General features: G+C 41.2%; 7 protein-coding genes across 12 annotated transcripts; 3 read left to right on the forward strand and 4 right to left on the reverse strand.

Annotated features, from left to right (window-relative positions):
• Positions 1-4,223: 4,223 nt before the first annotated feature.
• On the forward strand, positions 4,224-10,618 carry LOC148356683 (stress-associated endoplasmic reticulum protein 1). 2 transcript variants are annotated; one of them, XM_088347472.1, is made up of 3 exons: positions 4,240-4,491; positions 10,268-10,343; positions 10,407-10,618. In XM_088347472.1, the coding sequence occupies exons 1-3, from the start codon at positions 4,408-4,410 to the stop codon at positions 10,445-10,447; spliced, it is 201 nt and encodes a 66-aa protein (XP_088203598.1). In that variant the 5' UTR covers positions 4,240-4,407; the 3' UTR covers positions 10,448-10,618. The 2 variants fall into 2 exon arrangements, with proteins under 2 accessions (XP_088203596.1, XP_088203598.1); XM_088347470.1 differs by having other exon boundaries at positions 4,224-4,491; positions 10,268-10,618.
• On the reverse strand, positions 7,751-44,286 carry camta2 (calmodulin binding transcription activator 2). Of its 3 annotated transcripts, none has more exons than XM_088347464.1 (26): positions 44,142-44,286; positions 38,844-38,937; positions 38,678-38,766; positions 37,416-37,483; positions 37,216-37,351; positions 37,061-37,132; positions 35,687-35,834; positions 35,487-35,615; positions 34,693-34,873; positions 32,634-33,366; positions 30,087-30,554; positions 28,571-28,697; positions 28,362-28,496; positions 26,996-27,177; positions 25,839-26,020; positions 24,400-24,478; positions 24,121-24,313; positions 22,744-22,878; positions 20,183-20,307; positions 19,930-20,102; positions 16,517-16,721; positions 15,125-15,196; positions 14,931-14,951; positions 13,633-13,826; positions 13,486-13,560; positions 7,751-10,851 (listed from the first exon to the last, which is right to left on the reverse strand). In XM_088347464.1, exons 2-26 carry the CDS (start codon positions 38,878-38,880, stop codon positions 10,797-10,799), a joined length of 4,014 nt encoding a protein of 1,337 aa, XP_088203590.1. In that variant the 5' UTR covers positions 38,881-38,937; positions 44,142-44,286; the 3' UTR covers positions 7,751-10,796. The 3 variants fall into 3 exon arrangements, with proteins under 3 accessions (XP_088203590.1, XP_088203593.1, XP_088203591.1); XM_088347465.1 differs by having other exon boundaries at positions 7,753-10,851; positions 30,087-30,548; XM_088347467.1 differs by lacking the exon at positions 14,931-14,951.
• A 2,910-nt stretch (positions 44,287-47,196) lies between these two features.
• On the reverse strand, positions 47,197-61,780 carry plod3 (procollagen-lysine, 2-oxoglutarate 5-dioxygenase 3). The gene is made up of 19 exons (XM_088347468.1): positions 61,565-61,780; positions 58,592-58,683; positions 58,394-58,530; positions 57,638-57,801; positions 54,836-54,948; positions 54,691-54,754; positions 53,640-53,737; positions 53,408-53,509; positions 53,203-53,334; positions 51,266-51,387; positions 50,786-50,890; positions 50,575-50,700; positions 50,348-50,489; positions 50,156-50,269; positions 50,012-50,083; positions 48,315-48,419; positions 48,102-48,248; positions 47,900-48,025; positions 47,197-47,825 (listed from the first exon to the last, which is right to left on the reverse strand). The coding sequence occupies exons 1-19, from the start codon at positions 61,731-61,733 to the stop codon at positions 47,670-47,672; spliced, it is 2,286 nt and encodes a 761-aa protein (XP_088203594.1). The 5' UTR covers positions 61,734-61,780; the 3' UTR covers positions 47,197-47,669.
• A 122-nt stretch (positions 61,781-61,902) lies between these two features.
• On the forward strand, positions 61,903-67,960 carry cyb5d1 (cytochrome b5 domain containing 1). The gene is made up of 4 exons (XM_088347469.1): positions 61,903-62,563; positions 66,267-66,343; positions 66,412-66,630; positions 66,710-67,960. Exons 1-4 carry the CDS (start codon positions 62,440-62,442, stop codon positions 66,938-66,940), a joined length of 651 nt encoding a protein of 216 aa, XP_088203595.1. The 5' UTR covers positions 61,903-62,439; the 3' UTR covers positions 66,941-67,960.
• Positions 67,961-70,245: 2,285 nt separating this feature from the next.
• Positions 70,246-77,604, forward strand: asgr1a (asialoglycoprotein receptor 1a). Its single transcript, XM_088346895.1, has 7 exons — positions 70,246-70,385; positions 70,553-70,660; positions 72,158-72,247; positions 73,849-73,914; positions 74,054-74,146; positions 76,076-76,346; positions 77,380-77,604. Exons 1-7 carry the CDS (start codon positions 70,331-70,333, stop codon positions 77,525-77,527), a joined length of 831 nt encoding a protein of 276 aa, XP_088203021.1. The 5' UTR covers positions 70,246-70,330; the 3' UTR covers positions 77,528-77,604.
• Positions 77,554-96,631, reverse strand: LOC148356688 (RPA-related protein RADX-like). 3 transcript variants are annotated; one of them, XM_088346892.1, is made up of 19 exons: positions 96,516-96,631; positions 93,583-93,685; positions 93,343-93,517; positions 93,097-93,191; positions 91,225-91,335; positions 89,956-90,119; positions 89,726-89,882; positions 89,494-89,602; positions 88,545-88,633; positions 88,360-88,476; positions 85,538-85,633; positions 85,312-85,473; positions 85,078-85,202; positions 84,895-85,016; positions 83,875-83,925; positions 82,436-82,479; positions 82,105-82,362; positions 79,030-79,179; positions 77,554-77,866 (listed from the first exon to the last, which is right to left on the reverse strand). In XM_088346892.1, the coding sequence occupies exons 1-19, from the start codon at positions 96,576-96,578 to the stop codon at positions 77,745-77,747; spliced, it is 2,313 nt and encodes a 770-aa protein (XP_088203018.1). In that variant the 5' UTR covers positions 96,579-96,631; the 3' UTR covers positions 77,554-77,744. The 3 variants fall into 3 exon arrangements, with proteins under 3 accessions (XP_088203018.1, XP_088203019.1, XP_088203020.1); XM_088346893.1 differs by having other exon boundaries at positions 93,583-93,672; positions 96,516-96,597; XM_088346894.1 differs by lacking the exons at positions 93,583-93,685; positions 96,516-96,631 and having other exon boundaries at positions 93,097-93,259; positions 93,343-93,483.
• Positions 96,632-100,984: 4,353 nt separating this feature from the next.
• ift46 (intraflagellar transport 46 homolog (Chlamydomonas)) lies at positions 100,985-109,040 on the reverse strand. Its single transcript, XM_088347272.1, has 6 exons — positions 108,949-109,040; positions 107,426-107,527; positions 107,063-107,358; positions 104,150-104,243; positions 103,948-104,076; positions 100,985-102,327 (listed from the first exon to the last, which is right to left on the reverse strand). Exons 2-6 carry the CDS (start codon positions 107,519-107,521, stop codon positions 101,980-101,982), a joined length of 963 nt encoding a protein of 320 aa, XP_088203398.1. The 5' UTR covers positions 107,522-107,527; positions 108,949-109,040; the 3' UTR covers positions 100,985-101,979.
• Between the last annotated feature and the right edge of the window lie 306 nt (positions 109,041-109,346).

The raw sequence follows: 109,346 nt of genomic DNA on the forward strand, positions 1-109,346 counted from the left end.
ATAGATAGATAGATAGATAGATAGATAGATAGAATAGAGATGAAAATTCCAATACTAATGATGGGTTGATTGTGAATGAAACGGCTCTCAACATTCAACTTTCCTTGAATGTTGTTCCAGCGGCTGTCCTTAAAGGGATACCCGAATTCTAAAACACACAAATTGTGAGAAAACAGGACATGTTTTTTGCATCATATCTCCATATATGCAGTGTTCATTTGACCTGTGAAAAGTGATAGGTCCTGGGGACTCGCATGTTCAAAAATCTATGGGTCCCAACAGAGATCTATGGGTCCCCAATATTTAGTGTTATATTGAAATTGTAAATCGGCGACAAATATATAATATGAATCTATATATTCATTCAGTTTTAATCATCACAGTTAATTTGTAGTACAAATCAGTTATCACTTCAAGAGTTTTCAGTTCACCAAAGATTGTACATTATACAAAATAAAATTGCTGAAATATTAGTCTATATATTCATGCAGTTTTAATCATCACAGTTAATCTGTAATACAAATCAGTTATCACTTCAAGAGTTTTCAGTTCATATATTCTTCGTGGTTTGCTGTCTGACCACAGTTGTAATGCCTTCTCAAGGTCCAATCCATTATTTTCCTTCTCACAGCGTAACCAGGAATATAATTGAGTCCATTTTGGCAGAAAAGTCCTTTTCTTGCTAGGAGTATTCTTATTTTTATTTTCTTTCGTCGAGTTGTTCGCTTCAGCACACGTGTTTTCCTAGTCCCCGCGATCTTCCGAAGAATATTATTACTTATTACTGAGACTGAAGAAATGACCAATTTTGTGTTGATTTTCACCTTCCCTCGACGACAAGCACCACAGCAATGACGTCATCTCGAAGCAACGAAATCTCGTTTTCCAAGATCGGCGTGCGGACGAAATCTCGAACCGCGAGACCAAAACAACAATGGCGGATCTGCCTCAAAAAGTTTGGAGTGCGATAAATCTTTATTTAAAAAAAAAAGCAATCGGGTAATAATGTCAATTTTGTGTCAAAAAAGTTGCGTCCCAGGGACGCACGTTGATTTGACACTATGCGTCCCCAGCAAAAATGATGCGTTTAGGACGCAGGGACGTGGGCAAACGAGAACACTGTATATGTCATCCATATATTCAGATTATTTTCCAAGACAATGGGTTTTGAAGACAGTCTGTCTCGTCTTTGACTTCGTAAGCGCTGACGTCAAGTGAAGAACACTGACGTCCCAGCAGGCCAGTCACCCTATTGGTTTACACGTTAACTAGTTTAAAAGGTTTTACGTGTTTTTAGCCAAGCTTTGGTAGTTTTGGTGGAGAATGGTTAGGCGTTGTGTCGCAGGTGGGGGCAGCAACGGTACAACAAATGGCGAGCAGCCAAAATGCGAAGAACTGGCCAAGTTTACACACAGAGAGCTAACAGGGGCTAAACCAGCCGGGACACGGCAGGCTAGCCGGCTGCTAAAAAAGACTAATCGCCACAAAAACCGGAGGCTGGTGACCAAAAGCATGCAGTAGGCAGCCTGGATAACGGGAAGCCAACAACAATAAAACTACTACGCCAACAAACACCAACCCAGCCAGGAGAAAAAACAATGAGCACGGCAGGCTGGTCGGCTAGCCGACTGCTAACGGGGCTAACTAAACCAAACAATACTGGAAGCTCTCAAGAGCCAGCACGCTAGCGTGGAGCTATCTGAACAATATTAAATTAATTGCAAGACAAGTGGCGAAAGACACGATAGAAAAAGTGACAATCACATACCTAAAAAGAGGCGAGGGCAAAAATGGAAGGCACGCTGGACACAACGGCAGGTAAACTTATCTTTTGATGATCAACTCGAACAAAACAGTCAAGTACCCCAGCGACGTGGTAAGCAAAGTTCCAAATAGAGATGAGCTCTACGTATTCCCTGATTACAGTACCACAATTGCCGTCTGTTTTTCAACAGGACACTCCATTTATTTTGCTTCTCGTAGTCATCGGGTGACGTCACAGCTCCAGGGGATATGAGATCAAATTGTCTACTTTGAAAATGCATTTCTCGGATCCGTGACGCGTGGAATAATTTGGAACATATCTGGATGACTGTGGGGGAGGAACACTACACATTCTGTTCCAATTTGAAAAAAATAGGTCTTTTATAATCTCTTTAAACCTACGCTTAAACAACCTGACCTTATCCAGGAAAGCCCATGTTATTATAGACCTGTGTCATGAACCAGGACGGAATCTCGGACCAATTGCGTTTGTTTCAAAGGAATCTTTATTTACAAGAGTTGTCGGAACTGGTTTTGGACGCCGCTTCCGACGGAATGGCAGTTCCGTGACAGGTAGGTGGAATCGGTACAGCTTAGTGGGCAGGTCGATGGCCAGGGCGGGAGAGCAGGTCCAAAACGTGGAACGGAAACAGGTCAAAATCAGAAGGCAGGCAGGAATCAAACAAATGTAGTCTTTGGTACTTAGTAATCTGGCAAAACACACAGGAATACAGAAGTACAGTCTGACGTCTTCCTCTGGACGCTGACCGCTTAAGAGGAGAATGTCAGCCAATCAGAGAGCGCGCCAAACGATTGCCGCCAGGTGACTTCACTTTGGCAATCATGACAACCTGTGTCAAACCTATTGTTTAAAATACTTTAAAAATTTGTCGCGCAGCGGCTGAATGACTTTATGTCTGAGAATAATCTTTTGTGGATTTATGGGGTCAGAATTCAGCGATAATCACTCTACTGAAACGACCTTAGTGAAAGTAATCAACGACCTTCTCCTGGCAATGGAATCAGACGCTCGATCACTGTCGTTGCTGCCGTATGTATCTCAGAGCTGCCTTTGACACCGTGGGCCATAATATTTTACTGGATCAGCTGGAAAAATGGACCGGTCTTTCAGGAACTGCCCTCTACTGGTTCAGATCCTACCTCTCAGCTAGGACGTATTGTTTTAGATGTGGTGATATGGCCTCTGAGTCTTTTAGTGTTACCTGCGGCATTCCGCAGGGCTCAGTACTTGGTCCCGTTCTTTTCAGAATGTATAAGCTTCCATTATGTGATATTATTCACAAGTATGCTTGCTTCACTGAGACAAAAAGATTGGTGTTATTTAACTTTGTGTGCCTCAACCCTGAAAAAAATGAAGTGTTAATTATTGGTCCATCTCAATGACGTAACTTCTTCTAAAACACTGCTCTGAACCTTGCCAAATAGTAATACACGCAAGAGTGACTCAATCAAAAATTTAGGTGTCACATTTGACCATAATCTGTCGTTTCTATTACATGTTGAGAATTTTTTTTCCCATCTTGGCAATATTGCAAAAATTCACCCTACGCTGACGAGTCCGATGCTGACATTATAATTCATGCATTTGTTACCTCCCATCTCTATTAATGTAATGTACTACTCTCTGGTCCCCCAAATCTAGCATCAAGAGCCTACAACTGGTACAAAATGCCGCAGCAAGGTTTTTTCACAAAGACAAGAAAGTTTGATCACATTACCCCGATTTTAGCTAACCTGCATTGGAGCTCAGGAGGTAGAGCGCTCGTCTTGGGATCAAGAGATCGCAGGTTCGCAGTTTCGAATCCCGTGTTACATGTCGAAGTGTCCTTGGGTAAGACACTGAACCCCTAATGCCTCCAATAAGCAGGTTGGCGCCTTGCATGGCTGCACGGCCGCTATTGGTGTGTGAGTGTGTGTGAATGGGTAAATGTGAAGCACATTGTAAAACGCTTTGGGAAGTCTTCATTGACTTGAAAAGTATTATACAAAATTTTGCATGGGCTCCCCTCCTCGTGTCTTTATGATTAAATTTCCCCCTAAATTCCTGCTCAGAGCCTCTTCCCTGAAAACGCTGGTCAACTAGTGATCCACAGAGCCAAGAAGAAATGCAGAATTCGAGAGCATTCTCCGTTAGGATCCCGATGCTGTTCAATGGTCTGCCCGATGCAGTTCGATCTACAGTTTCAGTGAAAGTGTTTGAATCTAAGCTTAAAATATACGTATAATCAAAGGCTCTCTCTCTCTCTTTCTCTCACCTCAACCTCTCCCCCCCTCTCTCTCTAGAGATCAAAGTCAACAACAGAAACCCAAATCTTTTGACCGATGCTACATATTCGTATCTTCGTAAATTGTGACTCTGAAAACGCAACTCAACGTATACAGTAAATCGTTAGCTCATCTCAAACTCTTTGTGGTTGGCTGTCGTAGTTATTGTGACTCACCGGCAGGTGGCGTACTCAAACCTGGACTCGCAATAGTCGCGCGAAGAAGACGCAGCACGTCACTCGACGAGCTGGTACCCAGCGTCTGACAATTGCTAACATCAGAGGCGGATAGCAGGCTTCGTTTTCGGGAACCACAAAGCGTTTCTTCGCTCTCTTTTATCGGTTTTTATCTCCAGTCATGTCTGCGGTGCAGCGAATGAAGGTGGCGAACGAGCGGCACAGCAAGACCATCACGCAGCGTGGTCACGTCCAAAAAACATCGGTCGGTAACCGCAGCTAAACTACACGACCACCGGGACTGTCTTTAAAATGTTGAATGAAATTGTCTTTCTTGTCATTAATAACTACGTAGTAATCAACGAGTTCGGGCATAGCACGTAATAGAGACTTGAAAGCGAAAAATAAGATAAGACAGAGAGGAGTGCTTATACTGGCCTAAGGAATAATAGTTAGTGTAATGTTAATGAATGAAAAAGAGTAGAGCATCAACATTTAGAAGCAACAAAATCGCCTGAATGCAAGGTATATATTTTCACAGTTCAGTGCAATGACATTAAGTCGCAACGAAATAAGTCGCAAGATACTTCCCCACTTACTTGCCTACTTATCCAATTTCTTACCTACTTACCTACCACTCTACTTACTTATCTACCTACCTAGTTACACAATTACTTACCTACATATTTACCTATGTACACACTTACCTTTTAATCTAATTATTTACCAAATTATTTACCTACTTGCTAACCTACTTACCCTCCTGCTTACTAACCTTCCTATATACTCACTCACCTACCTACTTATCTGCTAATTTATCTACTTACTTACCTGCTTGCTTACTGACCTACCGACTTACTTACCCACTTGGTTACCTACCTACTTACTGACCTACCTACTCACTCACCTATCTACTTACTATCCTACCTACCGTGTTATACACTTACGCACCTACTTACCTACCTACTTACCCACTTATCACCCACCTGCCTACTTATTTACTTAACTAATGTTTTACTTGCTTACCTACCTAATGCCCCAATAAGCAGGTCGGCGCCTTGCATGGCCGCTATTGGTGTGTAAGTGTGTGTGTGAATGGGTATGTGTGAAGCATATTGTAAAGCGCTTTGGGAGGTCTTCATTGACTTGAAAAGCACTAAATAAATGCAGACCATTTACCATATATGTTTTTAGTTTCGTGCGCTTGTTTAGGGTGGTGATGACCCTGTGGAAGAAACTGTCTCTGAGCCTATTCGTCCTTGTTTAAAGGGACCTGTTGCGCCTACCTGGGGGCAACAGGTCAAAGAGGTGGTGGCGGGAGAGAGAAGTGTATTTTAAAATATTAATGGCTCTTGTGTGGTATCGCAAACTGGCAATGTCCTCTAGACTGGGCAGAGAGTAGCCGATGATCTCCTTGGCTCTTTGTTTACTCTGCATGTTTTTTCCTACTTGCTGCTGTGCTCCCAGCATACCACATGGTGATGCCGTATGTCAGAAATCTCTCTACTGAGGCTTTGTAGAAGGACACCTGCACCTTCCGTTTCAGGTGGTTTCTCCTGAGAACACCTCGGAAAGTGGAGTCGTTGCTGGTCGGGCTGTCACGATTAGGAAATTCAGGAGACGATTAACTGTCACACTAATAATCACAATTGACGAATATATTGCCATTTCTTTCCCCCTCTGCATCATATGCTGCATGGTAATATGAGCTTAGTATTACATATACTGTATACTTTCAAAAAGAGGTCATGTTTTTTGATATAGCCCTTCATCACAAGGAGTCTCAAAGGGCTGCACAGACCTCATATTATTGCAAACTACAGACTATTATTACACCATCCCCTGATCCAAAAACCTACATGAGGGCAAGGAGAACCTTAAAAAACCTCAACATGAGGAAAATGAAGAAGCAGCAGATAAATGGCTTCTTTGCTACAAGTTCTTAGACTTTGAAAGGATGTACAGTATTTAAGTAACTAAATTAAAATACAGTATCTCTTAGAGACTGTTAAACATTTTTAAATAATTGTTCAACTTAAACTCCGTTAAGATGACATCAACTTGGATATTAACTCGTAAACTTGGACAGGGCAAACAAAAATATATCTTGGCTTTTTGGACTCAAAGCACACTGCAGTTATTCTAGTTGTTAGAAAATATAAATAGATATTGAACACAATTGGTCAAAAACGGGGATGGAGAGAAAAAAAAGACAGAATTTCGAATGTGAAAAATATTTGCGACTGTAAAAGATATTTGTAATTAGACGAATATGTCATATTCACGACAGTTGCTGGGCTTTCCCCACCACAGCCCTGGTTTTGGCAGTCCAGGAGAGGTCGTTGGAGATGTGCACGCCTAGGAGTTTGAAGGAGTGGACTCTCTCCACACGGTCTCCATTGATGATGAGTGGAGCTGGGTCTGTGCTTGCCCTTCTGAATTTGAGTATGACTTATTTGTATTTTGAGGTGTTGAGTGTTTGTTTATTTTTCGAACACCATGTCGTCAGCATCTCTGCCTCTTGCCTGTATGCTGTCTTATTCCCATCAGAGATGAGTCCCACCAAGGTGGTGTCGTCAGCATACTTCACAATGGTGTTTGCAAAATGGGTTGATGAATTGCCCGGGGTATACAGGGTGAACATTAGAGGGCTTAGCACAGATCCTTGGGGGGATCCGGTGCTCAGCGTCAGGGTGGTAGAGACGTGACGGCTGAGTTTCACAGCCTGCAGGCGGTTGAAGACAAAGTCCATAATCCATCAGCAGATAGAGGAGAGCCCCAGGTGGGAGAGTTTCTCCACCAGGGACGATGGTGTTGAACGCAGAGCTGAAGTCCAAGAAGAGTGTTCTGACATCGCTCCTGTGTTTCTCGAAATGGCTCAGTGCTTCATGAAGAGCAGTGTACAATCAGTGGAGCGGTTTGCCTCGTAGACAAACTGATGAGGGTCCTTTGTTGTGCTGGAACACCAACCTTTCGAAGCACTTAATGACTACAGGCGTAAGTGCAACAGGCTTGCAGTCATTAACCACCGATGAACTTTTTTGGGGATTTGATTATGGCGGAGATATTGAGGCAAGGTGGAATTGTAGCTTTTGAGAGAGAACCATGATATCATAATATAGTATGTTTTTCATTGAGAGCCACACCAGATATTTTAAGAACGAAATCAAACCTGATCTCCATACAAAAGCGTATTCTTTGGAGCATTTTATCTCTGTGTGACGTATGATGATTTCATAAAATGTATTGAATAACAGAAGTGAAGGTTATCTCGTGAGAAACACTACACTTTCTGTATCATTGGCTTTAATGTCAGGTCACTTAACTCTCGTGTCCGACTTGAGGACCCACCATTACACCCTATTTACAAGCCGTGACCTTAATCAAGAGAAAAAAATCCAGTTCTCAAATGGACTTAATCAAAGGCAGTTTGAACCACAGATAGTAGAACATATACATACCTGTGTTTTGTTTTTTGACCAACAAAGCCAAAACAAGTTCAAGTCATAATTTTCCCTTCAATTCTCAAGTACGCAACATGCACAAATATGAAATTTGCTGCAAAAGCTTAAAATTGGTGTAAAAAGAAACAGAATATTTGTTATGGATTCCAATTAAATTTTAATGGCATTTTACAGTAAATAAATTTGAATTTCAACGCAACTAACATGACTCATCCTTCACCTAAACCAAAAATAGCCATAAAATGCTAGAAGGTAGACAACACGCTCGCATTTTCTAGTGCAAGAGGTCATTCTGTAGAAACTCCACATCCATCGACCAAGTCCACACCACCCATTTTGGTTTTGTACTCTGCAATTGCCGGTGGTGGCCTTGACCCTAGGGCTGATCTTTTGTCTTTCTTGGACCATCTTCTATGAGTGACCTGAGGTTCAATCCCATAGGCAGATGATGCCATGACCACTGGCTTTTTGTCAAACTATTGTATGACAACAAGTTCAGGTGTGCTTCGTCTCACCACCGTCTCTGCTGACCCTCTTTTTGGAAAAGCTATTCACCTTAAATTCTAGTCGCTGTCATTCCTTTTGTATCTAGGGTGTCAAGGAGGCGGATTTTGTAAAGAACCTGTCAAAGAACAGATCAGTGCCTTGAGGAACATACCTTGTTTGTTCGCTGATGAACGTTCCTCCTGTATTGGGGGAAGTCATCTTGCCTTGGAAGACCACAAAATCCAAATCTAGACCAGTTGATACCGCCAAGACAGATACCTTTCGTCGAGTTGGGTTTGGTTACACCGGCACATACTGGCACACTGGGTATCAACCAGTAAAAGGAGCAATTTGCTCGTCAATGCAGAATTTTCCTGTTTTTGGCAGACTCTGACATTCTTGACTTAGTTTGCTCAAGAAGGGCCTATTTCTTCACAAGAGATCACTAGTTTTTTTTCTCCATCTGATACATCTAAGTTTCTGTCAACCTTGGAGTTTCTCAGTTTGTAGAACCAATTCTGATCATGGATTCCGCTAACGTTTTTACTCTAGTATTTAAAGCCCAATACATTTGAATGTTTAGATATAAAGGAGTAAAATGGGAGAAATAACTTCAAATGTCCCCTACAGAGGACATTTTTTTAAACGCTTAAATACTTAGAATAAATCAAACAACAGTTTTTTTGTTGTGTTGATAAGATTCTTATGAATAAACTGCCAACAATATTTCAAGAGGATCTTTCCCATAAAAAGTGCTTGCACTGATGGAAGCCATTTTCTTCTACTTTGAAAAACAGGTAACTTAGCCCCTCCCCTACAAATATGGTCTCATTGGAAAGAACTGAATGTCTCCTGAAGAGAACAATGATAACGCAATTGGATGCACGGGCTGGGAAAGATTTAGGTTTAGAGTTGCCTCTACAGAGGACAAATTTGAACTACTGGTAGTCAGGAGGTTAAGTCAATTGCAGATATATTTGTGGTTCTGCAAAATACTTGATTCAAAACCAGGTTTCTCCTTTTAATGGTACTGGAAAATGTGAAAATTGACTTTGAAATTCTTCAAACGTGCTTGAATTTGGTCATGAAAAGGGTGTATGAACCCCGTGCCTTTCATAACTGATGTATTTATGATTTCATAGTTTACCAGTGCACACATTCATGTAAATGTAAAGGTCTGCTGTTATAAAGCAATTTTCAAGTCAATGAAGACCTCCCAAAGCGGTTTACCACGTGCTTCACACTCACACACACACACGCACCAATAACAACGTGAGCCATGCAAGGCAACTACCTGCTTATTGGGGGCATTAGGGATTCAGTGTCTTGCCCACCCACTGACAATTTGACATATAACACGGCGGAGCTGGGAATCGAACCTGCGACCTCTTGATCCCAAGACGAGCGCGCTACTTCCTAAATCCAGCTTCTCAATTTTGCTTTAAAAATGCACCTGTTGGATATGTTTGAATTTAAAATGTACGAAATTGTCTGCCGACCCAGCGTCTATTTACGATCTCTTCTTAAATACAAAACCTGGGGTTTCACAAAATTCTATGGGAAACACCCATTATAAAAGGAGATTTTTATCTCTGGGCGGCACGGCAGATGAGTTAGCACATCCGCAGCACAGTTCTGAGGTCATGGGATTGAATCCTCCTGTGCGGAGCTTGCATGTTCTCCCCATGCTTGCATGTCAGGTTAATTGGCCCTAGGTGTGATCGAGTGAGTTGTACGTCTGTTTGCCTCCAGGCACTCCGGTTACCTCCCACATTCCAAAAACATGTACGATTAATTGGCCGTTCGAAATTGTCCCTGGGAGTGAATGAGCGAGTGAGTTGTCTGTCTCTGTGTGCCCTGCGAATGGCTGGCATCCAGTTGAGGGTGTCCCCTGCCCACTGCCCGAAGACAGCTGGGATGAGCTCCAGCACCCCGTGACCCTACTGAGGAGAATCGGTGCAGATAACAGAAGCATTTTTATCTCTGATGTACACACGAAGACACCCTCACCTGGCTCGCCTGCCATATATTTCTGACCCTCTCATCTACCTGTTGAAAATGTCAGTTTTTTTCGCCATTTTTGTCTTGCAGCGGCCGGTAAACGAGGAAAAGTCTCCGGTGGGTCCTTGGCTCCTGGCGCTCTTCGTCTTCGTGGTCTGCGGCTCGGGTAAGTTTCCATTTCATACCGACACGATTCGGTCTTTCACCACCATGTTTTTGCGTTTGGCAGCCATCTTCCAGATCATCCAGAGTATCCGACAAGGCATGTGATGAGCGCTTCCCCAAACTTGACACAGTCCACACTGTTATTTGTTTAGTCTTTTACTTTGTTTTACACGATCGGTCAGAAATTGTTTGTATTACACGCAAAAGCACGTGGAATCCACGATGCCTCGCTTTGTTGTTGAAACTGTGTGCGAATTAAAGCCAATATTTTCTCTACGTGCCGCATTCGTCGATGGCGTCATGCAAAACGACTCCGGTCGCGGTTGAGCTGGTTAAGACTCACTGAGGGTTATAAATAAGAGCGTTTCACAAGTATTATATATTACGTGTATGGATACAAGCATATTAACATGGCGTCCGGGCGCTACATTCTTCAGGATGCAGAGCGGTCGTTTCAGGTGGTCAGGCCTCTTCTCTCCAGTTCCCTGTTCTGCTTCAGCTCTTTGATCCTGCGACATGACAAATGGCTCGTTATAACGCGTGTACAGTAGTCCCTCGCTCTTTTGCTACTATGCGGATTTTCATCACGCACACCCAATTTCAATTTTTGAATTTCGAGTTCCTCTAAAGGTCATGTCAACAAAATGCTCTGGACAGACAAGAGGAAAATGCTTTCTATTGCCAACCAAGTTGGACTTCTTCACAGGATCAAGCAGGGTTCAGCAAACTTGAAGTCGCAGGCTGCCTTGGTTTGAAATAAAATTGCAGAGTGGGAAAAAAAACGTAGCTGATTGATGTATTTATTTCTGGGTATATGCCAAGAGGAAGTTTTGAATCTGATACCTCAGAAATACAATTGATAAAATAAGCCAATCCATTTTCCGTTGTGTATTTGTTTATTAGGGCACCATTTGCTCTGATTGGTTTTCAAACACAACAATATACAAAAACTTCTATTCATTTACAAGTAAAAACGTTTGAGAGTAATAGCAAAGTAATATCTCTCCGTTTTAAGCACAACATTTGCATTAAAAACTATGCAATAAGGCTACTTCAGGAGTGTTTTATTGCATGCTTGGAAGGGTTCCTACAGCTCTTTTAAGGCAAGTTAAATTTAATAAGACTTTTTGAAATCAAATTTAAGACTAAGTCAAAAAGAAAAAACATAAAATTAGAGGCCATTTTAAGCAAATGTTTATTTTATTCAATTTTAAATCACATTTTGGTTCAGTTAAACTTTCCTTCTGAAAAACGGCACCCTTAAGTTTTAGTCATGGGAAACAATAAATAAAAAGGATGTTTACATTACATCAGTGATTTTCAACCACTGTGCCGCGACACACTAGTGTGACATTGACAGGTGTGCTGAGGAATTATCCAATGTTACTTTTAAAAATTTATAAAACATTTATGAATCATTTTTTGCAAATATGTCATCGTCAAGTGTGCTGTAAACACTGGGGGTATTACAAATTATATTGTAATTAAACATACTTTACAGTGTCATTTTATAACAATTTTGGTTAGCGGTAGCGGTGTGCCGAAAAATGTTTCCAATGTAAAAAACGTACCCTGGCTCAAAAAAGGTTGAAATACACTACTTACATCATGCATCCTCATTTAAAACTGGCATACAACCACAAATGCCAAAGAACTCTGCAACATTCATGGAGCGTGTTCTTTCACGATGCATGAAAAATGAAACATTTTTCATTAAAACAAGTTTAAATCTCAGTGTTCACATTTTTAAGTCTTTCTAAAATTGGATTTAAGAATTTTTAATACCATTTAAGGCCTTGTTAGACTAGTGAATTCAATGCCTTTTAAGATTTTTCAAGGACTCATGGGAACCCTGTTTTGGCAACATCGAATAAAAAACTGCAGGTCTTTGTCTAAAAACATCTCATTTTTCTTATGTTTCTCGGCATTCAGTCTGTTGGTGGCCTGATATGGCCTACGGGCCATAGTTTTGTGCAAACGCATTTTTACGCGCTCTTGTGTTCTCTAAATAACGTCCACAAGGTGGCGACAATATCATCTGAGGTAAGGATCGTGTCCCGAAATCCCATAATAGTGCAGATCTGGGCACTCCGGTCCTAGAGGGCCATTTTTCAGAGGTTCCTCTTCTTCAGGTGGTTCCAATCTCCAGGAGCTCATGCTAAATTACTAATCGTATACAACGCGCTACTACCGCCCATCATGGTGGTTAAGTCACGTGAGTGCAAAAAGTCAATAGCATGAAATTTCTTTAAAACCATATTTTCAGGACCATAAGGCGCAGTGTGTTAAAAGGTACAGTCGCCGTCGCTACTTCTATTTCTGTATTTAACACATATTATTGGGCACTGATGCCCTCTGTTGCGTCCTCCCTATAACGACACATACAACCATACAAGTGTGTGTATTTGAAAATTCAGCGGTAGCCAAACTGTAATCGATACTGTAATAAACCTCAACCAAAGTATAACACACGGATATAAACGTTTTGGGGTTTGTTTTTCAGCTTCCTCCACTTGCAAACTAGCGATTCATTAATCTTCAATTCTTTCGCGGCTGCTCGGTTTCCATGTTTTTCCGCCTAGCGTAAAAATCAACACACCATGACGGACAAAAACACGGAAAGTATTCAATGGAGGGAAAGTGAGATTGTGGATATAGTTAATATTAGTGGGGAAAACTCTGTGCAGCCTCCAGTACCACAATACATTTAAAATTGCTCGATCCGTTGCGGCGTTCGCCCATTGTTTAGGGAAGTACTCATGGATGCCAACACTTGTGGCGTTTGCACTGGAGACACTTAAAAGTCACAGGAGATCGCATACAAGTCACATTTACTTTGAAATGTAAACAATCTCACAAAAACATCAGATTTCACCCCCAAAAATCAGAATGAAGCATTAAGCTCTGCAGTGTGAACCTAGCCATTTTTACATGCCCACCCATTAGCAGCCTTCATGGTGTCCTCAACTACGTCCGCCGCCTTACATCACACACAGGGCGGACTGCACAATTTATAGAAAATTTGAGACTTATATGTACCTCATGGTCGTGTAAATACTGTAAATAAACATTTCACATTTGCTGAATTTTACTAGAAAAACGACACCGTGAAAAACAAGGCATCACAGTACAGTGTGTTTTACCGGTGCCTGCAACGTCTCAGGAACCTCATGATCTTGCGTGCAGCCTGGTCCTGTTTCTTGGTCAGGAAAGTCCCCCTGGCAGACACAGCACACTCGATTTCAACTCCCGAGCAGGCCGGCTTCGAAATGAATACTGTTCAAATTTACTTGAGTTTGGGGTTATGAGCTCCTGCGCCACCCGGACCCTGTTTGAGCCTCTCATACTCTTTGTAGCTGCGGTAGTACTGCTGGATGAGGACAGCTGCTCGGCGACTCTGCTGGAAGCGCTTCTGCTCGTAATATGAGCGGAACTTTGACTGGATCAAGATGGCCGCCTGGGTCATCTTCTTGTAAAGGGCATACTGCGGAGGCAAAACCGAGGAAATGGTGATGTGCGAGTAAACCCTTGAAAACGCGATCGGCGCAATATTTGTGACCCTAAACTGCGCTATTCATTTCTGCAATCAAGATGGCCGACAGCTAAAGGAACTGGTTAGCTTCAGTCCGCTAGCATTCAATAACTAATAGAGATGCCCCCCTACTTACAACCATTCTACCTACGGATTCCGGTAGATACATTTTTTGGGGGATGTCGAAAAATATCCGGACATTGCTGTAAGTTAGATTTTGTTTTGTAAGCACCTTTTCTAAGTACAGGACAGTACTGTAGTGCTTCTTTCCGCCACTACCGGCGTGTGGCGCTGTGAGAGGTCACCCAGCATCCAGCCTGAAGAAGAACTCGGCTTCCTCTTCCTAGTTCATGTGTCAACACTCTATACTGTATCTCCTGCGCGTTAAGAACTTTGATATCTTTAATACCTCGTGCATTCATTCAATATGGTTGGTGTTAAGTGTAAAGAAGAGGCAAGCCAGTTAATTTGAAATTAAAGTGGAATAAGAAAGCTTGATGCGGTTGAGAAAAAGGACGGAAACAGGAGACAACGAATATCTTAAAGCGCATCTTCCAACAGTAAGTTAAACTCAACTTTATTTATCTTTATAGAGCATATTATTTTCTGAAATGTTTATTTTTTTTTTAGAACAAAACAATACAGGTTACTTATATAAACCTTAAACATACAAAATATAGCACTGAAGCAACTTACGAACAAATTCCGCTTACGATTGATCATAAGTGGGGCAGCGTCTGTATAGCCACGTTAGCGCTACAATTTAGATTCCATCTGGTTAAGATGAGCTCCATGTAGTTGACGCTCACTTGGGGGGAAGGGTGGTGTTATTTTTACTAAATTGTTCCTAAAATTAATTGATCATATTAAAAACATCTACGATGTTTAAGTCTATGAGTGAAAATTGGAGTCCAGGTTGCATCTTCTGGCCAAATATGGTAGTCCAGTTCTGTTTTACAAGTATTGCCCAGTTTCTGATGGGTTGCTCTCACTTAAAGAGACACACACACACACACACACACATACAAATCTACAGCTACTATTGAACCATATTACCTTGAGAGCTATCCATGTAAGCTAGCCAAAGAGAAAAGTAGAGAAACAGTGGTTAAGTGTTAGTTAAGCGGGTCACAAACTAGGGCTGGCCTGCATGTGCTTACAAAGCAAGACAAATTAGGAAGAAGTAATTGTATGATTATTGAAAGATGGATTATCCACAAAAACAAACGCATCGCAGGTCACATACAAACCTGTTTATACTTCCGGTAGCATCTCTGAATGACGGCTGCAGCCATGTCCTGCTGCTCCTTCAGCCTGCGACCCTGCAAAACACACATCAAAGTAGTGAGCCCAAGGTCCAAATCAAATTAGTTTTTCATGAACTTTTCGAAAGGAAAAAAAAAACATGATCGAAGTCCTGTATAAAAACATTAAATTTACATTTAAAAAAAAGCACCCGTCTTCCTCCCCACTCAATAATCTCTTTTAATATTGTACACATGCAAATGAGATACTATAGGATGCAAGTTTATTGTTTTGTCTAATATGCACTGCTTTTATCATTGTCACGATCAGCCAATTTTGTCTATGTTCTGATTCGCACACCCTTTAGGGCGGATCTGCTTTTGTAACCTAGAACATTTGGAGGGCTTTTAGAACAGGTTCGCAATTTCTAAGATGAGGCCCGACTGAAACCACATCACCGTTTTGAAAGTTCCCTTATTGTGTTCGCGCCACGCTGCCACCAAACTAAATCTGTGAAATAGTAAAATTCTATTCTATCTACCCTGGTCATATCCCTCAAGAGGGGTGACCGACAGCAAGACAAACACTCACACAAAATCAAAGAAAATAAAAATGGAAAAAGTAGCAAAAAACACAAAAATATTTGGACCATGGCCAACCCAAATGCCCAAACACCCAAACAAGCACCTCGGCACCCAAGTTGGTCATGCTTTCATCCCTCCAGATGAAACGGGACACCAGAAGGCGGCCGTGTCACTCGGATCAGGGTGACACAACACACTCTTTTGTTCAACAGCAGGGCCCGACAGCTTTCACTGGTTTACCCCTGCCGCATCATATGGTTGCCCTACCGATCCCTTGGAACACGTCTAAACATCCCACTATCCTTTCACAACACCTCTCCACTCATTCCTATCACCAACAAGACTTTCACTATATTCAGACCTCTTTCCTGCGGTGCACTCATAACACCACCGATCAACGTCAATCGCGGCCTTCCTCTTGGTCTCCTTCCATTGACTTCTGCTCTGTAGATCCTCTTCAACATTCGCTCCTCATCCATCCTCTCCATGTGTCCAAACCAACCGAGTACTCTCTTATCCACACGCTTGCTCTGTTCCACTACTAATTGTTAAAATAGGAAATTGAAAACTTTTACTAAATCTTTTTAATTCAAACAAATATTAATCTCATTATTGTGTTAAATATTTAAGACTTTCGAACATTGGATTCAAGAGATTTGAACGCCAGTTAAGGCATTATTTTGGGATAAGGAACTCAAGACCTTTTAAGACTTTTCAAGGCTCCGCGGGGAACCTGGATAATCAAGTGTTAAAAACTTTAAAATACATGGTGAGAAGTTAAAAACGAATATCAGTAAAACAGAAAAATCTGACCTTATATCTCCGGAAAGCGTTTTGGATAATCCTGGCGGCCTCGTAGAGTTCCCTTTGCTCGCCATCCGTCAGGGTCAAGAGCGCAAAGTCGCGTTCCATCCGACCGTTGGCCGAGGCGTTGAGGAACTCGGCCCAAGCTGCGGAAGAGGGCGGACGCAGCCTCTGCAGGGCCAGCGCGCTGAGGGGCGAGGGAGGGCACACCCGCCTGCGCAAAAAAGGAACCACACTTTTTTATAAGTTATATTTTACGACGTGGGATAAGAAAAATAACTTACAAGTACCGTAAATTCCAGACTATAAGCCGCTACTTTTTTCCCAAACTTTCAACCCTGCGGCTTATTCAGTGATGCGGCCAATTTATGTAATTTTTCTAACGGCCGCCAGCGGCACTCGAGTACAATAGGTAAGATTTAGACTGCAACTTCTTAGCTTGTGCCCAAATTAAATTAGCGTAGACATATCCTCATCATGCAAATTGCTAAAAGAAAGGCAAATGACGCAGCTTTCAAGCTAAACGCAATCGAGCAGTCCGATAAAGAAGGAAATAGAACTACTGCACGTTAACTTTACTTGGCGAGCGTGTTGCTAGCGTGTTTTTGAAAAAGGGAGCGTAGGACGACGTCTATACGCCAAAGTCTCTTTCCCATACTGAAGGAAGACGACTTTGATGACGTCAGTTATAAGGAGGAAGATAGGGGCGGTTAACCGTGCTTATTGAAAATACGGTATGTTTTCTTAACAGAGCTGATTACTGTATTGCGAGCGTGTTGCTAGTAGCGTTTTGCTACCCTTCACAGGCACGGTTTGGGATGAAAGTTATAATATTATTATTAAAGCTTTGAAAACTCTCTCGGTGTACCGTCTTTCTTTGTAAATATGTGTAACCATGTATAATATGTATTTGCAGCTGTATATTTTTGTAATGTATTTATTTTAGAAACTTATTCTGATATGTTTTGTACGAGCAAATGAGAAAGAAGGGGCGGGGCAAATGCGGGCTGACGGGAAGTGGAGTAAAGGTGAGAAGTGTTTGTGGACGCGGCCGACAATAGTAGATATACATTTTTCCCACCCGTACCTTTGGAAATATACACTTTTTCCTTGGATTACTTTCAACGGGCACCCGGACTCTGCAGGTCTGCATTCAATCTTAAGTACCGGTATCATTTTCCGTTCATTTAGCCGGCTGTGTTTTTGGACTGTACCGGGTATGGGTTAATTTCGTGTTTCTATTGCGTTTTTTCAATGTGGGCGCATGCGGCTAATATACAGGTGCGGCTTGTGTGTGTACGAAATGTGGTGGGTGCGGCTTATAATCAGGTGCGCTCTATAGTCCGGAATTTACGGTATATTCTGGACTTAAAACTACGGCTCATACAAGGATGCGGGAAGTTTATCTATCAAGTTGGACCTTAGTCACCCCGCAAAACATAACCAATATTTCAGTTGATTTTTAACAAAGACAGAATGTATATAATTTCATTTTTTTTTTAACTCATTCAATGCCATAATGTATGAATACCCCTTCAGAAGCATTGTCCTGAAGTGCCGAAACGTAAAAATACTTTTTTCTTGTTTTCTTTTAAAAACTTTAAAAATGGTTTGGCGCTGCTTATCAGTAAGCCTCTGGGAATGATTTCAGTATGATAAATCACCATTAGATGGCAGGAGGGGCTTTGATCAAATCATTGTCGCACATTGAGAAAGCCATCTTCTCAGTGTTGCTTCCTTCATCCATCGAATGAGTATGTGTAGGGGACCACGTATGGCAAGTAGGCGTGGTGAAGCAGTGTGGTGAGAGTCGCGAAATATGGACAAATAGTAATAGGCAGTTAACTCCTCAACAAAGCTTATTCCTTTAAAAAAAATGTCACATTGTCATCGTCTGGTCGGACAGGGATGATGGATGTTTCGTGCATGACCGCAGGAAGGAACACGATTGCAATGGTGACCAAAATCATGTGAAAACATTCGGTGCTTAAAACTTACAAAGTACATGCATAGAGTTTGTGCCCAAGTTTAGTGTTCTGGCAAGAAAATGTCATTTTGCAAACAAAGTGCCCTTGTATTAATAGAAAACATTTTAGATTTTAGACGTACCAGTTTTTTCTTACTTTTTCCGTTACCCCCCTTTTATGTTACTCTTTTTCCTTTCTCTTTTCTTTTTGTCTTTTCTTTTTTCATTCTTGACCATTTTTTTTTTGTTGTCCCTTTATATTTTAAGGTCTCAGTGATTAAAGAAAATAATACAATAATAATATATTTTTAAAGCAAACTACTCCACACCTCCATCTGCAATAACTCAAGCTCCCATGCACGCTTTTATTTACTCCATCTTGTGCTGACATTTACTTAAAAATACCGAGTTTAAAATACAGCACAGGAAACCTGCGTTGTTTTTGCCAGCGTGCACAGTAAATCTGTCTGAACTTGCTTGTGAATCAATTTCACAATGATTTTTGTGCACAGGATACATTTTCTTGTGCAGTGCGCAATTGTGCTTGCACGCTGCTTAGAGGGAACATTACTCAGGGGAGGGCTTTTAGAACAGGTAAGAACATCTTATCTGAGGTTTGGGCTCGCCCCTGTTCTCCTAGCAAGTTTAAAATCTATTGATTTCTTCACTCCGTATTTTTAATGTCTACTAAAATATAAACTTAACACTGTCCCTTTAAAATAGGCAACCGTCCGCTCGATGAGAAGAAGGTTATTTTAAACAAACGTAATCTTATTTGAATAAAAAGAAAAAAATATCCTGAAAATTATTTATACATGAAATGACCAATTCTTTTTTCGTAAATTTGTTTTTTTTTTCTCTGCCAGGAAAGCAGGAGTCCATCCTCTTGTATTTGTCACCTGTTGTAAGGCATTCAGTGAACAAACTCATGCGGTTCAAGATTTTTTGTTCAGTGTGTCTGTAGCATTGTCAATCTAATCTGATCTAGTCTATTCTAATCCATTTCAAACCACTTTATGCATGAAATCTATCTAAACTACTTTATAAATCAGCAATTTGTGTGTGTGTGTGTGTGTGTGTGTGTGTATGTGCACGCGCCTCACAGGCTCTGAAACGGCTTGAAGCAATTTTTGTAAAAAAACTAAAGTTATACTTCAAACCCCCTCGAGTGTCTTTAGCTAGGTTTTGTGTAGAGGCACCCCTAATAAATACCAATAAATTCAATAAACATCTGCTTTCATGGGGTCTCTAACACCCTCTAGTGTCCAAATAAGGTACTGCAGCCCCCTACCACCGACCGCACCAAGCAGCCAAATCCAATCCAACCAACACCTTGATTGATGCAATTGTTTCTTATGCACATGTTTCAACAAACCAGCTCGTGTGCACAACCAATAAACTCGCCAATTGTGTAGGGAAGACAATGGAGGAACACAATGGTGCGTTCGAAAGGTACCTGGGCAGGGACTGCGTGTGGGCGTCGACCGTGTCCAGGTAGGTCGCCAGCCAGGTGTCCTGCATGTCTCGCCTTTCACGGAGCAACGACTCGGCTCCCCGGGCGAAGTCCTCGTCTTTGATTCGCTCCGGCGTCGCCTCGATGATTTGCTCCGCCAGCGACGCCATGTCGACCTACCGGAAACAGGACAGCGATTTAAAACGTATTGCCGAGGCGACGGACGTTTGTGCGTGGCGGATGGCGATATCACTACCTCTTCTTCTTCATCCTCTTCCTCGTTCTCCACGTTGTCGCTGTAGCTCAGAAGCTGCTCTGCCAGCGTTGCGGGGAGGCGAGGTGAAGCATTTCCTTCGCTCGTGCACTCCGAGAGGTTCAAAGCTGGGAAGAGCGAGATAGGATGGAGCCAAGACTTCACAAGAGGACCGGTTTGTTATTAGAGAGTTATAATGGTTGATTATTTAAACTATCCAGGACCTATGTGCCTGGGTTACACAGAGACACCTCGCTACTTCGAACCTTGGTTATTGTTAGTTCACTGCTTAGCGCGTTTTGAATTGAATTGTCTTTATTTTCATTGATATTAACATCACGTGCCTTGTGTTCTGCTGACAACACACAGCAACTACTATCACGGGGGTTGTTTGGGGAAGGTTTGTGTGTGTGTGGTGGGCTTGACTGTGCGTTCTGGAGGACGCTTGTTTTTTAGCGGCTTGTTCCATTGAAAAGAAATTCATCAATTAGATTGGACTTGGAGGAAAGTCAGAAGAGCGCAAAGAAATACTGATCACCAGCGGGTGCTCTATGGATTGTTATCGGGTCGTAAGAGACTGAGCTCGAGAGAAGGCAATGGCGAGGTTGCGGGTCCGGCCTACTGCAGCTAGACTACGCATCAACTCTCACAAGCTACCCCTCCCGAGCCTGTACCTCACCAACGCCAGAACCAGTACCCATGAAACGAATGACCTGAAGCTACAACTTGTGAGAAACCACTACATTCGGGACGGGTATATTTTCTCATCAGAGACCTGCCTCAACCAAAGGATACCCGATGCTAGCGGAAGCTAGCCAGCCGCTTGCTTAATTGCTTTCTTACACCGATAGGAGAAGCATTGCAATTTTGTAGTACTTTTGTATAGTGACAATAAAGACCATTCATTCAACTGCAATTATTTGTTAATATCTGTAGATTTATAGTCGTTATTTTGTTACAGTCGTATACTCTAAGTCGGTAAGGACGGAAAATAAACCTCTCACATATGAGATACAAGACTTGAGATGACTCGCTAGGTTGCTGTGACCTTATTGCCTGGCATCTTCTGATCTAAAAGCTCTATTGCAAACATTATATGCAGTTTGAGCCAGTTAAGACCATTTGGTCTCGCTTTTGTACCAGGGTAGGCTTGAGTCTTTTTAACATCCAGTAAATAATATAAAGACAATACGCATTCTCCTTATTTCTAATATAGCGAGCATTTAAGATAAAACAACCGGACTAAGGCGAACCTTACAATAGTATGCTGTTATCCCAGCCCATGAAGCACAAAGAAACAAAATACTCCCTCCAAAATTGCAATTTACATACGTGGCTTTCACAAAAATCTACACCTATTTTTACAAACACACCATCTATTTAAAAAAATAAGGAAATTTAAAAATAAATAAAAATCAACAAACCTAATACAAGGAAATTGAACACAAAAACAAAACTGTGTGAATACCATATTTCAGGGGTGGCAAACACGCGGCTCTTGGCCAATAAGAATGCTGCTCCTTGCCTCATTATATTTTCTATATACTGTGGCTCTTTGCCTTGTTTCATGTTTAGTTTTTTTCCCCCTCTTAAAACACACTTGAATCCATCAGAGTTAATAACAAATAATAAATAATATATTGAAATTAATTTGGCAGATTTGTTGTTTTTATGCTGCTGCGGACACATAACTGACTGCCAATCATCTGCGTAGGTTACGTCCAATGCCAGTCAGTGCGTGGTGTGGCTCTTTGACTCTCACAGTTAAAAATTTCGGCTCTTTGTGTCAAACTTGTTCGCCACCCCTGCAATATTTCTTATTTGATAATCAATTTATATTATTGTATATTGTTTGTACTTGTTTTATGTTATTGTGTATAGAGTACTGATTAAATGAAATATATGAAGTTTGAACCTGCGCTACCCCAAGCAGTTATAAATGCGGAAAATTTCAATATATTCCTTGTCTGGAACGTAAAAAAATATAATAATCACAACCTAGTTCTCTCTTACTTTCATAACTCGCACATTAATAGGAGGCAATTTGACCTTTTTTTTTTTTTTTAATAAATCTTTCTCGGTGTTTAGGTTGGCGTTCTGACTGTACTTAAAGTGTGTCTCTGCTTACTTTCACCATTCTCATGCTACATTAGCACACACATATAAAAAACCTGCAGGAACGAGCATGACGTCACTCGCCAGAACTTTCCCACCCCCCCGTTGCTCCTACAAAATCTGTTATACCCCCAACAGTTTGCTAAAGGTAAGTTAGAATCAGATAGGCATGGTGGAAAATAAACCATAAGGGCTGTTTGAACTCAGTTAGGCATTGTTACCACACAGTCAATAGAGAAAATATTTAACTTTTTAAGGACATCTCAAATGAAGCACCCCGCCATTGGTAGAAAAGCGGCAATGCACTTCTTTCCTAAATAGTTTTGAGAAGTTAAAAAAAAAAAAAAGTCTGGGACCACATAGTGTCTACCTATGCATGCCACTGGCTCATCACTAAATGAATGTAGTACTTTGGATTATTGTTTTGTTTGTGATGTATCAAATGTTACCTGCATCCGGCTCCTCTACAGGAACAGAGGATGATGACGAGGACAAAGGAGACAAGGGGGATGAGGGGGAAGTCTCCATAGGTGCGGCCGAACATTGGGAAGGGGAAGACGGAAGACTGCTGGAGGAGCTGAGGCCTGCAGGGAGAGACACAGCAAGAGTGTTGAGCCAGAGTCTGATTTCAATCAAGATGGTGTAGGGTCAAACTCATTTTAACTCAGGGGCCACACGATAGAACAAACGTTCTCTCGGGGGCCGGACTAGTAGACTAGAGAGAAAGAAAAAGAGGGACAAAGAAAAGAGAGTAAGAGGGAGAGAAAAAGAGAGAGGTTGGGACAAAGAAAGAGTGAAAGGGAGTAAGAGAGAGGGAGAGGGAGAGAAACAAAAGAGATAAAAAGAGAACTAGTGAGAGGGGGGGAAGAAAAAAAGAAAGAAATCCAAAGAGAAATAGAAAAAGGGAAGGAGAGAAAAGGGAAGGAGAGAAAGGAGAGAAAGAGAAAACATAGTGAAAAGGAAAAAAGGAAGAAGAGCAAAAGAAGGTAATAAGAGAGCAAAAGGTAAAAAGACACAGAGAGACAAAGACGAACAAAGAAAGAGAATAAGAGACAGAGAGAGTAAAAGAGAGACAGAGAGACAGACAGAGAGAGAGAGAGAGAAATACAAGGACAGCGTTTGTGGACATACATCAACCTACAGCTAATTTTTCTCTTGCCCTTCCCTCAGCGTTGTCTCGCAGGCGGGAATCAATCCCTTAGTGGGTCTGATCCGGCCTGCGGACCGCCTGTTTGACACCCCTGGTCTAGGGGGATGCCCTTTGCTACAAATACCATGCCCCAAAACTGGGCAGAAAGACGAGCTTGTTCTCTCAGCCCCTCTCTCTCTCAATTAAAGCACGCCGAAGCAAGCCTCCCTCGCTCTAAAAGAGAACAGGATCAAGCCTGCCTGAGCCACTACGTCACCCTCTCAAGGTACATGTAGCGACAAAGAAGGAAACAGAACTGCTTTTTTTGGGTGCTGGGGTCACATGCTTTGAACACACCATAGATAATTTCTGCTCATTTGTTTCATTAAATATTTTTACTTTCAACAGTATATCCACCACTTGTCCAACCAATCCCAAAAAATCCCTCTATTTGAGGTTTGCTAATTGACTTTTTGTGTGAATAAATGATGTAGCGTTTCAACCAATGCTTGTTTCTATCATTTTTAATTATCAAATTTTTTTAAATGAATGAACTGAAAATTATATTTAAATAAAATATAATGTATAGGGTTGTCCTGTCAAAATAAACGTATTGAGACTGATTTAACGTTTTTGGTGGACCTCTAGCGTCCTTTTTTGTTTAAGTTTAAAATTCTACAACAGCATGCAAGCTTACCTGTGTCCGGACTGGTTGAGGCGGTGGCATGCGTGTGCAATTCCTCCAAAGCGGCGGCTAGGCAAGTGTGTCCTCTCGAGCGCGCCACATCCAGGGGGAAGCGTCCGAGCGAGTCCGGGATTCCGAGAGCAACACCGTTCCAGCTGTACAGTAGCTCCGCGGCCCTCCGGTGACCGAGAGCGCACGCCCAGATCTGCAATATGGGTTGCCGCAGCAGTTTGATAAGGAGTAGGAACCAGCCGGGGGCGATTGGTGAGCAGAGAATGGAGTGTGACGTACCAGCGGCGTACAAGAGAAGTGGTCTACGTTGAGAGGGTCAACCTCCTGTTCCAGGTCCAAACTGTCACTGTGTACACGCCTAGTAAACACAACAGTGGTTCTGTGTACAGGCTTTAATGGTAGCTGTCGTTATCTTTCCCAAATCAGACTACATTTCTTGGAATGATTTAGCAAACCACTCTCCCTTTGCTTCATATGCATTTGTTTGTTTTTCTAATTGGCTTTTTTTCTTAATTACGACTAAATTGTTCGTTATTATCAGTGTCTGAAATAAAAGTCTGCCCGGACGCCCGGGGCATGAATCTTTTACGTCGGGCGTGCAACTTTTCAAAACGTCTCCGACCGGGTGGCTGACAACTTACTCAAGAAAAAAAGAAGAAAAAGACCCCCAAAAAAACCAAAACATTTTTTTTGCTTTATGCCGATTTCGAAACCTTTTCAGTTTGGAAATTTTGGAATTTCAGCTCGTTTGGCAATTTGCATACTCAGCAGCCAATCAGAAGCCTGCATCGAATAACTTCGTGCTTTCCCGAGCCTTATAAGGTCGTGCATTTGCATATCATTTTCCAAAGTAGGCTCACAGAGAACACAAGAAAAATGGAAAAGTGGTAAGGAATCAAGCCAAAACCTCAGCCCCAGAAGAAAGATTCAAAAGAAGCTAACAAAATTTATGACGCGACTAAAAATAAAAGTACGTTAAAAGCATTGTGGAAAAGAGTTCACGTGGCTTGCAGCAGACGACGCAACGCGAACATTGCACGAATGAAGATGAGTAAATACAGGTACATACTGATGGCAGATGGAAAACAGCGATGTCATATACATGCAATGAATGTTCTAAGTAAATTTATAATAATCTAATTTTAAAGAGTTATTCCGTTATATATTCTGATTATCAGTCTTTAATACTTTGCAACAGTGGGGTATTTTTGCGATTATTTGTCTTATTGTGTTTCAAGTTGTGAAAAATGGGGCAGGCAACTTTGTGGCTGGGCAGGCAACTTTTCAGAGTTGTCTGCCCTGGTGTCCGGTAACTTTTCGTCATGAGTTTCAGACACTGATATTATGTAAAACAATCAGCATTTTTTAAGTCAAGTAACATTTATTTGTCCAGCCCTTAATCTCAAATAGTCTCTAAGGGCTGCAGAGACTACCGTTACAACATCCCCTGAACGGAAAACTACATGAGGGCAAAAAAAACTAAAAAAACTCAACATGTAGAAAATTAAGAAGACTGCCTACAGGCCGAAATGTACAAGAATTCATTCTCTCAGCTAACCCAAAAGGTACACTTGAAAATCTTACATTTGCTCAAAAAAGGAGCATCTCATAATTATGTGCAGCAAGTTTTCAAAGTTCCCAAAAACTTTGTTTTATGGAAGAACTCTTCAAAATGGCATCAAAATCAAATGATTTGGCCCACTACGGGTAAACCTTACCTCCAGGTGATCAGCGTTTGAATCAGGTGCGTGTATCCCTGCGCAGCGGCCAGATGGAGCAGAGTCATCCCGCGGTGAGGCGGCGAGCGCTGAAGTGGCTCGTCATCGCCTCGGCTCCACCGCACTCCTCTCATCATCCTCTCACAAACTCGCACGATCCTCCTCTCGAACCACTGGGAGGACTGACAGAGCGGCAGTTAAGGGTACTCTAAAAGACTACTTTTTGTTTTTTTCAATACGGCACAGAACGTGGAGTGTTCCTATCCACCGTTATGCAAATCCGTGGCGAAATATTCAACGCGCCCGGGGCACTCGAGAAATCTAAAAGTTGACAGATCTGGCTCGCTTCCTATAGAGCTGCGACGTCATTGAAGGAACGCAACACTTTCAAAATGGCGGATCCCATTATCACAACATGTGTGGCTAGCTCCGAAACAGACGGTGATTGTAATGAAAGGCGTACCGCCTATTTCTGCTTGGAGGAATTGGCTTCGTGAGGTAAGTTAACCTGCCGCTGTTACAGGTTTTTTGCCTTGTCCTCCTTTTTGGTTGGTGAGTGTAGCTTTTTTGTCTGTTTTTCTCCGCGAAAGTCGCAGTCGGTATGATATAGTCTGGCTAGTTTCCCGTTACCGTATGGGCTGCCGATTGTTTTTTCCTGGCCGGGTTCGCGTTTGGTGCCGTAGCCGCTTTTTGTTGTCGTTTCCCGGTTTGCCTGGACGATCATTGCGTGTTTATGGTTTGCCAGTGCCTGCGGTTTTCCACCGCGGCCGACTTTTGCTGATTGCTCCCGGTTATTCATTGAGTTATGTGTTATTTTGCCAGTTAGCCCCCTTTTGGCTGCTCGCCCTTTGTTGTACTGATACTGCATCCGCCTGCGACACAATGCCCAGGCATACTCCACAAAAGCTACCACAACCTGGCTTAAAACAATTGTAACCTCTTCGATTAATCAACTCGTGGACTGGCTTGCTAGGCTGACGTTGTTCCTCACATGACGTCATAGCTCAAAGACAAGACAGGCTGTAATTGGAATATAACGATTAAATATGTAAAGATTTCATGCAAAAGCCATGCACTTTTTTCCCACATTTTAAATGTTTCAGATTTTGGGAAGACTTTTATACAACTTCTCTTTGCATCTGCTCGGGCATTCTTACCTGCTCGTGGTCCTCGGGTGAGTGTGGGGGCGCAATACCCATTTGGTGGCCTTGATGCTGCCGCTGTTGTTGTTGCTGCTGCTGCTGCTGCTGTCGTTGGGCTAGGTCCCGGGCTGCCATGGTCGCCATTCTGCGCTCCATCTGCTCTAGGCGTTCCAGGATGGAGACCCTGAACTGATTGTCTGCAGGAGAAGGTAGAAAAAACTTTTAACTGTCCTTCCATCAGCTGATTACAAACCATATATTGTATTTTCTGGACTACAAGGCACACCCAAATTGGCCAGAAATTTGAATGTGCGCCTCATAAATCTAGTGCACTTTATCTGCAAACAAAATTGAAAATTTGTTACGTTATTTGTGCATGATCAGTCGACAGATTTTATTGCTGACCACAACTGCATAACAATGTCAACGAGTATCAAATCATGAAGTAATGGTAAGAGAACTGAATCCAAACCAACAGTACGCTAGGAATATTCAATGGGACTCAAACCAGATCGGACTCTGGGGAAATTTACAAGAGTCCGAAGAAATGGTAATTAGCAGCAGGTGCTCTATGGATTATTATCGGGTTCGGGAAACGAATGAGGGAGAGAAGGCAAAAGCGAGGTTGCAGGTCTGCCTACTGCTACAGCTAGGCTAACAACTCTCTTAACCCACCACTGCCAAACCTGTACCTCACTAATGTAGATTGAGAAACACCTACATTTGGGACAGTTGTATTTTGAGTATCCCTGAGACCTTGCTCAGCTGGATTATTAATACTAGCGTGCAGCTATCCAGACGCTTTCTAAATTGCATTCTTGCACTGAAAGGAGAAACCCTCCGATTTTGTTCTACTTTTGTATAATGACAGTAAAGACAATTTGTTCAACAGCAATTCTGTTTTCTGTATTTTAATCTTTAAATCGATAGCTGTTATTTAGTCATAGTCACATAATCTCAGTCATTAAGGATGCGGGGGGTTCTGGTCCCTGTTAACCGTGATAAGCAAGGGATTACTGTACTGTATTTCAGGACCAGTTAGATGTCCGACAATATTCTCGTGGCCTGGTCCAATAATAACATCAACCATGTTATATTGTGAGTAAAAATAGTGGGATGATGAGAAAAAAGCCTTTTTTACTTATCTCTAGAATCTCTAGTGGTCGAGTGGATAGAATTCGGTGCACTTCCCGCTGCCATCAGGGTGGGTGCCACGTTCCATCCAATGTTATGCAATTGTTATCAGTGATATATTCCATCTGATCCGTCAATTCACACTAGAGGTAAAATCTTAAGCCCAAGCCAGGCCTCAGTACAATCCAAAATTCGGAAAATAAAATGTCTTATAGTGAGAAAAATACAGTAATTGAGGAATACAGACCGTCCAACGAAAGCCAGTCGAGCTGCGAGCTCGGCAGGGAGCTTGCATTCCTGGCACGGTATTCGAACAGAACCGAAGTTGACGTGGAACCCCCAGATTCCAGGACTTGAAGACCCACCAGCCCGGCCTCGTGGGCTGAGGCGTGGAAAAAATGATCCAGTTAGCCTTTGAGTGTGGGTGCATGAATACAAATCCAGGTGATTGTATACCAGGGCAGTAGCAGCGCAGCACACCGGGTTGGATCAGTGAAGCCGGGACAGCACTCTGATCAAACACGCAGGAGTATCGACCTGACTGCTCGCTCCAGGGTCCTGTGATCAATACTTTCACACCACCCTAGAATAACACAAACCTAATGGTATTCTTATATGTTTCTCGATTTTATCTCCAGGTACTTAGTTTTTTTCTTCAGTCTGAGTGTCAGCCATTTTCAGAAAAGAGGATCAGCCAGTGCTAGCCGATTTTAAAGATGTGACTGATCTTTCTGAGTCTACAGGGAATTGTGTGTTTGGGTTTACTAAATACACAGGGTTTGTACACCTATTTCATGGCCAAATTCAACCATTTTTCAGGGACTTTCAAAGCCAATGTTTTAATTTCTCCAGTTCATTAAAAAAAACATTTGGTGTGAATCTTAAACTTATTGCAATCTACATGTGTAATTTTTAATGTTGTGTGTGCATTTATCAAGACAGAAAACCTTGAATATATTTGTTTTGGAGACAAATCTTTCCCCATATGTATTGGGTAAAAATGACACAGACCAATATTTGCCCAAGTAAAAATATGTTCTTAGCTTGCCTTGTTCCAGACCACCAAGATTACCATGTTTTCTGTTGGAAACTCAGATATTCAGTCCCTCTTGTTCAACCAGAAGTCTTAAAAAATGTTGGAGATATGAACTAATTTACTCCCAATCATGTTTACCCGCCATAAGTAGAAAATGAATTAATGCCAATGCCATATATCAGTGTCTCTCAACTGGTGGGTCGTGGCTCTTTTCCCTGGCAAAAAAAATGCTAAGAAAAAAACCCAGCGTCAATTACATTCCCTAACAGTAGATGGCAATAATGCCCTGCTTATCTCTTTTACCCCGTTCAATTGGCACATTTCAGAAGGACCACATCTCATTTTATTGTGATTTTGTTGTTGTTTTTTTTTTCCTTTTTTTTTTGCCCATAATGATTGGTCCCAAGAAAGTTAGTAATAATAGGAAAGAAAAGTGGTGATTAAACCGAAAAATGAAATGGTGTGCAAGTGTCTGCAAATGAAGCCCTGCTGGAAGGTACAGTGACTGGTTTGAAAATGCTATAATCTCAGCTTTTTAACCAGTAATTTTTATCACATAAAATAGCGATCGATGTTTATGTATACGCTTTATTAATATTCTGAATATCTTTTAACATGTGGCCATTTTAAAGCAGTTTTAGAGGGGTCACTTATGTAGGCTTATATGAGAGTACAAAGGGTACTTGAAGTCTTTTGGGGTTTGCTGGATCTTTTTTTTTTTTAAATAAAGGTAAATAAATTCCACTATTTCCGCTTTAAACTCCACAATTATTTTTTAGATAAATTTAAGAAGTGGAATGTATTTCTTGATTTGAGTCGCAGCTTGTTATTAAGATGGAACGGTGGTTCCTGAAGTCAGACCAGTTGAGAACTAGTGCTAAGTATGATCGTCAATGGCAGTGAATAAGTTATTAGCAGGTAACAATTGTGCGTTACCTCAGGGTATGACCACTCAGGCGAGAAGTCGGTGATGGAGGCGAGTGGCGACGAAGACGGCAAATGGTGAGGAAAGGGCAGGAAAGACGTAGAAGGCAAGGGCTGAGGGGGCACCACGTATCGAATGCCGGCCGAGAAGACACCCGGGATGGGGGCTGGGTCAACAGGGGGCAGTACAGATGCTGGATTGGCCTCCACTGTGATGAGGTCAGAGATGAGGTCTGGGAACTGGCTGTCGAAAGAGATTTCGAGCTCCTCTGCTTCCTGTTGTGTTTCCATGAGAGGGGGGTCGGCGTCGTGGACCAGTCCGTTGACCTGCTTCACTGGCGGGGTGGGTGCCACTTGGATGCAGGTCTCCATGTTGACATCCTGGGCGCTATGCGAGGTTGGGCAGCCTGGTAACTGACCGTAGAGCTGCTCCTGTGAGCCGTTGCCACTTCCTGGCGTCGACGGATGGCTCGGCTGCGCCTCACACACACATTGCCATGGTTATTAAAACTTGATTTGAAATTAGTACCGTAAATTCCAAACTACATGACGTACCAGATTAGAAGGCACATGCACAAATTTAAGGAAGAAACTCAACTTTGTTTTAGTACAAGTTGTACCAAATTTTAAGCCACAGGCTTAAGCAGCCATAAAAATGAACCCATTCATGTTTAATTTTTACATTTTAAAAAATAAATCAGGGGGGAAAGCAGTCAATATTACTTTAATTTGCATTAACATATACATTAACAACAAAAATATTCTCAAGACAAAACTTCATGTACTGTATTGACAAAAATTTAGAAGCCCGTACAATCACCATGAGACTAATCTTAGGCTCTCCCATCTCTTGCGTACATGACAAAGTGATAAGAGACCAAATATTGCTAGAACTAAATAAAACAAATTACACATAATGATGCTAGTTACTAGCTAAGGATGGGTACACAAAACCTGTAATTTTAAAAACTGACAGTTATAAGACTGATAACAGCCTCATGTGACGTCACAGTTTTAGTCCCCATAAGAAAAATATACTAGATAATTACTCACCTGCTGCCACACTAAAATATTCAATCAGCCCCCACTACTTGTTATAAAGAATCCAAGCATTTATGTATAATCATTTTTTATGTAGTAGTAGCAATATTACATTGCATTGCAATCCGCAGTGTTTAAAATGCAGAAAAAAGCAGCAGGTAGTAGTCCTGAACATATATCACACCTAGGACTCTCTCCCTCCATCTGCCACTGGATAATGGACTTCCTCTCAAACCACCCACAGTCCGTGAAACTCCTGGCACCCTAACACTGAGCACTGGCTCCCCCCAAGGTTGTGCACTGAGCCCCCTGCTTTTCACCCTCTACACCTCCGACTGCTCACCGACCCACCTCACAAACACAATCATAAAGTTCGCCGCCGATACCACCTTGATCGGCCTCATCTCTGAAGGGGACGAGGCGGCGTACAGGGATGAGGTGGAGTTACTGTCAACGTAGTGTTCGAAAAACCACCTCATACTGAACACCACAAAAACAAAAGAACTGATACTGGACTTCAGAACGAATGGCAGGAATCCAGCACTACTCATTATAAAATGAGACTGTGTAGAGAGAGTCCACTCTTTCAAATTCCTGGGTGTGCACATCACCGACGACCTATCATGGTCTGCAAACACCAGAGCGGTGGTAAGGAAGGCCCAGCAGCGACTACATTTCCTGAGAGTGCTCAGGAAAAATCATCTAAAACAGCAGCTGCAGGTTTCCTTTTACAAAACCACAGTAGAGAGGATTCTAGCATACTGCATTATGGTGTGGTATGCTGGGTGCACAGCAGCAGAAAGGAAAACGCTCCAGAAGGTCACCAAATCAGCCCAGAAAATCGTTGGTTGCTCTCTGCCCAGTCTGGAGGACATTGCCTGCTCTCGCTACCTCAGCAGAGCAGAAAACATCATCAAGAACTTTTCTCACCCCGGCCACCACCTCTTTGACCCACACAAAACAAAAACGAAAAGACTCAGAGACAGTTTCTTCCCCAGAGTCATTACCACCATAAACACACACCGCACAAAGAACTGAAAACTCCCACTACCTCATACGAACGTAAAATGGTACTCATGCCTATGTTTCTTGCACAATGTTGACTGCACTATGTTTACTGCTCAACTTGCACAATGTTGACTATATTTTGCACTATGTTGACCATTTTTGCGCCAAATGCATATTGCACAACCCTTACGATACCAAACTGTATTACGATACCAACTGTACGTAATATCCTACATGCCGACATTTCTTTGTCTAAATATTGTGTAAATTATAACTATAACCTTATCCTCCTTGTTTTTATAACCTTATCTTCTCTGTTCCTTTATCTTCTTGGTTTCTTTTATCCTCACTGTGAATATGTGATACTGGAGTGCCATGCCCAATTTCTCTGTCACAATATGTGAACCCATTTTGTAACAATGACAATAAAGGTATATTCTATTATATATATATATATATATATATATATATATATATATATATATATATATATCACTAACAGCTGCTCACCTGTGGCCCCTTTTTGAGAGGCGCCAAAATCTGAGCATCACTTGCTTGTTCCTTTTCCTCAAGCACCGACGCTGCCCCAGAGACCCCCGCAACTCCCAGCTCCAGACAGAGCGGTAGTAGTGGAGGGGCCACAGAGGAAGTGGGTGACAACAGGAAGGAGAGTGGAAGCGAGGTGGAGTCCTTCCTGTCCATCTCGCAGGAGGACGATGAGAGCGACGAGGGAGGGGAGATAGAAGATGGCGGTGTGGACGTGAGGGAAAGTGCCAGGGATGAAGGTGAGAGCGGCGAGGAAGAAGAGCGGATGACAGGAGGAAGGGGTCCGCCGTATGTCTGACCCTGCTTAGGTGAGTTCAGGAAAGAGTCGGGATCAAAAGCCGGTGGGAGAAGAGGTTGAGGGAGAGAGGGAGATGAGAAGGTTAAAGAAGAGGAGTTTGAAGAGGCGGGAGTAAGGAGCAAACCTCCTATGACAGGGGATGGAAGGAGAGTGAGAGAAAGAGTGTGGTGAGTGGGAGCAGGAAGGGAAGGAGTTGTAGGGGAAGATGGGCAGGGGGAGGCTGGCTTGCGATGGGGAGCGAGACGGGTTGACAGGAGTAGTTGGTTGGAGCGAGTGGGCGCAAGGCTCTCTTTAGGGGGGTCCTCGCCACCGCAACTGGAAATGGTGGCAGTGGATGCCATGACGTGGACAGCGTTGTGAGGAAGAGCCACGGTGGTCAGCGGGGGGGAGGTGGCTGAGCTGTGAGAAGACAACTCCGAGTTAGTTTAAGATTAAGTAGACGTTATTGTTTGCTCTTAGAGGTTGTTAGAGATTGCAGCCTTAGTCAACTCTTTCATGATGCGTGTGCAATTCCATGCACTTCTTAGATGCACTTGAATAAACTCTTATGTTTTGGGGTTTGGGTTGACCTTTTCTTACTTTCACCATTTTAATAGTACACTGACAAATAGATTAGAATAGAAAAAAAAATACTCTCCAGCCCTCCCTCAGCTCACATTTCTCAAACCTTATGTGTTCTGTCCCAAACAGCTAGGCTCAGTGGAAAATAATGCCTGAGGGCTGTTTGAACTCAGTTTAGCATTGTTAATACATACTTAACAGAAAAAATATTTAACTTTCAACATTTTAAGGACACTTCATACGACACACCCCAGCTTTAAGATTCTTGCTCAAGTTTATTACTAATTTTGTCAATTTATAGGAGATTGGTGACCTTTGTTTTACCATGCTTTTGTTATATTCTATATTTGTTTTAGTGCTCAAGGTATCATAATATAGGCATTATGATAGCTGTGGAATGACAAGTGCTCAAAATGTTAACAAAATCCCCAAAAAGTCAAATTTCTCTTATCCTCTGAAAAAGGAAAAAAAATCAATTTCAAACCCGACCCAAAAATCATAAGCTAAATAAACAGAGAATTTCGTGGTAGTACTTTGCGAGAAAACCAGTTTGCAGATTAAAAGAAAACACTGCAGGAGAGCAAGAGAAGACAAAGCATTTTGTATAGTAGTACAAAACTTCATATATTGAGGATATATGGATAAAACTTAGTGTATAACACGCAATCTTAATTTCATCTTCTTTTTTACATTATAAAATGTGTGCTATAAGAAAAAGACGGTAGTTATCAACTATTAATTTCAAATAATTTCCGCGAGTCAAGATACTGAAATGTTAAATCAAACAATAATCATCATGATCAGCGCCAATATTCAACTTATCAGAATATGAGTTAAATTCTAAGGCCGCTGCAATGGGTCTGAACACCTATGACCATTTGCCTTTTTACATTTTGGATTCCTTTTTGGGGATTTGGGCAAATGGCTTCAATGACATAAAGTAAACATTTCACGGTCTGAATACTTTAAATGATGTAAGGTTTGGGGTTTTGTATTTCTATTAGGTTTAATGCCAGATTTTTTTTTTTGCAAACCACAACTGAATATTGGACTAACATATTGGTTACTGGCCCCTATGTACACTGATTATTGGTATTGAGCCTGTAAAAATGATACAGGTGGATCTCTAGTCCTCATACTATACTTAAACAAAGATCCACTTACATGGAGGTGGGACCAGGAGAAGAGGTGGGGCTGCCCCGAGCATGGAGCTGAGAACCTTTTGCTTCACCGCCTTCGCCCTCCAGCTCCACCGTCTCACAGGTCGGCAAGGAAGACGACGGGGGCAGCTTAGGGGAAATGATCCGGTGTTTGGTGCTATTGCAGCTGTGGGGAATGTTCCCTCCTGACACACACACACAATAAACCTAAATCTCATTATAAACACAGACTTATCTAAACAAAATGGATCCTATGCAAACACTTTAGACATGCAGTAATCCCTCGCTGTATTGTGGAATATTCTCAAGACTAGAAAGAGACTGGGGCAGCGTCGGGAAAGGGCGCAATAGCATTCCTGCAGGTCCTACTGCTCCTGCTATGTTCAAGCCAGCCCTGCTGAGCCTGTATCTCATCAACACCTGATATAATGCCCATAAAATGGATGACCTGGAGCTACAACTCATGGGAAACTGCAACATTTGTGACTCCTGTTTTTTAATTATCATGGAGACCTGGCTCAGTCCGAGTATCCCCCAATGCTGGCATGCAGCTAGCCGGCCAATTTTGCCCTCAAATTTTTTTGTGCTATTGTATAATGACAATAAAGACTGCATTTCTGTGTTCTGTGTTTTCATTTGTAGATCTACAATTTTCATTTTATTACAGTTGTATTTTTTTATATGTTACTGAGATCTAATAAATAAACAAACAAATGAGTCTTATTTGCAGGTTTTGTCTATTTCTGTACAGTATTGCCTAAATATTAACCTTCTTCATTGATGTTTGTCATAAGTTACCTTGGCTGCCGTTGCAGAGGCAGGCATGAGTGCGCGGCTGAGGTTTAGTTTTCTGGCGTTCTAGGATGAGCTGCACCAGATCCTCGATGCTGAAATCCTCACTACCACTAGAGCATTTTATGCTGTGAACTAAAACAAGTGCACGTACAGTTACACGTTATTGTTGTATACTATGTCCATGTGTGTAGAGTTTGACTTACACATAGGCTTGAACTGACCCAGCAAGTCGTCACGGCTCCATTTCATGCTGTCGTGACGACTGGTCACAGTGCACAGCATTGGACTACATTTTCCCGAATCCTCCAGGGAGGGCACGTTCAGGTAATGGACGAGCACAATGTCTGGGTTCTTTTTAAATGTGAAAGGAACACATGCATGTTTACTAAGAGCAAATCAAAATCAGATCATCTGGTGTTCCTATTTTATTTTGTTGTTATGTGTATCAAAAATAAGGATGTCGCAATCACACTTTTTTGGCACCCCAGTCCAAGTTGTTGTGTTTGATTTCAAGTATCTGCTGAAACAGAGTCCCTAAAATCATGCCTCGGCAACACACTAGAAAGAAATGTTATTTTTTTTCAAATTCATATTTATATTTACATTCATATATGTCTGGGTATATAGTACTGTATAAAATATGTTGTAATAGATTTATTTACCATTGAACAATTTAATCAAATTGGTTATGGAACATCTATCTTACATCAGTGTCTGAAATAACTTCTGCCCGGACGCCCGGAGCGTGCATCTTTTATGTCAATTTGCATAGTCGGCAGCCAATCAAAAGCCTGCATCGAATAACTTCGTGCTTCCGGATTTCCAGAGCGTTATGAGGTCGTGCATTTGCATATAATTTTCCAAAGTAAGCGCACAGAGAACACTAGAAAAAATTATAAGTGGTTAGGAATCAAGCCAAAACCTCAGCCCCAGAAGGTTGAAAAGAAGCTAACAAAATTGATTACGCTACAAAACGTAAACGTACATTAAAAGCATCGTGGAAAGAGGAGTTCACGTGGCTTGTAGCAGACGACGCAACGCAAACATTGCATGAATGGAGATGAGTAAATACAGGTACATACTGACGGCAGATGGAAAACAGCAATGTCATACGTGCAATGAATGTTATAAGTAGATTTATAATAAACTTAATTTTAAAGTGTTGTTCTGTTATCTATTCTGAATATCCATCCTTATTACTTTGCAACAACATTTTTTTGGTGATTAGTCGTCTTATTGTGTTTCACGTTGTGAAAAATGGGGCAGACAACTTTATGGCTGGGCAGGCAACTTTTCAGAGTTGTCTGCCCGGGTGTCCGATAATTTTTTGTCATGAGTTTCAGACACTGTTTACATCCCTTTTTTATGGAAGACATTTTATGATCTAAAAAATGAATATTTCCCAACTCTGAATTGTGTTTTGCATGTCATTTGTTTTTTGTTATGATACTGTGTACTTAAAAGGTGTGGTGCGTCGTATATTGCAATAAGAGTGAATACTGGTATTGTCTCTGCACCTTAGCTAAACAACATCAAAGGAACACGATGTTGATTTATAAATCCAACCATGTGTTTACCTGCAACAGCCAATAGCACCGCCGATGGAATGTTGGCACAATGGCGGAATGGACATAGTTACCGTAGAGACACTGCAATGCAACCACAGTCAACAAAAACCACTACTTAGACCGCTTTTGGGCTGAATAAAAATTGGGGGTTGACCGCCGTTTACCTCCATGCCCTGCACCTTCAGCTTCACGTGGTCCTCTCGGGTGTCCTTTCTGTCTTTGCGTTTCTTCCAACAGTAGCCATCTTTCCTGTACTTGACCTTCTTCCTGTTGTATAGGATGATGCTGCCATTTCTTGGCCTGAAATACGACATGGTTAGCTATGTTCACCATCTTTAAATAACTAATATGTGCATGTTTGTACCTGGTTTTCAGGGTGCCGGAAAGCCATTCATCGTGCTTGTCAAAGCTTACAAGATAAGAAGCAATCTCCTGTATACATACAAAGGGGCTTCGGCATGAAACATATCAAAAGTATTCTTCTTTAAAAAGGATGCACTCAATAAAGGCAATAGGTATTTTGCTTTTTTCTTAGCTTTTAAGCTTTAGCATCTGTTTATTTGATTGGAAGTAGCAAATCAAGACAAGCAGCATTTTAGTATTTATATATGTGCCCCGAAATAACCAATGACGTACTGGATTCTCCAGACTATAGTGCACACCTAAAAACCCCAAATAAATTGATGCGCCTGATATACAGGCAAATATGGCGGATAGAATTGGAAAAATATTCAGAATTCATACGTGTGCATTACTACGCGAGGTTTACGGTATATTGCCGTATTTGTTCAATGATTGATCAATATTAAAATCAAACCTGGGTCGGGACGGTGAGAGCGCCAGAACCTGGTCACTAAAGCACCAGTGATACAGACTGCATTTGAAAAGGCATTATATTTTACCTCATTATCACACTATTTGGTGCCGGAAACGAATGTAAGAGAATGGAGAAAACAGAAATTTGTCCTGAAAGATAGGAAAATGCATCGTCCGATTCATCATCAGACACACCACAGTGTTGTTTCCCACATCGTGTTTTTTTTTGTGTCCAGGTAAAGCGGAAGATGATGGATGGATGGAGGTAAATAATTTACGACAAATTTCTGGCACCGGGAGTCAAAATAGTGTGATAAGGAGATCAAATCGAATGCCTTTTCATCTGCGGTCTATCACTGTTGGTTTAGTAATTATGTTCCGGTTCTCACTCCGCCGAGACCCGGGTTCTTTTCCTGTTGCATACACTGTTTTGCGTTTTACAACTGATCAATCATTACACTAATTTGCAAATATATGAAATGTGCAACAGTTGCACAGGAATGAATGCCGTAGCTCTTAATTTAGTTTTAATTCCATGCGGCTTAGTCAGGTGCACCTTATCCATGTAAAATTTAATGTAAATGACAAAAGACTATTTTTAGGGGTGCGCCGTATAATCCAGAGAGCTTTATGAAGTGTAAAATATGACAGTTATAATAGCGGGTAAGGTTAATTAACCCCGAATTAAGAGTTTCAAATAAATATTCTCAAACTGGCTTTGACAACTGTTCATTCTTAGCTTCAGTTTTGGTGAGTTCATAGTTCCGTTAGTCGGGTACACCGTGTGCTACTTAGTTTTTGACCGCTAACCTCGTTAGTGTTCCATCTCAGACGCTCGTTGGGCAGACAAGACGAGCGAGGGAGGGACTCCAGCAATTTGTTCCTCTGTCCTTTACTCTCTAACACAAACGAACAATCCGTTAAAGCTTGATATTCTCATCCAACTGGTTACCTTAGCAACAGACCTGACACTGACCAGTAAGACAGGTGGAAACCATCTCCTTATTGCTCATGGCGACGAGTCCATGCAGGGCGGTCTCACACCACGCACAGCCACCTACACTCACCCACTGCTCACACATACACAGAGTGTTAGGAGTATCGCGTTACAAAGGAGAGTTACTGAAATGCATTTACTTGTCTCGGTAACGAGTGCTGTAACGCGTTTTGTAACATTTTGTAACATCTGTCGTTACAACATGGTGCGTTACTCCACTCATTTTTAAAAGCATAGTCACAGATTACATTGTTAACTGTTCTTTACCCGTTCCTTCAGCGCAGTCGGAGTAGCATACGACACTCAATGTGTCAGCAACACAATGCTGATGGCGACACTCCTGTATAATCGCATAAAATCCCGATCCAAGACATACCCAAAGTAAATTTAATCATATTTTAAAACCATTTGGAGAATATGGACGGTTTTAGTCTCGTTTCAAAAGGTAACGCGCTGAAGTTCGGCCCCAAATTGAATTAACCACTGCAAGTGCTACTAACATTGAGTTACACACAGAAATAGGATTTATTCTTGCCTGATTTTTTGTGCTCCCAAGAGTTTAACCTCTTAATGTTGCAAGGGCCGTCCGGACTTTTAATAAACGAATGTGTGTCTGTACGATTCAAGTTATGATGACTGTTTTAAAATACACTCATCACAAAAACATCACCATTAGTCTGAAACGACGTACCCAATAACTATAAATCCGGCGCAACTCACCAATCATGTCCCCTGGCGGTCAGAATATTTGTTGAATAAAAACCTTCTATATCTCTGTGTTTCAACTCGAGATTACTCAAAGTTAGTAGCACTTGCAGTGATTATTTCAGTTTGGGACCAAAAGAGACGAAAATAGTCCATATTCTCCAAATGGTTTAAAAAACAGCATTCAGTTTACTTTGGTACGCCTTGGATTGAAATGATATCGTGAAGACACGACTTTGTTTATCAACAGTCTGACGGCCCGCCGGCGGGTTCATGGAACCTTAAGGGGTTAATAGGGTGGGTTTGTTTATATGTTCGTATAACGTAATACTAAATCCTAGTATGGTAGTGCCGTCTCAAGCAAAGTACGAGGTTGTGTTAATTCTCCCATCAGCAGCCCTATGAGACTCCTTGTGATAAAGGGCTATACAAATAAACATGACTTGACTTAACCGATATTCTGAAATTATCCCTACCGTATATATTCACATCTAAGCCGTATATAAAACTGTAAAATAAATAACTGAAATCAGGATAGTGGGTTTTATGCTCATATCTGGTTGTGTCATCGGTAGCGAATAGTTGGCAGTGGGTGCGGGAGGGGGTGCAACCTATACAGGAACATCAAAATCAATGGGGCAAACGGGAGCATAACATTTATGGTAAGAGTGCTCGATTTTGATATTTTTGTTTTCGAAATTTGTTTTTGCAATAATGCATTCCTGGAGAAAAAGGAAAACATCTTGGACATTACCCAGAGACCATGAAGGAATTCTTTGAGCGGTTTAAGACAAGAGACAGAATGGATATGGAGAATCTCAAGATTGCACAAGCCAAGAATATAAAGGTTTCACTGCTTCCGGAAGTTGCTGTACACATTTTTTTGTATTTTTTTCTGTGGTTATTCTTAAACAGTTTTAGGGGGTCGGCTTCAATGAGAGTATTTACAGTAATTTGTATCTAGATCAGCAGTGGGAAAACCACAGCCTGCGGGCCACATGCAGACCCTCAGGTTTTTTTTCATCCAGCCTGCCATACAAAAATGCTCAAAATATAATGACATATATAATAGTTAATAAAGCTCTACTAATTTAAAAATGGATACCACCTTGGTCCCCATTGTCCCGTTTTCCATCTACAACAAAATACTGCAAAATTAAATATCAGATGGAGTGCTTAAAACGAGGACCTAATATATTATTTTGCTTTCATTTTGAAAAGAAAACAAAGATGATGAACCGCTACTACAGATATATTAAAACTGAAAGACCACAAAAATACAACTAGAGTGATAACAAAAATATAGAAAATAAATACTAAAAAAAAGTATAGAAATACTACAAGTATTATACAGAAATACTACAAAAATACCACTACAGTAATACTACAGAAATACTACAAAAAAATACTATGGAAATAATACAAACATACTACAGGACTGTCTCAGAAAATTAGAATATTGTGATAAAGTTCTTTATTTTCTGTAATGCAATTAAAAAAACAAAAATGTCATACATTCTGGATTCATTACACATCAACTGAACTATTTCAAGCCTTTTATTATTTTAATATTGCTGAATTTGGCTTACAGCTTAAGAAAACTCAAAAATCCTATCTCAAAATATTAGAATATCAAGAAAAAGTATACAAGTAGGCTATTCAACTAATCACCTGAATCATCTAATTAACTCAAAACACCTTGCGAGGGTTTCCTGAGCCTTAAAAACACTCAGCTTGGTTCAGTAAACTAAATCACAAGTATGGGGAAGACTGCTGATCTGACTGCTGTCCAGAGGACCATCATTGATACCCTCCATCAGGAGGGTAAGACACAAAAAGAAATTTCTCAAAGAGCAGGCTGTTCACAGAGTGCAGTTTCAAAGCATATCCACAAAAAGTCTGTTGGAAGGGAAAAATGTGGCCGGAAACGCTGCACAACCAAGAGAGATTACCGCAGCCTTAACAAAATTGTGAAGAAGAGCCGCTTCCAGGATTTGGGGGAGCTTCAAAGACAGTGGGCTGAAGCTGGAGTCCAGGTATCAAAAGCCACAGTTCACAGACGTGTCCGGGAAATGGGCTACAATAGCCGTATTCCCATGGTCAAGCCACTTCTGAACTCAAGACAACGGAAGAAGTGTCTGACTTGGGCTATGGAGAAGAAGCACTGGACAGTTGCAGAGTGGTCCAAAGTCCTCTTTTCAGACAAAAGCAAGTTTTGCATTTCATTTGGAAGTCAAGGCGCCAGAGTCTGGAGAAAGGCTGGAGAGGAGCAAAATCCAAGTTGCTTGAAATCCAGTGTGAAGTTCCCACAGTCAGCAATGGTTTGGGGAGCCATGTCAGCTGCTGGTGTTGGTCCACTGTGTTTCATCAAGTCCAGAGTAAATGCAACTGTGTACCAAGAGATTTTAGAGCACTACATGCTTCCATCTGCTGAAAAGCTCTATGGAGATGAGGATTTCATTTTCCAGCATGATCTGGCACCTGCCCACAGTGCCAAAACCACCAGTAACTGGTGCACTGACCATGGCATCACTGTCCTTGATTGGCCTGCTAATTCCCCTGACCTGAACCCCATCGAGAATTTGTGGGGTATAGTTAAGAAGAAGATGAAAGACACCAGACCTACAAATGCAAATGAGCTGAAGGCCGCTATCGAAGCATCCTGGGCATCAATAACACCTCAGCAATGCCACAGGCTGATTGCCTCCATGCCACGCTGGATTAATGCAGTAATCCGTGCAAAAGGATTCCCAACCAAGTACTGAGTGCATCAATGGACATTTTCAAATGTTTGATTTAGTTTTGCTGTTATAAAATTATTTTTTTACTTGGTCTGAGGAAGTATTCTAATATTTTGAGATAGGATTTGAGTTTTTTTCAGCTGTAAGCCAAAATCAGCAATATTCAAATAATAAAAGGCTTGAAATAGTTCAGTTGATGTGTAATGAATCCAGAATGTTTGACATTTTTGTTTTTTTAATTGCATTACAGAAAATAAAGAACTTTATCACAATATTCTAATTTTCTGAGACAGTCCTGTAGAGAAACACTACAAAAATACTAAAAGATACAACTTAAGTAATACTACGCAACAAAATTTTAAATGAAGTGCTTAAAACAGGGACCGAATACAAAATGTATCTTTAATTTTTAAATTTTAAAACAAATTTGATGGAACAGATCTATTTAAAGCAAATATGAAGAAATATAACATGTAGATGTCTGCATTTACTCATTAATGAAAAAAATGGACCGACCCTTTGCCCAATATTTTTCAACCCAATGCGGCCCAAAACTCCAAATGGTTGCCCACCTCTGATCTAGATAGTCACATAATGAGTAACCCACTTTTTTGTGTTTATGGACATTACTCCGAAATTGAAAAGGAAATCTACAAGTTGTTTGAAGACAAAAGACAAAATGGATTTGGAGTGTCTCAGTTAGATAGATAGATAGATAGATAGATAGATAGATAGATAGATATATAGATAGATACTTTATTCATCCCCTAAGGGAAATTCACATTTGTGTTGGATTGTAAGATCTCAAGATTGCACAAGGCCAGAAATATGTAGGGTTCGCTGCTTACAATACACATTTTCTTCAATTTCCTTTATTATGTGCAGGGTTGGGTAGGGTTACCTTAACTTGATTACTTTGAATTACTTTTGGATTACTCCAATACCAAATATGCTAATAAAAGACAAAATAAACTAAATATGAATACAATTACTAAATTTCGTGCAGGCTTGGGGAGTAACGGAACGGCAAAAATGATGTTGGCAAGCTGTTTGGATTTATTTTCATTTTGTTTCTGTCGCATTTTATGTTAGTTTTGCCGGAGATCAAAGAGATCAAAGACATCAAAGCCAGGAGAGAAAGCTTACCACGTGTTGCGAGTCATAATTTTATTCATATTTAATTTATTTTGTCTTTTATTAGCATATTTGGTATTGGAGTAATCCAAAAGTAATTGAAAGTAATCAAGTTAAAGTAACCCTACCCAACCCTGATTATGTGGCTATTTTTAAGCAGTTTTAGGTAGTCGACTTCAATGTGAGTGTAAACGGTAATCTATAGCTAGTTACTTTCAGAATAACACGCTACTTTTGGGCGTCAGTAATCTGTGTAGTAACACAATTCCTTTTAAAATGAAGTAACTAATTTGACTAGTCTTGGCTAGTAACCAATTGCATTTCCGCGCATCCTCACACGCGGGTTGAAGTGAAAGTGGCCAACTATGGGAAAACACAGGTCCTTGTTGCTTAGCAACCACCCTAAAAGGAAAAGGTTTCTTGCGGAGGCCCGAATGACACACCGGCTGCTTGCCTAGCAGGTTTCCCGACTGCCTGAGCACCAATATCGGCTATAAACAGTACCACTGACGGGGGCATTTTGGTGTGTTTTGAGAGCTATTTTTAATAAATGCAATTTTTTTAAGATAACAAGAAGAATCGAAACAACACGCGTTGCTCTGTCCAACTGGTAATAATATTTATCTAAAGTCCAGCTCTGCTAGCTAGGCTACAAGCACCGATTTGACACCAGAAATAAAGCTGAGCAGGATTTTACCTTCGAGTATGGCGGTGTTAGTTGACGCTAATCCGCGGTCGCGTCGTCATGAGCGGTGGTTCGCCTTCAAAACCTCCACAAACTATTTTACCTTCCGCCTTCAGCTCGGCAGCCATATTCCTCTCTCCTCTGACGTCTTTGCGCCGAGACCGTAATGCCGAGTCGGAAATTAGGGTTGATGTTACCGTAATGCCAGGTAAACACGAGCGGGTCCATTTACTAACGGGGGAGATCATTATTGCTTGGGAACAGTGGCGCCACCAGGGGGTGGCCACGGCCCCCTCATTAAATTGGTTGGCCACCCTGTTTGTCAATATAAATACACACACGATATGATATATTGCGCATACGGTATAGCCTTGGTAATCTGTTGGAAAGTTATTATTATACGCAATAATAATTTTGTATATCATTAATAATGTGATCGTGCATACTCAGTTGGGATACTATTGTCTCCGTACTATCATTTATTTGTATCTGCCACTACCTGGGAATCGTTTTGTTTTGTGAGATGGACATTTTATGCCTAATATTGTGTCTTGCGAAACTATTTGACCCCCTTGAACTTTTGTGACCTTTTGCCACATTTCAGACTTAAAACATAAATATATAAAACTGTAATTTCTTGTGAAGCATCAACAATAAGTGGGACACAATCATTCAGTGGAATACAATTTATTGGATATTTTAAACTTTTTTAACAAATAAACAACGAAAAAGTGGGTGTGCATAATTATTTAGCCCCTTTACTTTCAGCGGAGCAAACTCTGAAGTTCTGTGAGGATCTCTGATTCAATGTTGATCTAAATGACTAATGATGATAAATGGAATCGGGCAGCATGGCGGCGCAGTGGTTAGCATGTGTGCGGCACAGTTCTGAGGTCGTGGGAACCTCCTGAGTGGGTTCAAATCCAGCTCCCGGCCTTACTGTGCGGAGTTTGTATGTTCTCCCCGTGCTTGCGTGGGTTTCCTTCCACATTCCAAAAACATGCATTTCAGGTGAATTGACCGGTCCAAATTGTCTCTAGGTGTGACTGAGCGAGTGAGTTGTCTGTCCCCGTGTGCCCTGCCATTGGCTGGCAACCAGTCCAGGGTGTCCCCTGCCCACTGCCCGATGATTGCTGGGATGGGCTCCAGCATCTCCGCGACCCTACTGAGGATAAGCGGTGCAGCTGATGAGATGAGATGAGATAAATGGAATCCACCTGTTAGTAATCAAGTCTCCGTATAAATGCACCTGCACTGTGATAGTCTCAGAGGTCTGTTTAAAGCCCAGGGAGCATCATGAAGAACGAGGAACACACCAGGCAGGTCCGAGATACTGTTGTGGAGAAGTTTAAGGCTGGATTTGGATACAAAAAGATTTCCCAAGCTTTAAACATCCGAAGGAGCACTGTGCAATAATAATTGAGGTGGGAGAATCTGTCCATAGGACAACAATAAGTCATACAATGCACAAATCTGGTCTTTATGGGGGAGTGGCAAGAAGGAAGCCATTTCTTAAAGATATCCATAAAAACTGTCGTTTAAAGTTTGCCACAAGCCACCTGGGAGACACACCAAACATGTGGAAGAAGGAGCTGTGGTCAGATGAGACCAAAATCGAACTTTTTGGCAACAATGCAAGACGTCATGTTTGGCATAAAAGCAGAACAGCTCATCACCCTCAAGACACCATCCCCACAGTCAAAATGGTGGTGGCAGCATCATGGTTTGGGCCTGCTTTTCTTCAGCAGGGACAGGGAAGATGGTTAAAATTGATGGGTAGATGGATGAAACCAAATACAGGACCATTCTGGAAGAAAACCTGAAGAAGTCCGCAAAAGACCTGAGACTGGGATGGAGATTTGTCTTCCGACAAGACAATGATCCAAAACATAAAGCAAAAGCTACAATGGAATGGTTCACCAAAACATATCAAGGTGTTAGAATGGCCAAGTCAAGTCTCTCTTTTTCTCTCTCTTTTTATTTCTCTAATTTACTAGTCCGGCCCCCGAGAGAATGTTTGTTTTATCGTTTTTTCAAAATGTCTCCGCCCGGGTGGACGACAACTTTATCAAGAAAAAAAAACCCAAAACAAGACAAAAAAAAAAAAAAAAACGAAAGATTTTTTTTCCAAATCAAACGTTTGCTTTATTCCGATTTCAAAATCTATGTTCGGTTTGGAAATTTCAGAATTTCGGTTTGTTTGGCAATTTGCATACTCGGCAGCCGATCAGAAGACTGCATCGAATAACTTCGTGCTTCCGGACTTTCCCGAGCATTATAAGGTCGTGCATTAGCATATCATTTTCCAAAATAGACGCACAGAGAACACAAGAAAAATGGAGAAGTGGTTAGGAATCAAGCCAAAACCTCAGCCCCAGAAGATTCAAAAGAAGCTAACAAAATGTATGACGCTACAAAACATAAACGTACATTAAAAGCATCGTGGAAAGAGTTCACGTGGCTTGTAGCAGACAACGCAACGCAAACATTGCATTGAATGAAGATGAGTGAGTACAGGTACATACTGATGGCAGATAGAAAACAGCGATGCTATGAATGTTATAAGTAAAGTAATAATAAACTAAATTTTAAAGTGTTGTTCTGTTATATATTCTGAATATCTATCCTTAATACTTTGCAACAATGTTTTTTTTTTTTTTTGCGATTAGTCGTCTTATTGTCTTTCATGTTGTGAAAAATGGGGCGGGCAACTTTATGGCTGGGCAGGCAACTTTTCAGAGTTGTCTGCCGTGGTGTCCAGTATCTTTTTGTCATGAGTTTCAGACACTGGCTAAGAATAAAAATATTTTCTTTAGAACTATCGAGATCAACTGGTTTCCAAAATGCATTAGTCCTCCACTATTTTTCAGTCTTCTTAAACATGATCAAAATCACTTTCACTGAATTATTTCCGGAAACCATAATTCAGTCAAAGTAATTGCTAAATATTCAGATTTTTAAAGAATGTTAGATGAAAGTATGTGCATGATGGTAAAAATACATGTGATGTGATTTTAGTACAGTTGTTTGTTTTTCACCCCAAAAAAGAAACATAATAATACATTAGGAATTTTAAGTGTATACTTTATTTGTATAGCACTATTTTCATACCATTATAACAGTACAGCTCACATTCTTACCAGTCAGTGGTGCTCTTGAGCCAACAAAGTTGGGATGAAGCCACAAACAAGAGCGTGGAGTAATTTTGTTTTGTCTAAAAATTCTTAAAAGTTAATTCATTCACTTTTAAATAATTTAAAGCAGTTTATACAAAGCCAAGCATGGAGTCGGATCGTTTTTTTGTCAAAATATAAATAGTCCATGGAAAAGCCCCACATAAGTGACCAAAATATATATTTAAAAAAAAAAACACACTAAAATATCCTAAAAGTCACATGCACACACACAGTGTGTTGGACTTTTTTCGAAAAGGCACCACTGTTACAAAATTATCCCATATAAAAATAGAAAAATCCCTCCAAAATGCAACAGAAGTCAAAATCCTGGAGCTCAGGAAAGCAAGTTTTTCCTTTCTCAGTACTAGGGGTCCACAAAGGACACCATAATGTACCGGGTTCCGCTGGTGGTGGGCAAGCCCTCATGGTAGTGTGTCAGGCGGCCAGGGTGCATGAAGGACCAGCCCTTCCTGGGCGACTCCACCTTGCAGTCGTAACGCAGGAACCGGCAACCTCCTCCCTGGGGCAAAATAAATCAGTCAGGATCAGGAGGAGGAGGGGTTAAATCAATGCTCCTATAGGTGGCGCCGGTACCTGGTAATCAACACCCTTGTTGTTAAGGGCAATGTTGATGGTGAACGTGGACGAATCGTGATGCGGCCGCAAAGACGGTTGCTCGTCAGGACGGTAGCGTACCACGAAATTCATAATAGCCTGAGCCTACCAGAGTGAAACATCAACAAACTCTCCCGTTAACTCTTGCGCGAGTAGAGTTAGATTTGTAAAATCACAGTACCTTTGGTGAATATCCGGGATACAGTTTTTCCGTGATAGGCGCAATGTACTCTTTGAGAAACTTGAGCCATTCCCTCTCAAACCCGATCTGATTCATGTGGATGTCCACAGTAGGAACGTTTTCGTAGCCGCCGGCCAGACGCTCGTCCTGCGAGACACAAAAAACATCCGTGTGAATTCTGGCAAGTGCATTCACGAAGGCGGCTGGACTGACCTTGTGTTTACCGCCCGACCACTGGCCATGAGCTTCCATGGTTTCTATCAGGTCGTCACACATCTTCTCTGAGAAGGCTGGGAACCAGTACACGTCTGGGCATGGCTACAATGGTGCGGTAATGGTCACAGGAATAATTTAGCGACATGTGGTTTCTGTCTTTTTATTCTCACGGAAACCCTGAGTCGGACAGCCACTTTTTTCCGCACTATAAGGCGCACCTAAAAGCCTTTATTTTTTTCAAAAGCTGACCATGCGCCTTATAATACAGTGTGCCTTATTTATGGATCAATATTAAGTTGCAAAGTCTTCCAACTAACTTGCATCCGTCGACTAGATTTTCCCCCGAACGCCAAGTAGTCCGCGATGTATGCTGGGATTTATTTACCGGCGTTTCATTGGCTAACCAATGTGTCAATCATCATTTGAATCGATCACTATTGGCTAAAGTTATTCGGAGGTCAAGGGGCGGATCCTTTTTATCATTTACAGGCTGGCATAGGCTTAAGCTGCAAAACAATGCCTGCAATTGGCCGAAAAAGATGAATGTGTATACCACGTGGTTGACGGCATAAAGCATTTTTTACTATTCTGTATTTGTATTTTATTCTCCTGGATTTACTAAACTCACAGATATAAGAGGACCATGGCTGGATATTATTATTGAACACAACGACTTCAGTGAGCTACTCTGGCTATATATTTTCCCTGTATCTTGTTTCAGACTGAACTCGATGTTTCTGTGATAAGCGGTGCAGATAATGGATGGAATGGAGTGTCTATTTTTAAATTAAACTCAATTCCAAGTGTTTATTGTCATACTCACAGTGAAGTTGCGAGCGAAAAAGAAAATAGAAACTAAGGAATGGTTGGCATTTCTTGAATCCCAAGACTTTAACCTTCCGAATGATGGAACAATGCATTTGAGTGACATTGTACGGACACCGCATCCGCACGTGTTCTCGACACGTATTTGCGTCTTTGCAAGCTTTGGGAATGTTAAGAGGGTAATAAGTTTGACTGAACTATCTGACTGTTTTGTCGATGTTCCCATTGTAGCGCCTTATAATCCGGTGCGTCTTATGTATGTCAAATATAGGACCAAAAACTATTTTTTCGGGGTGCGCCCTATAACCCGGTGCGCCTTATAGTGCGGAAAATACGGCAAATGTATGTGTGCTATGTATATTGTAGGTGGACCCAAGACACGCATCTGCTCTGAAATGCCCGACTGAAACCACATCATCGTTTTGATAGTTCTTTTGCCGTCAAAGTAAATATGTCAATTAAAAAAAAAAAGTATTGATAAATGTTACAAAATTTCTTTAGTTCAAACAAATATAAATCGTTAAGACATTGTAATGCTAGGTAGGGCCTTATTTCGAGAATGACTTCAATGCTTTTAAAGACTTTTTAAGGATCCACGGGAACCTTGTGAGGGACTCAGAGTACATTCACAGTTGTTCCAATCTGAGAGGAGTCGGCTGAGGTAGCTTGCGCAACTGATGCCTACTGCACGAGGTGTGTTTTGGGCATCTCCCACTGGCAGAAGGCTCCTGGGATACAGGACAAGCTGGAAAGACTCTCTCTCAGGCTTGCCCTGCTTAAGCTGTTACTCCCGCCATCAAGCCCTTCACCCTGATATGTGGATGGTTTCATATATGGATAGATAATTATAAAACTGACGAAAAACTAACCTCCTCTACAAAGCCTTTGGGGTCCTCAAATATTTTGGAGTAGTTTTCATTGACATACTTGGCCTTCCAGTCCTGCAACAGACACACAATAAGCAACAGGAGCACAACAGGGTCATGTTGAGGGGTGGCTTGTGTTGCGGGCACCAGAGGGTTGTCAAAGATCTGCCACATGTCGGGGTGCAGCCTGGACGTGTTGAAGTTGTTTGATGACACTAGACGGCCAAAGTCGTCACGGTTGGACACAAACATAAACACTCCCTGTGGGTAGGAGAGGACAGTAAGTGGGAGTTGTTAAATCTCCAGTCTGTTTTTTTAAACATGCATGATGTTAGCTACCTGGTCTCTGACATTCCGACAGAACGCCATGTCCGAGTCAAGATTAGGGTCCTTGAACAGGTTCAGCTTAGACAGTTTATTGCGCAGAACACTGCCTTTTATTAAGTAGGCTTGGGACATATAGGGAACGTTCCAGAGGCCACTGAAACATACAAACGCAAGTGGGGTAAATGATGTTGTGTTTTGCTGATTGAAGGGTGTGAGGAAAAAGATAATCAGTGACTCACATTCTCTTTCCTTGAACAATCTCTATGTAATCTTCTGATCTGGAATAGTAGCCTTCAGCACTCAGGGCACCCCAGAAATTGCTCCACAGCTTCCCAGGTTTGGACAGCATAGGTGCAATGACAGACCTAAAAAAAAACAACTTTCGGTCAATGGAAATAATAATACTACAGTCAGTGAATCCTGACAAAAGGAAGCATATTTAACACTCACTTGTTCTCTTCCATGAGGATCCTCAGGGTGTCGGGGTTGGTGAAGACGACATCAGAGTCGATGCTGAAGTAGTAATCGCAATGGGTATCTTTCAGACACGCATCCCTGCACAGTGGAAAGCTCAGTTAGGGAATGCATCCAAGAGATTTGTAATTAGGGTTATAATAGTTTATTTTTCATCAAAGCTTATTTTGTTCCCACACCCCCACCTGAAACTTATCACAGCTTTACATTTACTGAGTAAAAATTAGAGTCTGCTGTATCCTTTGGCACATGTTAAAAACTCTTAGGAACTTAAAGGAGCAAATGCATCTCGAAATGGCTTCAACAGGCAATCAAGCTCGGCAAAAATGAGGGATCATCATATTGAACATTAAACAATAAAAATCTGATATATTTCACAGAAACACACACATTAGCTGCATCATGTCATCATTTGGCTTGAAACGATAACCCTAGCTGTGTTTGGTATGCACTCACACAGCCATCTTGCGAGCTTCGTCCTCCTTTAGATTTTCTTCGGGTCCGATGAGCACAGCGTCAGGGAAGAGAGAACGGTGGCGCTGCCAGAACTCATGGATGTGTTGTTCGTGGTACACCACCTGTCAAAGGAAATCTAGGTGGTGATGACTGCACACTTCTTCCGCCAAAACTATATTTCCATACAGTAATCCCTTGCTGTATAGCAGTTTACTTATTGCAATTTCATTACTTCGCCAGATTTTCATCATGCGTCGTGTTCTGTATTCTTGGCTGAACAGTCGCGCCGGCCCTTTTCTGCCTGTGTGTCAACGAGGTTGAGTTCCGAGTTATACACATATAGTACATTAACAGTTTGACGCACCTACATTATGCATTTGCAAATCTTTTTCAATTTCAACTTTCTCAAAAAGCCGTCATGACAACACAGCACTCTGGAGCCACACAAGCAACGGCAGTTAGAGCCAAAACAAAGTTGGACTTCTGACCCGCTAAACTTGCTCTAGAGCTGCATGCTGCTCTTTGGCACTACCTAGTGGCTCCCTGGTGCTTTTTCAAAAATATTTGATAATGGAAAAATATATGGTCTCTGAAGGAACACATACAGGACACATTATTAATGTTTTCCTATGAATATTAATAAAGACAGTATGTTTCCCTCCTTATAAGACCTACTAAAGGCTTTTAAGTGTTTGTAGTTTTTTTTTTGTCTCTTTCAACATATTGGGCTGCCGACCCCTGACTAAGGAAAGTAAATGCAGTTTTTCCGTAACATCCACATGATGCCGACAACGCATCTTAGTGTGCTGAAATTAAAAGATTAATTTTAAAATTATTATATGACAGTACAGAGGTTATTTGTAAAAAAAATGTTTTTTTTAATAAAGTACAGTACTTTGATTTTTCGAACAAATGCTTGAGCCTGTAGATTTGTTTTTTCTTTGGTTTCAATGTATAATAATTAATGAATATATAAATGAAGAAATATACTACTTTGTAGGTTAGGGCTAACGTGGGACCTTTTGGAACACAACAGGCAAAAAACGAGGGATTACTGTATTTCAACAAATGTTAAAGAGTATCCAGAAATATGAATCACATCCCAGCAGACATCTGCATATCTCTCCGATTCATTGGCTCCCCGTTCATTTTAAAAGTGATTTGAAACTTCGGTTTTAAAGCTCCTAACGGTTCTGCCCCAGCATATTTATCTGAGCTTTTAGCTATTTGGAATCTTGGTAGAGTTTTGAGGTCCAACTTGTGCTGGAAAGTGCCCAAGTCAAAATATAAACCCACCCAAGCCTTTTCTGTTGCTGCCCACAGGCTCTGGAATTGGCCCCCAGTCGAGTTACGTCTCATTTCTGACCTTAAAATCCAGGCTAAAAACACACTTCTTCAGGGTAGCCGTTAATACTCACAAGTTTGAGAACACTTTTAGTGCATTTTATTTTATAGTGTTGTATTCATTGTTTTTAATTCCTTTTATCGTTTTTTATTTATCCTAGCTCAGGAGGTAGAGTGCTCGTCTTGGGACTTAGAGGTTGCAGGTTCGATTACCAGCTCATCCACGTTAAATGTGGAAGTGTCCTTGGGCAAGACACTTAACCCCTGATGCCCCCAATAGGCAGGTAGGTGTGTGAATAGGTAAGTGTGAAGCAGATTGTAAAGTGGTACGGGAGGTCCTTAGTGATTTACTTATTGTTTCTTTGTTATCATTATGAAGCACTTTGGTACACTGAAAGGATTGTTGTAAATGGTTTTGTTAATAAAGTACATCTTCAAATTCAATTTCGCTCATTATGAGCTGAGTTATGCAATTGAACGTTCAATAATCCCAATTAAACCTGAGCAGATTGAGAATATTTGCAATCTCATCTCATCTTAAAATGTTCCTATTTGTTAGCATGAGCACTTTGTAAGCTATTCCGCAGACTCACATTGTTGTGGATGAAGAGGCGCAAGCGTGATAGGGGGTAGTTGAATGTCGTTAGTCGCTCTAAAAACTCCTCCATGAAGGGTGTGGCGTGGTGGATGAATACAGCTACGTACACAAGTGGCATGTCATCATCCTGAAATTCACACAGACAAATAAACTCAAACATTGCCCTTGTACATGTAAAGCAGAGCCGGCGTTTTACGCACGTCAGTTTCGTCAAAGAAAATTAAGTCGTCGTCACAGTTGCCACAACCCTCCTCATATGTCCATGCTCGCGGGACGTAGTTAGCCAGATAGTTCAGTTGCAGCTGCAAAGCAAAAGTTAAATCACAGTTAATTCACCTTAAAGTTATTATGATTTTAAGTGAGATCATCCTATTTCATTTGACTATGCCAGTGACAGTTGAGAGGTACAATAGAAAGTATTGAAAAGCCTACTTTGGTGGGTCCATTGCCATGAATGATAACAGGAAGTGTGTCATAGGCGACATTCCTCAGGCGGACCCTGGCCTTCTCAAACTTGAGGACAACTTCGTCTGAAAGAAAGAAAAAAAACAAGAATTATGGGTGTCCCTATCCGATACCAATTTTGGTAGTGCAAACACGCAAATTCAGTTCCACTGTAAAAAGTAAGATTGATTTACATACTTTATTTTTTCACAGTGGTACCTCCACTTGCGAATGTCTACAAAAGTTTTAGGTTATGAAGTACCTGAACGGGAAAATATTGCCTCAAGTTACCAAGGCGTTTCAGGATACAAAGTCAAATACAGTACAGTAGGCGATGCTATTAGCCGCTCCCAGAGTTTCCCGAAGGGAAAACAAACGGGCTGCGAGTTTCCCAGCATGCTCTTTGTGTCACCGTAAAAGTTCAGAGTTTAAAGAAGAGGCAAAGGAAGGGTTCCGGCAAGATGGTGGGGAGGAGGACGCAGCTATTATACAATCAGTCCAAATCAAAGACATTTAAGCAAAATTCCATTAAGTCTTGATATTTGTGAAAAGAGATCAAAGGACAAGTCAGGCCATCGTTCATTATGCCTGCCTCGCGCGTTTCCGACGGATTGTCAAAACTCGGCTAAAGCAGACATTACCCGAGGCAAAAAGGTAAATTAATATTTTTATTCTTTCTTTATTCTTAGTTTTTTTCATTATGTGCTTATCGTTTTAAGTTTAGTGTCTAATATTAACATGTACTTGTTTCATGTACTGATGCTCTTTTATGATTTATACTGTACTTTTGCAGGGCTTGGTTAGTTTTCTGGTTACGAAGCTACTCCCAGAACAAATTAAACTTGTAAGTAGAGGTACCACTGTAACATATAATACCGGACCCCTGATATTGGATGATCCAATATTGCTATTAGATAATACAGCAATATTAGGATTGTATCAGAGAAAACAATTAGTTCAGAGATATCACTATCAAGAAATATTACGAGCGCATTAAGTAACAGCTTGTTCACAATACTAAAAAGGTATAAGGTCTCACCTATGGCGCCGTTGAGGTTCTGGAAGATTCTGGAGCGGTGGTCCAACGTCATGTTGAATTTGGCCTTTTGGTGGGGGTTAAAAGTAATAGTGACAAAATTGAAGCTGCTAATGGCATTCATAATAGAGGCCCAGAGCTATGTTACCCGCTGCTTCTCGTCCAAGTAGATTTTGGTGTAGAAGAGCTGGTCATCATCATTGTCTTTTAACTTCCACTGCTGGACTATGGCATTGATATCAGGCGCAAATCCCATGAACCCTAGAGGAACAACAGGTAAATTCAGGGCCAAAATTTGTGGCTAATTCAATCAATCAAACCCTTTATTTCAAACTCAGCTCCGGACCAATAATGACACTAAAAAGTCATAACGCAACACCAACATTCCATTCAACTGAAGGGAGGGACCGATCCCCCAAATAATCTTCCGTTATAAGGTACAGAAGATTCATTTTGACTTATATAGGTTATTGTACAGAGTTATGTGGGAAAGCATATAAGAGTAATATAGAAAGGCTTATTGGATTACAGAAAAAAATCTCAAGACAGTGCAACACTGCATATAAAGGGCATACAAACTGTTTATAAAATCCAACATGTTAAAATTTGAAGATATGGGGAAACTTAAATCTTTAATATTAGTATACAAAGCTAGCAAACACCAACTCCCAACAACTATTGAACTGTAGTTTCTCTACAGAGAAGATGATAATCATATCGGGCAAATCCACAATTTCAAGGTCCGATGTTCTCGCACCACAATAAAAAGCCATAGTGCCAACTGAAAAGGTATCCGTTTGTAGATGATGACCTTAAAATGCCCCTAATTTAGACAAATTTAAAAAAATCCTGAACTACACGCATTTTAGAAATTTATACTAAATAAGATCAATAATTTCTTTAAGTATTACATGTTATAGGAGTCACTAACGATATTATTATACGTTTGAAATGTAATTTTCTTATTTGCCAATTTTCCTTTGTGGAGTAAGGTTCTGTTTCCTTGTTTCGATTTTGAATATCTTTTCCCTATAAGGAAAAAATATGATATAGAGGTGGGCACTTAAAAGCTCTGCTTCAGCCTACTCCCTTTGGGCTCATGTTTATGTAAAGTTATAATATTATTCAATTGTACAGTTTTTTTTTTTTGTGAAAATAGTTTGTTTCCTTTTGTTATTTAATGATTGTGTTTTTTGTGCTCTACCTAAAAAACACAAACAAAAGAATAAAATGCATGGTATTGTTCCATGACGCCTTACAGCTTGAGATTGTTACTTGGCATAACTGAAGATAAAATTTGTATAAAAAAAAAAAAACACAACATTTTTTCCATGATTCTATGAAAAACATACATTATTAATCTTATGTTGGCCGTGGATCAACACTGCACATAACTTTCGGGAATTTCTTCCTATGAGACACGTCTGTTAAAACACGTTTTATCTGTTCAATCTTCGTTATAAAAGAACGTCACCATTTTTGGTTTTGTCATGTCATGTGTACGTTACACAAGTCTGACGTTCCCTAAGCAGAACTCAACCAAGGTAGAAGTTGGCCATTCACATTCGCTAGATTTATTACACACAATAATCTGTTACTTTGGCCACAACTAAACAAATATATAAATACATTATATCAAAATTGATTTGTAAAGCACTTTTAAGACAATAAATTGACAAAAAGATTCAGTTTACAATAAGTAAATCAAATTCCCTCCTTTTACCCCACCCAACAATCTGAAACACCTAATACACAGACACACAATACTTAAAGTAAAAATACAATTTAAAAAATATATATAAGTTATGGTAAGGCACAGACTAACTATGTGAGGAAAGGGAACTGAGGGAGGCTCATCCACATGGCAGAAGTTGGCTGCAGGAAAGGATTTTCAGCCATCAAACCATACCTTACCAGTGCGGCGAACCTCCTCAAACCTCCACCCTATGTTTTGGTCCTGACCCTGAGGTTTTGAGTTGTACTTGCCCGCATGTTGGTTTAAGTTTAGGTAATTGTGTCATTGTAATCCTGTGCAGTCCTTTGAGACATTTTTGTGATTAAGGGCTATATAAATAAATTTGACTTGGACCCCAAAGACTGTGAGGGCTGATATAATAAAAGCAGATTGGATAGAAAAGATGGCCCAAAATGTTAAAACATTTAAATACTAGTAAAAGAACTTAAAAAGCACTAATGCACTTTAAATATCACTCCTGAAACACACGTGAGGCCAATGCAGTGATTTTATAACAAGTGGTATGTAACCCCTCCCCCTGGTCCCCGTAAGCACACGAGCTGCAGAATTATGCAGTAGCTGCTATCTGGCACTATTTTGGCACTAGTGGGTCATTACCATAGTCTAAATGAGAGGATATAAAACCATGCAGGAGCAATTCCTTGTTTGCCTAAGAGAGGAATGGGTGGACTCTGACTTTAACACCGGAAAACCAAAAGGTCATAATTTTCCAAAAGAGGAAATGGTTCTTGGGTTCTCCAGGGATATTATTCAGACGGTAAAACAGGATTTTACTTATATTTTTGATATGTGTAATAAAATTGAGTTCAGAGTAAAATTGCCCAAATTTTTATTACAATGAGAAGGTTTATAATCAAATAGTTTTGGTTCATGTTTTTCTCTCTCACTTTCAGGACCAATGACTAGGGCATTTGTTTTCTCCTGGTTGAGTTGTAAAAAGTTCCCTGCTATCCACAACTAAATATCTAAAATGCATTTCAAAAGGGTATCTATGGGGTATCTAGAACCACAATCAATGTCTTCAGACAATAGAACCCTGTCCTACCAGAAAAAAATGGTGGGATCAAGTCCAGCACTGTACAACCAACTGATACATGGTAGTACCAGTCACACCAGTGGTGGGGATCTTAGGGTACCTCAAGATTCGATTACAATTCAGGGGGTGCGGTTCAATTTCAGGTGCTGCGACCCTACCTCCTGAGTTGAGGTAGCGTTTCCCAGAATGCACAGCGGGGTATTTAGGAGCCAGCCGCTGGTCTGGCCAGCAGAAACCCTCAGCGGAGAACAAAGTCCGATGGCCCAGACGTGAGAACTTATAGAGGAGTTCCTCCGGACCAGATGCAAATACGACATCATAGCTGCACGAAAAGAGGGTTTCAGCTAAAAACTGGGCAAGTGCATAAAAATATAACATTGTACTTCAAAGCGCCTTTTAGGACACCCAAGGTCGCTCTACATACAGCAACAGAAAACAATAAAGCAAGAATGAAACAAGACTAAAACAAGCAAGTAATGAGTAGCATATGAAAAACACAGGAGAGTTAAAAGGGGGCGGGTATGTGAGGCAGACGATCATGAAAAAGCAAGTGCGGCAGAATTTCGGAGGTCAGGCGGCAATGAGTTCCAGAGCTGGGGGGCAGAGCAGCTGAAAGCTTTGCTCCCCATAATGCTGAGACGGGCAGCGGGTATAGTGAGATGGAGGCAGGAGGATGATACGAGGATGCGGGATGGCGTGGCAATGTGAAGGAGGTCGGAGAGGTAGAAAGGGGAAAGGTTGTGAATGCCCATATAGGTGTAGAGGAGGATTTTATGGTTGATTCTATGGTTGATTGGGAAGCCAGTGGAGTGGCTGAAGGACAGGGGTACGACAGGGGTTTTGGTGATGATGCGTGCAGCAGAGTTATGGAGCAGCTGAGGTTTATGGCATTAATACAAGGAAGTGTGATTTACCTGTCCACAAACAAAACCACAAGGTCCTCCTGTTTTGAGTGCTTAAGCAGCTCCTTCTTCAGCCAACGCACCTTCTGCCCACCGCCTACTGTACGAGCAATGTCCCCTCCTTTCCACTCTTCCCCAAGACCCAGAACCTGAACACCAGCATCACCATAAACAAACGTTTTATCATCCTTTTCACTATTCTTTCCTTACCTTAACAGTGTAATTGAACTCTTTGGCCGTCCTCATGAAGCGCACAAAGCCATCAGTCTCCTCTGTTGCAGCTGTGATGACCAGAAGATTCTCTACGAGCACACACATGTTGGAATTTTACAACATCAATCGTTTAACAGTCCACACTGAGGTGTGAGAAAAGGACAAATGCCTGGGCATGTTAAACACAAGCTACAAGTGGTTGTGTTTTACCATTTTTTGATTGCTTAGCTTAAATCATACCCTCCATCCAGCCCCAGAGAGAAAATAAGGGATATTTTACAAGTGATATGTAAATAAATGTGATAAACACCGGATCTTGCTGAAGTCATATTTAAACGAGAAATTCCTTGGGTTTCAGTAAACAAACTGATTTTTTTTCTTCCTCTCATGTATACGACAGATCATACAGACTTGATCTGCAACTTCAGTGAGAATCTGCAAGCACCGGGGTTAGTGTATTTTTTTGTCTATAGAGTACCTGTCAACTTCAGCCAAATGCTCCCCTTATTAATGATTGCAATTACCCTTATTAAGCGATAATAAACCATAAAAACACAATTATTCTCAGCAAGACGGACTCTGTAGAATACCGCGACAATATTAGCAATCGTTGTCGTCTGCTACCCGTGACCAAGATTTAGAGTTGAAATGGGCAAGACAATATTGGGCTAGGAAAAAAAGTGAGTTTTTTTCTAATGTATTTTTCCCCATACAAAAATGGTCATACGGCGTACACAATTTAAAATGCTTAAAAAACGTACAAAATACAGGGAAACCGTAGAAGTTGATAGGTATGCATCTTTACACTTGTTGACAATTTTTCAAACCTGCAATTTTTCTAAGAACCTAAAAAATAAATAGTATGTGGGGGAACTGGAACAATAAAAGTAAAAGTCAAATTAACAATATACAGGGTGTTCCAAAGGTCTGGGAACATTTGGGTATCAATTAATTGAAAATTGGAATAAAACAAGGGGGACAAGGCAGCTGAATGGTTAGCATGTCTGCAGAATAGTTCTGAGATCAATGGTTCAAATCCAGCTAACAGCCTTCCTGTGGGGAGTCTGCATGTTCTCCCCATGCTTGCGTGGGTTTCCTCCAAGGACTACGGGTTCCTCCCATATTCCAAAAACATGCATTCAAGGTTAATTGGCCGGTCCAAATTGTCCCTAGGTATGAATGAGCGAGTGAATTGTCTGCCTCTGTGTGCCCTGCTACTAACTGGCAACCAGTTCAGGGTGTCCCCTGCCCACTGCCCCGAAAATAACTGGGATGGGATCCAGCACCCCGGCGATCCTACTGAGGATAAGCGGTGCAGATAATTGATGGATGGATGAAGTTTACACTGCCTGGTGCTGGCTAGGATTGGCTACAGAATGCTAATCAGATAAAAGTGGAGACAAGCATAACACTCGCATATTCCCCAATGGTAACCGGGCTATTCTACTTTGAAAGAGCAACAGCCATTGGTGAGACAGTCCTCAAAATGCTAGAAAAGTGGTTAATGGGTAAATTGAGTGAGAAAGAGTCTGGTGACATTATTTTACACCAGGATGGGGTACCACCATACTAGAGACAGTTTCTGAACACAACACTGCCAAACAGATGGATTGGATGGTCAGGGAAGAGAGATCATGATCAAATTTCCTGGCAACCCAGATTCTTTTTGTGGAGATTTATGAAAGGATTAGTGCATGTCCCTATATTCCAAGAGACATGGATGAGCTGAAGGGATGAATAACATGAACTATTGCAACTAATAACACTGCAATGCTGTTTTTCGCCAACATGGCTTGATGTGTGTCGCATGACCAATGGTGCTCACATAAAACATATTCAAGCCTTCCAAGTAAAAATTTAGATTAAAGAAGTGTTTTAAATCCTTAAAAGTTTCTAATATATTTATTGCCAAAATGTTCACAAAACTTTTAAAACACCCTGTACTTTAAGAACAATACAATATAGTTGCAAAAATCCTACCAGTGCACCTCAGCCAATTGCAATTCATTTAATTAAACGACAATAAACCTTACAACCACTGCGACTGGCTGGCAACCAGTTCAGGGTGTCCCCTGCCCACTGCCCGGAGATGGCTGGGATGGGCTCCAGCACCCCCGCGACCCTAATGAGGATAAGCGGTGCACATAATGGATGGATTGATAATGGATGGAAACCTTACAACCACACTTGCACCAATATACTCGCAGCAAGACAGACTGTGTGGATCAAAAACAAATATAATTTGTGTAAACAAGTTTCTGTCAGGCAGCACGACGGCGCAGTAGTTAGCCGTGTGCAGCACAGTTCTGAGGTCGTGAGATTGAATCTCCTGTGTGGAGTTTGCATGTTCTCCCCGTGCTTGCGTGGGTTTCCTCCGGGCACTCTGGTTTCCCCCCACATTCCAAAAACAGGTTAATTGGCCGGTCCAAATTGTCCCTAGGTGAATGAGCGAGCGAGTTGACTGTCTCTATGTGTCCTGCGACTGGCTGGCAACCAGTTCAGGGTGTCCCCTGCCCACTTCCCGAAGACAGCTGGGATGGCTCAAGCACCCCCGCGACCCTACTGAGGATAAGCGGAGCAGATAATGGATGGATGAAGTTTCTGTGATTTACCAAATAAAGAACTCAAACGATTCTTCCAGCATCTTGCTTAGTTCTTTCCCAACCTGTGTTGTTTATCATACGGAGGAAATATATTTTACTTTATTTTGCCCCTCGAGAAATTGTTAGCCTATACGGCGCACACAATTAGAAGTGATGAGAAACCGTATACGTTGACAGGTATGCTATAGTTAGGAGTGACATCTCAAGAGTTGTAGTAGGAGGACAAAGTTTGGATGAAGTAAAAGTAATAAAGCGGTTAGTTTTGTGGGAGACAGGAAAAAGTCTGAATAGTGTGGGAGGTGGAGAACCATTAACAGAACCCGGCGGGTCGCCTGGCCCGTCTGGTGACCCTCCGGAGCTGCATTACCTGGTGGTAAACTCCGCGTTTGAGCCCCAGAGGAAACATGGAGCGCGACGCCGAGCATTAATAAAATGAAGAGCCAGAGAGACATGACATTTGCATGTCGAGGCGAACACTTCATCGCAAATCGCTCCAATTCACTCTCCCTCCTGCTGCCCTTCGTAAATCCGAACATCCGACGTGGGCCTGGGGAAATCTCGCGAGGACCACATTCCAGGTTAGGACGTAAACGCCCATTCCCTGCGTGGTGACCAATGAACAGCGGATAATTCGATTGACGTGACTTTAAGCCTATGACAGAAGACATTATTTGTTTTGTATCCTGGGGCTACAGAAACTTCGAGACCTAAACATCGCCGCGTCCCACTTCGTCTAATATTTGCCGTATTATTGTACACTCAACAATTGTTTTGAATACTTCAAAACACTTTAGAATGTTTTGATATTGATTATATAATGGTCGTAAAAATATATAGCAGTCCGTAAACGCCAACGGGAAGGGCTTGGCCCCCTTGGAAGCAGCGGCCAATAGGAATTGCGAAAGCTTTGATTGACAGTGCTCATTCCCAATTGAGCGAATCCATGAGCAGCCAATCGTAGAAAGTTAACATTTTCCGCCGATCGAATGTTCTTGATTGCCACGTCACACATTTTTATAATTTCTTTAAAACATCTACCAAAATCGTGCAATGATAACCAAACCTTCTATGATGTCATTAACTTATGTAGCACGGAGAGTTGGCTACTTAATTATCCTTTACCGATATATAATAAACGCCATGAGCCGCGCCCCACCCCCCGTTGCCATGGTGACCCAGCAACAACATAAAAGTCCTCTTTTTTTCTAGTCATTTTATTTTAATTCACTTTTGAGGAAAATAATGCCCAAAAGGCCTCGCTTCTTTACACCTGCCCAGGTATCAGCACACAACACAGCGGCCGACCTATGGGTTTCCTTCCTGGGCAAAGTGTGTGACTTGACACCTCTCATGAAGCAACATGAAGGTGAGCTGCAAGATAAATGCTTTGGTATTGTTAGAATAAGAACTGGAATTTTAGTTTAGAAATGGTGGGCCGTCAGGGCCTACTAGCCCTTCTCTGCTGGTCTAAAAACATAAGATTCAGGCGATGTTAGTTATATTTTGTCCATGAATATTTGTTATGAAATGAAATGATCTGCATTTATATAGCACTATTTAAGTCAAGACTTCCCAAAGCGCTTTACAGTGTGCTTCACATTTCCCAATAGCGGCCGTGCAGCCATGTAAGGCGCTAACCTGCTTATTGGGGGCATTAAGGGTTCAGTGTCTTACCCAAGGACACTTCGACATGTAACACGGAGGATTCGAACTGCGATCTCCTGATCCCAAGACGAGCGCTCTACCTCCTTAGCCACTGCCCTTACTCATTATTCAAAATTCTCAAGCTTCCTCTTAGTGCTTCCTCCTGGTTGGGCTGCTTCCAGATGAGCGCTTCATATCTAAGCATTTACCCAACCACATTACAGCCATTAGTTGTTGCTAGGCTCGGAAATCTACCCAGAGGCCTTCACAAAAAATCCCAAAGGCCGTGTCCTGTAACAAAAGTCACTGAGAAAGTTGTTGGTTTAGCCAATCAGATTCCGAGTTGGCGTCTGAGTGCCTCCAAGGGAGCGTTTGGAAACGTCACGTTTCGCAAACTAATCATAACAATAATAATAATTTACCGAAGCAATCGCACCAACATTCGTTAACTTGGAGACTGAGCTGTGTTGATTTAATAGCAAAGGCCCGCGATGCACTGAAAACGTGTCCGCGACACACGGTTGGGTCACGACCCACCAGTTGAAAAACACCTGGGTAAAGGGTAACCCCGCTCTTTCGAGATCAGCCAGATCTCAGCATTGATGGGCAGCTATGTGTGTGTGAGACAATACTGATACTCATTACGAGTACATCGGGGAAAAATTTAAAGTAGGCCTGTTTTTGTACAATATCCATTGCATCACTTGTGGATTTTATAGTTTTTGGGGAAAACACAATTTGTACCGAGGACTTTTAGTCCTTTGCTTTTGTGACATTATAGGCTCTTTGTTCAGTTGAGGACTTTGTATATTTTTCTACCTATATCGAAATTATTTATGATATAAATGAATGAATATCTAAATCATGATTAACGGTCACGGTTGGGTAGGGTTACTTTAACTGGATTACTTTCAATTACTTTTGGATTACTCCAATACCAAATATGTTAATAAAAGACAAAAGAAACTAAATCTGAATAAAATGATGACTGACAACACGTGGTAAGCTTTCTCTACTGGCTTTGATCTCTTTGATCTCCGGCAAAACTAACATCAAATGCGACAGAAACAAAATGAAAATAAATCCAAACAGCTTGCCAACATCATTTTTGCAGTTCCATGTGTTCTGTTACTCCCCAAGCCTGCACAAAATTTAGTAATTTTATTCATTAAGTAATTGAAAGTAATCCAGTTAAAGTAACCCTACCCAACCCTGCTAATAAAAGACAAAAGAAACTAAATATGAATAAAATTACAAACTTTTGTGCAGGCTTGGGGAGTAACGGAACACATGGAACGGCAAAAATGATGTTGGCAAGCTGTTTGGATTGATTTTCATTTTGTTTCTGTCGCATTCGATGTTAGTTTTGCCGGAGATCAAAGAGATCAAAGCCAGAAGAGAAAGCTTACCATGTGTTGTGAGTCATAATTTTATCCATATTTAGTTTCTTTTGTCTTTTATTAGCATATTTGGTATCGGAGTAATCCAAAAGTAATTGAAAGTAATCAAGTTAAAGTAACCCTACCCAACCCTGTTAACAGTTTACGGATCCCTTTACCGTATTGGTCGTCGGGGCACCAATGTGTCATGACCAGAACGGAAACATTACCCACTCGCTTAACATTTCTCATAAGTTTTATTAGAAGAAAGGGGGGTGGTTGCGCCTACGATCCGGGGATTGCTGGAGGCTGGAAGCAGGTCGCTATGAAGTCGGAAGTGGGACTTCCGTGGCGAGCGATGGCGGTGTCGGGAACAGAAAAAAACGGGTCAGTAGCCGGGATAGAAGAGCAAAAATGTGGTCGGGATCGGAAACAAGTCGAAAGCCAGGAGAAGAGAACAGACGTGGTCGAGATCAAAACAGGTCGTAATTGGGACGGTAGAGCAGACGTGGTCAAGATAAAAAAAGATCTTAGTGGGAGACAAACAGGAGAAAAAAATAGGACAGGCGAAAAAGGGCTTGCCGTGTAAAAACAGAGATTCGCAGACGGACTGACAAAAGGGGACTGACAGGACAGAGTTTAAATACTGACAGGGAGCCAATCTGTCAACAAGCTGCAGCTGGCGCCACACGGGCGGGGCTAATTGGGCGCCATGGCAACCGTGACACAATGAGGATGCAACTCTGGACAGCTTTCTCCACTGTTGACGGTCCCTGGCCTGTTCTTGGGTCGTGGCAAAGTTGGCACCAGTCCGTTCCGTGATGTTGTCGGTCGGCCTAGTTCTTTTTCGGTCTTCTTCTCCTCCTGCCCCCTTAGAGACGATTTGTAGTATTTTACCTTTACATGTCGCTGTGTTGGGTAGTGCAACTGAAAAAATGCACCTTTATACGATATTTCATTTATTTTTGCTTGTCTTTCTGTAGTGCAGTGATTAGCACATTGGCCTAACAGAAAGGTCCCCGATTCAAGACCCAGTGGAAACATGTGTTGGCCTGGAGAGTCATGGGTGCCATCTGCCTGTGCTTGTCCAGGACACACCACAGAAAATGGTGCCCCTACGACGCTAGTGGTTAAGGGACTCAACCAATTGGTTTTAATGAAGTCTTTTTCACCACCAGGATGCACAAAATAATTTAAAATGTCCCTGTAGAATAAAACTATATTTGTCCTTTAAATGTTCTGAAAGGTGAATTTGAAAATAAGTTATTTAAAATATTCACAGTTTATATACCTTTTTCATTGCCGAATTCAAGCACTTTTCAAGGACTTTCCGAGACAATTCTTCAATTTATCCAGTACTATCAAAGAAAGAAATCCAATGTGAATCATGTTATTGGTACGGCCACAAAAATATCTGTATATAACATTTGGGATTTTTATTCTTGCATTTGCATTTATCAAGAAATATAATTTTCATATCTTGAGTAAATTACGAATATATTTTTGGATCAAACAATACAAGTAAGAATATTTTGAGACAAATCTATCACCATGTTGGGTAGAGATGATAATAATATGTACCTCTCATTTTCAGTAGCAGGAAGTTCTTCCCATTACAATTTAACACTGGAAAACACAACCTTAATAAATGTCCATTATTGTTACCTAATCTTTGCATTAATACACATTTCACAGTGCCCTGTTTAGGTGTAGTGACCCATGGGTAGCGATGATGCTTCCTATGACAATGCCATACAAACTAATGCCAGCTGTCGTTAATTACAGGGGAAGAAAAATATGCAATGGCAAAGCGAAGCTACCAGAGAACAGTTTTGGCATCATTTTTAAGATGACTTGCAGTCCAACTTGGCAACAATGTCAACCATTTACTAGCACTTTACCCTAAATCCTAGCACTTTTCAACCCTTGACAACACAACATTAAATTTCAAGCATTTTCAAGGTTTCAAGCACCTATACGAACCCTGAATATTGTAAAATGATTTGTATCATTTCACACAAAAGTATTCTCATTCCTTTAATTCAGGTGATGTTTTGTTACTGCCTATCATGGAGTTTGCCGGGAAGGACATCAGCAGCTGGTTCGACCCTGAGACTGAAGACGTGAGTGAGAGCCGTCATATTTGACAATTGCGTCGTATATTTTAGCGCTCGGCCGTACTTGCAAACAGGTCTTGACGTTTGTCCACCCACTGACCGACTGCGTGAGCTACTACACACCCAGGGGTCGCTTCGTGCACATCCCTCCTGCCGGACCGCGCTCCGACTGGGCCAGCGACATCGTGCCGGCCTGGTGGAAGGACCGGCGCTACGAGGTGGGACGGCTATCCGCTAAGACCAGATGGATACGTGTCATCAACACGCTAACGTCACAGGAGCAGCGGCTGGAGGTCAACTACCTAGCACGTCTTTCTGCCATCGGTGCTATAGGAGTCTAAAGTCCCCCCTCTATAATGTCTTCTGGTTCAGGTGTGTTCTGAGGAGACATTGGCGGAGATCCTGGAGCGCTACTTGCCGTACAACTCGCACGCGTGCAGCTACACGTGGAAGCACAACGGCACTAGCTTGGACATGAGCAAGACTCTGAGTCAGAACAACGTGCCCGACGACGACGTCAAGCTCCAGAAACTGCGTCTCGACTGCGATCTTTTCACGCCCGCCATCCTTCTCCACTTTAATGACGACCTGACTGAAGGATGAATGCCCGTTTAGGTTGTGCTCATTCATGTTTGACAGCACTGTTTTGTACATTCTAAGTCTGTGTCAGACCCATTGTTTGGATTTACGCGTTACACAGGAATGCAATTACCTTTCTCGGTAACTACTACTGTAACGCATTCAGTAACTTAACTAGTTACTATGTAGAGCGTTACTGCAATACTCTGTAACCGCGGTGTACCTGTCCCACCAAAGACGCTGGACTGGACGATGAGGTTTTTATTACAGTTACTGCAAATGAAATGAGTCACAACATAAGCTTCTCTGCTGGCTTTGATCTCTATGATCTCGTTGGCAGCTCTCTCTGTAGACTGCCCAAAGCATATCAAAGAGCTTTCTTTTCAATTTACATAAAATACATTTTAGAATATCACAATACATTTTTACATCCATTTTAACAAGATACTTTTAACAAGAGATCGTATAGTGGTTTTTTAACGTTTACAATGAATTCAACATATTTTTCTTTAGTCTGAATTTGAACCAACATCCTCCTTTTTATATATATATATGAGAAAATAGAAATAATAACAATAATGAGTATAAAAACGGATACATTTTACCTGCAGATGAAATGAGTCACAACATTAGCTTCTCTGCTGGCTTTGATCTCTTTGATCTCTAAAAGGGGAATTAACATTTTAGCACAACATAAACAGAACGAAAATAAATCCAAACAGCTTGACAACATCTATCACATTACTGTGCATGTTGAGAGATTTGTCAGCTGTGGTTATAATGTTTAAAATGAACTTCTTTTGTGGAGCACCAAAAGATGTGTCTTACCGTTGGCAGCTCACTCTGTAGAGTGCCAACAAAACCCTGCCTTCTGGTCACATGTCAAAAGCCAAAACAAACCCTAGCCCATACCAGCAGGTGGCACTGTTGGACTCATCATTGCAGGACACATTTACCAAAAACTATACACATATTTCAGCAGGAATTTCAATAAAACAAAAGTTATTATTACACCCGTTACACTCTGTAATGCAGATAATGAAACGCCATGTTCACTGACTGCTAAATCATTCAACATACTCATATTGACACATACAACCCTCGGTCCAGCCATGTTTATACCTACCTACTAGAGCAGGGATGGCGTACAAGTTCGACACAAAGAGCCGAAATTTTTAACTGTGAGAGTCAAAGAGCCACACTACGCACTGACCGGCATTGGAGGTAACCTACGCAGATGATTGGCAGTCAGTTATGTGTCCGGAGCAGAATAAAAACAAAAAATCTGCTAAATTAATTACCAAATATAATGTGTTACTTGGATTCAAGTGTGTTTTAAGAGGGGGGAAAAGCTAAACATGAAACGAGGCCAAGGCCACAATATATAGAATATATAATGAAGCAAAGAGCCGCATTCTAATTGTCCAAGAGCCGGATGCGGCTCTAGAGCCGCGTGTTCGCCACCCCTGTACTAGAGGTAAGATCAGCCCGACCCAGCCTGTTGGGAGAGGGGACAAGGGAAAACAGCAACAACAAACCAACAGAAATCAATGGGTCAAATGTGAGCACAAACTTTACAGTAAAGGTATGCTGAATTCATGTGTTCTTGTTTTTTAAATTAGTTTTGCAATACGCTGAAAAAAAAGAAAACGCCTAGGACAGGAACAAAAAATGAAGATCTTCGAGTGGTTTGAAGCCCAGAAACGAAAAGTATATGGAGTGTCTTTGCTGAGTGTTTATTTGCAGGCTCTCAAGATTGCACAAGCCAAAAAATATGAAGGCTTCACTGCATCCACAGGTTGATGTAAACCAGGGTTCTCCAACGTGGTGTCCGTGTGCACCAGAGTGCCCCTTAATTGATGCCCGAGTGACCGGTTGGGAAGAGGGGAAGATTTCCTGAAAGGCCGGCACACGTGAAGGTCTCCGGCATTCGATGGAGGGCAAAAAAGTGCTAGGTGGAGCCGAAAAAGCCAGGAAAAGAAAAATAAACTCCTTAAAAGACAGCGCCAAATGCGGGAAATTAACAGACATGTTAGAGGGAGGCTAAAGACCGGGGAGACAGCGGCAGTGCAGCAGGACATCTCCATGGCCCGGGCGGCTGCTAGTAAAGATGAGGAGACTTATTTCGATTATTTTGCTCATTCTTAATGACAAGATCCGCAAATATTTTTTCAATTACCATCCACAGCACACCACAAAACTCTCCACAATCGCAAGTGGCTGATGTATATATATATATATATATATATATATATATATATATATATATATATATATATATATATATATATATATACACCACAGCCATATCCCCCCAGTGGGAGGTGGCTAGAGTCATTTCTGACTCTTTTTGGGAGATTGATTCAGAGGAGGGGATTCCCAGCCCCCTCGCTCAACCCAACTGAGGTGTTGGGAGTCATTAGGTGACAAAATCCCCCAATTCCAACCCCTAATGCTCAATCCCAAGCAGGGAGGCAACTGGTACCAATGTTTAAGTCTTAGGTATGACTCGGCCGAGGCTTGACCTACCAGTCTCGGGGCGGGCGCCATACCCCCAAGGCCACCGAGTTGTTTTTTAGCAAGTGGCTGACATACACTGAAAAAACACATTCACTATATTCTGTCTGTCAGCATTTGCAGCAGGTGTAAATGCTAAACGCCATATATTACAAATTATTATGTAACATTATGCACAAAATGAGTGATTTAAAAAATGAATTATACTACCAAATTATATTAGCCTTTTTAACCCCACAGTGAACTTTAAAAAAAAATCAACTTTGTACTAAACTTAAAAACAGAATACCCAAAAAACTCACGACACAACAAAATGTAAATTAAAATATGTATTTCACAGTGGAACAACAAACTATGAAAAACACAAGAAAAAAAGTGTCTCTTTATTGACTTCAAGGAGCTGGTTCAAAGAGCTGTGACTTTTGTGAACCGCTAATGCCGCCATGCTAGTTTATTCTTCCTCGTACTCACTGCAACTACTCCTGCTTCTCGACTTTTTCTTGTCTGGCAGCCCCCGTCGTAGGAATTTACGTCCCTTAACCTGACACAAGGCAGCCTATGTCCCTTACTGTTCCATCGCCCTTTTTGGTGAAGGAATGGGACATTCTTTGCCTTGACGTGAACACTTTGCCAGAGTAAAGAACCAAATGTAGGAGAAGAGGGAGTAATGGTCGAGCTTTTGTGTACCACTTTTCTATGTTTTACCAAAGCATTTCAAATAAACCACATGCGAATACATTTCAAGTGTGTGATATGTTTTGAAACCCTGTCACTGGGCACACAGTCAATGCTTTAGTTCAAAGTTCGCCTGGCGGTCAATCACCTCAAGTTGATGGCAGATTTCTCTGTCGTCCCACTACTCTTCATCACAAAGACGAAGCAGATAAACGGATCGCCATGACGACAGAATACCATGACGACGTCGAAGAAGACAGCAACTTCTGGAGTAAAAGTATATTTGTGTGTGTGAGTCCGCGTTGTCTGCTTGTTGTTGTATGTATGTGTGTGTATGTGTGTGAGTTACATATATGTGAGTTATATGTGTTTTGCCTTGTATGCTATGTTACGGATGTTTTCATTCTAATCGTGTTTTTGCGTGTGTTTGGATCATTGTACCAGATCCCCCTCTTAGCACTCGCTCAGGGGTGTCCAGGCTTTCCCGACGCCTGTTTCCGGTTCTGACAGCAGCAGCTATCTTGATCCTGACAATTGCACTGGGAGCCAGCTGTGAGAACACATAATTTATACAGGGTGTTCCAAAACTCTTGGGCACATTTTGACATGGAATATCTCAAAAACTATAAAGGATGTGAACACATCTGGTGAATTCAGAAAGCTTGTCATCAATTTCTACATGGAATGTTCAAAGATGTTAAATGTGAGCACTGTTGACGACACATGAAACCAATAGTCAAATTCTTGCTAAATGCATTCCAGCATTGCATTGTCAATGGTTGCAACAACCTTTGTTATTCGTGCCTTCAGCTCATCCACGCCTCTTCGAATAGGGGGTACATAGACCAATCCTGGAACAAAACCCCACCAAAAATAAACGCATGGTGTGAGCTCCGGAGATCTGAGAAGCGAGGACATGAGATTGTGATCATTCTGCCACGACAGTCCAATTAATCTGTCTTGCAGTATTGAGTTCAGAAACTGTCCAACCCTGAGATTCCAGTAGAGTGGTGCCGCATCCTGTTGGAAAATGAAGTCACCAGACGCTTTCTAACTCAATGTATCCATTAACTAGTTTTCCAGCATGTTAAGGTACGTCTCACCATTGACTGTTCCATTTTCAAAGAAGAATGCTCTGTTGACAGCTTTCTTCGACATAGCAGAAAGCACGGTCACCTTTGGGGAATCTCGCTGATGCTAGAGAAGTTCATCTGGGTCCCAAGTACCTCATATGCAAGTGTTATGCCTGTTAACTTTGCCGTTTAGGTAGAAACTAGCCTTATTGCTAAAAACCATCTGTCATTTACCATTTTCTGTTGCACTGCAATGCAAAATCAAAAAGAGCTGCTATATCATTGTCTTTCACGTGTAGCTGTCTTCTTAAGCAACACCAAACAGTTATGGGACACTAGTGGCTCTTCTGATAGATTTATAGGGACTGTGCTGGAAAGCAGTTGAAACTTGTTCAATCACATCTTCAGAAGATGAGGAATGTCCCGTTCTTTTAGCTGGACATAGGCACCCAAATGTTATGAATTTACCACGCCATATCACTGTAGATAGCAGAATCCATACTCAGTAGTTGCAGCCATGTTTGTCTGGCATCTTGCTGCTACGCCGTGCTCATTTGGCGATGGGTTTATGGTACTGTACAGCCCTTTGAGACTCCTTATGATTAAGGGCTATACAAATAAACATGACTTGACTTGACTTCTTCTCTGGTGGCTCCTTTCCAAATTTTCTACCCAATGCACATTGAACAACAGTCCATGATTCAGTTTTTTGCAAATTCAAGCACACAAAACGCCTTTTCTGGTTGAATGAACACCATTAATGGGTCTGAAGAGACAGAAAAAAATAATCAATAGCCTTACAAAACTCAATGTAATTAGGTTTAAAATGGCACAACTTTTATCTAACTACTATTCATAGTTAAGGATATTGGGGGACTTCAAATGTGTCCAAGACTTTTGAAACATCCTGTATTCACTGTACAATCATTGACAATGGTGTTCCGGGCACCAGAAAAAAAAAACTTTTGTGTGACAGACTCAAAGATGACAAGTCGCTTGTGGTCGGCAGAGGAAAGTGTTGCGAACGTGAGCCAATCGCTGAGTGGAATTCAGCAGCTGGCTGCAGGTAACTGTCTATTTGACCATTATGCCACAATGGCGTCCCATATGACTGCACAATGCATTAAAGAGAACATAATTGAAACTAAAATCTGACCAAGTTTTCTAAAGAAAAAAAAAAGGAAAAAAACGAAAATGCTTGAAAGTAACTTGTGCACAGTCTTACTTGAAAAAAAACAAACAAAAAAAGATCACTTCTCAGTATACAGTAAGCGAGTACAGATACCAGTTGGATAGCAGTTGGAGAAGGCCTTTAGAGGTATCAATAAAGTAAGGCCTCGCTATAATGGGGTTCACCTTTTACTCTCGATGCTTCAACACCATGCATTGTGCCTCACTCTTTTCTGTCTGTCAATAATGTTTAATATGTATGCTTGCAAAAAAATTTCATCCGTTAAAGGGACACTGTATAATATTGGACACCTATCTGTTGCTGTATTGTGTAGTGCAACCAAAAACGAGTGTTACAAAGCACAAGGGAGAAGACAAAGTAGTGGGAATCAAACCATCCCAATTTTCTTATCAGTTTTTTGCCCAGCCTTTCAAACGTTTTTGGGGTACCCTAAGCAGCAAGATGTTGGAAAATCATGTCAGCTCCCTCGAGGAGAGCCTCATGTTATATAAAATAAAAACAAATTTCCTATGGGAAAGTGGTAGGGGGAAAGAAAAGTAATCGTGCATCCCAAGAATGAAACATTTAGACTCAAGATTAAAAACAGACTGATAAAAAAATGAACAAAAGTCTATATTCAGCTGGAAAAACTCTTGTAAAAAAAGAAAAGCATTTTGGTCTGTTGATTTAAAATAACTAGATGTAGTCTAAATAAAATAATCTACAATTAAAATCACAATTGATTCATGACTTGCATGGGACAGAAACTCACCCCTTGTTGTGTTGTGGGGTTAGTGTTAGGTGTCAGGTTGGGAAGAGCCAAGTGGAAAGCATATTTGATGAATGTGAGTGTGTTTTTGACTCTCGCCACCTTCCATTAGATATGGTTTGGTAGATGTGAGTGAGTGAGTGAGTGAGTGAGTGAGTGAGTGAAGAGTGTGAGAGAGAGAGACAGAGAGATAGAGAGAGCGAGAGAGAGATTCCTAAATTTTGTACAATGCCATCATGCTGTAACACACCTCGTCCTGCTGTGTGACATCAAATCCAATTGGTCTATCACACCTGTAAAGGGGACAGTGTGTTATATTTAGTGCCTCCCATGGGTGAAAACATTGATTTGAATTATAGTCAAAAATATTTAATAGAAATGTTAACTTTTATAAATATTCATCCATCTAACCATTATCTGCGCCACTTGTCCTCAGTAGGGTCGCAGGAGTCCCTGGAAGGAAACCCACACAAGCACTCAGAGAACATGCAAACTCCCATGACCACGCGCTAACCACTCATTCACTGTGCCACGGAGAAAAATGTATAGATCAGAAATTTATATTTCATTTAAATTTCCTTGAATCCATACTTAGTAGTCGCCGCCATGTTTGTCTGTCATCTTGCTGCTACGCTGTGTACCTTTGGCACTGGTTTTCGTTCGCATTAGACAATACAGTTCCATCTGCTGGTCAAATATTACACGATGTACCTTTTAAATCTCACAGACGCTGCCAAGGATTTGGAGCGCCTCAAGTTTGCTGTGGCAAGCAACAAAGAAGAGTTGCATTCAAGTGAGTCACGCCAAAAGTTTGGGATAAAAAGCTTAAGAACCAGAAAGGTTGTGTTGTTGTGGGGCCAATATTTGTATTTATTATCATTCTATAGTGTAACAGACCATGCAACAATCGCTGCGTTTGAATTTCCTTCCAGCTTCTGAGGCCTTGAAGCAGCTAGCCACTCTGGACAGCATCAGCAGGAAGGTGGCCACTCTACAGTGCTCACTTGAACGCATCATCAACAACGGTAAACTCCATGCACGTAACACACACACACACTTGAGTGGACGTCTGAAGGCACGAGTTTTTCAAGGTATTCCGAAACTGATTTTTTTTTTTCATTTGGCACAGAACGTGTATTGTTCCTACCTACAACAATGGAATTATGTTGCAAAATATTCCATGTGCAGGGGTGGCCATCTGCCTTGTTTCCTTTAGATCTTTGACATTGAAAACAAAACATTTTCAACATGGAAAATCCCATTAACAAAGCATGTGAGAAAGCTCTGGAACAGACGGCGATTGTAGTAAACAGCGATTGCATATCGCTCATTTCTGCTCGGAGGAGTTAGAACTTTGCTTACTCCGTTGGAGAGGACCTTGCGACGGTTTCATCAGAGTTGCTTTCTTTGACTTCAAAAGTGTGGAGTAAGATTACGTGCCGCTGTTACAGCATGCCTTTCTTATTTGCCTTTTCTTTCTTTTAGGTAGGCGATTGTAGTTTTTCGTTTGTGTGTCGAGGTTAGTATAATTTCGTCCCGCTAGCTTCAGGGCTGCCGAGGGCTTTCCTGTTTTGTTTGCTCCAGTGATGGCGCTAGTTGGCTGCCCACCATGTGTTGATTGGCCAGCTAACATGGCGTTAGCATTGATTTTGTTGTGCTTTATTCCCAGCCAGCATCGCGTTTATCACTGTAGCTGTTGCCGCTTTTCCGTCTTGTATTAAATAGCCTGGCTGCTCACTCTGTATTTTTGGGTCGTCCAGCTTGCGTTTTTCCGCCGAGGCTGCGAGCGTCTTTTTATTGATCAGTTCCGGTTAGCCCATGCTCTCCGTGTTATTCTTTTGCCAGTTATATCTTTTTGGCTGGTCGCCCTTTGTGTTACCATGACTGCATTTTTCTGCGGCACAATGCCTGAGCATTTTTGACAAAAACTACCAAAACCCTGCTTAAATGTATTCTCAAATTCTAAAAATGCAAAATGTGAGAAAATAGTACATGGTTTTTTGCATAAAGTTTATGTTTCATTGGTCTATTCCAATTATTTTCCGGGATAATGCATTCTGAAGAAAGCCTGTCTCGTCTGTGACTTTCTGAGCTGGCGAGCCAGTCACCATATTGGTTTGCATGTTAATTAATCCAAAGGTGAACCCAAGTTTTGGTAGATTTTGTGGAGAATGCTAAGGTGTTGCCGGTTGCATACGGGGATTAAGTAGGTGCAAACAAAACCAAAAGCCTTTGGCAGCACTGACGCTAACAGGGAGCTATCCAGTCAAAATTATACCAACCACGGCACATGCGGCAAAAAACAAACGAAAAGGCACAGTTGCCTCCCTAGATGGGAGCATGCACGCTGTAACCACGGCAGGTAAACTTGCTGCACACAGCTTTTGGAGATTGAAGCACACAACTCAACCAAACAATCACAAGGCCCCAAGCGACAGGGTAAGCAAAATTCAAAAATTTCCAAGCAGAAATGAGCGGTATGCAATGGCTGTTCACTACAATCGCCGTCTGTTTCAGAGCTGCCTTTTCATATTGTGGTAATGGGATTCGCCATGTTGAAAGGGATGCGTTCTTTCAATGACGAGCCAGATCTGTAAAATTTGAGACAAAATTCCTCGAGTCACCTATTGCGTGGAATATTTTGCAACATACCTGCATAATTGTTGGGAGTAACACTGCATGTTCTGTGCCTAAATAACGAATACATATTTTGTTTTTTTTTAATACCTTCAAAACACTCGTAACCTCTCCAACCGATTAACACGTAAAACAATATGGCGACTGGCTGGCTATGGCTCACAGCTCAGAAGTCAAAGATGAGACATGCTGTCTTCAAAATGCAAAATCCCGGAAAATAATTGTAATATACCCATTTAATGTATATATACTTTATGGACAAACCATGTACTGTTTCCTGAAATTTTGCATGTTTAAGAATTTGGAATACCTTTAAGGCTCAACATCGCAAGGCAGCCACTGCTGTCCCCTGTTCTGGGAAAGGGCGGGCTCCAGCTGTTACCAGTTTAGTAAGTCGCTGATGTCCTGGCATGATGCGCGCGACTGGTGCAACGGACACGAGTCGCACTTGGCCATCATCCTGACGGATGAAGATTGGGACTTTCTACGCCGCAATGCACCCGGTCACTTCTTTTGGGTGGGCCTGAGCGACGAGCGAACAGGGTCGTGGGAGTGGGTCAACCAGACACCGTATGTCATGAACCGCAGGTAGGCCGCATCCACACTCATTCTTATTAATCTACTGGCAGTGTTCGGACTAATGCGTTACAAAATAATGCGTTCCTGAGAATGAGTTCTGTAACGTATCATGGAACTCAACTGTTGTTACAACACGGTGCGTTACTCGGCTACTTATTAAAAGCAGAGTACGAATTACAGCAATTTCGCTAACAGTTTCTCTTTCTATTACGTTGTCACATACAACCCTTAATCCAAGAGGAATGTTGAAGAAGGGTAGGCGTGTTCAAATTTACCTATAAAGTGCAATTAAATACAATTACTGTGGCGCCGTCTCAAGCAGAGTATGATGACACTAAATTCTTCCCAATGGAGATATTCTCCCTACTGTACATACTTGTATCCACACTGCATTTACAACTTTAAAATAATGAAATCAGGGGGTCACTTTATATGCACATTGTTTGGTTGTCTGTTACCAGTATTGAATGGTAGACGACGCCTGGGAAGAGGGTGTGGCTTATACAGAAACTACAAAATTAATGGGGCAATTGTGTGCATAGAATTTACAGTATACGTGTGGAAAATTTTAGTACTTTCTTTTGTAAAACTATTTTTGCAATACATCATGCCTGGTGATGAAAAGAAAACGTTTTGGACGGTACCCAAGAATGGAGAAGGAAATCTTTGGTTTTAAGCCCAGAGACAAAATGGATATTTGGCTGTGTCTGGTTGCAAGCTCTCAAATTTGCACAAGCCAAGTAATATGAAGGTTTCACACCTTGCACAGGGTGTACATTTTCTTCTATTTTATTATGCGGCCGTTTTAAAGCAATTTTAGGAGGTCCGCTTCTATGCGAGTATATACGATAATTTTTAACTAGATGTTGATTTTAGAATATTGCGTAACTACTTTTGGGTAATCTGTGATGGTAACAGAATTACTTTCAAAGGAAGTAACTAGCAACTGATGACTGTTTTTCAGTAACGTCTCCATCACTGCATAATGGTATCATTATCTCTACGAAAATTTATCAGTGGGGGGCCGGTTTGTTTGGTTCAGGCACTGGCGGCCCGGGCAGCCTGACAGCTGGATCCATCATGGCCTTGGGCCCGGAGATGAAGACTGTGCTCACGTGCACACAGACGGTCGCCTAAATGACCTGCACTGCTCCACTAGGCTGCCGTTCCTCTGCCAGATGCATGCCTGACTGTAAAAAAGTCCATCAAACAAACGCCTGTATAAAACACTTTAATTACAAAACAATAAAGTGCAACATATTCAGTATCATAGAAATATTTGTGCGACGGTTGAACAGTAAACATAAATAGAAGTGCAATTTTACAAACAAACACTAAATCTTGTCAACTGGGGTGCTGACATGCTGGCCATCAATCAAATGAGCAGGGAAACAACCATAGGAGTCCTCACGGCATCAAAAAGGCCCGGCTGATGACCACCTCATTTAAGTCTCCACCCAGATTGCAGATATCCAGCAAGCAGGCAAGCCTTTGATTGCTCAGCAGCGGTGCCATTGCGATGAGGTCACCTGGTGGATCAAGAGAGGAAGCGTCCTCAGCTACAGTGCCTAGCGAAAGTATTTTTTCATGAACATGTGAGAAACAATCCTGAAGTGTAACCAAATTATTTCAACATTCTATAATATATTTGCAACGAAAAAACTAAAAAGTAGTTGCAAAAATATTACAACCTCCCCGTTCTCTCAGCTCAACTGTCTCCAGAAGTTCCCTGATGACTTCTGAATGATCCAAGGTCAACCTCAATGACTAATTTCACAAATTTTATTCAGAGCACTGTGCGAGCAACTATATCAAAATGGAGAGAGCATAAATCAGCGAAAACCTACCCAGACCTGGCTATCCATCTAAACTTTCCGCCCAGACAAGGAGATACCTGTTCAGAGAAGACACCAAAAGGCCCAAGATCACATTGGATGACCTGCAGGCATTGCCGGCTAAGGAGGGACAATCTGTGCATTAGGCGTGAAAATAACACTGCACATCACCCTGAAAACACCATTTCCACTGTCTAACATGGTGGTGACAGCATCATGCTCTGGGGTTGCTTCTCCTCAGTAGGGACTGGGAAGATGTTTAAGGTGATGGGAAGATGGGAGGAGTGTTACCAGCGATATGAGCAGAAAATCTGTTGGGAGCCTACAGGAGCCCTGAGAATAAGAGGCAGGTTCTCCTACCTAAGGTGGAATGATTTAAAACTACCAAAATAAAGTTGTTAAAAAGTTCACGCTAAAGTTCAGACCTCAATCTCAAAAAGCATTTGTGGAAAAATCTGAAAAATATTGTGTATTAACGATCACTACTTGATCTGTTTTATAAGGAAGAATGGCCAAATATTTGTGTTTCAAAATGTGCAAAACTTATAAAAGCACACCCTAAAAGAGTTGTGGCTGTGATCGCAGCAAAGGGAGGTGGTACAAAGTATTTACCCAAAGGTGTTCTATATTAACCGCAACGGCTACTTTTATCTGTTTTATCTGTAAGCACAATATAAAATGTTGAATAAATTTGGTTTCTTTTCACATTTGTGTCCCACATGTTGTTAAATATTTATTTTAACTTTAAGTTTAAAGCCTAAAATATGACATAATGTCTAAAAGGCCTTGGAGGCCCAATACTTTTGCAAACACTGTAGTAAAGCAGTTAAATTCATAACTCTTTTGACTGTACGCACCTGGCGAAGGCTCGGGAGTGTGAGACGAAAAGGCTCCATGTGACAAGATGGAGGGCCAGGTGTTGTCGTGGCAATGGGAGTGTGGTAAGAGGGAGCAAGAGGAGTGCTGCGGTAGAAAGACGGCAGAGATGCAGCTGCCGTCCGACACAGCTGTGGAGATCACCGTCACACATTAAATGTCGGTGAACATTGACCACATTAAATGCAGGTAAACAGATAAGAGATGAAAAGATGAATTACGGGGGAAAAAAGTCAAAGAGCTATGCCATAAATTCTGGACTACAAAGCACCCCTGATTTAAAGCTGCATGCTCAAACTTAAGAACAAAATTCACTATTTTTTGGGATCAAACATCATCAGATTTTAAGCCGCAGGGTTAAACAGTTGTAAAAATGAACTAATTCATGTCCATATGTTACATTTTAAGCCCAGCGCACACCTGACAAAACGCACGGAGAATTTGGCGTTGACACTTTTGGAATTTTATGGTCGCCGTTCCCTCGCACCTCCGAAGCTGTGTCTTTTTTAGTTCCGCTCTAAATTGTTTACATCACATGTTTTCGGCTTAAGTGATGATTCAAAAAGGTCATTACAAAAACAAGAATATATTTACTAATGCTCCTGAAGAAAACGCAAAAAAAATACTGTGGAGAACAGTGCCATATTGTAACACGGAAAAGGTTGTCACAATTATGGACCAAATTGCATTTCCTTGTTATTGTTCCTAAAGGATTACCAGAAACTTTAACAACCTCACATTAACGCTGATGATATGGAAAGAGAAGCGTAGCGTTTTTGATAAATAACTTCCGCTGTTGTTCAATTTGTAAATAGAAGAATTGATAAGTTGGTGAAAAAGTTCAAATACTGCAAAGACATTGGAAATGTTGAATAAAGTACTTAGAAACATCCTGATTTACTTCTTTTATGTATTATATGAATCATTTTGGCAAAAACATGGTCTCATGTCTTTCGAACCGCGTCATAAATGTTTCCAGACGTCACAGCCGTAGGGGCTTGTACAGAAAATAGAAAAAGTGAAGAATGGAATGAGTTGAAGGAAAGCGGAAAATAAGAAAGGCAGTCTAAGAAAATTTGAAAAACAGATGGAAGTAAGGAAAAAATGAAAAAAATGGGAAAAGGGAATGTAGACAGGAAGATTAATGCAAGACAAGACAGCATGGAGAAGGAAAAGGAAACAAGGATAGGAAATGTGTAAAAACAACAAATGTGAGAAGCAACATCCTACACAAAAATGGAAAAAAAAACAATAGGAAATAAATTAAAAGGATCAAACAGGAAGAAACATCAAGTTAAATGTTAAATAAATTAAATAAAAAAGAATACATTTTGACAAAAAAGAAGGAAATAAAAAAGACAGAAAAGGACAAAATTATCAAAGAAACGAGGGAAAAAAGTAATGTACAGCAGCAATGAAGGTAGGTTGCAACATATGAAGAGTAACGCAGCCTAGAAAATCATTGGCCATTCTCTACCCAGTCTAGAGGTCATTGCCGGCTTGCGTTACACCACCACAGCTATCAACATTATAAAAGACTCTTCTCATCCGGGCTACCACCTCTTTCACCTGCTACCCTATAGCAGGGGTGATAAATGAATGGACTTTACTGTCATTGATATCAACGTTGCAATAAAATATTTACAATGAATTGCTTAGAGACTGGCCAAAGTTATAATATATAATATATAAAATGTTTATGAACGAAAAAGAGTAGTTCATCGTAACAATAGTACAATGAAAAAAGTGCAATAACATTTAACAGCAGTAAAAAAAGAAAATCATTAAGAATATATTTTCAAAGTTTGGTGCGATAACATTTAGCAGCAATCAATAAGAAAAAGTAAAAAGAAATGTTTTAACAGTTTTGTGTCATGATTCACAATTTGGATCACCTGTGCCCGCTGCAGGCTTCAAGTCCTTTTGTAAGCCTGTCACTCCCCGGTTGTCAGTCCGTCAGCGAACCTCTGTTGTTACAAGGCAGGCATTTTTGACCCTGACTCCCACCTGTCCCGTTTTTGCACCCATTTTTTCACCTGTCCATTCCGGATCTCCCCGTTCGCCTCCGGCTACGACCTGTCTTAGATCCCCACCACGTCTGCTCTTCCTTCCCGGCTTACGACCAGTTTTTGATCCCGACTAAGTTTTTGCTCTCCTGTCGACCTGTTTTTCCGTCCTTGACACCGCCATCTCCCGCTACGGAAGATCCACTTCTGTATTCGGATCACGCTCCGATTGCGTGAGCGGCTTGCTTCCCGCGTCCAGTGGGCACCGGATCGCGGGCGCTGTCATTCCTCTTTTTATCGATAAACTTGTGGTTAACGCTACGCATTTGGGTCCTGATTCAGTTCTGGTCGTGACATTTTGCGAAAAAGTATTTGTACAATGAAGTGCATAGAGATTGGCCTAAGTTATAATAACAGTGCAATGTTTATGAACAAAAAGGAGTAGTGCATTGTAACAGTACATTGAAAAGAAGTGCAATACGACTTAGAAGCAACAAAAACGCCAAAATACAAGGTACATATTTTCACAGTTAAGAGCAATAACTTCAAGTAGCAACGAAAAGGGTCGCAAGATATTTTTTCAGTTTTGCGCTCTCTTTAGGGTGGTGATGGACCTGTGGAAGACGCTTTCTCTGAGCCTGTTTGTTCTTGTTTAAAGGGACATGTAGTAACTACCAGAGGGAAACAGGTCAAAGACGTAGTGGCCCAGGTGGGAAGTCTCTTAATACAAAGGATAATTGGCTCAGAGAACATTTTTTCCCCAGGGCCCATTACAACGCTAAACAAGCACACAAACTGTGAAAATATATATCTCTCCACTTATTTGCTATTTTTTTGTTGCAGATAATGTTATTGGACTTTTTATTTCACTACTGTTGCAATGCACTTTTATTTCATTGAACTAGTATACAATGCTTCACTATGTTGTTGTCAATGACAATAAAGACAATTCATTTGAATAGAGAAAGAAACGTCTAAAGTTTAAAGAAAAAAAAAGAAGGAGCGAAAGAAGAAAAGAGAACGGACAGATCGCTCTCAGCCGTCACCAACCTCTGAGCTGAAGTGTGTAGTAGTGGTCACATGTGAAGACGGCTTCACTGCTCAGGGTTCCTTCCAATGTTACCGCAAGTGCCTGTTTTTTCCTGTTTGCAAAGTCATAGCGCATCACTAACGTCTCCGTGGCAACATGCGGGAAATCTGGCGGCGAAAAGCAGCTCGCATACGACGAGTTGGCCTGCTCGTCTTGGTCGTCATCGACATCACCGACCGGGTTTTGGAGGAACTCCATGGAGGCTTCAAAGAGAAGGGCTGGACAGGACATTGACAACATTTCATGTAATTAATATCGCATTGTTTTGTACAGACGAAAGCGCGCACGCACTTGTTTTGTTTTCATAAGCTTGCTGGACAGTTGCGACAGGGCGTCTGTGAAAAAAAAAAGGCACATGGTCATCATTTGAGCCAATTCGAGGGTTTCATTTATAGTCATTCCTAAACATGATCATATTTCAGGCACAGGATGTGTAGTGTTCCTTACCATAATTATGCAAATACAGAAACCCCTTGCTAATTGGCACTTTGGTTATCGCTAGTTTACCGATTCACGAATTTTGAATTGAATTGTCGTTATTGTCATTGATCTACGGATTGTGCATCGTGTTCTGATTAAAGGTAAGCTCGGGCCTGCAGGTATAAAAGCCCGAACTAGCCCAAGCGATTAACTTGATTTAAGGGACCGAGCCCAAAGTTAACCCGAATTTTTACATTTTATTTGTGAGGGGGAAGTGTGATTTCTGTCTGGGACAACAAACACCCACCCTACCCTGCCACACACCTTCCTTCTGTGTCCGACAGTCCCGCCAAACAGCGCAGAACCGAGCGGTTATGACGTCATCTCGAGTTAAGTTTGCTCTTTGTGGGCTTTTATAAAGGTTCAACACAACTTTGCAGATTTTTAATTTTCGCGAGAGGTTCTGCTCCCTATTAACTGCCATAGCCGAGGGATTACTGTATGTTGCAAAATATTCCAGGCGCTAGGGTACTCGAGAAATTTAGTCTCAAAGTTAAACCATCTGGCTTGTTTGAGGTAGAGCTGTGACATCATTGAAGGAACACAACACCTTCAAAAGGGCAAATCTGTATAACACAACATGTGAGGCCAGCTCTTACATTTAACCTCTTTGACTAACTAACATGTAGAACAACAAAGTGAAGCAGCACGGCAGCGCAGTAGTTGGCGCATGCGGGGCACAGTTCTGAGGTCATGGGATCAAACCTCCCTGTGCAGAGTTTGCATGTTCTCCCCGTGCTTGCGTGGGTCTACTCCTATACCTCCCACATTCCAAAAACATGCATGTCAGGTTAATTGGCCGGTCCAAAATATCCCTAGGTGTGAATGAGCGAGTGTTTCTGTGTTCTCTGCGACTGGCTGGCAACCAGTTCAGGGTCCCCACTGCCCACAGCTAGCTGGGATGGGCTCCAGCAATTCCGCGACCCTAGTGAGGATAAGCGGTGCAGATAATGAATGGATGGATGGATGGATGAAAAACAACATAGTGACTTGCTAGGGTGCTGGTGTTCCTTCGATGATGTCACAGCTCAGGATGACAAAGACAAAAAATGCAAAATGCATTCTATCGGAAAATAATTAAAATACTGTATACTGATTGAACATAAATAGATTTCCTGCAAAAAACATGCACTATTTATCATTTTTGCATATTTAAAGATTTAATATTACCTTTAAAACGAGTTTTTCATTTTCTGTTTCTTTTTATCAGAAAGAGTAACAAATGGTTGAAAAGTAAAAGTAACTCTCACCCTTTCTGCGGTGTGTCTGAGTGCAGGTGCAACTTCCTTTTGACTGCTGCTCTGCGCACAAACACAAGAACACGAACAGGCCAGTTTTAAGGAAAAGTCCACCCAAACCTCTTCTTTATCACATGTTTTATTCACATGGTACTCGGGTACAGTAGATTCCAAAATACAGCCTTCCTGCCTTACAATGTTTGAATTTTCACGGCTCACAGATTCCATAACCACCTGGGTCTTTAGGGCACCACTATTTGTGGTGTGTTTTGGACAAGTACAGCCTGGCAGTGCCCATCCCTCTCCAGGACGTTTTTTTTAGGTAGGGGATTGCCCCCCTAGATAAAACAGTCCTGGTTTCCGTGGTTACCAGTAGCAGGAGTAGCCTCGTGATCTGACTTAGATAGAGTACGTTCAAGTGTGAAGTAACGACCCTCTTGATGGCATTTTCCCTACTGTACAAAATCGACAACAAATTATTTGGCGTGCCCCCCCCAAAAAAAGGATTAAATCCAAGCTTTAATTAGAGCTCACTTTACAATATCTCCGGCAGACAAACAGACTGTGAATAGTGAATAGAAAAGAATTAAACTGTACATACAAAATTACTTTAGTTATTCACAATAAGCTACTTCACGTAGCACAATGGGATTTCTCGGGAATGCATTAACCACAAAAACCAACAACATCCTGCCATGACTTCAGCCAGATGCCCACACACAACAGGCCACTGCCAACCCCAGGGCCGCCGACCCACAGCCAATCCACAACAATCACAGTTCTGAGGTCCCTGGCTCAATTCCAGATACCGGCCACCATGCAAAGTCTGCATCTTCTCCCGCCTGCGTGGGATTTTCCAGGTACTCGGGTTTCCTCCCACATTCCAAAAATATCACTAAATAACCAAAAATCCTAGTAACAAACACTGTGTTGTGAGATCCCCGCATGTTTCATATTAAAACATATAATTGTTTAAAGAAAAAAGGGTGGGCTTCCTTTTAAAGAGAACACCAAGGCAGGTAGTGCTGTTACCTGTGACTCGGAGGCGTTGATTGATGGATAGGTGACGTAGGCAACAACAAAAGTGACGAGGCAGCCAAGCTGGGCGATGCTGGAGAAGAGGTCACATCTTGCCAAAAGACGCAGCTCTCCTCCTAATTTTCAGCTATTTGTTATTACATTACACCAAGTGACAGAATTATTGTTTGAGTGTACCTTCCCTAAGCGACAACATGTAACCATGGTAACAGTCGCCTGAATGCAGAAGGTGCGTCGCTCCCTGTAACAGAGTTTATCTATCTCCCTCAAAAGATCACTCCCCTGAAGGAAACCAGGCTCCCCTGAGAGTCAAGAGAGGCAGACACAATAAAAACATATAAGGATGCACTAACAAGAACACAGTAACATTGCGGACTTGCTCAGTTTCATTTTCAAGCATAGACAGCTGACCTTGCCTCTGTCTCATGTACGCAGTCAAGGAAACAGGATGGGGAGGGTACACCAACAAACCGCCAATCAGAGCCTTGTCCAACAGCTGATACTCATCCTGTCTTTGGAACCAGCGGAAGAACATCTGCACAGGAGGCAGCTGGTCAAAACTGTGGCGTTTACCTGTAGGTCAGAGCGTCTGTTGATGGAATGCCACCAGAAAGAATGACAGCTTAAGGGCTTCTACCTGTGTGCCGCAAATGCGTGTACGGTGTGTTGGTCAGGTACAAGGGTGCTGCAGCCGTCCGAACAACTCTCAGACGAAAGCACACAAAGACGGACACTGCACACAGAGGCACACAATTACGATTAAAATTTATGCCAGTCTCCAAGCACTACTTTCTAAATATTTATCCAGAGATACTTTTTCAGATTCAGATTCAGATCTACTTTATTGTCATTCTAGTACACGTGTATACAGAACGAAATGTCGATACATCTGACCCGCACAGTTTCCTCGAATGTACAGATATAAGTAAAAGTTGTATTGTATTATGGCTACGTATAGTATTTTACCATAATGCCGATAGTGCAAGAGGAGTAGCTAACCAGATGTGCAAAATAGGGCAGTCAGGTTAACAAGTCAGGTAAACAGTAACAGTAACACTGTAACAATAACGCTGTAAGTACAATAGTGCAGAGAGCAAATGTGCAAGGAGTGGCAATCTATAAAGAACTGCCAGTAGTGCAAAAAGTCAGATTAGCTGCCGTTTAGATTTAGGTTAACTATATGTTAGATTGACCATTTAACAGTCTAATGGCCAGGGGGACTAGACTACTGCGGAACCTGGTGGTCCTGCACCGCACACTGCAGTACCTCTTCCCAGAGGCTAGCAGAGTGAACAGTCCATGATGGGGGTGAGAGGGGTCCCCGATAATGTTCTTAGCATGGGATAGGCAGCGCTTCTGGCCAATGTCCTGAATGGAGGGAAGTGTAGTCCCGATTATTTTCTCTGCTGTCCTCGTTACCCTCCTCACGCTACCCCAGTCGGTAGCGCTGCAGCCTCCACACCACACAGAGATACAGCTGGTCAGGATACTCTCTATGGTGCCCCTGTAGAATGTGATGAGGGAGGGTGGGGGCAGGTGGGCTCTCCTCATCCTCCGCAGGAAGTACAGGCGCTGCTGTGCCCTCTTAACTAGTGATGCAGTGTTTACGGACCAGGTGAGTTTGTTTGTAATGTGCACCCCTAGGAACTTGATACTGCTGACAACCTCCACAGCCTTGTTGTTGATGCAAAGTGGGGCATGGTTGGGCTGGTTTTTCCTAAAGTCGACAATGATCTCTTTAGTTTTGTCAACATTCAGGACCAGGCTGTTGTCCCTGCACCAGGCCACCAACTGCTCCACCTCCTCTCTGTAGGCCAGGTTGTTGTCGTCCCTGATGAGGCCCACCACTGTTGTGTCGTCAGCATACTTCACGATGTGGTTTGTGGCGGACCTAGGGACGCAGTCGTGTGTCATCAAGGTGAACAGCAAGGGGCTCAGGACACAGCCTTGGGGGGAGCCCGTGCTGAGGTAGATGACATCTGAGATGTGCTGACCTATCCGCACTGATTGGGGTCTGTCACTGAGGAAGTCCAGCAGCCAGTTCCGCAGGGGGGTGTTGAAACCCAGGAGTCTCATTTTGTCTACCAGATGTTGTGGGATGATGGTGTTGAATGCTGAACTGAAGTCCAGGAACAGCATCCGCACATGGGTGTTCTTCTCCTCTAGGTGTGTCAGGCTTAGGTGAAGCGCAGAGGAGATGGCATCCCTGGTGGAGCGGTTTGTCCGGTAGGCAAACTGAAAGGGGTCGAATGAGGAGGGGAGACTGGAGGTGATGTGCTCTTTAACCAGTCTCTCAAAGCACTTCATTATGATAGGAGTCAGTGCAACGGGCCGGTAATCGTTGAATGATTTTTACCTTATTTTTCTCTTTTAAAGGTATTCCCAAACATTTTTTTCTACTAGGCACAGAATGTGTAGTGTTCCTCCCCACAATTGTACAAATGATGTATGTCGCAAACTATTCCACGCGCATGCGGTCTCAAGAAATGTAGTCTCAAAGCAGACCCACGTGGCTTGTATCCTCTAGAGCTGTGTTGTCATTGGAGGAACACACCAATTTCAAAATGGCAAATCCCATTATCACAACATGTGAAGCAGCTCCGGAACAGACAGCAATTGTAGTGAATAGCGATTGCATACCGCACATTTCTGCTTGAAAAATTGGAACTGTGGTTGACACTATCACTGGAGGCCTTGTGACTGTTTTTTTCCGAGTTGCATGCTTTGACCTCCAAAAGCCGCGTATTGGTAAGTTTACCCACAGCCATTACAGCGTGCGTTCCATCTTTGCCTTTGCCTCCTTATAGGTACGCGATAGTGGCTATTTGCGTTTTTCGCTGTGTGTGTCGCGGTTGGTTTAATTTTGTTCAACTAGCTCGTTAGCAATTCTGTTTCGGCTTACGGTGTGCGCACACTGGCTGCCCACCATGTGTTGTTTGGCCAGCTTGCTTGGCAATAGAGCTGATTTTGACGTGTTCCTTGGTTTATTCCCATCCGGCTTGCATTTGTCTCGGTAATTATTGCCACTTTTTGTTGTTCGTTCCCGGTTAACCTGGCTGACGTTAGCGCTAATTTTACCAGTGTTGTTTTATTTCACCCATTTTTGGCAGATTGCCCCTTGTTGTACCAGTACTACATCCACTTGCAACACAACACCGAGGCTTTCTCCACAAACACTACCAAAACCTCGCATAAAAAAATCATGAAATGAAATATTTCGAAGTACTATGAAAAAAAAAATACATGTACTATTTCCTCACGTTTTGCATGTTTAAGAATTTGGAAATACATTTAAGTCTTTAATACATGTTTATCAGCGAGTGCCATATCTAATTTCAAAGTTCACTCAGTTTAAGCAATGACAATACAGACAATTCTAATTCTAAAACATACACTTTCTGCCTAATTAGCAGTCCTATAATGTTTTGATTTGGTTTTTTTTTCATGACTTGATCTCACATGGGTGGAGACCGCGGTGAAGCTTCGGCTGAGAGGTGGCGAAAAGCTGGATCCATATTGGCCGATTGCTGTGACCGTCTTGCAACTGCAGCCAGTGATACTCTAACATCTCCGAGCCTGGATGCACATGATCTGAGTTGAACTGAAGATCAGCTGCATCTTTTCGTCATGGCAATGCCCCTCACCCTTCCTCGTCCGCTCGGCGCGCCCCACGTAAGTCAGCAGACCGATAATGTCGCAGACGCCGTTGCTAGAGAGAGATTGAAGTTCCTCACTACAAAAAGAATATAGAAGCAAATAAAATCAATGTATATACTCTAAGGCTTAAACTCTTCCTTTTTCATATTTCTTGGGGTTTGGATTGGCGTGGACTTTACTTGAAGCAGGCCTTTCTTTACTTTCATTATTTTCATGCCACAAGAAAGAATACAGATAAAGAAAACGCAGGGAAAAGCCTGACAGCAGGCTCCTGCACTCTCCCTGAACCCCATTCTTCCTAGCTAATGTTTTGCGCCCCAATAAGTTTTGCTAAAAGTAAAATAAGCGTAGATAAGTGCAGTGGAAAATAAACCATAGGGCTCTTTGAACATAGTTGGGCTTTGTTAACACAAACCTAATAGAGAAATATTCTACGTTAAACTCCTTAAGGACAGCTCAAGTAACGCACACCTAAAATGTTTAAGAATTTACTTTCTTGATTATGAACTTAATTTTTTAAATTTCTTTTATTTATTTCTGTTTTCGTTCTAGTTTTTGGGACAAGCGTTTTTCCATTCTTCGTTTCGGTAATCCCTAATTATTACTAACACTACAATAATAATGATTAAAAAACAATAATAACAACAATAATAAAAATTATTATTAATAATAGATATAAACTGCATTGAGTAGAAATCGTGTGGTTCTATTCAATTCGGGGGGTTTGTAATGACTCCATGTTATGCATTATAGGTACTCGAGGTATTCAGTATCGGTTGACCTCTCAAGGAATTGAAGGAAATAAAATCCACCTCAAATAACCAAAAATAGTACCCAATTGTTTATGTTTGCACAGTATCCAAACACCCAATTATTTTACAGCAGAAACAGTCATTGCAAATTGAAAAAAATACAAGCCTGTGAACACAGGAATACCTGTTGCAGAAGTTGTAAGTGGTCGCAGGTGGCAGGCTGTTAGTCGCCACAGACGCCTCCCGGAGCAGAGATATGTGAGCGGTGGGATTTCGGCTGTTCACACTAATCTCTGTGGGCACATAGTGTTTTTTTTTTCCCTGTTGGAGACTTTTCAGTTTTGGTTAATCTTTGAGTCCCGCCTAGAATAAATTGTTTATCTAGATAGTAGGAATAAAAGGATGGAAAGAAGTACCAAAATCGTCATCATCTGACTGGTAACGGGACTTGACGCGAAATCCCCTCACACTTATAATTTCGCCGGGCCTGAGAACACGGTACCAGTCGACGCACAGGCTGTTCCATAGCACCAGCGGCCCGCTTCTCGTCGAGTCGTGCACTTCCAGAATGGCCTGCGTCCAAAGCATGTGCAAAAAGCTGCACAAGAGGTTCTGTGCTGTTCTTTGAATATTTTATCTTACTCACCTGATATGGGCAGTTGCAGTTCTTGTCTGCTCTCCCGTAATAAGTCAGGTGCGACATAGCTGTGATGCGCACGATCAGCCGCCGCAGGACGGTACCCATAACCCAGGCTTCTTTGCGCAAGAATGCCTGCCAGAGGCCTTGGATGGTTACGGTGGAACAGAGATCTGTGGTCAGAGTGTGAAAAAATGAGAATGAGAAAGACCGGTGAGAAAAAAAGTTGAAAGGCACGATAAATAAGAATAAAACCGTAAAAAGGCGAAAGGAACCTTGCATAACATGCTTGATTGCTTAGGAAAACGTTGACATTATTTGCTGCTATGTGTTTAACTTATTCTTTCAAAATTGAACAACCAAGTTTGTTGTCAAAACAAAAGTGCTCTCAAGGTTTAAAATACACGCATTTTATCCGGGTTTCTGTCTCACTCCCACATTTTGGGTACCACCTAGCCGGACCTTGGGTAATATTTGTATACTAATGCTAAAGCCTGGTGCACACCTAGCGCCAACTGCATAGGGAATTTGGCGTAGACGCGTTCTGCTGCAGAACATCATTTTCAGCTGCTCTGTTTTCAGCTACCCTTTATGTTGCTTAGCTTATCTGTTTTTCGTATAACGTGAACATTCAAAATAGCGACCACCAGAGTCAGTTATTGATAGACAAGCACTTATTTACTACTGCACTGAATTAAGGCTGTGTCACGTAAAACGTGAGACCTATATTTCTAGACGACAGCGGAAGGGTAACCATGCAGGACAGAATTGCGGCAGATTACAATTCAGACATAAAAATTCATCTTTTGTGTTGTTGTCAGTGAAGGTTGCCTCAATAACGGACCAAATTGCATTCGCTTGTCATCGTTCCTGGGGGATTAACATTCTGGTGTGACTTGACAATGACTCAGATGATAAAGAAAAAGAACACAAGCGTTTTTAAAGGATAATTTTCACCGCTGTTCAATTATAATATATAAATTGAGGACTTCATTCGTAGGTCGAAAAGTTGAAACGTAGTACGTAAATGTTGAGTAAAGTACAGAAAAACCTTGAGTTTTCCTCCTGTGATAAATACAGGGATGTGATTGACGTGAGGAGAAAAAGTCTTAAACCTAGCCAGGGGTTTGGGGGCCGCAGGGATTTATTTAAGAACACATGAATATCAGAGTTTTAGTTTTTCGGCCAAGCGGTTTTCGTTTTTGGCCCCAAATTCTAGTTTTGTATGTATACAGTATACATATATATATGTATGTATATATGTTAAACAGGCCCCACCCATCTCCTCTTGTTCCTCCAGGAAAGGGGCGGTTTTTGTCCAAGCAGGCCCAAAGTAATCCACGTTGTTCCACAGCGGCAGAAAGTGCTTTCGATTGGCCAGGAGAGGACCTGAAGCACACACGTGTCAGCAAATGGCATTCTAGTACAGATGACTAAATAGCTAGGTAGTGGGCTGGTTCAGGCCCATTAACTGATTTAATCTGCAATTGTAAATGTTATATCTAACAGTGAAATTCTTAAATGTAGGTAGACAGTTTCATTAAAAAAGCAGTGAAGTTGTCATCTGCACTTAAATAAGTGTTTGGGTGCGATTGTGAGACTCTGCACTTTGCACATATTTCACTGTGTTAGATACACTGCAGTGGTAATGTATTCAATTGCTGTTTTGCTGTGTTACAAATGCAGTGATTAAGAATTTCACGTTCACGGATCCCTTCACCATCTGGGTGGTAGGGCCACCATTTCTAGAAGAGATTAAATTTTAGTCTGAGAAAAAATGTCAATAAATAATTGTTTCATAGTCAAATCTTACCCCCATGAATAGTCATCAAATCACAAGCTACCCAAAGATTCCCTGTCCCATAGCTAAGAAACACTTTTTATACCAGTACATTTAGGTTCATAATCTGAGAATATTTAGAGGGCCCGACCAAAGGAATTAAACATGTATGTACTTCTTTTAAAATAATAATAAAGATAAGAATAATAGCAATAATAACAGTATTAATAATAACAACATTGGTTATAATCAGGGTTGGGTAGGGTTACTTTAACTAGATTACTTTCCATTACTTTTGGATGACTCCAATACCAAATATGCTAATAAGACAAAATAAACTAAATATGAATAAAATTATGGCTCACAACACATGGTAAGCTTTATCTCCTGGCTTTGATCTCCAGCAAAACTAACATGAAATGCGACAGAAACAAAATGAAAATAAATCCAAGCAGCTTGCCAACATCATTTTTGCCGTTCCATGTATTCAGTTACTCCCCAAGCCTGCACAAAATTTAGCAATTGTATTCATATTTAGTTTCTTTTGTCTTTTATTAGCATATTTGGTATTGGAGTAATCCAAAAGTAATTGAAAGTAATCCAGTTAAAGTAACCCTACACAACCCTGGTTATAATAATAAGCATGAATCCAATGTTGAACATTAAGTTGTCCTCCTAGCATCACACCAAAATCACATCCCTTCATTTTCTGAACCGCTTACCCTGACGAGGGTCACTGCGGTGCCATGTTTTTGGAGTGATGGAGGAAACAGGGGTGCCTTAGGGCACGGGAAGGACCTGCAAACTCCGGAATAGGAGGCCAGTAGTATGATTCGAACCAGGGACCTCTGAACTGTGAGGCGGACATGCTAATAGTTTTTGACTTGGGGATCCATGAATCCTCCAACTCTGTTGCCAAGTTTTCCAGCATGACATAGTTGACCATTCTCCACTATGATTGGCTAAAAGCGCAAAAGTCTCGTTGGATTTATCCTTTACTCTTTTTTTGGCAGGCGGGAATCCTTGTTTCCAAAGAGACAGTTGCCCCGCCTGACAAGTAACTGCACTCGCCAGTGCGAACTACATTGATTTTTCATTCAAAGGTACCATCTCAAAAACCAAGTCCAAGGTCAGTCTGAAATGTTGCCGTGTCAGTAAAACAGCAAAGGTAAAAAATAATGGAGCTTATTTTTCTTTCTCCGTGACCCAGTACCAAAATACCTCCAACCCGGTAGTGGCCCATGGCATGGTGTTTGCCAACGACTGATTTATACCATTAATTTACCAGTCCAGCCCGAGTGAGAGTGGTCTTTCCGCCATATGTCCCCTTTGCTAAAAGGATTTTAAAATCCCTGGCTTAGCTCACTCACTTGACACATCTGACGAGCCGCTCCAGGGCAGTGAATCCTGATTCAAGTCTGGGTGTCCCTCTGATGTGCTCATCTCCACACTGACCAAAATGAAACTGCATGGATGAAGGTTTACATTTGAATGTTTGGCCAGTTTTATAGCCTCTTCTTAATTCCTCTCCCACTATCAATTAAGACAACTTTGTTATTGTTTTTTTATTAAAGTAGAGAGAAAATCTTTCATATCTTTGAAAACCAAGAGGCTACCTTTCGTCTTCTGTGCGGTCCGCCAGGCCCGGCATGGCGGGGACCAGGTTAACATTCCGCACGGCTGACCCCCGGCGCAGAATATTTTTCTCCACAAGTCGGTTAAGCTTGGGATCTAGAGTGACTCGTAAGCGGCAGTCTCCATCGCTCAGTGTGACGTCGTATAGGTTGTCACCTAGATAAGAAGTGGCTCAGGGTCAAAGGCGAAAATGAGGGGCCCATACTGAGTGGCGTACTCACCAGTGAAAATTGTGTGAGGGAAGTAGACAGTGGAGCCCAGGTCTCTTGTATATCGCAGTATGTCCAACAGGTAGAGCGTCTCCCGGCAGACTATTAAAGAACGCTGAAGACATCATTTTGGGACTCATTAAAACCTTGAGTTATAGTTTATTACAATGGCTGGTTATTTTAGGATAGTTTTTATTTCAGTCTTATGTCTACTACGATGTATGCTATTCTAGGCTTTGGTGATCTGGCCAAAAAATGAAATCTCGATTTTATAGCAAAATTTGGAAAATGAGGATTTTATTCAATCGGCATTAAACCCAACCCAGCTTGCCTTTATTTAAGGAAAGTTTTGTTGCATAAAATTATGAGTTTTGCACAATGTTAAAGAGGGGGAAAAAATAAATATTTTAAAATATATTCAAAAAATAGATACCATGCCTTGCAAAAGTATTACTCCCGCAAGATCTTTTTGACATATTGCCATATTTTAGCCTTCAAACTTTGAAAGAGAAATGATGGTCTAAATATGCCTTTTATACAATATTCTATATTCTTATACCCAATATATACTTTTATACTCTTACTTTTATACATTTATATCTTTATACGTTTATATTTCTATAGTGCTAAATAAGTGTGTGGTTTTTCCGATTTCGCAAACACCTTCAACGTCAGGAGAATAAATTCTCGGGCACCAAGGGATGTGCCTCTAATTAAAAAGCTACAACTTGAAGGCCTCTATGAGACCTGCCAGCTGGTTAATCAAGATGGCTTTGACTCCCACATTCCAAGCCGCTCGAAAGCTTGCTTTTCTTCTCACAAAGTTTCACTATCCCTATTGCTCATTATTATACTCGCACGCCATCTAGCGACCAACATTATATACTGCCTTTAAAATTGTGATTCCTATCTAAACCAATCAAATTCATTTCCTGTGTTCATATAAACCAATCAGATGTGTAGTTTCCTTCTTGTGTTTTCCAATGAATGAGCCTTCTGCCATGGGAGGAGCGTGATTTCTCCCTGATCCGATCCTGGAAACGCGCACCTCCGATGGAAGGGGCAATCAAAAACCTAAATCTCAAGAAAGTTATTTTCTTACTTCTACGACAATCTCAGGTTGTGACCTTGACATTACATAGATAAAAAACTCAAAGAATCAACAACATGTGAGGCAAAATTGTGCAAGGCATTTTGCAGATCTTTCGACAAACAAACAAAAGTTTCGCTGGAACTGTACTCCTAGTTTCGCCTGATGTGCCTGAATGCCACAACTCACTAGTTAGTAATTATTGTTTAATAATCAGTATTAGTTTTGAGTAATATCCAACCCAGCCTCAACACCTCCACTATGAGGTCATCAGTGGTCAACCTCAATGACTATAGCCCTGCTGCCTCTGGACCCTCATTAGTTTGCCTAGAGGGCAGACCTCTCCACTAATGATGCAATAAATATAAACCCCTTAGCATCCCATATTTGACCGGATCAGCACAGGAGACATGCACATTGTTGACCCAAAACAGCAGGACAGCAGTATAAGTTTAAATGGAGTGGGAGAAGACTTCTCTGTTGAGTTGCGTTATTAGTCGCAATATGGATAAACAGCTTGCCCAACCATGGTGTGTACGGGTACACTAATCTTAATTTCATGGAACACAGTTTTTTTGGCAATTCCAAGAGGAAACAGGCCTTTTCAAAAGCACTGTAGGAGCCTGTAGCTGCAAGTCCTTAGAACAAGGGACTAGATTGAGGACATCAATTAGGCATGTCCACATTTGCAGTGCCCATCTTGTATGTGGTAAGTTAGCATTGCAATTTGGTGTAGATTGACTTGAATGCCTTAGTAAGTAAGTTGGATAAGTGTAAGGGAATTATAAGTTTGCTACTACTTCTAGTATGCGCTGTAGGTTTGTTACTATGGGTGTTAGCCAATAGACCTTTTATGATAATAACAATAATTATAACATTTAATTAATAAGTATTTAATAAAATAGACATTTAAGAATATTTTTTTATGTTGTTATTATTGATCATTCCGATCAACACTTACAATGTATATGATATATAACGATACAGAGTGCAAGCCAAGGAAAGTCAATGCTTCAAAAGTTTAACTTACGTGAAAACTAAGATACTGTAAATATGAACTGGTCATCTGAGCCACCTTTATCGTCCATTTAACTTGCTAGCATAAAAATGTATTTTGCTTGTTTCTTACCAGATTTGGACCCACGTTGTATACGAGGCGAAAAAGTCACACACAGAAGCTCCACAAAATGGCTCAATCTACATGTAACGCAGATTAAAAGATCTATTTTTGTTGTTGTTGTTTAAAATGAAGTCGCTATCTTGCTCCTTGCACAAACTTTGAGCTTGTTTGAGAACTTACTATAAGGACCCACCACATTTTCTGTCAATTGGCTGGTATAAACTGATATGAAGTCCGCAGTTCCGTCTCAACATTGCGCGCGCAGCCTGGCTACGTCACAATTGTTTACAAAATCTGAAAGGGGTCTTTACTTGTCTATAACAGAGGTTAGATATTGTCCTAAACGCCCGTTAATGTGGTATGATTTTATTTAGAAGACTGTTGATTAAAAGTGCGCTTATTCCTTATAGAGGAATTGTTGATTAGTTCGGAAGGGTGTCAATAAATAGCCCGCCTAAAAAGATGCCTCATTCCCTTATGGAATAAGCAAGTACAGTAGGTGTATTATATCTCATCATTACACATATACAAGTCTAAGTATGTTTAAATCGTAAAAAAATGGAAATGAGGTGTCTTTGCTAGTAACACCACCTAGGTTCAAGCGACCATCGACACCTGCTAAGTGTCATGAATGTTTTTCAAGTCACGTTAGGTGTCGCTATTCATGTCCCGTGAATTTTATTTTATTCAGTTGTATTTATTTTAATTACGACAAGACATTAATTAAGAAAGAACCTGTTTCGTGCCAATTATGGACTGCGCCAGTGTTCGACGCAAGATGCAGTGAGATGCGGCCATGCTGCAAAGCCATGGAGTTTTCAAACGGCAAATCAACAATAAGAGTGCGCATGCGTCACACGCGTCAACGGCAATCGGCAAGGGTCAAACAACGTGCTTCACTACATCATAGCCCAAGCCTATCCATATTCGTTAATTTCTTTTAACTCATTTTCTTTCTTCTGATTAAGTTATTTATGTGGAGCACATTGTTAAGCGCTTTGGGAAGTCATTGACTTGAAAAGCGCTATATAAAATGCAGATCATTTCATAAATGCAGATCATTCTTTCTATTCTAGATTACAATTTATATTCTTTCCTTCTGTTCTCTTTCTTTTATTTGGATTTTTTTCTTTCATTTTCCTTTTTCTTTATGGATGTCTTCTTTCTTTACTTTTATCATTCTTTATTTCACTTCCTTCCTTCTCCCTTTCCTCTTATTTGTTAGAATTAATTTCTGTATTATTTCCTTTTCCCCCCAAATTCTTTTCACATTTTCACTTTTTTATACATTTTCCCATTTTCTTCAAATTTGATTTATTTCTTCTTTCTCTTTCTTTCCTTTTTGTTTTTTCTTGATTTTATTTTTTTGGCGCCATTGTTTCTTTTTTTCTGTCATATTTTTTGCTTCATAAAAAGCTACTAGTGAGAAGCAAAATGTTGCAGTTTGGTCCAATGTATAGGTCAAATATATATGTCATATGTAACAACCCTCAATCATGCGCGACACAAGAGTTCACAGTCAATCGTTTTATTGCCTGCATTCATTAAAAAACAATGCAAAAGTCAGGGCGTCTGTGCACGACGGCAATCATCTTCAGCACGATGTGATTGAACTGAAGGTACGGCATGTGCAAAAGGCCATAAAGTGCCAGATGAAAAAGACAGTTGCACATGCCCATGGCTTAACGATTTAATGCGGTACCAGAATTTTAACAGTTATGCAACAAAAACAAAGATTTTGTGAGAATTCAAAAAAACTCAAAACAATCAAATTTCAACTCTGTTACACCCATATATATATATATATATATATATATATATCATCTCATTAGCTGCACTGCTTATCCCCAGTAGGGTCGCGGGGGTGCTGGAGCATCCCAGCAATCATCGGGCAGTGGGCAGGGGACACCCTGAACTGGTTGCCAGCCAATCGCAGGGCACACAGGGACAGACAAATCGCTCGCTCATTCACACCTAGGGACAATTTGGACCAGCCAATCCACCTGAAATGCATGTCTTTGGAATGTGGGAGGAAACCGGAGAGCCCGGAGGAAAACCCACGCACAGTAAGTCCAGTTGCTGGATTTGAACCCACACAGGAGGTTCCCAAGACCTTATAACTGTGCCGCACACACGCATCCATTATCTGCACCGCTTATCCTCAGTAGGGTCGCAGGGGTGCTGGAGCCCATCCCAGCTATCTTCAGGCAGTGGGCAGGGGACACTCTGAACTGGTTGCCAGCCATTCACAGCGCACACAGAGACAGACAACTCACTTCTTCATTTACACCTAGGGACCATTTGGACCGGCTAATTAAGCTCGCAATCATGTTTTTGGAATATGGGAGGAAACCAGAGTGCCTGTAGGAAACCCACACAAGCAAGGGGAGAACATGCAAACTTCACACCGGAAGGTTTGATCTCATGACCTCAGAACTGTGTCGCACACGCGCCAACCACTGCGCCGTCGTGCAGTATATTTATATATATATATATATCATATAAATGTCATAATGTGAAGGGACTAAAATCCATAACATGGCAATGAAACGAAACACATAATTTTCCTTTACCTTTAGATGTAAATGCTCTGCATTTATATAGCGCTTTTCAAGTCAATTGAGACCTCCCAAAGCGCTTTACAATGTGCTTCACACTTTCCCCTTTTATAAACTAACTAACCGATAGCAACGACAGCCATGCAAGGCAAATTCCTGCTATCGGGGGCATTAGGGGTTCAGTGTCTTGCCCAAGGACACTTCGATCAAGCCTGCGACCTATTGATCCCAAGTCGAGCGCCAATGCCGCCCATTTAGAGAATGTTGTAAAATAGAAATATGTCACTGCCATTATCTGGTCATGAATTTGTAATTTCTTCATTGACAACATCTTCTTATTTCAGTCATTTATAAACAGTCAGTGGAAGGGGTCTCTCACACTTCAAGGGGACATGATCATAAATGAGGTCTGTAAACACATTCCTGAATGCCAGTACAGGGTTAAAAACTTCAACTCATATCCTTTCAATCTGACTTTAGTTCTTTTCTATCAACGTTTTAACGATATAAACACATTCCCCCTTAAATATATCTTAAATACATCAGGGTCACACAAGGGTAGCAGGGCCCTTGTCTGAGCACTGGATCAGGGACCACAGTGGTGGGATCCGGGAATTCTGGGTAAACTCCAGTCTGTGTCCCTACTCAGGCTTAGTAGGCCAGAGTTGGAAAACAGGAACGCCAGGAACTGTACAGAGCCAATGTCCTCGTCCAAATGCAGGGTGGTTGTTTTTGCTTGTAGGTCAGGGGTGTCCAAGCTTTTCAGACAATGGGCCAGATTTGTTAAGCTCAAAATGTTTGAGGAGGGGGTACTATTCGACCTGGCATTATTTAATAAATTCACCTTCCGTAAAAGGTTTGCGGTGCTTGCCGATCAGCATCGCGACTTTGTAGCTCGTCTTTGTAGCATTTTCATTTGACTTGCAGGGTCTCGTGAAAAAACCCTGCTGTGCCGTTAAATCAGCTTCCTGTTGCTTCACCTTGTCACAGCATTCGTTTCCAGTTAGCTTTTTTTGTCAGCATGTTTCTTCTGGCAGTGCCTCTTGATATATTATTTGAAAACAGCCAGTTTCTTAGGATTAGGCAGACACCGTGGCTTCGGATTTCAGTGAAAGAAAATGTCCCCATTTTCACTCAGTCAACTTTCCTTTTTTTATTCACAGTCACCATATCAGAAATCGATTGAGCTAAAATCCTCCCAGAAAGCCAAGGTGGCAAGGGCTACTGTTATCATCTGGTGAAGTGGTGAATCTTCTTTTTGGTACAAATTTATTTTATACGGCAGTCAAGATGACTGGCGGGCCACATATTATTAATTACATGACTGAGGCTGCGGGACAGTAAAAATGTAATCACAGGCTGTAACTGACCCCCGGGCCGGACTTTGGACGCAACTCTGTAAATAACTTTCTTTCACTCCCTTAAGGACCTGCACCAGGGGTCCTCAACCACTGGGCTGCAGTCCAGTACCTGGCTGTGTATCATTTGGTACTGGGCAACAAAGAGAGAAAAAACAAGCTGTTATCACCCGCAAGGGTGGTGTTTGGTATCCAAGTATGAATATGGATAGCTATATATGTTTATCTGTTTGTTTGGGTGGACATGCACACAGACACAAAAAAGCGATAATTGGTTTAGCTATGACCACCACCTTTCACAGAAAGGTAGATTACCGTAGATGTGTAAAAAGCCACACAAAAACCGCAAACTCAGCACTTTTTGTTTTGTTGACTCACCATTTTTTCCCAGAAAAAAGAAATCCACTCTTCCCAGCCAGAACGACACTGAATATCAATACCATTTCAGGATTTTAGTTTCCACCTGGACTGTCTTACTCTTTGGCGTTTCCATTCCCAACAAAATGCCATCCAAAAATTGTTTTGCGTCTCAACACGGGTCATGCTCTAATGTGCACAACCCTTGTAGTTTATTTTATTCCCTCGACACTGCTGTGATCACACAATATGTGACCAGGGTGTTTGGGTGTACTTTTTCCTTCTATGCGTGACCCAACACCAAAATTAAGGGGCTTGGGTGCCCTGTCATAAATGATGAGATAAAATAAGGAGGACAAATTTTACAATAATTTGGTGTGTGAGATTATGACATACCTGACTAAATGCATATAAGAACATAATAAATGATTACATATTGTAACATACATAAAAATCAAAAACTGTCCATCATTGAGTCTCCAACATTTTTGTAAGTAGACCAGTTTTATCTAACGTAAAATAATTTTTCTAAGTGCATCTGTAGCGTGGAAGCGAAGGACATAGCTTTTTCTTGATCCTAACAGGAAAATGCCAAGTCATGTTTATTTGTATAGCCCTTAATCAGTCGGAGTCTCATAAGGGCTTCACAGACCACAGATTATTGCAAACCACATACTATTAATATACCTTCCCTTGGTCTAAAACCTACATGAGGGTAAGGAAAAACTCAAAAACCTCAACATGAGGAAAATTAAATGAAACTTAGTTTAGCTCTGGGGCCGGATCCAGACTTTCTGTTCTCAGGCGGTCCAGAAAAGTAGAAGAATTTCAGGTTTTTAGCTTAACGTAGTTTTTCAGTATTATGCGTTTTCATATGTTCTACTTTAGCAGCCTAAACCTTCTTTTTTAATCAATGATGAATTAAAAAAAAAACATTTTCAAACCACATTTATTCACAAACAATGGGGGAAAATTATTTTCACGATTGGCATTGAAAGCGTTAACTGGATTATTGGAACAGTTGAATAATTGCAGTTTTACATCTGTTTTACTCAACATGCAATACAAATTCAAGTGGGAGCTGTAAAAATATAATTCTAGCCTTAATTATTGCACTGGTTTTAAATGAAAAAAAGGGGAAAAAAAAAAAGATTTAGCAGTGAATGGGCAATAAGATTTATCAACACCAAATCACACGACAGTTCAAGCCTGGATTTACTAAAGGTGACGTATATTGTTTACTACCCTCTAGCGGCCAGAGGGAGAACTTGGATTGGATTTATTTAAAAAAAATTAAAAAATAAAAAGAAACTTACGAAAGAAATGACCTAGAGACTTCCTTCTTATTTCAACATACTCAGAAATTCATAGAGCAGGTCCAGCCCGGAGGCCATATGTCTGACATTCCTGCTGTAATGTGTGGTAAAGATGTTTGTCTTTGCATATGTTAAAATGCTTGAAGGGACAGTGTGTCATATATAGTGCTTCCTAGTAGCACAAAGAACAAACAATGATTTGAATACTACGTAAAAAAAAGAAATATCATACCAATAGTATGATAAAAAAACATAGGTTGATAAATTTATTTTACTCAGGGGAATCGCAACTTACGTCTCCTGCCATGTTTGTTCAGTCCCCAGCCGCCCGGCTTTGCACTGTAACAATGGCCTTTGCTCACAGTGCCATCTAGAGGTCAAATATTACACACTGTAGCTTTGAAAATGCACTTTGATTAATTATCATGATGTCACTACTGTTCATGATGTCTCTACAGTCCTTGGTGGATACCCTGGGAATGTTCTTGAACTTACCTGGAGTGACTATAAGTTTTGCCTGAGCTGTTAAAAAGGATGCATGTAAACATCCACTTCAATATGTTTTCAAAAAGAACCAAGAGAATTACAATTCTGCCCGTGGATGACACAGTCAAGTGCGTGCAAAATGCTGAGAGTCTCTAAACTCAAGAAAAAGGCTGAAGAGGAGGTGAAGAGCTTGGATGCGACTGTTGTACACAGGGACATCCAGCAGGGCACATATGATGTCGCAGTATTGTGGCAAGCTGCAAGAGAGGATGGCAGGGGGTAGGCGAAAACGGCCCAGAGTCTCCTCCAGCTCGGGCGGCCACTCCTGCATGAGGGCATCTATATCAGGCATGGCCCGTGCGTATTGGACACTGGCTGCCGCTTTGGAGCGGTGGAGGGCGCCGATGCTGTCGACCCAACTGTCGATGGCTCGAGGGTTGGAGTGAGGATTCGACACGCTGGTCACCTTTAGCTGGGAGGGATATGAGAAACGATTAGCTCACAACATGAGTCTAGAAATATTAATACACATCATTCTCATCACTGAATATGTATGCTATTAACCCCGTCAGACTGCTAAAGAACAAAGGCGTGTCCGTACGATGTCATCCGTCACCGACAAACGTCATGCCACATATCACAGGAATGCTTAAACTTTTGGGATTCAAGTTATGTTGACCATTTTAATATGTTCTTGTCACAGAAGCATCACAAACAATCTCAAACAAGATACCCGAAAAATAAAAAGCCTGGATACCTCACCAATAACGTCCCCTGGGAGTCAACCAAACATGTACTTGTTACATCCACGGAATCTAACCATGTCAAATATTTTCTCCAAAATACACGATATTGCAAACTGATGAAAAAAATCTGCCTAAAAGCATTTCTGCATCGTTAGACGTTCCTGGTTGCAATCCGTTGTTACGCACATAATTCCCTTTTACAAATAAACAAACTCATAAAATTATTTTCAGTAAGGTCGTTAGCATCTGACCTTTTGATTAACAAATCATTCGGATTATTGCAGGTTTTTTTTACAGTCCACAGCCTTTGTTAACCTAAGGGGTCCTGTATTGATAAAATGGAAATTGCCTCCTTTCGCTCCGAATATCTTTAGCCCGTAATGATTCATTCAAATGATAATCTGCACATTGGTTAGCCAATGAGATTCTGAAAAGATTAGAACTCAAAATAAACGTGCCATTTTTTATTCATTTTTACGCACCATTAATACGCACAAGTGTGCACAATAGAAATAGAGACGCAGTAAAAGGAGTCAAACATTTACAACTCTTTCAAAATGTCTAAAAAAGTTGTCGAAAGTAAAATACACAGCTGCTTTTGTCAAACTTACATTTAAAACAATTAAAGTCAATGCATATTGCTAAAAAAGTGCCTGATACTCTTCCAAAAGCTTTGCAGCTGGTCAATTAGCATTCATTCAAATCCAAGTGTTTTTTTCTGTCTTCTTTTTTGTGTTGTGCGTATTCAAGTTTTAATTATTGTGACAGATGTTGGCATCTTAATTTTTTGTTTACTTGCTTGAAGAAGAGGTAAAACCAGACACCAATATACAATATTTTCCGTACTATAAGATTCACCTAAAAAAGACAAAAAATTGTCAGAAATTTTCTGGTGCACCTTATAATTTAGTATGCCTTATAAGCCAAAAAATGTGGTAAATACAATTGGAAATGCATTCTTACAATGAAATCTACTTAATGATATAACCATTTAGGAACAAATTCATTTTAGTGGTGAAAAAAATATTTCCTAATGATAATTTATGTTCTTAAAAACATCCATCTATCCATTATCTGCACCGCTTATCCTCAGTAGGGATGCGGGGGTGCTGGAGCCCATCCCTAGCGATCTTCTGGCAGTAGGCAGGGGACACCCTTAACTGGTTGCCACTTATAATAATCAGTTTGAGCTCAATAAAAGTGAAACAAAATTTCATACCGATTTTCAACCCAAAATATAGGTGCATGTTTTACAAAAATAAATTTAAAAAAAAAAGAAAAAGAAAGACATCAGCGAGACCCAAATTCCGGCCGGGGGTTTTGTCAGTTGAACTTGATTCTCATACCTCGCCAGTGGCATGCTTGGTCTCCTCAGACAACCATAATGACAAAAGCGTGGGGTCTGACTGCTTCACGCTGGGCTCGTCCAGGACCAAAACACCTAACCCGTCTTCTTTGCCGTCTGGCCTCGGCATCTGCGCACAACAGTAGGAACAAACGTGCTTGGACCTGGGTTACAGAGAACAAGTGAAAAAAAACTTAAACTACCTTAAGGAATGCGTCGATGTCGCCCACTGCCGGGAAGAATTTCGGAATGAAAGGTCGAAGGCTGTGTTCCAACACAATGGACTTAGGAGAATACCTACAAGAGACCACAGGTGCAAAACCAGTCAGTTCCTAAATCAGGGTCAATACAAAGGAAGTACCATATTTTGTTGACTGTTATGGGAACCTAAAAACCTCAAATTGGTCAGAAATTTGGGGTGCGAATTATAATCAAGGGCATCTAATATGCGGACAAACTTGGAAGTTTATTGATCAGTTAATATTTTTTGCTGACCACAATTGCATAAGAATGTGGAAACAGGGATAAAAAAAGGTAGCAGGGTAAGTGCACCAAATCCTAACAATCAGTGTAGACAACTAATGAAAAGGGATCAGGTATTTTCTCATTATCACACTATTTTTTAGTCACTATACCAGATATGTTCAAGTGAAGAGAATGTTGTTTCACTTTTTGCATTATAAGTGACAAACTTGCATCCATGCGTTTATTTAGGTTTCAGAATGACAGAATTACTTCCCATAATGCTGTTTTCTTCATTCAGTTCAAGATCTCATGCGCTTTGTAATGACTTTGTGAGTCAGCTGTACCAAAGAACAAGTTAAATGTCCGACAATATTCTCACTGCCCAGCCCAATAATAACATAAACAATTTGGTACAGTGACTGAAAATAGTGTGATGATAATGATGAAAAGAACTTAACTCTTTTCATGTGTCGTTTGTATCCCTAGTGGTAGTGCAGTGGTTCTCAAATGGATCTGACTCCCGGACCCACCATTGCACACTAATGACAAGTTGCGACCCAAATCAAGAAAAATATCCACTTCACATGTATATCAAATGAAATGATTTTGCTGTTCGAGCAGAATATATTCTTTATTTGTTTTATTTTTTCAGAAAAACGAAATGACCGGCAAAACCAAAACGTACCCTATATAAATGCATTTAACCATACATTGCATTTAAGGGATCCCTTAAAACAGCTTTAAAACAGCCACATAAGAAATTTATACACCAAATATTCATAACCATCAATAATTATTCGATCATGTGCATAATAAATATTAATATACTGGTAAAAAGCTAAAAATATATAATTTATAAACAATTTACTGTATCTTCCAGCAATAGTAGACACATAATTTTTATTTTTCGAAACCCTTTCCTTCTTTGTTGTTGTCACGGTTTTCAAATTTCCCTTCCGTCATTACTAACTTTCTTGGGAATAAAACCAACAAAATCACACTAAAATGAAATGTAATCCCTATCAAACACAATTGGGACGGAGACGATTGACTAAGGAAGAGCTCAAACAGGGAATAATCCCCATCCACTGTTAAGGAGTTTACAGTAATTGACCCTGTGTTTTTTCTACTTCTTAGCATTATTTTGCTAAGGCAAATTTGTGACCCACTGAAAACAGATCCGCGATGCACTTTTGGGTCCCGACCCGACAGTTTAAAACACTGGTCTAGTGGATGAGATCTGGCGCACTCCTCATTGCGGACTGCATTTGATTCCCATTGCATCAATGTAATGTCAAGTCATGTTTATTTGTATAACCCTTGGTCACAAGAAGTCTCAAAGGGCTGTACAGACTACAGACTATTCATAATACGCTAGCCCCTGATCTAAAGCCTACATGAGGGCAAGGAAAAACTCAAAACCTCAGAACCCGCCCTACTAGTATAAAGGTAATTCTCCGCTATTTGAACTATGCATTTGTCGATCAAACAAGTTTGTTCTGTTCCTCAATTCCGCGCAGAGTATTCTTGACAAATACTTAAACAGAACTGCTTAATTCCAGCCCTTGATTTGCCCATTTCACAACGCAAATGGGCAAAGGAAGAGTAATTCCATGTCAATGTAAAAAAAAAAAAAAAAAAAAAAAAGATTTTATATGGTAATCTTTTGCTACATTACAAAGGAATATTTGCCTGAACACAAAGACTACAAATTCATTGTACTTACTGAATACAATTTATTTTTATTTTAATGATTGTATCCCTTGTATTGTGACCAGTGATATATTCCAACCGATCCATCAATGCTTATATTCATCGGTGTAACCCTAGCATTTTCTGTAATTTTAATTTTATGTGAATTATAGTTCTGTGGACTTTGGATATGACAAAAACATTACAGACGCTGCCCTAATTACGGACGATGGTTCGTAAGTTGCTTCAGTGCTATATTTTTTATGTTTAAGGTTTATATAAGTATGTGAATGGCTTGTATAGGTAACCTGTATTGTTTTGAACTAAAAAAACATTTCATTGAAAAATATGCTCTTTAAAAATAACTTACTTTTGTAAGAGGTCGATCTTTGTGGTAAAAAGTGGCCGAAAAAAAGCGTTCCAACCATTTTCTCTACCGTATCAAGCTTTTTTATTCCACTTCCGTTTCAAAAGAAAAGGCTCGCCTCTTCTTTGAGCTTTACACCAACCGAATCGAATGGATGTGCGAAATATTAAACAATAAAAACGACAAAGTTCTTAGCTTGCTAGAGATACAGTGCAGTGTGTATGCACACAAACCAGGAAGTAGGATTTCTTCTTTGGGGTGGATTCTGCATGACCTCTCACCACCACACCGGCAGCGGCCAAAAGAAGCACTACAGTACGGTCCTGTACTCGGAAAAAGGTGCACACAATACAAAATCTAACTTACAGCAATGTCCAGATATTTTTTGACATCCCGAAACCAATGTTCGTATGTACCGTTGTTCGTAACTCGAATGTTTGTGAGTAGGGGAGCGTCTGTACAAATAACTATATTTTAAGGGTGCACCTTATAATGCTGTGCACCTTATTGTGTGGAAAATACGGTATACTGTATATCAATGTGTTGGTGAGTTAGTGGTGTGCACACCATACAGATGTCGCTCCAAACTCACCACCTAATGTAGAGGAATAACTCTTTAATCTCTGAGCTGACGGGTAGATCATCATAGTCAGCCGGGTTGTACGCGTTCTCGAGAGCCTCGTCGGTCTCATCATCATCTTCGTCGTCATCGTCTGATTCGTCAGATTCGTTGTCTTCATCCTCGTCGTCTTCATCACGCGGGTTGACCCCAGGCTGCCTCCTGATCATCTCTTTGGGCCTCGGGGGCTCGCAGTCGTCGTCCATCTCGTCACTACTGTTGTTGACAGACATCATGGGGCGCCCCCATAAGTTCCTCCCGCGCGCCAGCTGCAAAAGGAGAAATGCGATTGAGGCGTTGCGATCGGGAGGTTGCAAAAGGATTGTGCCGAGGTACCTGGCCGCGAATGCTCGCCTCCTCAGCAGAGTCGCTCAACTCCACGCTCTCGTCATAGGGTTGGTTGTTCACAAATCGACGATCGGCTCGATCCATGGAGAACTGCACAGAAATCCCAATCATAAAACCTCTGTGGGCCGTCAGAGTTTCGATCAGGGTAAATTACAGGTAAGATCTTAGGCCCGAGCAAAGCCCTCCGGTCGGGCCTGAAATGTCAATCATTACACTCGGGTTTAGGCGGGGCATCTCTCTCACTTTTTTCTTTTTAAATTATACACTCGTCATTGTTCTATGTTTCTTTTTTTTATGTAGAGGATCCCCGCTTGCACGCTGACAGGCATAAACTCATTTACCAACACCCTCTCCCAAACTTTCATCCTACCTATTGTGTTAGGTGGCCCGAACAGCTTTGATAAAAATAAGATGAAATCAGATAGGCGCGGTGGGAAAAATTATAAGGGTTCTTTGAACCCAGTTTGCCATTGTTAACACATAATCAATAGAGAAAACAAACTTTCAAGCGAGATCCCTCAACTATAATCTAAATATTTTATTTGACTTTCTGGTTTACAGTGTTATCAGATGTTGGCAACCCCCCCGGATTTTTGCATATACCTTGCTAGTCTGACACACCTAATGACCAGTTCAGTTCCAGTTTTGGTCTGTTTCTGGTTTGTATATTTCCTTTATTTGTGAACCCTTGTTTGTTTGCTACTTGGTATCTTCTTTTGTTATTAAATACAACAGCTCTGCCTGCAGTTTCTGCCTTCCCCACATGGGTCCATCACCTCCAAGACGTTATGTACAATGGTTAAAAGAGACGGCGGACCCCTGACACATGAAAGGTCCCGGCCCGAGAGCGGATGGAAACATATGCAGGCTTGAAGAGGGATGAGGGCCACCAGGCTGTACTTGCCCAAGAGTCACCACAGGAAATGGTGACCCTACGAACCCAGTGGTTAAGGGACCCAACCAACCAACTGGGTTTCAATTTATCCTCTCAGTCTCAGGCTTTGATTATATAAAAAAAGAACAACAACTAATTTAAAATAGTACTAGGTTTCAATTTGTTCTCGCTCTCTCATTCAGTAAGTCAGCAAGTTCGCTGTAATGAATGTCGCCCCCCAAAAAAACAACAAAAAGGTGAAACACTTCTTCGCGGATTCTTACTTTTCGCGGTTGGTTCGGGTACCGCGAAAACCGGGGGATGGTTGTTTAACAATATTCAGTCTATAGTATAAATCTTGCTACCTTGGTTTCTAATCCATTACATGGTAAGGTAACATTGAAATGCTCCTATATGAACAAAAGTGTATGTGCACGTGGATTTAAAACAATTTTTCGTAATGTAGTTGAGTCATCAAAGCAAAATGTACACGATAACATTTGCCCCCTAGCTGCAGCCGAATGCTCCCAAAACTAGTTTTTTTGATGCTGTTTCCAGCCAGAGTTATCTTTCGTTGTCGTCTCATTCGACACAAATGTAGAACACAATGTAAAAAAAATACAACTTCTAAACTTACTGTGATAAAGCCACCAAATCTTCCACAGTAAAAAAGATGTGAGTATCAACAGTGGGACATGATCCAAACGGCGCATGCGCAGAAGATATAGCTAACTACGGCTCCCGTAGTAAGACAAAATACTATTATTATCTCAAGCAAATCCACGTCCTAGAATATCGTTATTTATTAATGCAGTTACGTACAAATATTTTTTGAGGCACCCTCGTGACAATTATATGATGCACATGGTTTATATTTCCATTACGACGAGAGCATTTTTATGCGGAATACATTTTTGAGCCTTTTACAAGGATTCACTGAACTTGAATTTAGAAGAAAGCCAAACTAGCCATGTTACAAAAGTAGAAAAACGTCTCAAGATATCCTATTTTTATATATCCTTGCAATTTTAGATG

The sequence above is a fragment of the Urocampus carinirostris genome, chromosome 11, assembly GCF_059441175.1.
Source record: "Urocampus carinirostris isolate Australia breed hairy pipefish chromosome 11, RoL_Ucar_1.0, whole genome shotgun sequence".
In the NCBI taxonomy this organism is placed as follows: Eukaryota; Metazoa; Chordata; class Actinopteri; order Syngnathiformes; family Syngnathidae; genus Urocampus; species Urocampus carinirostris.

Coding starts and splice junctions, on each gene's coding strand:
- LOC148356683 (XM_088347470.1), top strand. CDS start 4,408: ATGTCTGCGGTGCAGCGAATGAAGGTGGCGAACGAGCGGCACAGCAAG. Junction 4,492..10,267: donor GTCACGTCCAAAAAACATCG/GTCGGTAACCGC, acceptor TTTGTCTTGCAG/CGGCCGGTAAACGAGGAAAA.
- camta2 (XM_088347464.1), bottom strand. CDS start 38,880: ATGAGCAATAAGGAGATGGTTTCCACCTGTCTTACTG. Junction 35,835..37,060: donor GGTGCTATTGGCTGTTGCAG/GTAAACACATGG, acceptor ACATTTAAAAAG/AACCCAGACATTGTGCTCGT. Junction 28,497..28,570: donor GCTGCGCTGCTACTGCCCTG/GTATACAATCAC, acceptor TCCACGCCTCAG/CCCACGAGGCCGGGCTGGTG.
- plod3 (XM_088347468.1), bottom strand. CDS start 61,733: ATGTTCGGATTTACGAAGGGCAGCAGGAGGGAGAGTGAATTGGAGCGA. Junction 50,891..51,265: donor GAAGCTCGCAAGATGGCTGT/GTGAGTGCATAC, acceptor TCCACTGTGCAG/GGATGCGTGTCTGAAAGATA. Junction 48,249..48,314: donor GGTCGGGCGGTAAACACAAG/GTCAGTCCAGCC, acceptor TGTGTCTCGCAG/GACGAGCGTCTGGCCGGCGG.
- cyb5d1 (XM_088347469.1), top strand. CDS start 62,440: ATGCCCAAAAGGCCTCGCTTCTTTACACCTGCCCAGGTATCAGCACAC. Junction 62,564..66,266: donor TCTCATGAAGCAACATGAAG/GTGAGCTGCAAG, acceptor CCTTTAATTCAG/GTGATGTTTTGTTACTGCCT. Junction 66,631..66,709: donor CACAGGAGCAGCGGCTGGAG/GTCAACTACCTA, acceptor CTTCTGGTTCAG/GTGTGTTCTGAGGAGACATT.
- asgr1a (XM_088346895.1), top strand. CDS start 70,331: ATGACGACAGAATACCATGACGACGTCGAAGAAGACAGCAACTTCTGG. Junction 70,386..70,552: donor CAGCAACTTCTGGAGTAAAA/GTATATTTGTGT, acceptor TCATTGTACCAG/ATCCCCCTCTTAGCACTCGC. Junction 73,915..74,053: donor CAAAGAAGAGTTGCATTCAA/GTGAGTCACGCC, acceptor ATTTCCTTCCAG/CTTCTGAGGCCTTGAAGCAG.
- LOC148356688 (XM_088346892.1), bottom strand. CDS start 96,578: ATGGCCGCATCTCACTGCATCTTGCGTCGAACACTGGCGCAGTCCATA. Junction 88,634..89,493: donor ACTTACAACTTCTGCAACAG/GTATTCCTGTGT, acceptor TTCTTTTTGTAG/TGAGGAACTTCAATCTCTCT. Junction 83,926..84,894: donor TCAACGCCTCCGAGTCACAG/GTAACAGCACTA, acceptor GTTTGTGCGCAG/AGCAGCAGTCAAAAGGAAGT.
- ift46 (XM_088347272.1), bottom strand. CDS start 107,521: ATGGATCGAGCCGATCGTCGATTTGTGAACAACCAACCCTATGACGAG. Junction 104,244..107,062: donor TTATTCCTCTACATTAGGTG/GTGAGTTTGGAG, acceptor GGTCTCTTGTAG/GTATTCTCCTAAGTCCATTG. Junction 104,077..104,149: donor ACATCGACGCATTCCTTAAG/GTAGTTTAAGTT, acceptor TGTTGTGCGCAG/ATGCCGAGGCCAGACGGCAA.